The sequence below is a fragment of the Vidua macroura genome, chromosome 2 (assembly GCF_024509145.1).
Source record: "Vidua macroura isolate BioBank_ID:100142 chromosome 2, ASM2450914v1, whole genome shotgun sequence".
Classification (NCBI taxonomy): Eukaryota; Metazoa; Chordata; class Aves; order Passeriformes; family Viduidae; genus Vidua; species Vidua macroura.
In genome coordinates this window covers 499341-637138 of record NC_071572.1, presented here as the reverse complement: position 1 = coordinate 637138, position 137798 = coordinate 499341, and the positions used below count along the sequence as shown (strand labels likewise).

At 57.0% G+C, this 137798-nt stretch overlaps 2 protein-coding genes across 18 annotated transcripts; both read right to left on the bottom strand.

Moving 5' to 3' along the window:
• Window positions 1-40477: 40477 nt before the first annotated feature.
• RRM1 (ribonucleotide reductase catalytic subunit M1) lies at window positions 40478-59067 on the bottom strand. The gene is made up of 19 exons (XM_054004000.1): window positions 58978-59067; window positions 57475-57563; window positions 55869-56046; window positions 55316-55416; window positions 54654-54713; window positions 53923-53962; window positions 52603-52765; window positions 51694-51835; window positions 51006-51089; window positions 50575-50736; window positions 49977-50056; window positions 49306-49507; window positions 48335-48484; window positions 46914-47135; window positions 45929-46005; window positions 44939-45074; window positions 43806-43901; window positions 42650-42838; window positions 40478-41625 (listed from the first exon to the last, which is right to left on the bottom strand). The coding sequence occupies exons 1-19, from the start codon at window positions 58994-58996 to the stop codon at window positions 41437-41439; spliced, it is 2379 nt and encodes a 792-aa protein (XP_053859975.1). The 5' UTR covers window positions 58997-59067; the 3' UTR covers window positions 40478-41436.
• Window positions 53238-136160, bottom strand: STIM1 (stromal interaction molecule 1). Of its 17 annotated transcripts, XM_054003947.1 has the most exons (15): window positions 135522-135807; window positions 110297-110430; window positions 104363-104477; window positions 99579-99690; window positions 98072-98187; window positions 92647-92824; window positions 88463-88640; window positions 83206-83373; window positions 81646-81746; window positions 80386-80621; window positions 77837-77917; window positions 74458-74524; window positions 74134-74204; window positions 71722-71740; window positions 62430-65088 (listed from the first exon to the last, which is right to left on the bottom strand). In XM_054003947.1, exons 1-15 carry the CDS (start codon window positions 135652-135654, stop codon window positions 64539-64541), a joined length of 2259 nt encoding a protein of 752 aa, XP_053859922.1. In that variant the 5' UTR covers window positions 135655-135807; the 3' UTR covers window positions 62430-64538. The 17 variants fall into 17 exon arrangements, 15 of the variants coding, with proteins under 15 accessions (XP_053859922.1, XP_053859869.1, XP_053859862.1 ...); XR_008441413.1 differs by lacking the exon at window positions 71722-71740 and adding an exon at window positions 53238-53256 and having other exon boundaries at window positions 62624-65088; window positions 74134-74524; XR_008441411.1 differs by lacking the exon at window positions 71722-71740 and adding an exon at window positions 60166-60177 and having other exon boundaries at window positions 62624-65088; window positions 74134-74524.
• Window positions 136161-137798: the final 1638 nt, after the last annotated feature.

The window sequence follows — 137798 nt, the reverse complement described above, 5'->3', positions numbered from 1 at the left end:
AAAGGAGAGGAGAGGGGACAGGGGGAAAGGGCAGCGCTCTCAGGTGGCTGCTCCAGCCCTGCTCCCGCCAGACGCCAGATCCAAGCCGGCAAATGCAGCTCCATTCTTTTCCCCCCCTTTTTCTCCCTTCAATGCGGGCTACAAGGCTACTGCCAAAAACATATCCAGCACAATCAAACATCAGATGGTGACTCCTTTCCCACAGCTTGTGTGAGTGAAAACAGTGAAATTATACCCATGTTTTAGCGGCGAATCCCCTGGTGTTCGAGCGAGGCAAAGCCCAGCACAGGGCTCTTGTTCTCCTGCTTTTTGTTCCCGGACTTGCACTGTTTTTAGCACTGGACACCATTCAGCCCCCATTCAGCATTGTATGTCACTTCACATATGGTTCATCCGCTCCAAATGTGTGCATGTACCCAGAAAATGCAGCTTTCATTATGTATTCTCTATGTAACAGAAAAAGATTAAGATGTAAGCCCGGGAATGCAGCAGGAATTAGTTGGACAGATGAATAAGGGAAAAATGAATCTGGAATGACGGCGGATTTAGTCTAATGATGGTGGGAGGGCGGTAGAACTTGGTGGTAGGTTTCAGCCCTTTTAATCCCAGCCTGTGTGTGTATTTTGGCAGGAGAAATGTTTCTTCAGAACTGCATCCAGAGGGATACAGTAAAAACACTTTTAACCCGATCCACATGAAAGGCATCAAAATTGTCAGGCAGCACAACGCCCGCGCGCGCCCCAAACTCTGCTCAAATCTGGGGCGCTCTCGGGAGGACCCCGCAGAATTAAACATAAAACCCCCCCACCTTGGTGAAAGCCTGGAATAGCAGCCCTGAATTTATGCATTTCATTCAGTTATTCCTCCTCTCGAGATGCGATTTCCATGAATATCCGCTAATGAGGAAGCCTTTGATGCAACTCGGAGAGGGATTTCAGTTCTAAAGGAGAATAAAAGGACTGAAGTTCCCTTTCCCCCCTCTGCCCACAAATGCTCCCCTCAAACGTGCCCGACGGTGAGTTAAAGATGTTTTTAAAATTCAGGCGTTTGTGACACTTCAGGCTGGAAGTGTCAAGGCGTGGATAAATAGAAAAGCAGCTCATTTGATAGCGGCCGTTTCCAGTGTTTGACAGAAAACAAGGAGGGAGAGAAACCCCGACCCTCAATGGGAACATTTGGAGTTAAGCTCACTTCCTACAACAGTTTGCGCAGGGAAAAAGAGATTTTTTTTTCTCTCTCTCTCTTTTTTTTCTTTTTTTTTTTTCTTTTTTTTTTTTTCTTTTTTTTTTTTTTTTCGGATTGAAAATCAGCATTTTGCATCACAATGGAGATATTTCAAAAGTATAAACACAAAGGGCTGCAACTTCAGAGGCTCCCGGGTCAGCTGCGCTCCTCTCCTCGCTGCGCAGCGCATCCTCTGCCGCCGGGAAAGGCTCCGAGCGCAGCCGGGAATTCCCGGAGCTGCCCCGGCCTAAAAGTTCCCTTCAGCGGCTTCTGTGTCCCACAGATCCAAAGCCACCCCCTTCACGTCTGGAAGGCACCATTTGAATTTTCTCTCTGCGTTTTTTTTTTTTTTTTTAATTTTTTTTACATTTTTTTAATTTAATCCATAAATATTCCAGTGAATAAATGTTCTCCATTCGAAAAAAAAAAAAAAAAATTAATTAATCTGGGCAGGAAACCTCTGGATAAATAACAATTCTTCCTGCCTGGCCTCAAAGATATTCTGGCACATCCTGTGCACATGGGGCGCTCTCAGCTGTCCCTGTTAAACACCGGCAGCCTAAAAATTAAGGAAAAAAAATTCTCCTCCCCGTGTCTGTTTGGTACGTTTTGATTGAAAAGAAATAAACTGGTTTAAAAATCCCGGTAATATTTTTAAAAATATGTCCCTGCCTCTCCACAAAAGGATTTTAAGGATTAATCCCTCTAAGAAGCTGAATTAAACCTTTAGTTACTGACTAGAAATCAAATATATCTTAAATAATATCATAGAATATATGGTCCTGTGAAGAAATGATCTCTTTTGAAAAACGAAATCAAAATTTAATTCTTAATTGCAATTCTTCAGTGCCAGAAGGTCCAAAATGAGTCAATTTGGTCTTGAGAAATTTCACCCCCTAACCCGGGGGGTCCTCTTTGGGTGGGGGTTGCAGGGCTTGGGCTGGAGTCGCTACATTTGATGTTTGCACCTAAACTTCACCCTTCTGACAAAAGTTCCAAAATTTCCAAAAATTGACCAAAATCAGTGGCCCGAGTAAGGCAAACCAGTTTGTTTCACCAGTTAATGTCACCAGTTAATTTCACTAGTTAACTGTCACCAGTTAATGTCACCAGTTTATTTCACCAGTTAATTTCACCAGTTAATTTTACCAGTTAATGTCACCAGTTAATTTCACCAGTTAATTTTACCAGTTAATTTCACCAGTTAATTTCACCAGTTAATGTCACCAGTTAAGGTCCACCAGTTAATTTCCCCCCCCTTTTCCCATCCTCCTATGAGGAGTCACACCATGAGCTGCAACTGCTTTCAACCTCACCAAACCTGGCTCCTTTTTTTGTCTCTTTTCGCGTGGGGGTTTGGATTTAAAATTTAGGACCAGAAAATCAAAATCAAAATTAAAATTAAAATTAAAATTAAAATCAAAATTAAAATTAAAATTAAAATTAAAATTAAAATTAAAATTAAAATTAAAATTAAAATCAAAATTAAAATTAAAATTAAAATCAAAATTAAAATTAAAATCTAGAGCAGAAATTCCAGCAGTGCCGTTCCCCCAGTGCCAAACCCAACCCAAACTCCTGGAGGTGCAGTAATTCCTCCCGAGGAGGGGAGGGCTCTGGCCTTGGCCTTTATCCCAATTTCAGGCCACTTCAAATACTGAATTTATGGGGTTTTGGTCCTGGAGGTAATTTTCCAACTTTTGCAGTTTTATTTATTTATTTTATTTTTCCCTTACACGTGCACCTGGAATTTTTTAGGGGATTTCCCCCCTCCCCCCTGTAGAATTGAGTGGCAGCTCATTAAGTCACAATTCTTAATTAAAGCCAAATTGGAGGCTGCAGGTGCCACCCACAGGGCCCTGGGCTTGTCCTCAGCCCGCTCCTCCTGTGCTGTATTAATAAGTAGATTCATTTCTGGTATGAATAAGTAGATTCGTTTTTAGGTAGAGAAGTTTGTTCTTTATTTACATAATTCATTTTCATACACTGTTTCATACAAAGTGTTTACATACTCTGGGTTTAATTGGCCAGTAGTTTTCTTGTTACTCCATTTATTGGTTAGTAAGTGGCATTTTACAAGTGAAATCTCTTTATCCTTGGACTGTTTACACATCCTGTTATTGATTCTTAGGGGATCAATTTCTTGGTTTTGTAGGTGTAAACTTATTTTTCTCACAAGAACAAATTGTTAACTGATTTTTATTTTTATGGTTTTTTTTCACGGGAACAGCTGTTAGCTGTACTTTGGTGAATCAGTAGGCTGGGACAAGATGAGGCTTTTCTTTTCTAGGATTTTCTTGTATGGTGCACTCCTGGGCGTTATCCCTCTGCTGCCTCAGGTTTGGATTTTATATTTTCACATTCTGTGCTGCTTTAGTGTGTGGGTCTGAACTTCATATTATGGGATGGTGAGCTCTGTGCACAGAGCAGGGAGACAAAACAATTCCTGCTCCAGCTGGGCACCAAGGACAAATGATCCAAAGCTCAGGCCCAGGAGCACAAACAGCGTGGGCTGGAGAGAGAAAAACAAGCAGGATGGGAGTGCATGGGCTAAAGCTGGAATGGGACAATGAACTGCAAGGTGCAAATGGAGCAGAGCTGATCCCAGTGAGAGTCCCCGGGAGCGCTCGTGCATTTTGGGACCATTTTGGTTCCTCTTGGCTGCAGCCCTGGCTGGGCTCTGGTGCTGCCCAGGGTGGATCCGTGGAGGAGATCCTTTCCATAAATCCCTGTTTATTCTTTAAACTCTGTTCAGCCCCTGCTCCAGTGCCCCCCTCCCTGCAGGTGACCCAGACCCTCCCAGGGCCACCTGTGGAAGGGGAGGCACCAGAACCCCGCGTGCTCCTGCAGGAAGCAAAGAGCCTCGTGCCAGCCATGAGAGGTTTTGGAGGAGCTGCTCCACCACAAAGTCTTAATGGCAGAGTTTTTAGTTTATTTTATTTTCCCCAGGAAAGCTGTGCCTGACACATTTGGTGCCTTGAGAGGCAGACCTGGAGCAGAGGCTGGACAGAGCTAAAGCAATAAAGCAGGGATTTATTAAAAAGCCCTCACAGGATTCACCTTGGGCAGTGCAAGAGCCCAGCCAGGGCTCACCCAAGATGGACTCAGAGTCAGGAGTTCTCACACTTTTATAGGTTTTCCACTTCCCTGTTGGGGTTCATTGTCCAATTCCAGCCCCAGGTGGTGCAGTCCCACCCTCCCAGATTGCTCCCCTCATTTTGCTGCTGTTTGCACTTTTTGGGGCTGAAGCTGCAGCCCCAAGCAAAACCGGATCTCCTAAAACCATAATAAGCTTTTTATTCCCTTTTTAGTTTCTCCAGTAAATTCATCGTGTTGTTATTTTCATTGCAATGTTATGTTTTATTATTCCATTGAGTTAATGAAGAGCATTTTTCTGTTAGGGTTGATCTCTGTTAAGGTTGATTGTTCTTAAGTTTATTCAGGCTCAGGTCTAATTCTTACTCATTTTAAGATTTCATGTTTTATTCCATTTTTATTAATTTTTATTCAGTGTCAGTAATGTCATCTTTAAGTTTTCTTGAGCATGTTTTGGTAATATATATATAGTACACACTCTATATGTGTACATGTACTTTAACAAGCATATCCTTGATGTTTAAATATGCTTTTCTAAGTTGTGAGATCATTTTCTTTTAGGGACAAGACGACTTTAACCAAGGCACCAGTGACAGAGGAGAATGCAGCCTGTTAAACCTCTGCACCTTTATTGTAAATTCTGCTGGAGGCAGCCCAGGAGAGTGAGAAATGCCTTGGTGTCCTTGCTTCTGGGGCTGGAAAAGGATTGTTCCTGGAGCCTCCACATCTCCCCTTCTGCTCCCACCAGGAGCCTGCTGGGTCCCCGGAGCTGCACAAACCTGGAAAAGTGAGTTGGTGTAAAACCCCCCAGATCTCCATTGCTGAGGAAGGAATTCCTGAGTTCAGGATCTGCCTGCTACAGCTGAGGGACTGCCTGTGGACGAGGGGAGCCTGGCAAAGCTCCCATCTGCTTTTCCAGGGAACAGCAGTGCTCTCCAGGTTCAGCTGAAACCCCAGAATCCCCAAATCCCCGGGGCTGGAAAAGCCCTCCCAGCCCATGCAGTGCCAGCTGTGCCTCGTGCCCACCTTGTCCCCAGCCCAGAGCTCTGAGTGCCACCTCCAGGGGACACCTGCAGGGATGGGCACTGCAAAGCTCCCTGGGCAGCCCCTGCCAAGGCCTGAGCAGCCTTTCCATGGGGAAATTCCTGCTGCTGGCCAAGCTGAGCCTGCCCTGGCCCAGCCTGAGGCCGTTCCCTCTCCTCCTGTCCCTTTTTCTGAGCCCTGTCCCGGCTGTCCCCTCCTGGCAGGAGCTGTGCAGAGCCACAAGGTCCCCCCTGAGCCTCCTTTGCTCCAGGCTCAGCCCCTTCCCAGCTCCCTCAGGAATTCTCCAGCCCCTTCCCAGCTCCCTCAGGAATTCTCCAGCCCCTTCCCAGCTCCCTTCCCTGCCCTGGACACGCTCCAGCCCCTCCAGGTCTCTCCTGCAGGACCAGAACTGGGCACAGACCTCGAGGTGTCACCCAGTGTCCAGCACAGGGGACAATCCCTGCCCTGGGGGACAATCCCTGCCCTGGGGCTGTGCCCACACTGGGGCTGGCACAGCCCAGGGGCAGAGGCAGCACAGAGGGCAGAGGGGAGAGGGTGAAGGGTCCCCATAACCACCCACCCTGCAGATGGGGACTGTGGTGGCAGCAGTGACCTCTCTGGGGACAGCCAGGGTCCCCAGGCCACTCCAGCTGCCATCCCAGGGCCCACCCCACGTAGGAGAAGTGACCCGGTGTCCCTGGTGCCCGGGGAGCTCCCCCAGCACTGACTTGAGCAGCACCTTTTAATAATGCTGCAGAGGTCACATTGATTTTCCAGGCTCCAGTGACAGGGAATATTGTATCCACTGCGGAGCAGCAAGCTGGAAAGGCTCGGCTGCTGATTGAATTTCAGCAGGCAAACAATCCCCAGCAGGGCTGTGAAACTGGAGCTGTGGCATCTTCTGAGCTGGCCCCGAACACCCCGGCCCGGGGCTGCTCCACTCCTGAGCCCACAGCCCCAGCTCCAGGCTGGGTGTGGGAACCCTGGCTGCTGGGAATTCCAGACTTTCTGTGCTGCCAGGCACTGACCCCCAGGAGAACACTGCACTGACCTGAGGCCCTGGAGAAGCTTCCAAAATTCAATAATAAAACTGAGATGATAGGTGTGGAGTTAGAATAGAAGTGTGTGATAGCACAGGGTGGGAAACTCAGAGTTGAAGGGTTTGGAATGCAGGAATGGACAGAAAGCAAGGTGGAGGTTTTAGGGTGGAGGCTGCTCCTTCTTCTTCACCTCCTTCTCCATGGCTTTGGGGGGTTTTGTGCAATTGGATCAAAAAGTCCCCATTGTGGGCACGGGTGGTTGGGTATTGGGTTAAAAGTGAAAATAATTGAGGTGTCATTTCTGAATTGCACAGTTTATCCTTAAAAGGCCTTGGAGAGAGAGAGATGGGCTCCATTTTTAGTTTGTTGGAGTGAAGTGCTGCAGAACTCAGGGTTTGTGAGACTGTGACAGAGACAAGAACTGATAAACACCTGAGTCCTAACAAGAAATTCTGTCCACACATTTAATCCTGACCTTGGCAGAAAGGAGATAAAACTCAACAGCTGGGATGGGCAAAGCTCAGCTCAGAGCCAGCCTGGGAGCAAATCCAGGGCTCACTGCAAGCCTCGTGTCATTTTCTCACTTGCTTGGGTTGGAAAAACCTCAGAGCCCACCCAGTGCCAGCCCTGCCATGGCAGGGACACCTCCCACTGTGCCAGGCTGCTCCAGCCCCAGTGTCCAACCTGGCCTTGGGCACTGCCAGGGATCCAGGGGCAGCCCCAGCTGCTCTGGGCACCCTGTGCCAGGGCCTCACACCCTCCCACCCCTCCAGCCCCTTCCCCATCCCCGTGTCTCTCCTCTGGACACCCTCTGAGAGTTTTAGGTCTTTGTCACACCCTGGCACCCAAAGCTGACGCAGCTCTGAAGCACCACAGAAACTCCAGGGCATGAATGTTTGTTTGTTTTTTTTTTTTCCCAGCCCTAAATCCAAACCAAGCTGCAGCGAGGAGCTGGGAGACCCAAAGCAGCTCTCCAGAGTCAGTGGCAGGGGAGGGTGGCAAGCCAAGGTCCCTCTGCACGCCAGGGCAGGACAGAGACCACCTGCAGCAGCTCAGCCAGTGCTCTGTGTGTGCGGGGACACCGGACACGGGGGGCTCTCCCTGGAAAAGGTAAGGAGCCCTGAGGTGACGTCCCCTCGGGCTGGGCAGCTCCCTCACCCTTGCTGTGCTCGGCGTGGAAGGAGGGGTTGAGGGGCTGCTGGTCCCCCACTTCCCCTCTGGGCTGTGCCCCTTCCACTCAGCCCCTGGCCTGTGCCAGCTGCCCTGGGCACTGCTTCCCACCCCGATTCCATGCCCGGGGGCTGGAGCTGGAGCAGCTCAAGCAGAGCTGTGGAAAGCTGGCGCGCGCGGTGCCAGCGCCGTTGGGCCCTTTGAGCTCGCCCTCAGCTGTGCTCATTTTTTGTCACCATATTGGGGCAAGCCGGGCTGTTTTGTCACTCCGCACTAATCTGACATCTGATGTCTGCCTCGCATCATTGTCCGTGGCACAGCTGGATCCAGCCCAGCAACACCCACCGCACTTGCACCCTTTAATTCTCATTTCCCAGCGCTCGGGGCCTTGTTTGTGGGAGGCCAAAAGGGCTGGGAAAAATCAATTACTGCTGCAGCAGCCCCTGGCACCCGCTCTGCACGGGCAGGTACAAGGGGGAGCAGCGTGGGGATGGTGCTGCTGCCCCCTGGCACATGGGGGGCTGAGTTCGACCAGTTCAACCAGTGAGTTAAACTGGGGGAGCGCTTCAGTGGCTCCCAAAATATTACAGCAGCTTTGCTTGTACAGCCTGCCGACAGCCACTCCCACACCTGGCCGGGAGCAGCCTCCAAGGCACCTTTTAGCTGTGTTTCTTTCAGTTGTGATTCTTTCAGCTGTGTTTTCTTTTCCTTCTGTTTCCTTTCCCCCTCTCCCCAGACGTGGCTGCGTGGTGGGACTCGATTATCCCAGTTATTAGCGGGAATCTCCAGTTGGACCTTTAAGGAAAGGCAGAGAGGTGTCAGTTGTTAACTTAACACAGCTCTGCAGCGGCGCTGAGAGCTCGGGTCGTGACCTTATAATGGCCAACCAGCCTATTAGTTCAGCAAAGCCGGGCTCAAATGTCATTTCAGCACCCGTCGGATGCTTGAATTTATTACCCGGGAAGCTCCTGACTTGAAAACGATAGGATTTCTTCTCCACCAGCTGCTGGAAGTCCCCTTTTTCAAAATAATAGCCACAAATCTGCACTTTCAAAGTTCTTAACTGGTGGGGTGACCTGTGGTGAACGAGGAGGCCGAGCAGGTACGGCAGATGATGGAACCTGCAGCCTCCAGGAAAAGGGGGGGGGAAAGGCAGGATAAAGGCAAAAAAAAAATGCCAGTCAAATTGAAATGATGAGCCCATTAAGGAATGATTTTCATTCAGGCCTCACCTTCCGCAATGTTCACATTTTTATGGTAAAAACCAGGGGAAGCAAACTCTGCCCCTTCATCGCCCTCCCTCCCGCCCGTTATTAATTCCTGATATTTTGTGATAATTTCAGTCGAGGGGGAGAAGGAAAAAAAAAAAAAAAAAAAAAAAAAGAGAGAGAGAGAGAGAGGAAAAAACCCAACCAAAAAAATCTCGCTGCATTCAGTCCCCTGAGAATGTTGGGTCGAGTTTTTTGATCCCTGTTGCTCATTGATTTGAGGGCTGATGTAGTGCAAGGGGTCCCTATTAGTGGCGTCTGTCACTGCTGTAATGTTTTTGTTATTTTTCCTCATTTGTTCGCTCTGACATCATGTCATTACAGAATGGTGCTGTTCAGGCCCTGCCTTGGCTGTTCGTTAGCGTGTGTTTAATGAGCAGCTTAATTGAGCTGTCTACTAGGCCACCTGTCACCCTCCGGACTTATTAACATACTAATGGCCTGACATTGTCCTCGCTGACAGGCAACAGGGTTTACTGATTTGATGTCTGGACATGGGGATTTTATGCAGGAATGAGAGAGGATATTGGGAAGGAGGTTTAAAAACGCAAATTAACTCTTTGGTATCTCTGTATTTACGGCTGGCTCGGAAAACTTCAACACAAAGTAGCCGGGGTTGGGGTGGGGGGAGCAGCCCTGCTCAGGCAGAGCCACTTTGTCATCGCTGGCAGCGCGTTTGTGCAGGGGAAAATCTGCTTGGGGTAAGAGGAGCGGGCTTTACTTCTATTACAGTATTATTGTTGGGGCTGCTTCAAAGGAGAAATCTCCTTAAGCCCACAGGAAAGTTTTGTGACTGGGCTTTTCTCCACTGTGGCTAAACAAATGAAAGGCACGAAATTTCCAGTGAAGGGATTTAAGTGCACGACATTGTCCCCACCTTTTAAAGCCAGATGAGGACATTCATCGCCACTGAACACTGGGCTGGGCTCTAAAGGTTCAAAGGAGTGCCTTAAGTGCATGCAAGTTTAATAAAAACACTTGTTTTCGCTTGTTTCTGCTGGTTGCTGTTGGGTGGGTTTTCGCCCTCACCTTCTGCCGGCGCTGAGCTCGGCTTTGCTGGATCCCACATCCAGATGGGGCGGCCCTAAGCCCAGCCCAGCAGTAAAGCCAGCTCCGGGGCCCTGGGTTTGGGTGCTGGGGGTTGGGAGGTTTGAGCTGGAGGGGCTCAGCTGGTGCTCCCAGGACCCGGGGGAGCAGAGTGAAGGGAGCCCCGAGGAGCAGCTTGCTGACGGCTGTAGTGAAAAAGCAGGAGACCCCGGCTCAGGGAAGAGATGCTGATGTCTGCTCCAGATCAGAAGGCTGAAGGATAGCTTTATTAAAACTATTTATTAAAACTATTTATTATTTATTAAAACTATACTATATTACATTAATATACTATTTAAAGAGAGGCTATCCTAATTTACACACTCACTTCTTACTCCCCTCTCTAACTAACTCAAACTGTGACTCTGCTGAGAGCCCAGCACAGCTGGACCCCACTGGGCACTGACCCCACACAACCTTCACCAGAATCCAGCCCAGCAATCCCTGCAGGTGAACAATCTCCACACCACATTCCACATGGGGAAACAAAGGGGCAGAGATAAAGATTGCTTTCCCTTCTTCTCCTCTCTGTGCTTCTCCAAGAAACCCTGAGAGACAGAATCGTCCTGTCCTGAATTCTCTCTGTCCTGAATGTCACGGGTGGGCGCCAGGACCTTGCCCAGGAGCCTGAGCTGGCAGCAGCACCCAGCACGGAGGGTGCCAGCCCTGCCCAGCAGCACCCCGTGCCTTCCTGCCAGGAGCTGGGATGTGGGGCAGGGACAGCGGGGGTCCCGTGGGGAAAGAGGGGTCCCAGCCCCACGGAGAAGGGCTTGGGGAGCACCTGAGCCCCAGCAGCACCTGAGTGTGACCACAAGCACCTGTTTAAAGATCTGTTCTTTACAAGAAATACCTGTTGAACGGGTGTGGGCAGCAGGGCACGGGGGTCCTGCCCCTCTGCTGTGCCCCTCCTGCAGCCAGGCCGGGGGTCCCAGCACAGCCAGGACCTGGAGCTGCTGGACACAGCCCAGAGGGGCCAGGGGGCTGCTCCAGGGCTGGAGCCCCTCTGGAGCCAGGCTGGGAGAGCTGGGGGGGCTCACCTGGAGAGGAGAAGCTCCAGGGAGAGCTCAGAGCCCCTGGCAGGGCCTGAAGGGGCTCCAGGAGAGCTGCAGAGGGACTGGGGACAAGGCCTGGAGGGACAGGAGCCAGGGAATGGCTCCCAGTGCCAGAGGGCAGGGCTGGATGGGAGATTGGGAATTGGGAATTGTTCCCTGGCAGGGTGGGCAGCCCTGGCACAGGTGTTCCCCAAACCCTGTGGGATCCCTGGCAGTGTCCTGGGGCAGGGAGTCTGCAGGCACTGGCAGCACCACTGAGCCTCAGAAAGGGGCACCCAGGGGCACTGGTGCCATGGGGATGGGATGTTTCTAGGATGAAACACTCAAATTTCACAATTTCGCAATTGCCAGAATCCCTCATGGAAAGGAAATGTTTGTTTCCTTTGGATCCCAAAGGGAATGTGAGGAGTCACCATCCCCTCAGCGAAGTCAGCCCCTGCTGGAGCTCATTTCTCTTCTTCACTGGGTGCTTTCTATTGGGAAATGGTGGCTCTGACTCCACAGCCTCTTTTCCACTGAAAAAAAAAAAAAAAAAGGATTTTGCTGCAGCTGAGCCTCTGTATCCCCTGGGTCAGAGAGAACCAGGAGGCACCCACGGAGCCAAACACCCTGAACACCTTCCCACACAAGGGTGGGATGGGCACAAGCCTGGATTTCCTGACTCTTTGGGATATTTCCAGATGAACCTGGGTGGAGCTGAGAACAAGAAAAGCCTGGGAATAAGAAGTTACAGAGAAATCCCATTTTTTTTCATGGCAGTTTCTCATTCCAAAGGGCTTCCCATCCTTCCCCAGAGTGCCACGGACATTTCAGCTTCTCCAAATGCACAGGAAGGTTCTGCCCTGCTCCCCCAGGGCCACTGGGAATTCTGCACTGCTGGGCTGGGAATTCTTCATCGTGGAGCTCCAGGCAGAGGATCTGCCATGGATGGAGGGCTCAGGGATGTGCAGGCAAAGGCTCTGCCCTGCCATGGCTTGGGCGAAGGGTTTGGGGTTGGTGTTGATAAAAAAAGCTTTGCTGTGTGATGGACACTCAAATTCAGAACCAGGGAATCATTGAATGGTTTGGGTTCAAGGGACCCTAAATCCCACCCAGTGCCACCCCTGCCATGGGGACACCTCCCACTGTGCCAGGCTGCTCCAGCCCCAGTGTCCAACCTGGACTGGGGCACTGCCAGGGATCCAGGGGCAGCCCCAGCTGCTCTGGCAATTCCATCCCAGCCCCTGCCCACCCTGCCAGGGAACAATTCCTTCCCTACATCTCCCCTGAATTTCTCCTTCTTCAGCTGAACTGGATAAAATTCCATTTGGCTCTGCTGGCATTGCAAACACAGACAATTTGTGGGAAAAGAACAAGAGGTGTTGAGTTCTCCAGCATCTGCTTGATTTCTGGCTGGAATCAGGAGGACCCCAAAGCTTTGTCCCCCAGAGCACAGCCACGTCCTGCAGGGCTGGCTGGAGAGCCCAGGCACAGCCCAGGGACACCCCTGGTGCAGGTGTGCAGTCTGCACTCCTGAGAGAGCAGGGGGGGAAAGGTGATCAAGGACTGATGGCCTGTGAGGCTGCCCTGGAGCAGGGGCTGGGCAGAGTCACAGAATAAACAGGGATTTATGAAAAGGATCTCCTCCATGGATCCACCCTGGGCAGCACCAGAGCCCAGCCAGGGCTGCAGCCAAGAGGAACCAAAATGGTCCCAAAATGCACGAGCGCTCCCGGGGGCTCTCACTGGGATCAGCTCTGCTCCATTTGCACCTTGCAGTTCATTGTCCCATTCCAGCTTTAGCCCAGGCACTCCCATCCTGCTTGTTTTTCTCTCTCCAGCCCACGCTGTTTGTGCTCCTGGGCCTGAGCTTTGGATCATTTGTCCTTGGTGCCCAGCTGGAGCAGGAATTGTTTTGTCTCCCTGCTCTGTGACCAGGGCTCACCATCCTCTGATATGAAGCTCAGAACTGCACATGAAAGCAGCACAGGATGTGGAAAATATAAAATTTACACCTGAAGCATCAGGACAGTGGAAAAGGAATGAAGGGAATGAATGAACTTAGTGGAAAAAGCGAGTTCCAGGCCTAGTTTATCCAAGGAAAGGCAGCTCCGCACCCAGCCTGCCGGGCTCCAGCAGCTGGGCAGGAGGTGGAGCTGCTGGAGACAGAGGGATGGGGACTTGTTCCAAACCTCCCTCCTGAGCCAAACTGCTCCTGCCGGGAGCAGCAGAGAGCTCCTTCAGCAGCTCGGGACCCTGCGCTCAGAGCTGCCTTGCCCCACACGCTGTTTCCCACCAGGATCTGCCTCCTCCTGCCTGGCACTGGTGCCCAAAAATGTGTGACGTGGATCCTGCCCACGCCCAGAGCCTGGCTGGGGGGGATCCGCCCTGCACAGGCAGGAATGTTTTAAACTGGAATTAAATCCATCAGGCTCGCCCTCAGCAAAAGGATAATTTCTGCTGTTTTGCAAAATCCAGTCCTGAAGGTTTTGTAGGAAATGGGGATGTGGAACCTCTTTCCTGCCTGTGGGGAGGAAAAGAAGGAGAAGGGCATGGGTTGGTTGCAGACACAGCAGGAGATGGTAAATTTAATAAATTTAATAAATTGGGGAGATCACTGTGCTGGGGGCAGGAGAAATAGAGCTTCCATTCCATCCCATCCCATCCCATCCCATCCCATCCCATCCCATCCCATCCCATCCCATCCCATTCCATTCCATCCCATTCCATCCCATTCCATCCCATCCCATCCCATTCCATTCCATTCCATTCCATTCCATTCCATCCCATCCCATCCCATCCCATCCCATTCCATTCCATTCCATTCCATTCCATTCCATTCCATCCCATTCCATCCCATTCCATTCCATTCCATTCCATTCCATTCCATCCCATTCCATCCCATCCCATCCCATCCCATCCCATCCCATCCCATCCCATTCCATCCCATTCCATTCCATCCCATTCCATCCCATCCCATCCCATCCCATCCCATTCCATTCCATTCCATTCCATTCCATTCCATTCCATTCCATTCCATCCCATCCCATCCCATCCCATTCCATTCCATTCCATTCCATTCCATTCCATTCCATTCCATCCCATTCCATTCCATCCCATCCCATCCCATTCCATCCCATTCCATTCCATCCCATTCCATCCCATCCCATCCCATCCCATCCCATTCCATCCCATTCCATTCCATCCCATTCCATTCCATTCCATTCCATTCCATCCCATTCCATTCCATTCCATTCCATTCCATTCCATTCCATTCCATCCCATCCCATCCCATTCCATTCCATTCCATTCCATTCCATTCCATTCCATCCCATCCCATCCCATCCCATTCCATTCCATTCCATTCCATTCCATTCCATTCCATCCCATTCCATTCCATTCCATCCCATTCCATCCCATTCCATTCCATTCCATTCCATTCCATTCCATCCCATTCCATCCCATCCCATCCCATCCCATCCCATCCCATTCCATTCCATCCCATCCCATTCCATTCCATCCCATTCCATCCCATCCCATCCCATTCCATTCCATTCCATTCCATTCCATTCCATTCCATTCCATTCCATTCCATTCCATCCCATCCCATCCCATCCCATTCCATTCCATTCCATTCCATTCCATTCCATTCCATCCCATTCCATTCCATTCCATCCCATTCCATCCCATTCCATTCCATTCCATTCCATCCCATTCCATCCCATCCCATCCCATCCCATCCCATCCCATCCCATCCCATCCCATTCCATTCCATCCCATTCCATCCCATCCCATCCCATCCCATCCCATTCCATCCCATTCCATTCCATCCCATTCCATTCCATTCCATTCCATTCCATCCCATTCCATTCCATTCCATTCCATTCCATTCCATTCCATTCCATCCCATCCCATCCCAGAGATTTTGTACAGACAGTGGCACCTCCATTAAAAGGAAGGATCCAAAGAAGCCTTGATTTTGAGGCCGCTTAAAGGAAACCAACAACAAAATAATTAATAGAGGAAATCAAATCAAAAGGAACATTGTGACCAAGCTGCTCCATCCTCTTTCGCCTCCTTTTACCCACATTTGTGTTGCAATGTTCACAACAGCACAAAATCCAGGGTGTTTCACACAGAGCCTTGCTGAGAACCCAATAAAACCCGGGAATGTTCCGTTCCAAAAAGCCCCAAATACCCAAGGCTGCTGGAACTTTCCCTCCTGAAGCAAAACCGCAGCAAAAATCCGCGTGGCCGGCCCCTGGGGCCAGGCTGGGATTTGCCGTCTGCTGGACGCATCAGCCGGCGCTTCCACCCCAGAGTCAGCAAGGCCGGGAGAGAGCCCCGGGGCCACCCAGTGCCACCGACCCCAAAAATCGGCCGCGGCTTTGGGGTGGCGATGGGTGACCCGAATCCCACAAAAACCGCGGCTGCAAGGTGCTGCCGGTGCCAGGGCAGGCGGGAGATCGGTTTTGGTTTTATTTTATTATTTCCAGAATAATGAAACGTTGCCAGGACAGAGCCCGGGCTGGGCCAAGGGGCTGAGGAAGGGACGGGAGCGAGGGAATCCCTGGGAATGCTGCGGGGAACGGGTGCTTCCTTCCCGTGGGATTTGGGATTTGGGGTTTGGGATTTGGGGTTTGGGGTTTGGGATATGGGATGTGGGATTTGGGATTTGGGATTTGGGATTTGGGGTTTGGGATTTGGGATATGGGAGATATGGGTTATGGGATGTGGGATGTGGGATATGGGATATGGGATGTGGGATGTGGGATTTGGGATTTGGGATTTGGGGTTTAGGGTTTGGGATATGGGAGATATGGGTTATGGGATGTGGGATTTGGGATTTGGAGTTTGGGATATGGGAGATATGGGTTATGGGATGTGGGATGTGGCATTTGGGATATGGGATTTGGGATTTGGGGTTTGGGGTTTGGGATATGGCATATGGGATTTGGGGTTTGGGGTTTGGGATATGGGATATGGGATTTGGGGTTTGGGATATGGGATATGGCATATGGGATTTGGGATTTGGGATTTGGGATATGGGAGATATGGGTTATGGGATGTGGGATGTGGGATTTTGGATATCGGATTTGGGATTTGGGGTTTGGGGTTTGGGATATGGTATATGGGATTTGGGGTTTGGAATATGGGATATGGGATTTGCGGTTTGGGATATGGGATATGGCATATGGGATTTGGGATTTGGGGTTTGGGATATGGGATGTGGGATTTGGGATTTGGGATGTGGGATGTGGGATGTGGGATTTGGGATTTGGAATTTGGGATTTGGGATTTGGGATATGGGATATGGGATATGGGATATGGGATTTGGGGTTTGGGATTTGGGATATGGGAGATATGGGTTATGGGATGTGGGATGTGGGATTTTGGATATCGGATTTGGGATTTGGGGTTTGGGGTTTGGGATATGGTATATGGGATTTGGGGTTTGGAATATGGGATATGGGATTTGAGGTTTGGGATATGGGATATGGCATATGGGATTTGGGATTTGGGGTTTGGGATATGGGATGTGGGATTTGGGATTTGGGATGTGGGATGTGGGATGTGGGATTTGGGATTTGGGATTTGGGATATGGGATATGGGATATGGGATATGGGATTTGGGGTTTGGGATTTGGGATATGGGAGATATGGGTTATGGGATGTGGGATGTGGGATGTGGGATTTGGGATTTGGGATTTGGGATTTGGATGTGAGATTTGGGATTTGGGGTTTGGGGTTTGGGGTTTGGGATTTGGAGTTTGGGATATGGGAGATATGGATTATGGGATTTGGGATTTGGGATATGGGATTTGGGATATCAGATATGGGACATGGGATATGGGATATGGGACTTGGGATATGAGAGATATGAGATATGAGACATGGGATATGGGATATTGGATATGGCATTTGGGGGATATGGGATACAGGATATGGGGGATATGGGATTTGGGGGATTGAGGATATGGGGGATATTGGAAATGGGATTTGGGATATGGGTGATATGGGATGTGGGATATGGGATATGTGATATAGGGGATATGGGGGATATGGGATACAGGAAATGGGGGATATGGGATTTGGGGGATTTAGGATATGGGGGATATGGGATTTGGTGCTTCCAGACAGGGTTTGGTTCTTGCTGCAGTGCAGAGCTGAAGGGAGAATCCTTCTCGCGGGCCAAGGAGCAGCTTTTGATCGGTGCCAGGGCTTTCCTGCTTGATTTCAGAATTACCCCGACCTTCCCCAGGGCCCCGGGGTGTCTGGGGGCTCTGCTGTCCCTTTTGTCCCCAGGGCTGGACACACAGCCAGGCTCTGCCCTTGCCTTTCCATTCATTGTGTGTGTGACCCGGGGTTCTCCCAGCTCATTCCCGCAGGGAACTTCTCTCTCTCCTTCCACAAGGGCCTCCCGCAGCTCCTGGGCACCTCCCAGCTCTTCCTCCCTTTGCGCAGCTGTGGAATCGCAGAATGCCCTGAGCTGGAGGGGATCTTCCAGGCCACCATCCCTCAGACACCCCTGGGGAGGATTCCCAAAACTGGCAAAAGCGTGTCCCCAAGTGCTGCCCTCCCAGCCCAGCTGCTCCGTCCCGTCCCACCTCTTTTAAACCACCTTTGTATGGCCATGTTCACTCCAGCACAAAATCCAAGGTATTTCACACGGAGCCCGGGCTTCCCCTCCCTGTTTGTTTCTTTTTCCGGCCCCAGTGAGCACCTGGAGGTGCCACTCCCCGCCGGGCAGGTGCTGTGTGTGCCCCAGTGCCCCGTTCTGGTGGCCAGGCAGGGGGGTCCCCCTGTGCCCATCCCTTCCCTCCCCGCTCCCCTGAACTCGGGCAGGTTTTGGGCTCCCGTCCCCCTCAGGGCCGGTCACATCCTAGCAGTGCCTCCCCCAGTCCCCCTGTGCCTCCCTGAGCCCTGGGGCTGCCCGCAGGTGAGAAGATCCCTCATTCCCAGCAGTTCCACGGGAATCTGCTCTCCCACAGGAGCCACCCCCCAGGGACAGCCCCCCTGAGCAGGCAGACCTTATCCCTGTGGGAACCCAGCACATCCCTCTGGCTGCCCTGGCTGGCTCCAGACCCTGCAGGGGCTCACAGACCCTGGCACGAAGTCAAAACCACCTGTGGCTTCCATTTTAGCCCGTGGAAAAAGCTGCCAACTCTGTGTGAGGAATTACAAACCACAAGGGTTTGAGCAGTGTGATATTTGAACTAACACAGGGTGAAAAAGTAGAATTTTGGGGTTTTTAGAATGGGGTTCAGGGGGACAAGATGGAGGGATTCGGGCGTGTCCTGACCTTCTTCTCCTTCTCCTTGCCCTCCATGTCTTGCTGTGCTGGTGACACTTTTCTGTTGGTTTCAGGCACAGACACACTGCCCAACATCAATGACAGACATTGGCACGTTGTTGTAACCACGGCACACGGAGTTTTTGGTATAAAATGTGAACACTGCCCTGAGGGCAGACAGAATGCCATGGCCGAGCTGCTGGACAGAGCTCAGCAGGGCAGAGAGAGAATGTTCTAGAGAAGGAAAATGAACAGCCTTGAGAAACTGATTCTACTCATTCAGACTCCTCCTTTGGCTGTGGGGCTGGGAAATGAGGACTTTTACACTCTGGGGTCATCCCGACACCCAGACCCCCAGAATCCCAAAAGGTAACTGAACACCCTCCCGCCCTGCAGAGCAGGCCGGGCCCTTCCCGAGGTCAGGCCAGGGCTGGTCTGGGCTCTGAACTTTGCCGGGGTCGCGCCTTTGGGTCTGGCTGGGAAGGAGCCGCGGTGACCCCGGCAGCGGGGCAGGGCTGGCCGCGCTCCCACAGCGCTGGACGGAACGGGGCCACTCCTGCCCCGGGGCCAGCGGGGACAGCAGATGGCAGGAGCAGCCCGGGCAGATGGCCCTGAGCCCTGTCCTGCTCCCAGCGCCACATCACGAGCCCCTGCTCAGGAGTCCTCTCAGGAAACGATCGGCCCGGGATTGTTTTTCCAGTTGCTGTGCCCAGGGAGCCGGAGCAGACCAGCCCCGCTGTGTTTGGATGCCATTTGGAAGAAAGGAAGGGCAGCAATCTGTGACTCCCAGTGCCCACCTTGTGCCCAGCCCAGAGCTCTGAGTGCCACCTCCAGGGGACACCTGCAGGGATGGGCACTGCAAAGCTCCCTGGGCAGCCCCTGCCAAGGCCTGAGCAGCCTTTCCATGGGGAAATTCCTGCTGCTGGCCAAGCTGAGCCTGCCCTGGCCCAGCCTGAGGCCGTTCCCTCTCCTCCTGTCCCTTTTTCTGAGCCCTGTCCCGGCTGTCCCCTCCTGGCAGGAGCTGTGCAGAGCCACAAGGTCCCCCCTGAGCCTCCTTTGCTCCAGGCTCAGCCCCTTCCCAGCTCCCTCAGGAATTCTCCAGCCCCTTCCCAGCTCCCTTCCCTGCCCTGGACACGCTCCAGCCCCTCCAGGTCTCTCCTGCAGAAGCAGAACTGGGCACAGCCCTCGAGGTGTCACCCAGTGTCCAGCACAGGGGACAATCCCTGCCCTGGGGGACAATCCCTGCCCTGGGGCTGGCACAGCCCAGGTGCCATCGGCCTCTTGCCCACCTGGGCACACCTGGGCACATGCAGCCACTGTGACCAGCACCCCCAGGGCTGTTTGCAGCCTCCCAGCCCCTCTGCCTGGCCTGGACAGTTCCACGGGGTTGCTGTGTCCTATAAAACTGGGAATGCTTTGGGCTGGAAGGGCCCTTTAGGCTCAGCCCACCCCAACCCCTGCCATGGGCAGTGCTGCCCCTCCCTGGGTCAGGGTGCTGCATCCCTGTCCATGGGGGATTTGAGGCCAAGCTGCGTCCCCAGGTGTCCCCAGGTGTCCCCAGGAGCCCCCAGGAGCCCCCAGCCCCTGTCCCTGCACAGCCCAGCTCTGGGGGCAGCTCCATCCGGGACAGCCCTGGCTCCTGGCTGCTCCCCTCGTGTCCAGCTGCAGCTCACAGGCTGATTCTGAGCTCTTTGGACACCTTTGGGCTCAGAGCTCTCCCCCCTGTGTGGGACACACTGGTTATTCCTGAAGCTCCAGCCCTCGGAAGGGAATTTTGTGCTGGAACCACTGCCTCAGCCCCTGCTCCGTGCAGGAACAATTAACCCTGTCCTGCTGGGCTGGGGCTGTGCCAAGAGAAGCCTAAAGCTGGTGGCAGAGCTGAGCTGTGGTTTTGGAGTCCCTCTCCACCAGAGCTGCCCTGGCTGCTCCCCCTGGATGTGCCCGTGGCCACACCCCGAGGGCAGATGTGGAATTGAACCCTTCGGGGCCCAAAAGAAGCCAAAGGTGCTTTGTTTTCAGGTGAAACACACCAGGCTGGCACTGTCAGTGTTTGGTGACACAGGCCTGCTTCAAAATTCCCTTTCTTGTCATTTTTGACCTATTTTTTGCTGTTCCTTCGAACGAAACATTTCATTTTGTGGGCAGGATTTTGCCCATTTGGTTGAATTTTGGTGCAGCAAAATGTCTTTATTAGAAACCGGAGATCTCCTTAAGGTTTTTGGCCCCGGAATTTATTTTGTTTTGGTCTCCAGATGTCCCAAAGGGATCATTCCCAATAAAAGGCATTGAATAATGCTGATTATCACGGGGCTGTCCTGGAGGTCTTGGTTAAAAAGGAAAACCTGCAGTGTGCCCAGAATTCCCTCCCTTGCTGAGCCAGCCTGGGAAGGGGCTCTGGTGTTGGAAAAAAAATGCTGTGAGATGTGATCAGGAATAGAGTAGAGTAGGCTTAAGTTTAATAACAAAGGGAAAAAAAAAAAACTTTATTAAATTGCTACTACTATAAAAGATACACACACTACATTTAGGATGAAAACTTTCTAAAACATTCTTCCTCCCCCTTTTAATTTTAACAAAACTTCAGTGTGACACAACTCGGGTTTTTAATTAGGTGCTTACCTTTTCGTTAATCAATATTCAGTCTATGAAGGGAGAGAGGAGCTTCTCTCGTGTCACAGACTTCTCAGGAAACACAGTTGCTGCTCTTGTGTTTTGTGTCACACACGGCACCGCCCGCAGCAAATCTGTCAGTGTGACACTCTCTTTTTTATGTCACAGTGCTCTCACTGCTGGCCATGGACAGACTGCTCATGGGGCTCCTTTAAGGATGTTTTGCTAAGAACCAAAAGAACAACAGTCCGGTTTCTTATTTTGGGACAGTTTTCCCTATTTTTCCCTCCCCTGGGGCTGAGGGTCTTAAGAACAGAGATTTTCTTCTTTACTCTTGCACTTGTAGCTGCTGAAGCAGGTTACTGCTACTCTTGTACTTTTTTGGCTCTAACTGTTGCATCTCTCTAAAAATGCAGTTTCTGTTGTAAGAGAGATTGGTTTAGTCTATGGTTATACAAGAAAAGTCTAGTTAAAAGGTACTGCATCATCTCTTCTCACTTAGAATTCCTTTATGTTTTATTCTTTTATTACCTGGAGCTGTTCCAGAGGGAGGGAGCACAGAGAGGTTTCCAGAGGCTGAAATCCCACCATGAGCCCAGGGGAGAGGAAGTGAATCCGAATTCCTCCATGGCTGCCACAGCTGGGGCATTTATTGTCCCCACAGCTCGGGTTTGGGACCCTCTTGTCCACTCCCTGCAGCCACCCTTTGGCCAGAGCCCCTGGCAGGGCCTGAAGGGGCTCCAGGAGAGCTGGAGAGGGACTGGGGACAGGGGATGGAGGGACAGGGATGCCCTGTGAGGCTGCCCTGGAGCAGAGGCTGGATGGAGTCACAGAATAAAGCAGGGATTTATGAAAAGGATCTCCTCCATGGATCCACCTTGGGCAGCAGCAGAGCCCAGCCAGGGCTGCAGCCAAGAGGAACCAAAATGGTCCCAAAATGCACGAGCGCTCCCGGGGGCTCTCACTGGGATCAGCTCTGCTCCATTTGCACCTTGCAGTTCATTGTCCCATTCCAGCTTTAGCCCAGGCACTCCCATCCTGCTTGTTTTTCTCTCTCCAGCCCACGCTGTTTGTGCTCCTGGGCCTGAGCTTTGGATCATTTGTCCTTGGTGCCCAGCTGGAGAAGGAATTGTTTTGTCTCCTGCTCTGTGCACAGAGCTCACCATCCCATAATGTGAAGCTCAGAACTGCACACAAAAGCAGCACAGGATGTGAAAAATAGAAAATCCAAACCTGAGGCATCACCCAGGGATCCCCTCGCTCCTGGGAGGGCTGAGGATGAGGTGGACACGGGGCTGTTGCTGACTCAGAGATGGTGCTGGCTCCTCAAACAGCTCGGGCTGAAGGGCGACCCCTCTGCACTGGGACCCAAAGGGACACCAAATCCAGCAGCACGTGGGGGTCAGCACGGCCAGGGGTGCCCAGGGAGCTTTGCAGTGCCCATCCCTGCAGGTGTCCCCTGGGGGTGGCACTCAGAGCTCTGGGCTGGGGACAAGGTGGGCACAGCTGGCACGCCCTGGGCGAGTCCCAGGCAGGGGCAGATGTTGGAGTGTGTGAGTCAGAGCCTCTCTGAATCCTTCAGAGAGAGAAGGAAAGGCAGGGGTTGGATTAAAGCATTTACAGAAATTAAGATTATTAAACCACACGGATATGAAGCGGAAGCGTAGGTTTAAGTTTTAAGGAAGCAGAAGTGTAAGTCACAGTTCTAAGGAAGTAGAAACAACTTCTAAGTGCCTTAAGAAACTGGGCTGGGAGGGCTTTTCCAGCCCCAGGGATTTGGGGATCTGTGCTCTGAACTCAGCTCCACGCCCAGCTCGTGGAGAGAACAGGGATCCTTCAGGGAATGCTTCAGGGCTGCCCGGGGACGATGACCCCTCCCTCTGAGGGCACCTGCCCAGGTAACCCAGCTGCTCCTGCCAGGTGTGCCCGTGGAGAACGAGCTGAGCCCACAGCCCCTCCTGCCACGGGAATCCCTGCGGGAACCAGGGTGGAAAACGCGGGGAGCAGCCCTGGAGAGGGGCAGCACGGTGGCCTCGAGCTCCCAGAGAGCTTTGCTGTGGATTCTTCTGCTCTTTTCTGCCAGGGTCAGGATTAAATGTGTGAGAGGGTATTTCTTGTTGGGACTCAGGTGTTTATCAGTTCTTGTCTCTGTCACAGTCTCACAAACCCTGTGTTCTGCAGCACTTCACTCCAACAAACTAAAAATGGAGCCCATCTCTCTCTCTGCAAGGCCTTTTAAGGATAAACTGTGCAATTCAGAAATGACACCTCAATTATTTTCACTTTTAACCCAATACCCAACCACCCGTGCCCACAATGGGGACTTTTTGATCCAATTGCACAAAACCACCCAAAGCCATGGAGAAGGAGGTGAAGAAGAAGGAGCAGCCTCCACCCTAAAACCTCCACCTTGCTTTCTGTCCATTCCTGCATTCCAAACCCTTCAACTCTGAGTTTCCCACCCTGTGCTATCACACACTTCTATTCTAACTCCACACCTATCATCTCAGTTTTATTATTGAATTTTGGAAGCTTCTCCAGGGCCTCAGGTCAGTGCAGTGTTCTCCTGGGGGTCAGTGCCTGGCAGCACAGAAAGTCCCAAATTCCCAGCAGCCAGGGGCTCCAGCATTTTCCCAACAGGATGGGATGCAGGGGCATGCAGAGGGGGATGCAGGGGGGGATGCAGGGGGATGCAGGGGGGATGCAGGGGAGGATTCGGGGGGGATGCAGGGGGGGATGCAGGGGGGGATGCAGGGGGGATGCAGGGGAGGATGCAGGGGGGGATGCAGGGGGGGATGCAGGGGGGATGCAGGAGGATTCGGGGGGGATGAAGAGGGGGATGCAGGGGGATGCAGGGGGTGATGCAGGGGGATGCAGGGGGGGATGCAGGGGGGGATGCAGGGGGGATGCAGGGGGGGATGCCGGGGGGGGATGCAGGTTTGCAGGACCACGGGCTCGCTCCCGCATCCCCTCCCCGAGGCACGCAGCAATCCCAAGCCCTGCCCGGCCGTCCCAGCCCTGCGGGACCATCATCTCCCGCCCCTCCCGCTCTGACAATTAGTCCCTATCATTCACACTGTGCAATCAGCTGTTAAATCCTCATTTATGCTAATTGGAATGTGAATGTGCCGCTCGGCAAAATGTTAGATTGCCATGTTTACAAATATACTCCAGGTATTTGGAAATTTAGATGATCCAAACCATACTGCTTAAGCTACTCGTGCTGCCAGTTTAAAGAACTTAAGCCTATTTATCAGTTATTTAACAATTCTTTGCACATTCCGCTGTTTTCCTCCTGCAGCCCCTTGCCACACGAGCTTGCCGCTTTTAAAAATCCATATATAATCTAATAATTGGTAATCTCAATGGCAGGATTTAATTGCCTGCAGCCTCGACGTGGGTAGCACCATTTACCCAAAACATGTTTTCCTAATCCATGAAAGCGTCCTTTAAAGCTGCTGCATTTGGAAATAAAGAGGAAAATCACCTCGTTGGCTTAGCTGTACCTCAGAGACTGCAGTGTGTCCGTGGAAAGTGATTTCCCCGAAGCTATTACAGCATAATAAGCTCAAGAATTAGTTTCAAGTGAAAGTTTATCTCATTATGAGCTCTGACCTGTGTGCAGCTCGCACTCCCCATCAAAGGCTGAGCTCTTCTAACGGCTCTGCTGGGATGCAGTGGGACAGGTGAGGCCACTCAGAGGCACAGACTGCCCTGGCACAGGAATGCTGCCCTGGCACGGGAATGCTGCCCTGGCACGGGAATGCTGCCCTGGCCCGGCGGGAGCAGCTCGGGGCAGCTCGGGGAGATCAGGGAGATCAGGAGAGCTCGGGGGAGATCAGGGGAGATCAGGGAGATCAGGGGAGCTCAGGGAGATCAGGGGAGATCAGGGGAGCTCAGGGAGATCAGGGGAGATCAGGGAGATCAGGGAGATCGGGGGAGATCAGGGGAGCTCAGGGAGATCAGGGGAGATCAGGGAGATCAGGGAGATCAGGGGAGCTCGGGGGAGATCAGGGGAGCTCAGGGAGATCAGGGAGATCAGGGAGATCAGGGGAGCTCGGGGGAGATCAGGGGAGCTCAGGGAGATCAGGGAGATCGGGGGAGATCAGGAGAGATCAGGGGAGCTCAGGGAGATCAGGGGAGATCAGGGGAGCTCGGGGCTGCTCCTGCCGAGGGTCAGGGCCCCGCCGTGCACCCCCGGGGGGTTTGGTGGATCCAGAGAACATCCCTGCTTGTCTTGCACCAAAACAGAATCCCCAAATCCCCGGGGCTGGAAAAGCCCTCCCAGCCCATGCAGTGCCAGCTGTGCCCTGTGCCCACCTTGTCCCCAGCCCAGAGCTCTGAGTGCCACCTCCAGGGACACCTGCAGGGATGGGCACTGCAAAGCTCCCTGGGCAGCCCCTGCCAAGGCCTGAGCAGCCTTTCCATGGGGAAATTCCTGCTGCTGGCCAAGCTGAGCCTGCCCTGGCCCAGCCTGAGGCCGTTCCCTCTCCTCCTGTCCCTTTTTCTGAGCCCTGTCCCGGCTGTCCCCTCCTGGCAGGAGCTGTGCAGAGCCACAAGGTCCCCCCTGAGCCTCCTTTGCTCCAGGCTCAGCCCCTTCCCAACTCCCTCAGGAATTCTCCAGCCCCTTCCCAGCTCCCTCAGCTGCTCCTCACAGTATTTACAATTTGAGGAATCAGGGTGAGACCAACCTGCTCATAATCCCCTCCTTGGGAAAACAATTAATTCAGTAACGAGGAGAGGAAGCTGAATCTTGCTCTGGAAGCTTCTGCTAAAGCTGTGGGTTGTGCACCAGGCCCTGTGCAGGCACTGCTTCCCTTTGTCCCTGGGTTCACTGAAAAGAGCAGGGCCCAGCCTTATCCCTGATTCCGGGTGTGACTGGATGCTCACAGCAGCAGTGCCAGACTTCCCTGGCACCCCGGTCCCATCTGCCAGCGCTGACCCTGCAGCCCCAAAGCCACCCTGAACCTCTGCCAGAGGCAGTGGCTGAAATCCAGAGGATGGAGTGGAGTCGTGGAAGGTTTGTGTTGGAAGGACAGCACGGCACAGAGCTGCTCTGGGCACCCCGGGGCTGCCCCTGCATCCCTGGCAGTGCCCAAGGCCAGGCTGGACACTGGGGCTGGAGCAGCCTGGCACAGTGGGAGCTGTCCCTGCCATGGCAGGGCTGGCACTGGGTGGGATTTAGGGTCCCTCCCAACACAAACCAGTGTGGAATCCCACAATCCTAAAAGGAAGCTGCTGAGCAGGGGAGCCACACGCAGGGAGCTGGGCCTGGGAACACACCCAGGGATCAAAACTGAGCTCCTGGGGCAAAGGAACTCTGCAGGAGCTGCAGGAGGATGGGGGGAAGTGCTGGGGCAGCTCCAGGGGAGCAGATCACAGCACCCACAGCACCCACAGCTCTGGCACAGCACCCACTGTCCCCTCACAGCACCCACAGCACCCACAGTGTCAGAGCCCAGCACACCCCTCTGGCTGCCCTGGCTGGCTCCAGACCCTGGCAGGGGCTCAGAGACCCTGGCATGAAGTCAAAAACACCTGTGGCTTCCATTTTAGCCCGTGGAAAAAACTGCCAACTCTGTGTGAGGAATTACAAACCACAAGGGTTTGAGTATGATAGGTGAATTGACACAGGGTGGAAAAGTAGAATTTTAGGGCATCTTAGAATAGGGTTCAAAGGGACAAGACAGAGGGATTTGGGCCTGTCCTGACCTCCTTCTGCTTCTCCTTGCCCTCCATGTCCTGCTGTGCTGGTGACACTTTTCTGTTGGTTTCAGGCACAGACACACTGCCCAACATCAATGACAGACATTGGCACGTTATTGTAACCACGGCACAAGGAGTTTTGGGTATAAAATGTGAGCACTGCCCTGAGGGCAGACAGAATGCCATGGCCGAGCTGCTGGGCAGAGCTCAGCAGGGCAGAGAGAGAATGTTCTAGAGAAGGGAAATGAACACCCTTGAGAAGCTGATCCTGCACATTCAGACTCCTCCTTTGGATGTGCGGGCTGGGAAATGAGGACTTTTACTCTCTTGGGGTCATCCTGACACCCAGACCCCGAGACCACAGCTCTGGCACAGCACCCACAGCACCCAGAGCACCCACAGCACCCACAGCTGTGGCACTGCAGGATCCCCAGTGCGTGTGGCAGCGACACCAGAGCACATTCACAGATCCCAAATCCCCGGGGCTGGAAAAGCCCTCCCAGCCCATGCAGTCCCAGCTGTGCCCCGTGCCCACCTTGTCCCCAGCCCAGGGCACTGAGTGCCACCTCCCCTCACGCTGGGACAGTTTGCTGTGCCAGTCTCTGTGCCCATCTGGGAGGTGCCTGAGTCTCTTTTGTCATCTGCAACCAGAGAGAAACCCAAGTCACTCCCGAGGGAGTTTTGGCTGAGCAGGGCAGGGAGGTTTGGGCTTCCCTGGAGCTTCCCAGAGGCTCCCAGCTCCTCTGCCACCTCGGGGGCCTCTGCAGGCAGGAAGGACCCAGGCCCTGCCAAGGAGGAGAACGGCCTGGCAAAGCTGCCACCCATGGGAACGAGGCGGGTGAAGATAAAAAGCCCCTCAGGACTTCAGGCCAGAGCCCCTGGCAGGGAGCTGGGATCCAATGGGTGCTCTGGGATCTGTGCTTCCCCCCCCGGAGTGCTCCCCACAGGTGACAGGACTGTCACCTGAACCTGGGAGTGACCCCTGCCCATCCCAGAGCCTGGGATCATCCCAGAGCCTGGGATCATCCCGTGCCTGCGCCTCCGGGCAGGCAGGGAGGCTGAAGGAGCAGCAGTGCAGGAGGAGGCTGCTGTCCCCTGCTGTCCCCTCTGCTGTCCCTTGCTGTCCCCTGCTGTCCCCTCTGCTGTCCCTTGCTGTCCCCTGTGCTGTCCCCTGTGCTGTCCCCTGCTGTCCCCTCTGCTGTCCCCTGTGCTGTCCCCTGTGCTGTCCCCTGCTGTCCCTTGCTGTCCCCTGTGCTGTCCCCTGCTGTCCCCTCTGCTGTCCCCTCTGCTGTCCCCTGCTGTCCCCTCTGCTGTCCCCTCTGCTGTCCCCTGTGCTGTCCCCTCTGCTGTCCCCTCTGCTGTCCCCTGCTGTCCCCTCTGCTGTCCCCTCTGCTGTCCCCTGTGCTGTCCCCTGCTGTCCCCAGCCCTCTCACCCCAGCGGAGTGACCGTGGAGCCCCGGGCTGGCCGGGGTTGGGAGGGGCAGAAAGATCATCCCATTCCAGCAATATTCCGGGCTCTCCTGCACCCAGCAGAGCAGGAAGGCTGCAGAATTCCTGCTGCCCCGGCACCCCCAAAGCCCGGGCCGCAGAGCCCTCCCTGTGGCACACCTGGGCTTTGGTGGCTGATATTTTGGGTCCGTTTCATGCCCTTGCACTTGCCCTCAGAGGGAGCTGGGATCATCAGCAGAGCAGGGCAGCTGAAGGCACTTCAGGTACTTTGTGCCAGCCAATCCCTCCCACAGAGAATCCTCCACCGGATTCCCAGCCCAGCAACTGGCACTGCTGGTGAAAATACCAGAAAAGAATATATTTATTACATTGATTTGAAAGTAGAACCAAGGAGGCGGGGGGGAACCCAACACATTTTTTTTCCCCCCCCCCAAAAACCACCTCTTTTTTAAGATGAAAAGTCAGTCATTCAGCCAACCTTCAAAGTGCTCGACTTAATCCGCGGGGGGACTCGATCTTGCTTTTCTCAGCCCCAGATTTTCCCCCCTTGTTCACACACCTTGAGACAAAGGCTGCAGGAAAGAGGCAGAGGGGGAGGGCTGGGGGGGGGGGGGGGGGGGGGGCGCTTTTTGTGCGGGGTGCGGAGCAAATTTATTCCGGAGAGCGCCTGAAGCGGCGCTCAGAAAATGGAGAGAGTGTCCTGTGCGAGAAAAGGCCCCCGAGCAAACCGCCGAGCCATTCAGGAGATTTGCTCCGGCACTCAACGAGCGGGGCAGGAAGAAAGGAAAAGCTGTTGTCAGGTTTGGGGTGTTTATCAGCTCCCCTCGAGACACTTGACCCCGAGTGGGACCCCCTAATCCCCGCTCTGCATGCGCGGCCGGCCCGGCCGGGGCACTTGTGGCGGTGCCCATTGTGTGCCACTCAGCCCCCCCGGTGGCATTCTGCTCACAAACGCTCCCACAAGTTGTTTGGGCTGGGTTTGGCGAGGGAATTGTGCTCCTAATGAAACAGTCTGGTCATTATACAGCGGCGCCCAGGCCCGGCCAGGGGACAGGGACAAAGGGCCAGCCTCGGGGACAGCCTGGCACACAAACAGTTACTGCTGCGTGCCGCGGGATTTAGGGGTATTATATTTAGGGGCTCCCTTAATGGGCCGCATTTGTGAGGACAAAGCGGCTTCGAGCCGTTTGCTGAAGGGGGAAAACCACCAAAAATGAGTTTGGTTCAGGGCTGTTTCCTCCCGAAAGAAAAGGTGGAGGGGGAAGCACCTCCCCTGGCAAAGGCTGCCCAGAGGTTCGGCAGAACCCCGGAGCTGCTTCTCGCCTCTCTCTGCCCTGAAACGCCCTCACTGGGTTAATTCCCAAAGCCTGGGGATTTGCAGCATTCATTTCAATGATTTTTAATACCCGCTGATTAAAACTGTTTGCAATATTTTGTTACGTTTTTAATTGCATTAATCATTAGCTGCAATTATTGCGATTTAGGAGCTCCTTTGTTCAGCAGCTAAGCACAAACTCGATGGAAACAGCTGGATTTTCATAAGTCAGAGTGACTTACTTCACTTCATGAATTGAACTGAGCAGAAATCCCAGAGCAGGAGTGGGCTGGGAAATTTTTACCAGGTGATTTATCACCGGAGGGACACTTTAAATCTGGATCAGTTTTATTAAATCTGCCAGGCATTCATTAAAGCCAGAGCAGGAATAATAGCTGGCTGCAATATCACATAATGACCATCATTCCACAAAGCCCCAAAATAGCAGCTGAATATGGTTTGGAAGTAACAAACAAGGATAATCCCGGGACGTGTCTGAAATAACTTGTGAGCTCCGGCCCCACCTGAGCCAGGTTGGAGGCCCAAGGACAGGGGGTGAAAAGCCCCTTCCCCACACAAGGGCAGAGACAAGGCTGGGCCTTGTGCTCAGCTTCTCCACCCTGGCTCCTCATTCCGTGGAAATTCCCACCAGGGCTCCTCATTCCATGGAAATTCCCACCAGGGCTCCTCATTCCATGGAAATTCCTACCAGGGCTCCTCATTCCATGGAAATTCCCACTGGGGCTCCTCATTCCATCCAAATTCCCACCAGGGCTTCTCATTCCATGGAAATGCCCACCAGGGCTTCTCATTCCACGGAAATTCCCACTGGGGCTCCTCATTCCATGGAAATTCCCACCAGGGCTCCTCATTCCCTCAAAGCTGGGAGAGCCCGAGGTGTGGAGAGAGCAGTGCCTTGGCTGTTCCTGATCAGAGCCCAAAGGGAGCTGGGAAGGGGCTGGAGAATTCCTGAGGGAGCTGGGAAGGGGCTGAGCCTGGAGCAAAGGAGGCTCAGGGGGGACCTTGTGGCTCTGCACAGCTCCTGCCAGGAGGGGACAGCCGGGACAGGGCTCAGAAAAAGGGACAGGAGGAGAGGGAACGGCCCCTGTTTCTGAGGAGGGAATTCACAGCCAGCACAAAGAAAGCCCTCGGTGAGGTGCAGGTCCTGCGCGTGGCCCTGACACCCCACCCCAGGTGGGGCCGGGTGGGAGTGGGGCAGAGCCCCCGGCTGTGGGGGATGTGGAGATGTTTGGTCCCAACCCCTCCAGGATTTCACAGCAATTCCAGGGCTGCTGGAAAAGCTGTCCCTGTTCCTCTGCAACCCCAGCAGTGTGAGGGGAGCACACTGCACAGAATCCCCAAATGCCCGGGGCTGGAAAAGCCCTCCCAGCCCAGGCAGTGCCAGCTGTGCCCCGTGCCCACCTTGTCCCCAGCCCAGAGCTCTGAGTGCCACCTCCAGGGGACACCTGCAGGGATGGGCACTGCAAAGCTCCCTGGGCAGCCCCTGCCAAGGCCTGAGCAGCCTTTCCATGGGGAAATTCCTGCTGCTGGCCAAGCTGAGCCTGCCCTGGCCCAGCCTGAGGCCGTTCCCTCTCCTCCTGTCCCTTTTTCTGAGCCCTGTCCCGGCTGTCCCCTCCTGGCAGGAGCTGTGCAGAGCCACAAGGTCCCCCCTGAGCCTCCTTTGCTCCAGGCTCAGCCCCTTCCCAGCTCCCTCAGGAATTCTCCAGCCCCTTCCCAGCTCCCTTCCCTGCCCTGGACACGCTCCAGCCCCTCCAGGTCTCTCCTGCAGGAGCAGAACTGGGCACAGCCCTCGAGGGGTCTCAGCACAGGGGGACAAGTCCAGCCTTGGTCACCACAAACATTTTGGAACCATTTTCCATGCCAGTGCTGTTGAGCTTTTCACCTTTTAATTGAAAGCATTCAGACCCTCTTGATGCACATTTACCTTCTTGTTTGTAGCTCTCCAAGACCCCCATGCAGCAGCACCTGAACCTGGAATGTTTCTGTGCTGCTAAACCACTCTGGTAGCCTGTTCCCATTAAAAACAGAAAGACAACACAGCCCAGGGGTGTTTATTAGTGTGAGGAAGAAGCGAAATAGGGATTTTTATTCAGTGCAGCTAAAGGTCTGTGCACAGGACTTCAACAGTAGGATTTTTAAAATTCAAAACATAAGAATGAGCAGCACTTCATTGCAGAGTTGAAAGATAATTGTGCAATTAACGGTATAAGGTCAATAATGCCAGAGCTGGATGCTTCTGACAGATAGGGATAATCAATCCAGCCTCCATATGAAAGGCTCGGAGGTAGCAATGGAAAAATAACACAGTGCCAATGTTTCTGTGCCCTAATGAACACCAGACAAGTCATTATTGACTGGTTTTTACTTATTTTAAGTGCCAGAGCACAAGTATCTGCTTTGATTAAATGGAACTTTAGTATTTTGCCTGAAGTTCAGTTTCTGTCCTGATCTAAGCGAGGACATTAATTTGGGAATGCAGCAAAGTCTCCCCGTGGCAGCTGCAGTGTCTGCTCAGGGAACTGCCAGGAGAACCCCAGGAAAGCATCCCAGCCTGGTTTGTCGTGGAGGGGAACAGCAGCAGCCCAGCTCTCCTCCTGCTGGCAACATCCAGACCTGGGTGCATCAAAATTCCTTCACCGTGGCACCGGGGGGAGAACAAACCCAGAGCAGGGATCAGCAACCCCGGATGCAGGGAGAGAAACGAGGAGCCCTGAGGTGCTGGATGCCATCAGAGACATCTCCTCCCTGCTTTGTTTTCCCTGTGGAATCAGGGAAAGCCTCGTGCCAGCATTTCAGCTGGAGTGCTCACCTGGAGAGGAGAAGCTCCAGGGAGAGCTCAGAGCCCCTGGCAGGGCCTGAAGGGGCTCCAGGAGAGCTGCAGAGGGACTGGGGACAAGGCCTGGAGGGACAGGAGCCAGGGAATGGCTCCCAGTGCCAGAGGGCAGGGCTGGATGGGAGATTGGGAATTGGGAATTGTTCCCTGGCAGGGTGGGCAGGGGCTGGGATGGAATTGCCAGAGCAGCTGGGGCTGCCCCTGGATCCCTGGCAGTGCCCAAGGCCAGGTTGGACACTGGGGCTGGAGCAGCCTGGCACAGTGGGAGGTGTCCCTGCATGGCAGGGTGGCACTGGGTGGGATTTAAGGGTCCCTCCCAACCCAAAGCATTCCTGGATAAGCAGGGACAGGGATGACAGTGCCGAGCTGACACCGGGGGGAACACAAATCCCTTTGTACCACCACGGCTACAGCCCCTTCCCAAAGTCCTGCTCAGCCTCCCCGTGCCCAGGAAAAGCAGGAGCAGGGACAGGAGCAGGAACAGGAGAGCTCGGGCAGCAGCAGAAATAGGAACAGGAGCAGGAACGGGAGCAGGAACAGGAGTGGGAGCAGAAGCGGGAACGGGAGCTGGGGCAGCAGCAGAAATAGGAACAGGAGCAGGAATAGGAGCAGGAACGGGAGCAGGAATAGGAATAGGAGCAGGAACAGGAGCAGGAGCAGCAGGAATAGGAACAGGAGCAGGAACAGGAGCAGGAGCAGCAGGAATAGGAACAGGAGCAGGAATAGGAGCAGGAACGGGAGCAGGAATAGGAATAGAAAACAGGAGCAGGAACAGGAGCGGGAGCAGGAGCGGCAGGAATAGGAACAGGAGCAGGAATAGGAATAAAAAACAGGAGCAGGAACAGGAGCGGGAGCAGGAGCAGCAGGAATAGGAACAGGAATAGAAAACAGGATCAGGAGCAGCAGGAATAGGAGCAGAAGGGGAGCAGGAATAGGAAGAGGAGCAGGAACGGGAGCAGGAATAGAAAACAGGAGCAGGAACAGGAGCGGGAGCAGCAGGAATAGGAACAGGAGCAGTAATAGAAAACAGGATCGGGAGCAGCAGGAATAGGAGCAGGAATAGGAACAGGAGCAGGAATAGAAAACAGGATCGGGAGCAGCAGGAATAGGAGCAGGAGCAGGAATAGGAGCAGGAATAGGAATAGAAAACAGGAGCAGGAACAGGAGCAGGAGCAGCAGGAATAGGAACAGGAGCAGTAATAGAAAACAGGATCGGGAGCAGCAGGAATAGGAGCAGGAATAGGAACAGGAGCAGGAATAGAAAACAGGATCGGGAGCAGCAGGAATAGGAGCAGGAATAGGAACAGGAGCAGGAATAGAAAACAGGATCGGGAGCAGCAGGAATAGGAGCAGGAATAGGAACAGGAGCAGGAGCAGGAACAGGAGCAGCCCCAGCCCCTCCACCTGCAGCGCCGGGACGCGGCCGTTGGAAGCGACAACCAACGCCGGTGATTAACGGGATTAATTCGGGATGCACGTGACTCATTAGTCATCAATTAGGGGGCTCATCCGCACACGGCTGATTAGGGGCCATCAGTGCCTCAAATTAAGCACGAAAAAAGATGTTTTAACGCAACCATATGGTTGTGCTTCAGAAGCAGTTAGAGCACAAATGGAGCACATTGACGGCTCCTAACTGGCGATGAATGAGGGGAGAGCGGCCCAAATTTGTTTAGAGAGTTCCCCCTCCACTTTTGCTGCGGTTTTTAATGTGATCTAATGAATAAGCAGAGTCAGCTTTAATTGCCGACTCACTCTCCGATGAAAAAGAGCTCCCAAAAGACATTTTTCCTCCTCCCAACCCGCTGGAAAAGAGACCAGGGGAGATGATTTTTCCCCTGGACCGAAGGTAAGGCCTTGCCTTTCCCTGTCCTGTCCCCGTGCTGCAATTCCCAACTTCCCGTCCAAGCAGGAGCAAGACTTTTCACACTTGTCCAGCGAAAAGGTGGGATTTTGCCTTGGGGGATTTTGGAGATGGGAGGGGATGTGTGGGGTGGCCACCTGCAGTGGGCTCGTGGCTACCGGAGGCTGTGGTGGGACAGTCACAGTGTCCTGCAGTCACCCCAGATCCCAAATGCCCGGGGCTGGAAAAGCCCTCCCAGCCCATGCAGCCCCAGCTGTGCCCCGTGCCCACCTTGTCCCCAGCCCAGAGCTCTGAGTGCCACCTCCAGGGGACACCTGCAGGGATGGGCACTGCAAAGCTCCCTGGGCAGCCCCTGCCAAGGCCTGAGCAGCCTTTCCATGGGGAAATTCCTGCTGCTGGCCAAGCCGAGTGTCCAGAGAGAGTCACAGTGGCCCAGGAGAGCCCAGAGCTCCCCCACAGGAATGTTTGGGATTCGGGGCCACCCTCAGAGGCAGCTGGAGTCACAGGGGGATCCCAGCTCTCTTCTGCACGTGCTGGGGCAGGCCCTAGCGCCCAGCACAGCCAAGGGGGGAGGGATGACAAATGGAAGAGATGAGACTCCTGCCCAGCTTTATCACCAACCTTCAAATTATCCATACCAACACTGCCTTCTTTGGGGGATGGTTTGTTATTTTCAGTGAAATCACAGAAACAGGGAAAGGTTTGGGTTGGAGAGACCCTAAATCCCACCCGGTGCCACCCCTGCCATGGCAGGGACACCTCCCACTGTGCCAGGCTGCTCCAGCCCCAGTGTCCAACCTGGCCTGGGACAGTGCCAGGGACCCAGGGACAATCTTTCCTTCTGTCCTGGAGTGAGGAGGGGACAGTCCCTGAGTGCTGGATTTGACACCCTGGGGATGAATGAGGAGGAACAGAGGGATGTGGGGGGACCCTCGGGGGTTCCCTGGGGCTGATCCCTGCCAGGCTGCCTGGGGAGGGATCCTGCTCACCTTCCCCAGCAGAAGGAAGGCAACGAGCTGACAAATCCCACCTGACAGATCCCCCGGTGCTGAGGGGCTCGGTGACAGTGGGGACGCTGCTCTCCCTGCCACGGTGCCATGTGGGGCAGTGTCACCACTGGCTCTCCCCATCTCCTGCTTTTAATTAACCCCTGGAGCCCTTTGTGCGGCCGGTGCTGTCAGTGGGGCCCTCAGCTGAAGCCCCCCTGTCACAAAATCTGGGAGCAAGCTGCTCTTGAACGGCCCCAGCGAGCGGGGAGGGGCTGTTCTCTCCTTAATCCCACATTTCATAGCACATCCAGGGACAAAAGGCTGCTCCCCAGCTTCCTGTGCCCCCATTCCCTGTGACACATCCGGCTGGGAGGAGGCTCCAGCTCCACACTGGACACGCTCCTGGAATGGCCTGGAGCTGGGCCACCCCCGGAGCACCCGGTTTGGTTGGGCTTTTTTCCCTCCTGGTACTCCTGTAAGGATGTGGTTCCACCCAAGAAGTCCGGGATTATCAGATTTTGCCATGGCAACGCGTTATTATAAATGCAAATGGAGACTGGGAAAGGGGGAAGCCTTTGGTTCTCCTAATGAGATGACAAAAGGGGATAACAGTGAAATATTTATTCCATGTACTTTGAATCTGGAAAAATCCTCCTCTCCTCTGCCATCTTTTTTTTCTGGAGAGCAGCTCAAGATGTTTTGGCTGGAGCCCGTGGAAGAAATCATTTGGTTTAATTTTATTTTTATTTAGCGAGTGGTGGGGTTGACCCTTCACCTGCACCACTGGGAGGCCTGAGTGGCTGCTCAGGTTTGGGAATTTGATCTCCAGAAGGACAAGGAAAAGATCAGTGGGAACATCACTCCTTTTAAACGAGGATTTCACAACCAGAAGCTCTTCTACCCTGACCTTTCATTTGTGTTTACAGCACCTGAGCCACTCCCACGTTCATTAGACATTTTCTGCATGTGGAATGAGGGAACTAATTGGGTTTAATTTTGACAAAGAGAAGCCCTGGCATGTGTGGAGTTCATTAAGAGGAAAATGCTGTGCAGGACCTTGTACAGAGAGCACCTGTAGCATCTTTTTTTCTAAATTACCCATCAGTATTTACCTTTTTCACTTGTGCAGAAAAGTTTAAAGAGTACCATGAAAACAGCACTGAGCAGCCTCAGTGCCAGATCACTCCCACCGCAGGGGAAGAGGAGAAGTTGGAATTATTGCACGTGCCAATCCCAGCTACTTTTCATGTAAAAGAAAGGCAAAAACCCCAAACCCCTCAGAGGGCAGCGGCCGGATGCTGTCCCAGATTTCCACATGTAAACAGCAGCGTGTGGGGACATTTCCCCCTCTGGGACTCCCAAACAGATCCTGTTTGCACAGCCAGGAGCCTTTGCAGGGATTCCCAGAGGTTTAGGGCTGCTTACCAAAGCTGAAACAGCTGCTCCTCACTCCCCTGGTCTGGCTGCAAACCCCGTCAGGAGCTCCCCCATTCACAGAGCCTCTCTCAAGGTCCTTTAAAAATCCATTTCTTTAATGCTGCTGCAAACTCCCCCCTGCCCGCCCAGCTTTTTTTTTTTTTTTTTTTTTTTTTTTTTTTTTTTTTTTTTTTTGCTAATTTGATGAAGACCACACACATAAAATCAAATGCTTTTGTCATTTGCTTCTCATTGTCCCCCCTTGGTGAAAGGAAGCATTGCCTGCGTGGCGTGATCATAAACATCAGAGTTCAGAGCCTGGCACCTCTCCAAATGTTCATTTTTCAGGGCAGCATTGGGGGTAATTGTGGGGCTTCATGGTAACTATCAGTTATGGGAGTGGCTGGAAGCACCAGGACAGTTCTTGTGTGCTGGGAGTGTCCAGGGCAGGGAAGGGAGCTGGGAAGGGGCTGGAGAATTCCTGAGGGAGCTGGGAAGGGGCTGAGCCTGGAGCAAAGGAGGCTCAGGGGGGACCTTGTGGCTCTGCACAGCTCCTGCCAGGAGGGGACAGCCAGGACAGGGCTCAGAAAAAGGGACAGGAGGAGAGGGAACGGCCTCAGGCTGGGCCAGGGCAGGCTCAGCTTGGCCAGCAGCAGGAATTTCCCCATGGAAAGGCTGCTCAGGCCTTGGCAGGGGCTGCCCAGGGAGCTTTGCAGTGCCCATCCCTGCAGGTGTCCCCTGGAGGTGGCACTCAGAGCTCTGGGCTGGGGACAAGGTGGGCACGGGGCACAGCTGGGGCTGCACAGCTGGGGCTGAGTATTATTCCCAGGGAATAATTTGAAACAATAACAAATGTGAAAATCACCCTAACTCAAATCTCACCCATTTCTTCCCAAATCCTCACAATTCACCGGTTTTGAGCCAATCCCTACTGCTGGATTGGGATCCACCCCTGACAAGCAAATAGGGAATAGATGAGATTTCATTTTAGGAAGGAAAAACGTCTTCAAAAAGCCATCAAGCGAATCTGCTGGAATGAAATGGAGAAGTTGTGCCCAAATGAGCAGCTGAGCTGATAAAGGCTGGATGGGTCCAAGGAGCTGATAAGGCATTGCAGCAGCACCAGGCTCCGTGTGTGTCTCCACACCAGTGCAGGAGCTGAAGGAAAGTCAGGATCATGTTCAGTCCTGAGGTTTTTTCCCAGGGCTTTTGAGTGATTTTCCTCCTGACAGACTCTGTGAATAACCCCCCACGTCTGTACAATGTTTGTGTCCATTTACTGTGGTTTATTCATTCTGCAGAAGGCATTTTCTCCAGAACTGTTGCCTCTGACTTGCAGGAATGACACACAGGGGTGAGCCCATTCCAGCTGGGAACATTCCTGCTCTCTGAAGATCCACCTGTTCCCTGAAACTTGGAGATTTTCCCATTCCCAGTCCATATTTCAGCTCCTCACTCTTTGTGGCAGGTGGATTTGTACCAGGAGCCTGGTGGGTGGGTTTGTTCCTTGGTTGGGAATCGCTGCTGGGAGCATATTTGGGACCCAATAAAATGTAATAAACCTGAGTCTGTTCTTGTAAGTGCCTAAAAATGGTCACAGCCAGAAAAAACATTACACTTAAACTCGTTATTCCAAGCTTTTCATTCCGGTGTTTGCTGCTGGATATGTCACAGGAGCAGACACAGATCACAGACCCCAAATCCCCGGGGCTGGAAAAGCCCTCCCAGCCCAGGCAGTGCCAACTGTGCCCCGTGCCCACCTTGTGCCCAGCCCAGAGCTCTGAGTGCCACCTCCAGGGGACACCTGCAGGGATGGGCACTGCAAAGCTCCCTGGGCAGCCCCTGCCAAGGCCTGAGCAGCCTTTCCATGGGGAAATTCCTGCTGCTGGCCAAGCTGAGCCTGCCCTGGCCCAGCCTGAGGCCGTGCCCTCTCCTCCTGTCCCTTTTTCTGAGCCCTGTCCTGGCTGTCCCCTCCTGGCAGGAGCTGTGCAGAGCCACAAGGTCCCCCCTGAGCCTCCTTTGCTCCAGGCTCAGCCCCTTCCCAGCTCCCTCAGGAATTCTCCAGCCCCTTCCCAGCTCCCTTCCCTGCCCTGGACACGCTCCAGCCCCTCAGTGTTTCTCCTGAAGACATTGAAGAAATGTCTTCATGATATCCTGCTTTTATTTTGATTTTTTTTTTTATTACCTGTTCCTTCCAAGAATACAAACCCAAGCCAGCATCTTCCCGAGCCAGTAACTCCAAAGGCTCAGCCAGAGACAGGTAGCAGCATTCTGTTCCTTCGTGCCTCCCTGTTAAAAATTCCCTTTGCCCTGGGTGTGAGCTCTTCCCAGCCTCCCAAACCCTCTTATCTGGGAAAAAAAAAAAAAGAGCTGAGGGAAGGAGTGGATTGGTGAGCAGCAGTGCAGCCTAGGGGCCACCACGAGGCCCATCCTGGGAGGCTGAGAGCCAGAGTCACTGCTGGAATGGCCACTGGCAACCTGGAGAGGGGTCCCTGGGGAGTTCCTGGGGAACCTGCAAGCAGCTCCTGGCTCAGGAACTCCTCAGCATTTAGCCCAAGCCCAGCACAGTGAATCCCCTGCCAGGAACCCCTGCCCGAGCTGGGACAGCCCCAGCAGCTCCAGAGCCTGGGCACAAAGCTCCCAGGAACGCACCAGCAAGGACCCAGGGGTCCTGTCCTGACCCCCAGGACCTTTGTCTTGTCCCCACAGTGCCCTGTCCCGTTCTGAACTGTCCTGACCCATCCTGTCCCCCCTGTGCTATTTCCCCAGTGCCCTGTCCCATTTCCCCTGTCCTGTCCCCGCACTGTCCCTGTGCTATTTCCCCAGTGCCCTGTCCCATTCCTCCCTGTCCTGTCCCCGCACTGTCCCTGTGCTATTTCCCCAGTGTCCCTGTCCCATTTCCCCTGTCCTGTCCCCGCACTGTCCCTGTGCTATTTCCCCAGTGTCCCTGTCCCATTCCCCCTGTCCTGAGCTGTCCCATTCCCCCATTTCCCCCACGTTCCCATGCCAAGCAGCTCCGATGAGGATCAGCCACGGTAGCCCAGCAGCTGCCCCGGGCCCGTCCGTCCCCGTCACTTTGCGGTGACAGAGCCGTGCCCCGGGGGCAACCGGAGCTGCCTGGGGACGGCAGCGGCGGCTGAAGAGAAATTCCAGCACCGGGAAAACAGGAGCCACCTCCGTGCTCCCCGGCTGTCCCCGCCCGGCCCGGGAAGCCGAGCTGGAGAAGGGCAGCGCTGCCGGGACTGACCCACAGCGAGCGCTGCCCCGGGGCCGGGAGGCTCGGGAAGGGCTGGGTCAGGTTTGGGGACGTTTGGGGACGTCAGCGGAGCTTTGGGAGCTTTGGGGACGTTCGGGACCCCCGGGGGGGGCGCGGTCCCACGGGCCCCGCTCCCGCTCCGCCAGCGCCCCCCGGCGGCGCCGCGCGGAACTGCAGGACCCGCGCCACCCCCGGCACCGGCACCGGGTCAGAACCGGGACCGGGACCGGGACCGGGTCAGAACCGGCACCGGCACCGGGTCAGAACCGGGATCGGCACCGGGTCAGAACCGGGACCGGCACCGGGTCAGAACCGGGATCGGCACCAGGTCAGAACCGGCACCGGCACCGGGTCAGAGTGCCGGGACAGAACCGGGACCGGCACCGGGTCAGAACCGGGACCGGCACCGGGCCAGAGTGCTGGGACAGAACCGGCACCGGGTCAGAGTGCAGGGACAGAACCGGGACCGGGTCAGAGTGCTGGGACAGAACCGGGACCGGGTCAGAGTGCAGGGACAGAACCGGGACCGGCACCGGGGTTCGGGTGCTGGGACAGAACCAGACTGGGGTTTGTGAGCTCAGGACAGAACCAGGCCCAGCTGAGGCTGTTCCCTCTCCTCCTGTCCCTGGGCACAGGGACAATGCTCCGGCTGTCCCTCCTGCAGGGAGCTGTGCAGAGGGACAAGCAATGTCTCCGTGTCCCCGTGGGAAGCAGCACGCACCTGCCAGCACAGATGCTCCCTGTCCATCACCAAAAGGAGTGTTCCCAACAGCAGCACCCGTTGCCTTCGACGTTCACGTTTTATTGAGTTTGGACTCGGGGTGGGGTGTGGTTCACGAGTTCAATAAATACTGCAGAACTGCCTGAAACCCCATCGAGTTCGAGCAGGGAGTGAGTACAGGAGCAGTAAATTGACAAGAGGTTTAAAAAATCTAAGAACTACCTGGGGTGGAGAAATGGATCTCCCTGAAAAGAGATGGCAGGTGACCTTCACCAATGGCATGTGGCCCTCACAAAATGGCACCTGACCTGTGGCCAAGGACAGCACTGGCGCTCCTGCCAGGAAACTGCCTGAGCAATTAGATCAAACCAGTGAATTTAATGCAGAATAAAATGCAGGGCAGCAGCTCTGCCTTTCCTGGCCTCACTGGAGGACACTCAGCCAGTGCCAGGCTGTCCTGGCCAGCTGAGGGAGAAGAGCACAGGAAGCAACACCCCTTCCACTCATCTGCTCCTTCCAAAGGCGTTCTGGAAAGGCCAGAGGAGAGGACAAGGAGAGGGAGCAGCAGTGGGACGAGGCTCTGGCAGGGTGGGGACACTGCAGGTGTGTCAGCAGGACACAGCTGCCCCTGTGCCCTGGCAGACACTGGACACACCAACCCTGGGGGGTTTCCCAGCCAAGGAAAAGGGAGCAAGCCTGTGCTGCTCCCTCTGGCACACGAGGAGCAGTCTTTGGTGACAGCAAGGCACAGCCTGGAGTGCCCAGGACAGACCTGTGAGTGGCACCAGCACCTCCCTGTCCTGTCCCACCTGCAGGGTTCCGTGGAAGGCCATGCCAGAGCGCTGAAATCCCCGGAAAGCCCAGCTACTAAAGCAATGCTCACCCCATCCACGTGCCCCATCCCTGTGGATGGGGAGGCTACACCACCCCCTCCCAGCCCCAGCATCCTCACGTTCTTCCAGATGCTCCTGTCCCTGCAGCTCCAGCCAGGGGCAACGGCTCTGCCGGAGCCGTGGGCGATCCCTTAGGAGCCGCACATCAGGCACTCCTCCCTGTTCTCCAGGGAGCACACCATGGCTGCCTTGTTCCTCTCCTTCTCCTCCTCCTCCCTGGACGCCTTCTCCCGCTCCCGCAGCTTCTCCTTGTTGAGGGTGAACTGGATGGGGTTGGCAGCTGGCTTTGTCCGGAGGTAGTACATGCCAGTCTTCAGGCCCTGGGGACACGGGGGAGCCTCAGCGCTGGCAGCAGCACAGCAGGCAGCCCAGCTCTGGGGGTACCCCAGTGCAGGCACCCCAGCTCTGGGGGTACCCCAGCACAGGCAGCCCCAGCTCTGGGGGTACCCCAGCACAGGCACCCCCAGCTCTGGGGGTACCCCAGCACAGGCAGCCCCAGCTCTGGGGGTACCCCAGCACAGGCACCCCCAGCTCTGGGGGTACCCCAGCACAGGCACCCCCAGCTCTGGGGGTACCCCCCAGCACAGGCACCCCCAGCTCTGGGGACACCCCAGTGCAGGCACCCCCAGCTCTGGGGACACCCCAGTGCAGGCACCCCCAGCTCTGGGGGTACCCCCCAGCACAGGCACCCCCAGCTCTGGGGACACCCCAGTGCAGGCACCCCCAGCTCTGGGGATACTCCAGGGGAAAACAGGATTCTTGGAAGGAAACAGCCGTTTGCCCTTCCCGGAATCGCTGAGACCAACTTGCTGTGCCAGAACTTACCAGTGCCTGTGTGCCAAACTTACCGGGCCCCATTTGTTGGGAACACGCCCCCCCCCAGTCCCTGGTACAGCTCTTGTTTTTGGGAACAAGCCCCCAGTCCCAAGGACTGTCCCTATTTGTCGGGAACAAGCCCCCAATCTAAGGTAATGCCCCTGTTTTTGGGAACAATGCCCCAGCCCCAGCTGCTGCCCCATTTGGGGAAGGACCCCAGTAACCCCAGCTGCTGCCCCATTTGGGGAAGGACCCCAATAACCCCAGTTGAAGCCCCATTTTGGGAAGGACCCCAATAACCCCAGCTGCTGCCCCATTTTGGGAAGGAGCCCAGTAACCCCAGTTGATGCCCCATTTGGGGAAGGAGCCCAGTAACCCCAGCTGCTGCCCCATTTGGGGAAGGACCCCAATAACCCCAGTTGAAGCCCCATTTTGGGAAGGAGCCCAGTAACCCTAGCTGCTGCCCCATTTGGGAAGGAGCCCAATTACCCCAGTTGATGCCCCATTTGGGAAGGAGCCCAGCTGTACCTGTTTCCAACCATAGAAGTGCATGCTGGTGAGCTTCCCGTAGTTGGGCTCGGCAATGTGGATGTTCAGGGACTGGCTCTGGTCGATGAAGGCCCCTCTGTCTGCAGCCATCTTCAGGATGGTCTTTTGGGAGATCTCCCACACGGTCTTGTAGAGCTGCTTCAGGTCATCGGGAATCTCGGGGATGTTCTGGAAGAACAGGAGGAGTTTTCCAGGCTGGAAAGCACTGACTGCCCAGATATCCCTATTTATATAATGAAATCCTTCAGTGATTGCTGGGGCTCCAGCAATCCTGACTGGAACTGAGGCCTGTACAGCTGAGCTCTATCCCTGAGTCCAAACACAGAATCCCAGAATGGTTTGGGTCTGGAGGCACCTTAAAGTTCACCCATTCCCACCCCTGCCATGGCAGGGACACCTCCCACTGTGCCAGGCTGCTCCAGCCCCAGTGTCCAACCTGGCCTTGGGCACTGCCAGGGATCCAGGGGCAGCCCCAGCTGCTCTGGCAATTCCATCCCAGCCCCTGCCCACCCTGCCAGGGAACAATTCCCAATTCCCAGTCTCCCATCCAGCCCTGCCCTCTGGCACTGGGAGCCATTCCCTGGCTCCTGTCCCTGCATCCCCTGGAAACTGTCTCTCTCCAGGGTTCCTGTTGGCTCCTTTAGGTCCTGGAAGGCTGCAATTAGGTCACCCTGGAGCCTTCTCCAGGCTGAACAATCCCAATTCTCTCAGCCTTTCCTTGCAGGAGAGGCGCTCCATCCCTCTGATAATTTGGTGGCCTCCTCCGGACATCCAGTGTCTGCGAGCACCTGCAGACACCCTCAGCTCCCCCTCAGCAGTTGCATGTGGACAGGCTGGAGAGCAGGGAAAGGCTCTTCTTCCCCAGAGGCTGCTGGCACTGCCCAGGCTCCCCAGGGAATGGGCACGGCCCCGAGGCTGCCAGAGCTCCAGGAGCCTTTGGACAGCGCTGCCAGGGGTGCCCAGGCTGGGCTTGGTGGGGGTCTGGCACTGGGGGATCCCTGGGGGTCCCTTCAGCTGAGGACATTCCATGATACTCCCTGCTGTGAAACCACCCCTTTATCATCTTCCTGCTAAGTGGGAATCCAGAAGGAGCAGGACGTGCCTGGCAGGAGTCCCTGCCCTGCTGCCCCTGTACCTGGATGGAGCCGTTGTGGGCGATGATCTGGTTCTTCATCTCCTCGTTCCACAGGCCCCTCTCCGTGAGATCCTTCAGCAAGTGGGGATTCACAACCTGGGAGGGGCAGAAGCCAAAGGTTTTTAAATGGTTGAACAAGTTCCTGCACATTCCCTCACCCCTGGAAGTGTTCCAGGCCAGGCTGGACAGGCTTGGAGCACCCTGGGGTACTGGAAGGTGTCCCTGGCATGGCAGGGGCTGGAACTACGTGATCTCTAAGGTCCCTCCAAACCATTCTGGGATTCTGCTGGACATGGCCTATTAGAAGGGGGCTGTATGGAACTGCCCTGCACGAGGAACTCCAAAAGATGGGAAAAGGAGAGATCTTGCTGTTGCAGGGGCACTGGCCACAACCTGAGTTCCTAAAGAAGGGTGTGAACAATCAAGATTGATGTCAGGAGGGGAAAGAACAGAACAGGGGCAGGCTGAGTATTGGGAAGAAACCCAAATTTTCCTGCTGGGACTGGTGTCCCTGTCCCCCAGCCTTCACCTGCTCTACACAGGGAGGCACAGCAATGATCCTCCTGTTGATCCTCTGATCCACCTCCCCACTCCTGTCTGATCCTACAGCCAGGAGGAATGGAGAGCACTGAGACACCCCAGAGGGGACGGACACACCTCCCAAACAGGGACAGCCTCCCCTTGTCTCCACAGGGGGCTTTGCTAACTCCAGCCTCCAGAACTCAACTTGTCTCACTCCCTTTCCTGACTGACAGACCCCTCTAAGCCTGTGGAGCTCTTCCATGGCCCCTTCAGACCCTTGAGTGCTTCACAGCTCGCTCTCAGGACCATGGTCTCAGCTACTCTTCCCATGTCCCTTCCATGACATCCCCCCAGCAGTTATTCCTGCAGCCCACCTTGAGGGCCCACAAAGGCTTTTCCCAGACAAAAGCAGCACTTGTTTGCAATGTCACCCATTCCGTGGTGACTGTGGAACACACAGAGCTGGACTCCTGCAGCACCCAGTGCTCCAGGTCCCCTCGGTGCTTGGACACAAACATCCAGCTGAACTGAGCCCCCAGGTGTGAGGCCTCCCCTTGTCTTCTTTAGTCATAAAAACGCAGGCAGGAGCACAGCCCCTCCCCAGAGCTCACCTGGAACTCCCCCGAGAGGACCCTGCGCGTGTAGATGTTGCTGGTGTAGGGCTCGATGGACTCGTTGTTGCCCAGGATCTGGGCAGTGGAGGCCGTTGGCATGGGGGAAATGAGGAGGCTGTTCCTGACACCGTACCTGGGGACCACAGGCAAAGTTAGGGAGCTGCAGCCAAGGGACACAGGACAGAAAAGAGCCAGGAACAGCACGGACTGGGAAACCTGGGATAACCTGCAAAGCCCCCCATCGCCCACAGGGAAAAGGGAAGCACCACTGAACTGGCACTGTGGGGCAAATCAAGGGGAATTAGGGACTTTGCTGTTCTCATCCCTCATCAGAGGCTTTCCCAAGGGATTCAAGCTGCCAGGCACTGCACGGTCCACAGCCCTGAGGCAGCAGCTCATGGAGAGGCTGAAACCTCTCTGCACACAGGACAGGGAACAGATTTACCACATTTTAAAATTAAGAGCCAAACAGACAGAATTAGTCCATGACAGGCACTTCACACTTCAGTGATTCCTGTCTTCAGGATGTTCAAGGCTCAGCTTTTCCCTGGCAGCAGGGAAGAGCCCCCAGGGCCAGCTCATGGCTCACTCCTCACTAAATTTGTTTAATGGGAACACAAATCCTCCTGCTGGATGCATCCAAAATGGAATTAGAGCTTAGCTAAAGCAGAGCAGTGAGGGTGGGCTCCTCAGCCTTGGAAGAGCAAAAAGGAAAGAAAGCCACCCAAAAAACAGCTCAGAGGAAAGATCTGCTGGGGTGGGGGGAACACATGTTTTCACACTTGGACCCTGCCTTTAGTTCTCATTAGACAGAACCTATCAAATTAATAACCAAAGCCAGGCTGGATGGGGCTTGGAGCAGCCTGGGACATGGAAGGTGTCCCTGTCCAGGGCAGAAGTGGCACTGGGTGGGCTTTGAGGTCCTTTCCACCCAACCCAGTCTGGGATTTTTCTGACATCTACTACAAACCATGCAGGGTTACTCACTTGGCAATCTTCTCCTTCAAAGCCTTCCAGTCCCAAAGGTCAGAGGGGGTGACATTCCACATGTCATACTGAAGGATCTGAGGAACACAGTTTGGTCTAAGTTAGAGAGGGCACTCTTTTCTCCATGGTTTATAAACATTGGAAATGGACCTGTTATTCCTCTTAATTCTTCCCTCCCATTAGATCTCAGTGAAGCTCTGGTATGACCTAACAAACACTCCATCTTGTGACTGCTCCAGGGCACAGCCAGCACAGGCTGAGTCTGATTGTCTTTTCAAATCACAGAATCCCAGAATGTCCTGAGCTGAAGTGACCCCCAGGGATCCCCCAGTGCCAGCCCTGCCCTGCCCAGACCCCCACCAAGCCCAGCCTGGGCACCCCTGGCAGCGCTGTCCAAAGGCTCCTGGAGCTCTGGCAGCCTCGGGGCCGTGCCCATTCCCTGGGGAGCCTGGGCAGTGCCAGCAGGCTCTGGGGAAGAAGAGCCTTTCCCTGTTCTCCAGCCTGAGGTGCCCTGACCCAGCCCCAGGCGCTCCCTGGCTGCTGTCCCTGTCCCAGAGCAGAGATCGGAGCTGTCCCTGCGCTGCCCCTCGGGAGGAGCTGCAGCCCCGGGGAGCTCTGACCTCAGGCTGCTCCAGGCTGAGCTGAGCCAGGGACCTCGGGGGGCCCCTCCAGACCTTCCCCATCCTCGTGTCCCTCCTCTGGACACTTTCCAACAGCTTCTGATCTTTTACTGAGACAGCCAGAACTGTCCCCAGCGCTGGAGGTGAGGCTGCCCCAGCCCAGAGCAGAGCGGGACAATCCCTTCCCTCTGGGCAGTGATGGTGGCCCTGGTGTCCCCAGGACAGGGCTGTCCCTCCTGGCTCCAGGGCACTGCTGACTCTGATCCTGCTGCCCACGAACCAGGTCCCTGCAGGTCCCTGCAGCAGCCCAGGCACAGGATCAGCTTTCCAGAGCTTTTTTCCCCTGTCCCACCCCCAGCACTCACCCCCTTGCTGACGGGCGAGCCCTGGTAGGTGTCATAGGGGCCGTGCTCCCTGGCCAGCTCGCAGCTGGCCTCCAGGGCCCCGTAGTAGATGGTCTCGAAGATGTGGCGGTTGAGGCGCTGCGCCTCGGCGCTCTCGAAGGGGAACCTCATGAGGATGAAGGCGTCGGCCAGGCCCTGCACGCCGATGCCGATGGGCCGGTGCCGCCGGTTGGAGCGCTCGGCCTGCGGGACAGCACGGACACGGTCAGCTCCAGCACAGCTGGGAAGGGCCTCTGGAGCCCAGCCTCCTGCTGCAAGGTGCCGCGGGCTCCGCGTCAGCACTGCTTCCATCCTGCCCCCGCTTGCTGAGGCCCAGGCTTGTGGAGCGTCTCGGTTCAGTCAGAGAGAAAAAGAGAAAGATTTCTGCCAGGCTGAGCCTGGGAGAAAGTCCGGGAGGAATGTAAACAATCTATCATCTTGCTTTCCGTTCATATTGTTTATAGATCTGTTCTGCCACACTGACCCCAGTCCAGTGTACCAATCAGGTGAAATGGTTTTACTTTAAGACCAATGAATATTCACGATGTTCTCTATAAAAGAGAGGTGCTTTTGAATAAAGATCATTCTTTGCCTTCTGAAGATGGAGTCTCTTCATTCCTGTCCCTGCCTCAACAGCGACACAGACTGAGTTTGTCAGACCTTAGCACAAACTTGATTGCTTAACCCAGCAAAGGGAGCCAGGATTTCCAAGAGAACCTTCTGATAAATGAAGACATTTAATAGAGCAGAGTCACAGAATCACTGAGGCTGGAAAATCCCTGTGAGCCCACCAAGTCCAACTGTTCCCCAGCAGAGCCAAGGCCACCACTGACCATGTCCCCAGGTGCCACATCTACATGGATATTAAATCCCCTCCAGGGACGAGGACTTCACCACTGCTCTGGGCATTCTGTGCCAGAGATGGACAGCCCTTTCCATTAAGAAATTTTTCCTAATGTTCAACTTAAACCTCCCCTGCCACAGGTTGAGGCCATTTCCTCATGTCCTTTCCCTTGTTCTCTGGGAGCAGAGCCTGACCCCCACCTGGCTGGCCCCTCCTGTCAGGGAGTTGTAAAACCAGCCAAAATGAGTTACACTTTCTCAGGATCTTTCCAGGATCCTTCTCTCTGTTCCACTTCCCATTCTGTTCCTGGTGCTGGTTTGTGCTTCATGGAAATCCTCACACATTAAAGAATTCCAATGGCAGAAGCAGAGTGGGAAGCTTTCCTACAACTGCTCCACCACAGAGCTGCTCTGGGTTGGAGCTCAGGCAGGCACTGACAGGTCCCACCTGGGAACAGGTGGTCCACAGAGCTCCCAAGAGGTCGATGGAGCTCCCCTGTGATTCCTTGCATCCCAGACTGCTCTGGGCAGGATTCAGGCCTAGCCAGCCCAGCACTCACCTCTGGCACAGGGTAGTAGTTGATATCAATGATTTTGTTGAGGTTTCGGACGATGACCTTGGTGACCTCAGCCAGCTTCTTGAAGTCGTAGGTGTGCTCGGGGGTCACGTACATGTTCAGGGCGATGGAGGCCAGGTTACACACAGCCACCTGTGGGCAGAGGCAGGGGATCACTGGGAACGGGCCCAGAACACACAGCCCTGCCCCAAACACAGAAACAACCCGCCAGGGAACCTGCCAGGCTGGGAAAGTGCACCCCTCGGTCCTCTGGCATGTCAGAAAAAGGTCACTGTGCAAAAGGTCATGACAATTCAGGAAAGTTCAGTAGAAATTGGTATTACCAGAAAAAATCCTGCCCTGGTCATTCCCACTGCCTGGAAAACATCCTTACTCAGAATCCCAGAAGGGTCTGGCTTGGAAGGAATTTTTAAGCCTGATTTGTTCCTCGTCACTTCCCCTTTGAAGGGCATCTTGTGTCATCCCAAATCCTCCACATGAGGGAGTGGGAAGGGAACTCACAGTCAGTGGAAGGGCTGTGAGTAGTCAGGTCAGGAGTTTCTCAGCTGCCTGCTCCCTTCCCAAGGAACAGTCAGACATATCCCAGAGAGCTGTCACAGGAGCTCTCCCAGCCAGAGAGGTGCCACAGGAGCTCTCCCAGCCAGAGAGAGAGGTGCCACAGGAGCTCTCCCAGCCAGAGAGAGGTGCCACAGGAGCTCTCCCAGCCAGAGAGAGCTGCCACAGGAGCTCTCCCAGCCAGAGAGGTGCCACAGGAGCTCTCCCAGCCAGACAGTGATGCCACAGGAGCTCTCCCAGCCAGACAGGTGCCACAGGAGCTCTCCCAGCCAGACAGTGATGCCACAGGAGCTCTCCCAGCCAGACAGTGATGCCACAGGAGCTCTCCCAGCCAGACAGTGATGCCACAGGAGCTCTCCCAGCCTCCCCAGCGCTCTGAGCTCCCGCTCTGCACCCACCTCCTCCTTGCTGGTGTATTCCACGATCTCGGTGCACAGGTTGCTGCACTTGATGGTGCCCAGGTTCTGCTGGTTGCTCTTCCTGTTGCAGGAGTCCTTGTAGAGCATGTAGGGGGTGCCAGTCTCGGTCTGGGACTCGATGATGGCGTACCAGAGCTGCTGGGCCTTCACCACCCTGCGCACGCGGCCCTGCCGCTCGTAGCTGCAACGCACCCGGAGCCCTGTCAGCCCCAGAGCCCCAAACTCTGGGAAAGGCCTTTGGACTCCTCGGGGCCTGGGGCAGCCAAGGCCCTGCTCACTGCTGAGCCCTGCACGGGGAGCCCTCACGGCAGGGCAGCAGCACTGTCCTTGTTTAAGGGAAGCCAGTCTTTCAGCACAGCAGCCACACAGAAATTCCACACAAAGCCACGGAGTGCCCCGAGCGGGGGTCACTCCAGGATGTCCCTCTCGCAGGGACACTGTCCCTCTAACAGGCTGAAATGGTCATCCACACCCAGCTCCACCCTGACAGGACACAGCCCCATCCTCACATTTTTACCAATCTGACAATGAGCCCAGTGGCCACCTCTGAGCCCCCTCCCACAAACCTGTGCCACGGCCCCGGATCCCACGGGACACGGGCAGCTCTGGGAGAGGATGGCACCACTTACAGGTCTGCTCACTCTTCTTACCTCTCATAGAGCTTCTCAAATTCCTCTCCCCAGACATCATCCAGGCCAGGACACTCATTTGGGCACATTAAGGACCAGTCCTGTACGGGGGAAAAATATTCAGAGTAAATCTCTGTTAATTAAAGCTGTGGCTACCCCATCCCTGGAAGTGTCCAAGGCCAGGCTGGATGGGGTTTGGAGCCATCTGGGATGGTGGAAGATGTCCCTGCCCATAGCAGAGGGTGGCACTGGAGGAGTTTTAAGGTTCCTCCCAAGCCAAACCAGTCTGGGATTCTGTGAAATACAAGCAGCCATAAGAACAACTTACTGAGAAAATGCTGATGCCTTAAGGAAACCCCAGAGTCAAAACAGCCCAACAGTCCAAGAACAAGTCATGGGCTGTAAGATTAAGCCCTGAAGCAAAACACAGAGCTGGAGCTGCCCAGCTCCATTCTCCACCTGCACAGCCAAGTTCTCAAACAAGGTGCAGCAGCTCTTCCAGGAAGGTCCTGGAAGGAACAAGGAGCAAAGCAGCTCTGCAGCCCTTGCTGAGCTCCTTCCAGGGCTGCTCACCTGCTCCTCCACTGCCAGACCTTTTCTGTGCCAGCCAAGTTCTCACCTGGTTGGTTTCCACTCGCTTCATGAAGAGATCAGGGATCCAGAGTGCAAAGAACAGGTCCCTGGCTCGCTGCTCTTCTTTCCCTGTGTTCTTCTTCAAGTCCAGGAACTCAAAGATGTCCAAGTGCCACGGCTCCAGGTAGATGGCAAAAGCCCCTGGTCTCTGGGACACGGAACACAATCCAGATCAGAACAAACTGTCCTTGGAAAGAAACCTGCTGCCCTGCTGCCCACAACACCCCAAACTAGCTGGGAACTGGGGGGCAGCACCAGGGGAACCCCAGATACCAACACAAGGGGGAAAATGCCCTTTTGTGATGATGTGTCACATCATCCACTCCATCAGCTCCCTGGTGTTCATGGGACAGCCCTTGGCAGTGTGGAAGCTCTCCCATGACCCGAGGCTCCCTTCTGGGCCCTGGTTCAAGGTACCTTGTTTCCACCTTGATCCACGTAGCGGGCGGTGTTGTTGTAGACCCTCAGCATGGGAACGAGCCCGTTGGAATTCCCGTTTGTCTGCAGAGGCAGAAGAAAACCATCAGTTAAAGCAACTCCCTGCAGGGGCTGGCCTGCACTTCCTGTGGGTCTTTCGTCAGGCTGCAGAGCTCTTATACTGATCACCACCAATTATTTCTAGTCCCTTCCCACACTTTCTCTGACAAAAATTTACGTATCAGCTACGTGTCCCAGAGTTAATAAAATGTCCCTCCTAACTTCTTTGCCCTACGTTATGTCACCTAAAGGCTTGCAGGGTTTACACACACTGTGACAAGAAACCCCAAACACACGTCCACAGAAGGCCTGGGGCAATTAGAGACACAGAAAGGCAAGGGGTGAGTGCACAAGTTTCAGGGCATATTCCTAGGCTGCTAATAGACAAACATTGGAATTGTCTGACCAAACACTGGAATAAGATCCTCTTTTTGGAAAGGGTTCTATTAGGAAGCCAAAACACCGAGGAAAACCAACCTTCCTGCCTTAGGCCACGGGCCTGCTGAGGGAGGCTCAGTGCTGTGTGGAGTGAGTGAGAAGCAGCACTGCTTTGGCCTCTCCCGGGAGCAGCAGCAGTGTCCCTGTGCTGTCCCTGTGCTGGGTGACCCACAGTGGGACAGGCACTCACCCCAGCAATGTAGCTGCCCGTGGCACGGATGCAGCTCACGGCAAGGCCAATGCCCCCAGCAGACTTGGAGATGAGGGCACACTGCTTCAGGGTGTCGTAGATGCCTTCGATGCTGTCGTCCTTCATGCACAGCAGGAAGCAGCTGAAGGAAACAAACGGTTTCAGCGGACAAAGATGGGAAGGAAAAGTCCTGTTTCATCAGGCTGCAAAAACCAGGGCAAACATGGGACCTTGAGCATGCTCCACAAAGCAATCCCACAGGTTGGAATTGAAAACACCGTGAGCAATACTTGTACTGCTGATACCTCTGCTAGCAAACATTTTCAATCATAGAATCGTGGAATACCCTGAGCTGGAAGGGAACCACAAGGATCAGAGTCCAGTTTATGGTCCTGCACAACCCCAGCCTGGGCACCCCTGGCAGCGCTGTCCAAAGGCTCCTGGAGCTCTGGCAGCCTCGGGGCCGTGCCCATTCCCTGGGGAGCCTGGGCAGTGCCAGCAGCCTCTGGGGAAGAGCCTTTTCCCAATAATACATTGATACAAACCTTTATAAAAATATAATCCTTTTCCTGATAGACACGATATCAAAAACCTATCAGTTATGCTTGCTGCTTTTAGAAAAGAATTACCAGGATTCATTTGGTAGCCTGCAGCAGACTATGCACATCAGGAACTTTCCAATATAATAAAGCCATGCAAAGGCTTCCAATATCTCCAGAGTTGACAGAAACCGGGGTATTTTTCCCCAAGGACAGCTAAAACTTGGCGGCAGCTGCTCAAAACTCCATAAAGCACACGCAGGAACTCAGCTGCTCGTTTCAGAGGCTGTGCAAGCGTCTCGCTTGAGCAGATGTGATGCTCCCTGAGCTCCTCCCTGTGGCCAGGATGCACTGAGGAGAGGGAGAGCACCTGGAGAGCTGGGGGCGGTTGGTGCCCGCGTTGAAGAGCGTGGGCGAGGCGTGGGTGAACCAGCGCTCCGAGAGCAGGTTGTAGGTCTCGATGGCGGCGTCGATGTCGGCCTTGTGGATGCCCACAGACACCCTCATCAGCATGTGCTGGGGACGTTCAGCAACTGCAGGGACACAGAGCCAGGCACTTCCGTGGGTTGGCTTGGGAGGGACCTCAGAGCCCACCCAGTGCCAGCCCTGCCGTGGCAGGGACACCTCCCACTGCCCCAGGCTGCTCCAGCCCCAGTGTCCAACCTGGCCTTGGGCACTGCCAGGGATCCAGGGGCAGCCCCAGCTGCTCTGGCAATTCCAGCCCAGCCCCTGCCCACCCTGCCAGGGAACAATTCCCAATTCCCAATCTCCCATCCAGCCCTGCCTTGCTTCAGCTTAAAGCCATTCCCTGGGTCCTGTCCCTGCATCCCCTGGAAATTGTCTCTCTCCAGCTTTCCTGGGGCTCCTCCAGGCCCTGCAAGGCCACCCTGAGCTCAGCCCAAAGCTTCTCCTGTGCAGGTGAACAATGCCAGCTGTGCCAGCCTTTCCTCCCAGCAGAGCTGCTCCAGCCCTCTGCTCATCCTGGAGCCTCCTCTGGGCTCTCTGCAGCAGCTCCAGCTCCTCCCTGGGCTGGGACAGGGCTGGGGCAGCTCTGCAGGTGGGCTCTCACCTGAGCAGGGCACAGGGGCATAATCCCCCTTTTCCTGATGCTCACACTGGAATGTGCCCAGGGCACAGGGATTTTGGGATGCCAAGGCACGTGGCCAGGGCGTGCCCAGCCCCTCACCCACCAAGCAGAGCCAGAAAGGCAGGGAGGAAGAAGACTCCATGTGACAGTCACAGAGGTCACGGCAGCAAGCTCCAAACGCTGCCATGGGACACGTGGGAGCCAGAGCTTTCATGGAATCACAGAGTGATTTGGGTTGGAAGGAACTTGAGTCCTCCAGCCCAGCTCCTGCTCAGAGAGCACCAGGACTGTTTATTCAGGACTTCATCCCATCAGGCTTTGAAAAGCTCAAGGAACAATCTGCTCCAATGCTCAGCTGCTCTCATGGAGGAGGGAAAACCCTCTACCTCTATTAACAGCTAAATTCAATCAAATATGCAGTCCAGAATCCAATTATGTTTCAACTTTATGATATTGTAATTCATTTCTGACCTTTCTGGTGTCCCAGGATATCCAAGCCAAGGGCCTGCATCACTGGCAGCACAGCAGCTAAACTTGGCTTTAATTTAATTTAAATTAACTCAAATTTTTTAAGAAGTGCTCAGCACTAGGAACAGCCCTTACCTTTGGAGTTGATTTTCAGCAAGTAGGAGCGTTCCAGAGTCTTTAAAGAGAGGATGGATTTTAGCAGACAGCCAGATTTTCATTTTTTTAAAAACCCTGTTAGCTCCAAACTCAATCATCCCCACACCCCTCATCCCAGGCTTCACCAGCCCTGCACTCTTCTGCTTCTCTCTTTATTAGCTTAATTAGGTGATTAATGACAGAAGATTCCGACACTGCTTTGGATTACAGAGTGTGGAGCATGGGCTGGAGGTTCCACACTGTCCTGAACCCACAGGAGCCCTCCAGAGCCCTAAACCTGAGGCAGACCCAAACCACAGCAGCACAGCTGAGCTGGGTGAGAGGGCAGCAGAGCAGCCCCCGGGGTGCTGTGGGGAGAGGCTCCAGCAGCACGGGCAGGATAAATGTGTGGGATGACACACTGAGAGAACTGCTCCACTGAACGATGGGAAGAGCAAAAATCCCTTCCGTGGCTTATTGAGGATCAGAGTATTTCCTTCAGGAATGGCATCCAACAACACTCAGTGTGATCTGCTGTGAAACCCAACAGTAAAAACGTTCCAGCAGCAAGAGAACTCCATGATTTATCCCACTGGGCAGCTGCTTTGTGCAGGTGCCCTTCATCTTCACAGCCCCACTGATGTCCCACCCCCTCCTGTGCCCCGCTTTGCCCAGTCCAGATGATTCCACAAGCATTCCCATGCTTCCCAACAGACCCAGGAGCTCTTTACCTTAAAGCCAAAGTAGTTGTAGGAGAAGTCTCTGTCGTAGATGATGGCAGAGTTCAGGCGCTGGCAGGAAACACCAAAATTTACAAGGTGTAACAATGTTATTTATACCTGTTGGCATTCCTGGCCCCAAAGCTCTGGTGTGTGAGGGGCACCAGAGCACAGGAATGAAGCAGGAACAGCACTTCCCCCAAAACAACAAAAGCACAGCTTCAACAATGTTTTTTTCCCTCAGTTTTTTTGGCTGAATTCACTGAAATCTGATTGGACAACAAGAAACAAAACACAGAATCAAAGGGCAAAAGGAACTTCCCGGTCGGAACACAGACCTGGAATGATCTGGAAACTGAACCCAAATCACTTCTCTCCCTCCTGTGCTGCCTCACTTTGCTCCAGCACAAGGTACTTTTTCTCAAATTAATTAGTTGTGCTGATCATGGCAATAGGAACACTCAAGAAAACAATTTTTACTACAAAAACATCCATAGAGGAAGAAAACCCCTACATGCCCTCTTACACTCTCCATTCATGCCCTGCACTGGTTTCTGTGTTGGCTTTTTACCCTAAAACAAACGTGGCTCGCTTAAAAAATAAGAAAAGCAAATTATTTAAGTTTTCAAAATTCAGTGCAATAGTTCAGAAGTGGAAAAAAACCCACTACTTACATCTTTGTTGGCCAGAACTATGTCTAGAGTCTCTTTGGAGATCATTGGGGAGTGCTTCCCGTTGTGAGGGTTGATGTAGTTGTAGAGATCTTCCATCACATCTGTGAGGGAAAGGGATGTGAGCAGGGCATATCCAGGCCTATCCCTGCAGCACGTGGCACTGGGATTCAGGGATGGACAAGGCAGGAAAGTCCTTGGGAATAACCCTCTCCAGCCCCTAAACACACAACTGCTCTTCTGCTGCTCAGCACTGCCAACCTGAACAATCCACTTCTACAAATTCTGTCAAAACCCCACTGCAAAAAGGAACAAATGGGGAGGAAAGCGGGTACAACCCGATCTCAACCCATCACACTTTTCACCATTCCATTTCTACACCTGCTTTTCATAAACCAGGCAACTCCTCTGCCTTGGGAAACCGGTGGGTTTCACCTCCACGGCATTTTCAGCCAGCCTGGGCCCTCAGGAGCTCCCGCTGGAGAGATTTCCCTGTTTCTGTGCTCCAAAGCTCTCCCTCTGTCTCTGCCCCCAGCAGCTGGAGACGTTCACCCACCACTGAAGACTTTCTTGGTCTCCTTGTGCAGGTTGGACACGGCGATGCGGGCGGCCAGGATGGCGTAGTCGGGGTGCTTGGTGGTCAGCGTGGCCGCGGTCTCTGCGGCCAGAGTGTCCAGCTCCACCGTGGTGACCCCGCTGTAGAGCCCCTGGATCACCTTCATGGTGATCTGTGCCTGCAGGAGGGAAATGCCGAGCTCAGGGAGCCCCGGAGCTCCCCGGAGCTCCCAGCTCAGGTGGATCCGGCGCCCGCGGCACCGCTTGCTGTGCGGCACGAGGAGAGCAAACTGGAACACCAGACTGGGAGAGGTGGGAATGCTCCTGGACAGGGACTGGGGGGACAGGAGCCAGGGAATGGCTCCCAGTGCCAGAGGGCAGGGCTGGATGGGAGATTGGGAATTGTTCCCTGGCAGGGTGGGCAGGGGCTGGGATGGAATTGCCAGAGCAGCTGGGGCTGCCCCTGGATCCCTGGCAGTGCCCAAGGCCAGGTTGGACACTGGGGCTGGAGCAGCCTGGCACAGTGGGAGGTGTCCCCATGGCAGGGTGGCACTGGGTGGGCTTTAAAGTCCATTCCAACCCGAACCCTTCTGGGACTCTGTGTAAGGATGGCTCCCAGGCAGGAGGACTGACCGGTCTCTACTGAACCTTTGTGAACTGTTGCTACTTTTGCACAGCTCGTGGGATTTACAGCCCTGCAGGGAACATTAGCACAGGTTTGGGAGGATTACTGCTGGCCTGGGAAGCTTCTGGCACAAGCAGATCCAAGTCCCAAAGGAGAAACTGAGCTCCAGGAAAAGAGCTCACACATGACTGCAGAATGAACAAGAATTCAGGGCCACAAGGAGGCAGGAGGACTCGGAATGTCACCATTTCTGTCCTCACCATCAACTCCCAGTCACAGGGGGTGTCAGGGCACCTCATACTGTGGTCACCAAGTCACCAGTGTCCTCCTCCTGCCATCCATCCCAAAGACTTTTGGGCACAGGACCAATGGAAACTGTCTGATGGGTGGAATTTCAGACTGGAGAACGGATCATGAGAACCTTGGAAATGGGAAGAGCCTCAACTGGTGACTCCAAATGGCCAGACTGGGTCTGAAACCTGCACAAAAACCTACAGACACCAGCGGATCCAACGGGGAGTCACAGGCTTTGGAAGGAGAAGCTTCCATGAGTGGGATCAATGCCCACCCCAAATCAGCTCAGAAAACCAGGGATGTGGCAATGGCAGGGAATTCTGTCCTGGTGTTTGACCAGGAGGGGATCCAGAGCTCCAGCTTTGCACACTGACACTGGGAACAGCCTGCCAAATCCAAAATATGGGAACTGGAGCAACACAACTCGTTTTTTTTTAACTCCCAGGGGCTCCGTGGCTTCCCCAAGGTTTGAGGAGAACGGGATCTACAGCAGGGAAAGGGGATTTTCCCCTCCACAGCCTCTGCACCCGGGAAGCAAAGCCCCTCAGAGCACAAACAATCGCCACAAAGCCATTCTGGGATGGTCTGCCGAGAGTTCACGGAATCACAGAACGTGCTGGGCAGGAGGGGACCCCCAGGAACCCCCAGGAACCCCCAGGAACCCCCAGGGCAGGGCAGGGGCACTCACGGGATCCACGAAGTCGCCGTTGAGGCCGTAGCAGAGCTTCTGGATGCGCGAGGTGATCTTGTCAAACATGACCCGCTCCTGGCGCCCGTCTGGGACACGGCAGAGCAGCCCAGTGAGAACCAGGGCAGCCCAGTGAGAACCAGTTCAGCCCAGTGAGAACCAGTAAGAGCCAGGGCAGCCCAGTGAGAACCAGTAAGAGCCAGTGCAGCCCAGTGAGAGCCAGGGCAGCCCAGTGAGAGCCAGGGCAGCCCAGTGAGAGCCAGTGCAGCTCAGTAAGAGCCAGTGCAGCCCAGTAAGAGCCAGCGCAGCTCAGTAAGAGCCAGCGCAGCAGAGAGCAGCCCAGTAAGAACCAGTGCAGCCCAGTGAGAACCAGGGCAGCCCAGTGAGAGCCAGGGCAGCCCAGAGCACCCCAGCGCAGCCCAGTAAGAGCCAGGGCAGCCCAGTAAGAGCTAGGGCAGCCCAGTAAGAACCAGTTCAGTACAGAGCACCCCAGTTCAGCCCAGTAAGAGCCAGTTCAGCACAGAACACCCCAGTATGAACCAGTTCAGCACAGAACACCCCAGTTCAGCACAGAACACCCCAGTGCAGCCCAGTAAGAACCAGTTCAGCACAGAGCACCCCAGTTCAGCACAGAACACCCCAGTGCAGCCCAGTAAGAACCAGTTCAGCACAGAGCACCCCAGTTCAGCACAGAACACCCCAGTGCAGCCCAGTAAGAACCAGTTCAGCACACAGCACCCCTGCCCAGCCCCTCCCTTGGCAGAACTCGGTGTGGCAATCACCAGCCCGCCTGGGTGGGTACAAGGAAAGGGGAGCCTCCCCCTCCACCCCAAGAATTCCCACCCAAAACTGCACCAACCCAATTCCCAGGGCGGGGACCCAGCTGAGCGTCACCCCCACCTCAGCCTGGGGACCCCTGGCACCCAAGGGTGGGGACCAAGGCCAACGCTGCTGCCATGGGGCCCAAAGCCAGCGGAGAGGTCTCAGCCCTCCCTCTGGCTGTCTGGGGGAGCTCTCGCACCCTGGGCTCCCCCAGAGCCGAGGGGGGCCCATCTCCTCCCAGCAGGTGCCACCAGAGCTCAGGGATCCCATCCTCCCATGGACTCCCCTGAAAGAGGGGGGCACCCTCTCTGCTCCCTGTGGTGCCATGAGGGGGATCCCCAAAGCCAAGGGGCGTCTAATCCCCCCACACCATGTGCCACAAGGCACCCCCAAAGCTGAGGGGGACCCGTCCCTCCCGTGCCGTGAGGGACCATCCCAAACTGGGGGGGATTTCCATCTGCTCGCCCGGGGTGCCACGCAAGGGACCCCCAAAGCGAACCCCAGAACGGGGGAGGGACTCCCCTTCAGCTGCCGCGAGGGACCCCTAAAGCCGAGGGATCCCCCACCCCGGTGCCCTGGGCAGGACAGAGCCCCCCCATCCCCGACACTCGGTACCCCCAGGGCAGCGGGGCGCCCCCTCCGCGGCCCGCCGGCACCCCCGGCCCGGGGGGGAGCGCTCACCCCGCTTCACGACGTGCATGGCGGCGGCGGGTCCCCCTCAGTCCCTCTCGGTGCCCTCGGTCCCCCTCAGTCCCTCCGGTGCCTCCGCGCCCGCCGCTTCCCGCGCCCGCCGCGCGCGCCCCGCCCCGCTGAGGCGGCCGCCGCCATCTTGCCTCCGGGCACGGCCCCCTGCCTTGCCCCTTCCCGCGCCGCCCGGCTCCCGGCGCTGCCCGAGGCCGCGGGCGGACGCCAATCCCGGCCCTCATCCCGATGTTGTCCCCGCTTTCCCGCCGGGAATCGCCGCCCCGCCGGGGAACACCGCGAGTCCCGCCCGCTTCAAAGATGGCGGCGCCAGCGCTCCCCCCGCCCCCGCCGGGGGAGGAGCCAGAGGGACAGGACGGGGCCGAGGGCGCCAAAGACAGAGGCCGCCAAGGGACAAAACACCCTCGTCCTGAAACGCCAAACCAGTAACTGTGTTAATTGTAATTATCCTAAATCAAAGCCCCGGCGTGAAACGCGTGATTAAACTTTGGGTCCCGCTGCCCAGGCAGGCGGTGGGGTCCCCGACCCTGCAGGTGTCCAAGGAACAACTGCACAGGAACAATCTGAGGCTCTGCCTCGGTCCCTGGCCCAGGGCGCAGGAGCAGCGGGGAAGGAGCTGAAATCACAGAAAGTTCTCTCCCAAGTTCAAAAACAGCAAAGGGAGAGAAACGAGGAGCGCTGAGGTGCTGGATGCCATCAGAGACATCTCCTCCCTGCTTTGCTTTCCCTGTGGAATCAGGGAAAGCCTCGTGCCAGCATTTCAGCTGGGGGGGCTCACCTGGGGAGGAGAAGCTCCAGGGAGAGCTCAGAGCCCCTGGCAGGGCCTGAAGGGGCTCCAGGAGAGCTGCAGAGGGACTGGGGACAAGGCCTGGAGGGACAGGAGCCAGGGAATGGCTCCCAGTGCCAGAGGGCAGGGCTGGGTGGGAGATTGGGAATTGGGAATTGTTCCCTGGCAGGGTGGGCAGGGGCTGGGCTGGAATTCCCAGAGCAGCTGGGGCTGCCCCTGGATCCCTGGCAGTGCCCAAGGCCAGGCTGGACACTGGGGCTGGAGCAGCCTGGCACAGTGGGAGGTGTCCCTGCCATGGCAGGGTGGCACTGGGTGGATTTGGGGTCCCTTCGACCCAAACCATTCCACGGATCTGCAGCACTGCCGAGCTCTGAGCACGATCCAGCCCCGAACTCCGGCAGCCGCGCTCGGGGCGCCCCGGGAAGCAGGAGCTGTGGCCCTGGGGAGCCCAGGCTGGCAGGAGAGCATCTCCTGCCTGTGACTGCAGCCTGCGAGGTGCCCCTTCCCCGCGCTGGCACAGCCAAATGTGGCACCACGCTGGAAATGTTGGGCTTTGCTCCAGCACAGGACAATGAACCATCGGCAGGGCAGCTGCCCCCGGGCTGAGGCTGACCCTGAGAGGCTCAGAGAGACATCCCAGGGCTCAAAGGAGCCGGAAATTCCCTTTTTTATTGCCTGTGGATGGGCCTCTGTCCCTTCCCAGGTGAGGGCACTGGCTCCACTCAGATTCCAAGCCGGGTACCACTGGGGGTTCCTCAGCCCCCAGGTGGTTGGGAAGGTGCCCAATGCACCAGGTGAGCCTGGTCCTGCTCAGAGCCAGCCCAGAGAGCCCTCCCCTCAAGGATGGGACACAGGGAATGTTTGGAGCCGACCAGGAGATGGGAATAAGGCCGGGGTGCTGCCTCTGTTTTATTGGAAAAGGGCCTACAGAAGGAAAATGATCCCAAATGGCATCTTGGTCTGGCTGGAGCCCGAGCTGCACCCACAGATGTTGGCCCTGAAGTTCTTCTCCTCTGAGTTCTGCCCACCCTGCTCTGAAGGCAGGAGCAGGTGGAGCAGCTGGCTCGTTGCCCAGGGGGCTGCAGGGGAAAGGAAAGCCTCGCTGCTGCCCAGGACAGCTCCCACGGCAGGGCCAGAGCCCTGGCACCACTTCTGAGCCCTGCCCAGGAGCCCTGGGCCCTGCTCCCGCAGGGAAATGGGACATTGTCCCTGCCAGCAGGGCTGGGGACAGAGCCACTGCCAGCGCCAAGGGCAGGGACACAGCAGTGCCACCGCCCCAGGGGTGTCCTGAGCCCTGCCCGGGTGTCCTGACCCCTGCCCGGGTGTCCTGAGCCCTGTCCATGTGTCCTGAGCCTTACCCAGGGTGTCCTGAGCCCTGCCCGGGGTGTCCTGAGCCCTGCCCGGGTGTCCTGAGCCCTGTCCACGTGTCCTGAGCCCTGCCCGGGGTGTCCTGAGCCCCACCCAGGGTGTCCTGAGCCTTACCCGGGGTGTCCTGAGCCCTGTCCATGTGTCCTGACCCCTGCCTGGGTGTCCAGAGCCCTGTCCACATGTCCTGAGCCCTGTCCGGCGCTGCCAGAGCCCGCTGGAGATTCCCTGGATGCCCGCGCGGAGGCAGCCGGCCCTAATGAGCGCTAATGAGCGCTAATGAGCGCCAGGCTAACGAGGACCCCCCCCCCAGGGGCTGCGGGGTTTGAATGAGGCCGAAGGCTGTGCGGGAGCTTCGCCCCCGGGAGGGCTCGGGAAGGCGGATTTGTGCCCTGGAAAATGTGATTTCAGCGGCAGAGGGGCTGCGGGCAGCGGCAGAAAGTTCCCGAACACGGCAGAAAGAGTTCCCAGACACGGCAGAAAGTTCCCAGACACGGCAGAAAGTTCCCAGACACGGCAGAGGGGCTGCGGGCAGCGGCAGCTCCCCCGAGCAGGGCAGTGCCGAGACAGGGAGTGCAGATGGAGATGTCAGAGCACCGGAGAGGAACAGCCTGGAGAAAAGGAGACCCAGGGCTGACCTCAGCACTCTCACAGCTCCTGAGAGGTGGCTGTGCCCAGCTGGGCTTGGGCTCCTTCTCCAGGAACTGACAGAACCAGAGCACACAGCCTCGAGCTGCACCAAGGGAAACACAGGCTGGGTATCAGGGAAAAGTTTTTTACAGAAAGGTGATAAAGTTGTGGAGTGGCTGCCCGGGGAGGTGGTGCAGTCACCATCCCTGGGTGTGTTTAACAAAGCCTGGATGTGGCACTGGGTGCCAGGGCTGAGCTGAGGTGTTGGGGCTGGGCTGGACTCGATGCTCTTGGAGGTCTCTTCCAACCCAGGGATTCTGTGAATTCTGTGACCCGCTGCCCACGGAGCTGTCCCGTCTCCTGGAGCAGTTTGGGGGTGGCTGCCTGTCCCTGTCCCGGCTGCCAGCAGTGTCCCCACGGCAGTGGCAGTGCCAGGATGTCCCTGGGGTGGATCCACTGTCCCTGTGGAGCCGTGATCCAGTTCCCACGGCAGAGGACGATGGCAGGGCCCTGGTGCAGGGGGCAGCCGTGGTGTCCCTCTGTCCCCACCGACCTGGCCAGGAACACATCCCCAGCAGGCAGCAGTGCCCCGACCCCACTGTGCTGGAAGCCTGGGAAGGGCTGCAAGAAGAGAGCAGCAGCCAGGGGCTCGTAAAATAGACTACATGCTTTATTGGATTGAAAAGTTTTATGAAATGACAAAAAAAACAAAAAACAAAAACCACCTTAAATCAAGAGTTGGCAGATGCGTCAACAGTTTGCCGTTTGGTGGATCCCCAACCCCTTCTCCAGAAGCATCCACAGGTCTCTGCCACCACCAGCAGCTCCGGCCCCGACCCCGACCCCGCTGGCCCCACTCCCGTGGGGCCCTGCCCGTGACAGCGGGGTGCCCACGGGTTGGGGTGCCCACAAATCGGGGTACCCACAGAATTGGGGTGGCCACAGAATTGGGGTAGCCACGGAATTGGGGTAGCCACGGAATTGGGGTGCCCATTAATCGGGGTGCCCACGAATCAGGGTGCCCACGGATTGGGGTGCCCACGAATCGGGGTGCCCATGAATTGGGGTGCCCAGGCAGCAGCCCCGGTTGTGGGGCCGAGCGCGTCCCCCCGTCCCCAGGGAAATGCAGGCACTTAAAAGTCATTGAGAGGAATTTTTCACTTATCCCAAAGCAACAGTGGAATTGTTTAACTCCCACCTACGGAACAAAAAAACACCTTTGTAGCCCTTCCTGAATTGTCAAGACACAAATATATTACTCTGGCATAAAGCAAGGCCCCAGGGGCTCTCGGCATCCGGCCCGGCCTCCTCTTCCTCCTCCTCCCCCCATCGTGCATCCTCCTCTGCCTCGGCAGCAGCCCCCCGCCCACCCCCAGGGACGTGTGGGATGGTGGTCTGGGGATGGAGGGGTGGTGAGGACAGGGACCCTGGGCTGGGAGGGGGTTTGGGGGCTCCCCTGGCAGCCCCGGGGCTGGGGGATGCTCCTGGAGGAGCTGGGAGAGGGGGGCAAGGCCGAGCCCCGGGGATGGGGCAGGGCTCATCCCTCGGGACGGGCTCGGCCCCCGCAGGGAGCGGGACTCAGCCACAGCTGCTGCCCTCAGTGGGGACCCCCTGAGTGGCCGGGCTGTGCCGGGGACAGCCCGAGGTGAGCAGCAGGATGTGACCCCCAATGTGCTGAGGGAGGACGGGAGAGCCCCTGGGAGCGGCTCGGGACGGACTGAGCCCCGGGTCAGGCTGGCACAGCCAGGGACACCCCGGCGTGTGGCCTCAGGGCAAGGGGGACACCGACACTGCCCCAGTGAGCCTCCTGCGGGGGCACAGAGCCCCCAGCCCCGGCCTGCCCCAGGGGAGGACTCTGTCATGGTCCTGCCAGCCAGGCACAGCCTGTCCCCTGCCCTGGAGAGCCCCGCTGTGGCCTGGTCCCTCCCTCTGGCCCTGCCCGGCCTGGACAGGGGACACGGGGACAGAGGAGGAGCCCTGCTCCCGGGAGCCCTCTCCTCTCCTCTCCGTGTGGATGTGGCGGCCGGACCTGGCTCTGCACCAGCACCCCTCGGGATGGTGCTTCCCTCGCTGTCCCTGTCAGCGGGCTCCTTCCTCAGCCAAGGGCAGGGCACTCGGAGGAGTGCGGGGCGCTGCGGAGGGTGCCCGGGGGCTCCGCGTGTCCCGTCCCTCCCCAGCCGGGGCAGCGCCGTCCCCTCGGGGAGCGCACAAGTACCGGCAAGGGCAGAGCCCTGCCTGCTCCTGCTCTCGCGGGGATCCCCTTCCCAGGGCCGCGGTGGAAAAGTGACTCGGGGAAATGAGGGAGAACCGCTGCGACCGGAGTCACCCCGGGGGGAGCGCGGAGCGGCCGGCGCCGCCCCGACCCTCCCTCAGCCTGTGCAAAAGTTGGAGGAGGCAGGAAAACAAATTAATAACAACAATAAAAAAATAAAACAAAATTAAAAAAAAAAAAATAAAATAAAACCACATTGAAACCAAACCCAAAGGCCGCGTGGCTGAGCAGAGCAGGAGTAACTGGAAGCCATGCACAGCAAAGCCGGGACCGCAGCGGTCGGAGGGAGGCCAGGGGCTCTTCTCGCGGGGAGCCGGCGGCGTCGCGCTTCTTCGTCTCGGAGATGAGGAAATAAATAAGTTTAAATAGCTCCTCCCGTGCCGGCGCTGGGGTGACTCGGGGTGCGGAGGGTGCCGGGGCCGCGCTGCGTTCCCGGTGCACGGCCGGCCCCGGGCCCGGCGGGACGCGTCCGGGGGTGTCCCCCCCCTACTTCTTGGGCTTCTTGAAGATCTTTAGGGGGAACTTTTTCTTGCTCTGGCCGAGGTCAACCTCGTCGCCCGTCAGGCTGCTGTCCTCGTCCCCCGGGCTCTTCTTGGCGGCCAGCTGCGGGATGCGGGTGTTCCTGGCGCCGCTGGGCCGGCAGTCAGAGATGGGGGAGGGGGTGTCGGGGTCGGTGGAGCTGGGGCTGTGCGACCGGGACGAATCCGAGTGGCTGGGCTTGCCGGCCGTCGGGTGGCTGATCTCCCCCAGGCTGGAGGACTTCTCCATGCCGTGGTTCACCATCATCATCTTCTTCATCACCATGGGGCTCTCGGGCAGCCGCTCCTGCAAAGCCGCCAGGGCGGAGGGCTCCCCGTGCCGGCTGCCGCCGTTGGGGGTGGGCGCGCCGGGGCCCGGGGGCCCGGGGACAGCCTCCTCCATGGACCTGGTCAGCAGCGTGGGCCGGGCAGCCAGCAGCTTGGGCGCCGAGCTGGGGATACGCTGGTGGTCGCTCAGGTGCGGGATGGAGGAGTCGGAGTCGCAGCGAGTTAAATCTCTGCGGTGGAGAGCGCGGAGACAGACAGGGGTCAGCGCCGGCCCGGCCCGGCCCGGCCCGCACACACGGACGGCAGCAGCGGCTGAGGGGGCGAGGGGACCCCAGAGACCCCGGGAGAGGCTGGCGGTGAGCCCCTGCCCACCCCCGGCTCTGCCCCTCTCTGTGCCCCCAGCGTCAGGGATGCCCGGCCGGGGACTCACCCCGAGCTGCTCGAGGGAGCGAGGACAGGGAACCGGGACAGAGGCTCATCCCTCCCCATGGATCCAGGGACATCCCTCATTCTGGGATGGGATCTGCTCCTCCCCATGGATCCCAGGGGATCCCTCATTCTGGGATGGGATCTGCTCCTCCCCATGGATCCCAGGGGATCCCTCGTTCCAGGATGGGATCCGTCCCTTCCCATGGATCCCAGGGGATCCCTCATTCTGGGATAGGATCTGTCCCTCCCCATGGATCCCAGGGGGATCCTTCATTCTGGGATGGGATCCATTTCTCCCCATGGATCCAGGGAGATCCCTCATTCTGGGATGGGATCTGCTCCTCCCCATGGATCCCAGGGGATCCCTCGTTCCAGGATGGGATCTGCTCCTCCCCATGGATCCCAGGTGATCCCTCGTTCCAGGATGGGATCCATTCCTCCCCATGGATCCCAGGGGATCCCTCATTCTGGGATGGGATCCGTGCCTCCCCATGGATCCCAGGGAATTCCTCATTCTGGGATGGGATCTGCTCCTCCCCATGGATCCCAGGGGATCCCTCATTCTGGGATGGGATCTGCTCCTCCCCATGGATCCAGGGAGATCCCTCATTCTGGGATGGGATCCATTCCTCCCCATGGATCCCGGGGGATCCTTCATTCTGGGATGGGATCAATTCCTCCCCATGGATCCAGTGAGATCCCTCATTCCGGGATGGGATCTGCTCCTCCCCATGGATCCCAGGGGATCCCTCATTCCGGGATGGGATCTGCTCCTCCCCATGGATCCCAGGGGATCCCTCGTTCCAGGATGGGATCTGCTCCTCCCCATGGATCCCAGGGGATCCCTCGTTCCAGGATGGGATCTGCTCCTCCCCATGGATCCCAGGGGATCCCTCGTTCCAGGATGGGATCTGCTCCTCCCCATGGATCCCAGGGGATCCCTCGTTCCAGGATGGGATCTGCTCCTCCCCATGGTCCCAGGGGATCCCTCGTTCCAGGATGGGATCTGCTCCTCCCCATGGATCCCGGGGGATTCCTCATTCTGGGATGGGATCTGCTCCTCCCCATGGATCCCAGGGGATCCCTCACTCTGGGATGGGATCTGCTCCTCCCCATGGATCCTGGGGGATCCTTCATTCTGGGATGGGATCCGTCCCTCCCCATGGATCCCTCATTCCGGGATGGGATCCGTACCTCCCCATGGATCCCAGGGGATCCCTCACTCTGGGATGGGATCTGCTCCTCTCCATGGATCCCAGGGGATCCCTCATTCCGGGATGGGATCCGTACCTCCCCAAGGATCCCAGGGGATTCCTCATTCTGGGATGGGATCTGTCCCTCCCCATGGATCCTGGGGGATCCCTCACTTCGGGATGGGATCCGTGCCTCCCCATGGATCCCGGGGGGACCCGAGAGCGCTGCCAGCTCGCCCCAAGCCCGGTGTCCCCCCGGGTTCCCTGGAGGGTCCCTCAGCCCTCGCCACGTCCGTGTGTGCGCCCGCGCCCCCCGAACCCCCCGCCCCTGCCCCTGCCCGGCTCAGCCGGGGCCAGCCTCTCATCCCCGCGCAGGAATCAGAGCCTGGCGTCCCCACACGAAGCCATGCCCAGCCCCGCCGCTGCACGTGGTTTGTGCCCAGCCTGTGCCTACCGGTGACGGCCAACGCGGCTCCCTGGAGCGCGGGAGGCAGGAGGACGAGGGAAATGACAAGTCACAGCTCGCTCCTCCCGGCTGGATGGCTGCTGGCCCCCCTCCCCCGGGCTCCGGGGCTCCCCAGGGATGCCACAGCGAGGCAGAGGCTGCCCGGGCAGCGGGATGGGGTGAGAGAGGGGCCCCGGCCCTGCCCCACGCACAGCGGGATGGGAGGCAGATGGAAAGGACAGGAGCGAGGGGAAGAGAAGCAAAAGGGGTGAGAAGAGATGGGAGGTGCTGACCTGTTCCTCGCCCTGGAGCCCCCCTGATCTCTGCTCCTGGCACAGACCCCTGCACATGGCTCACCAAACCTGCCTGGCGCTGCACGGAGCCCCCAGATCATCTGCTACGGTACCACCACCACCATCAGCCTGGAGGCAGCTGAAGAGACCGGCCAGACAAGGGAAAACCTCCTCAAGAGAGCTGGAGATGTCCAGGCAGAACTGCAGAGATGTTCAGGAATCCCACACTGGTTTGGGCTGGAAGGGACCCTAAATCCCACCCAGTGCCACCCCTGCCATGGCAGGGACACGTCCCACTGTGCCAGGCTGCTCCAGCCCCAGTGTCCAACCTGGCCTTGGGCACTGCCAGGGATCCAGGGCAGCCCCAGCTGCTCTGGGCACCCTGTGCCAGGGCCTGCCCACCCTCACAGGGAGGAAATTTTTCCTAATATCTGCTCTAAACCTGTAATTTTTCACTTTGAGGCCATTCCCTGTGTCCTCTCCCTCGTCCCCTGGAAATTGTCTCTCTCCAGCTTTCCTGGGGCTCCTCCAGGCCCTGCAAGGCCACCCTGAGCTCAGCCCAAAGCTTCTCCTGTGCAGGTGAACAATGCCAGCTGTGCCAGCCTTTCCTCCCAGCAGAGCTGCTCCAGCCCTCTGCTCATCCTGGAGCCTCCTCTGGGCTCTCTGCAGCAGCTCCAGCTCCTCCCTGGGCTGGGACAGGGCTGGGGCAGCTCTGCAGGTGGGCTCTCACCTGAGCAGGGCACAGGGGCACAATCCCCATCCCTTTCCTGCTGCCCACACTGTGGGATCAGCCCAGGGCACAGGGATTCCAGGTCCCAGTGCTCGTGGCCAGGGCCTGTGGAGCTTCTCCCAGCAATGCCCAGCTCCTTCTCCCCAGGGCTGCTCCCAGTCCCTTCTCCCCAGGCTGTGTTTGTGCTGGCATTGCCCCCAGCCTGAGGGGCCTTGCTGAGCAGCTCCTGCTGAGCTGCCCGAGGCTGGCACGGTGCCAGCTCTCCAGCCTGTCCAGGTGCCTCTGGATGCCCCATCCCTTCCTGCAGAGTGTGCCCACAGCTCCGTGTCACTGCCAGGGCGTGAGGCTGCCCTGGATCCGTGTCCCTGTCACCAACAAAGACATTTCCCAGCGCCGGTCCCAGTCCTGCCCTCTGAGGAAGGCACTCCTCACTGCTCTCCATGAAATGATGGCACACGCTGGAGTTCTGGCTGTCCTGGCATGGGGAGCTTGGGCAGGCCCAGAACATTCTCCTCGTTCTGGAACAAGAGCATTTCTTTAACAGAACTCACGGAGTAAAGCCGGGCCCTCGTTGAGCAGCTCCAGGAACACACAGAGGAAAAGGGGATCCTGTGGGTGGCTGGCATTCAGCCCTGGATCTCCCGGGGGAGCCCAGCTGTGCAGAACACCTCAGCTCTCCTCTTCCCCAGCAGCACAGAGCCCTGGGCACTGCTGGCATGGTCCTTGTCCTCTCATGGAGCCCAGCCCGGCGGTGTCCGAGTGCCACATCCCGGCTGAGCCGCCGGGAGAACGGAACAATCCAGTGGTGTGAAACCCCAGGATATTCTGAGTGAGCAGCTGGAGCCCCTCCGAGGGACACAACTGCCACGGTCACACGTGTGGAGGCACCGAGCTCCCAGGGCCACCAGCGGATACTGCAGAAGGTCACGGGCATGGCTGGTGGCCCACGGCTGTCACTGGGGTCACTGGGGAACAGCAGCAGCCATGGAACACGGTGGGGCTGAACTCAGGGTGTTGGAGCCAACTCCAAAACGTGGACACAGCCACACCCCTGGGCTGGGACACCTCGGGATGCTGCCAGTGCCCGCAGATGGAATGTCACTGCCATCGCAGCCTCCAGCTCCCTCAAGGAATTCAGGAATCTCCTGCCCTTCCCAAATGTTTCTCACTCAGGGCTTACCACACCTGCAAAGGGGAATTCCTGCCTGGACACTCCTCTCCCAGGGAAGGTGGCAGAAGCCCCCACCTGCACATGCTGGGCCCTTGCTGAGATGCCACCAGGGTAGAACACCCACTTCCAGAGGTTTATTTCCTCCACAAACCCCTGGGAAGTGCCCCCTTTCCAGGAGAACAAAGCAGACTTTGGCTGCAGGGGTCGGCACCAGCCCAAGGCCGGGAGTGGCCGGCGCTGGGTCCCAGCAGAGCTGGAGAAGGAGCGAGGCTGTGGGGCAGAACCTTGGCACGGGAACGGTGCTGGTCAGAGCCAGGGTCAGGGCCAGGTAGGATCAGATCCTGGCAGGAATGCAGTGTCCACTCTGGACTCGGGTCGTGGAGGAGGTGGGAGAGCCCCGAGGGACCCCGCGTGCCCTGGCTGGGGATGGGGGCAGAGCAACACCTGCTGCCTGCACAGTCAGTGTCCCAGCTCCACCAAAGAATCTTCTTTCCCAGGAAATCCAACCCATCCCTTCTGGCTGCCACAATCCCACAGGAGAGATCCGGCTGAGGGTCGGTGATATAAACCCTTTCAAACAGCAAGAGGGCAGCAAATACAGGAGAAAATGGATTTTTTTCCAACTGAGGAGACTTCAAGGATGTGTGAAGAGCGTGAGTGTTCCTTGCTGGGCTCCAGAGAGCTGCTCCCTCTCCCGCAAGCCTGGCAGGTTTCAATCCAGCAGGGACCAAAGCAGTCCTGCAGTGCTGGCAGCGTGTGCAGAAAATGACGACAGCAGACGGAGAGCCGTGCCCTGCTCCAGGAGGATTTTCTGCCCGAGAGCAGACGCTGGGAACCCGATCCCAGGACAGCTGGTCCCACAGCGCGGGAGCTGGGCAGGGCCTCGCTGACACCTCCTGGGACCGCTCCTGCTGCAGCACGGGGTCCGTGTCCCCACTCCTGCTGTGGCTGTTCTTTGGGGTCCTCGGCCCTGCAGTGGATGCACCACATGGGCTCCACCTCCCTGGAGCCCCAGGTCACCCCTCGGGGCTCATCCGGGGGGACTGAAGGAGCTGATGCCCAAGAGCGCACAACTCCCAAATATTCCTGCTCTGCTCATGCACAATCTCTCCAGCTGTAAGTCAGGAATATATTCCTGAAGGACACAGGGAAGAGCTGGTGACAGCAGCACCACCAGAGCAGCAGCAGTGCCCACCCTGCTGTGCCAGGCTCCGGGGACATCCTGGCACACAGGAGACACCCAGCACGCCAGGGACAATCCAAGGGACACCTGGCACAGAGACCTCCTGCATTCCTACTGGGGCTGATTTCGGGAGCTGAACGCCAATGGCCAGGAACTTCTGGGGTTTTCTTCAGCCCCAAATGAGCCTTTTCCTGGTGGATCCCACAAGGAAGTGCGCAACAGCGGGGACAGGATTCCTGGGATCACACGGGCTGGGTCAGAGGCAGCAAGAGGAGTGGACACTCCTGAGTCCATGCCAGGACAAGAGGAAGGAAAGAGCATTCCCAGGATACTGCCATCATCCCAGATGAGGCTCAGCCTAGGCCTGGCCTATATCCCACTGATTTCCATGAGGATCATGCTCCTGAACTGTTCTGGCACATTTTCAAGAGGAAAAGCTATCCCAGGACAGGCTGGCCTTGATGGGATCCCGGGAAGGGATCAGAGGAAGTGTTTCTGCAGAGCAGCAGGAGCCCCTGACAGCTCATCCCTCCTGGAAACCACAGAGCAGCAACTGGACAGGAAATACCTGGGAGCCCGAGCCTTCCTCCATGCCAGCAGTGCTCCCTGCTCTTTTCCATGGATCCAGGCACGCCAGCAGCTCCACAGAGCGACCCTGCCAGCACTCAGCTGCCTAAGGCAGGATGGATCTGCTTCCTCCTGGCTCCCTCCCACCCCACCAGGATCCACCCGAGCTGGGAGGGAGGGCGAGGAGATGGGGATGGTGAACAGAAGAAGCAGAGAGCAAAGCATGGAATAAGGAAAGCCTGGAGTACAGGAAGCCTGGGAGTGGAGGAGGCGCAGGGGAGGAGCAGGAGGAGGATGGAGAACCAACACCTATTTTTCCCCAGCCCTGCAGCCCATGAGGGATTCCTCTGGGTGTTCCCACTGGGCTCCAGCCCGGCATGGCCCAGGAGCTGCCCTGGGTGTGCTCCAGCAGCCACAGAGCCCTGGCTGCCTCACCCTCTGTGTCTGGCTCTCGGAGCACCCTCGGCTGCCGGGCTCCGTGCACGTGGCACCAGGGACCAAGGCTTTTCTTAAGGCAAAGTCCCAAATTTGCTGTGGGGCTGAGCTTGGCGCAGCCTCAAATGAAGACCCAACAGCAGCTTCCTCCCTTCCACCCTGCAAGAGCTGTGAATTACTCATTTCCCTGGACTCCTGACTCTCTCCCTTCCCTGAGCTTTGGCTGCCGCCTCCCTTCCCGGCTGGAGAAGGGCCTGGGCACGGGCATTTGGTGCTACACTCCCATCTCCATCGGTTTTACCCACCCGAGGCAGGCACTGGCAGCAGAAACCTCTGTGCACACACAGCCCCTCCAGCCCCTCTCCCCCCGGGGACCCCCCGATCCCGCAGCCGCCTCCGGCCCGGAACCGCTCTGACCTTATTGGCGCCGGATCCTCTGAAGCCAATTGCAAAAGAGAAGCAGAGAGTGAGGAGTTGAGGGAGTGGCTCCCTGCCAGGATAACCCCGGCAGGACTCCGGAGACAGCGATCCCCAGCCTCGCTCGGGGGCAGCTCCTTGGAGATGTTTCTCCTGCGAGCCCTGCCCAGCCTTGGCTCTGCTGGATGGGGGAGAGGCTCCAGCAGCCCCCGCCACCAGGGTGGCACACTCCTCCTCCCAAGGGAGCCAGGACTCTCTGGGGTTCTGCTCTGGTCCTTGGAGTGACTCCCTGGAAGGCCTTTCTGAGGCTCCCCACTGTCCTGCCTGCCTCCCCGGGAGGCTGAGGGGTGTAAGGAAAGGCCTCCAGGACCGGGGATGTCAAGGAGGAGCAGCAATCCACGGGCCCGGCAGCGGCGCTTTTAGCAGGGTCTGCTAGTGATGCAGCTGGATGAAACAATTATCAGCACACCACACAGCCACGTCTTTGGGCACCCAGCTCTTCATTTCTGCTGCTGGGCTGAGCAGGGGTGATGGGGCAGGGGAGCTGCCTGCTGTGGTGCATCGGGGGAGGTTCTGACTCCACCATTCCCCTGCACCGGCCGGGCTTTGCCACGGGAGCAGGGGCAGGACTGTCCTGCTGGCACCCAGTGGTGACCAGCTGGGCTCTGACCAGGGCAGGCCCCACTCGTTCCCTCCTAACGACCTCTGCCACTGTCCCCTTCTCTCCCTGGGCTCCCCGCACTGGATCCCGTCTCCCTCTGCCACTCTCGGGGGGCTGCAGGGATCAGGCTTTGTCCCGGGCAGGAACTCCATGTGCCACGGGCCTCAGTGGGAATAATCACATTTAAACAGCTGCTTTGGACACAGGACATGAGCCCCAGGCTGCCAGGATGAGCCCTCCCTCCTGCAGAGGGAGGGAGGCAATGGAAGCAGGGACCAGCAGCATTCCCAGCTTTCACCAGTCAAACTGGGACAGCTGCAATTGAGCTCCCACTGGTAGGAATTAATTAATTACACTGCTTCTCATCATCCCCAACCAACCATTACGGAATTAACTGAGATGCTGCTCTTTAATTCTCCACTGTGGAGCAGGTGCAGGAATTTCCCCCTCGGTATTCCAGACTCCAGAATGTGCCTGGGGCTGCTCAGCTTGGAGACACACGGGGCAGGGAGGGGGTGCAACATCCAAACCAGAGACTGTGAACAAGGCCAGGAGAGATCCCAGCACCTGAGGTAAGGGGGCAATGGGACAACGTGCTGCGATGGGTGAAGATGTGGTGACTGGGAATGTTTCCCTGCCTGGAGAAATGATGGTGGAAGGACATTTCCCCTCTCCTCTGCCTCCCCTAGAGACTTGCAGCCTTCTCCCAGCAGTCTGCTCCCCAGTACTGAGCATCAGCAGACTGGTTTTAATTTTGCCATGGAGAAAGCATGGAACAGAAACGGAATGACCTGGCAAGGACAGGATTCCCTGGTCCATCACAGCCTTCCCACTGCCTGCATCGAGTGCCTGGCACACCTGAGGCCACGAGCACACATCCCAGGGGGATCCCACGGGGACACAACACCTTGGGACTGGCTGCACCCCCGACGCCGTGGGATGAGGACAGCTGGGATGTCACTCGGGTGAAAGCCACCCCAGGAGCCTGATGCTGTGCTTGGGACACACAACATTCCTGTCGGGCTGTCAGGGCCCCCTTGGAGCACCAGGCAGGATTCCTGCTCCTCCCTGTCAGCAGCCCCGTGAGCTGGGACAGCTCTGGGATCGAGGGATGGAGGATAAGCAGTCCCCAGGATGTGCCAGCTCTCCAAAGAGCCAGCTGAAAGGGACCAAGATAAAGTCAACAAAAGCAGCTCCAAGTCCCTCCTCAGACATTCCTTAGCCAAAACACCCCCGTTCCTCATCCCTACCAGACCAGAGGCGGAGTCACTCCAGAACACATTCCTGAACTGCCACTCCAGCACCTCTGAAAACAATCCCAAATTTCTCCAACTGCTACCTCGTGGTCCCCACCCATCATGTTCCCTTTGCAATTCACTCGTGAGGACCCCAAGGAGGTCCAGGCTTCAAATCAGCCAGGTTTGGTGATCAGTTCTGTTACCTCCTCACATCCCCTTGTTTAGGGAATACCGAGCACCTGGGAATTCTCATTTGCTCAGCTGCAGTAAAACAACACCAGAGCACCTTGGGAATGCCCCCACTGAGCTCGTGGGCGTGGGGATGGCCCACGGAATCCTCCTTAGAGGCTCCAGCGGCTCGGGAGAGCAGCGGAAGGAACGAAAGCGGATAAATCGTGGAACAAAGGCCCAAAAGAAAAGGGCAGAAGGAACGTGAGAGAAAGAGCACCCCAGCAAGCATCAGCTCTGAGGCACGGCAGGCAGGAGGCAGCTAGAAAAGAAACAGCAATATACCCAAAGCTCCCAGTGCGACAGCGAACTCCAGAGGTGACATCAGGAGGGGGCAGGTCGGGGATGGAATCCATCTGGAGGAAATAAGAGGTGGTGTGATGGTAATAGATAGGGTGGACATGGCAAGCAGGAGCAGGTGCGGTGGTGGTGGATGAGGAGCAGGAGGTGGAGGAGGTGGAGGCAGGCGATGGGCTGGAGCCGGGCAGGTCGGAGCTGAAGGACTGTCCGGAGCTGAGGCTGTGCATTCGGCGCAGGGACACTCGGCCCGCCCGCAGCGGGGCCACGGGGCCCGCCTCGGGCTGCCCCGGCACGAGACTCTCTACCAACCTCTGCGATCCGTGGCCGTGCTGCGGCTCCACCAGGCGCTGCCGGACTGTGCTGGGCAAGGCCGGAGCTGCAACGACACACGGGGCAGAGTGAGGGCACGGCCCGGCCCGCGGAGCTCTGCCAGGAGAGAGTGACCGGCCCGCGGAGCTCCGCCAGCGCTGGCACCAGCGCAGCAGCACCACCCCACTGCCACCATCCCACTGGCACCAGCACAGCAGCACCACCCCACTGCCACCATCCCTGTCCCACTGGCACCAGCACAGCAGCACCACCCCACTGGCACCATCCCTGTCCCACTGCCACCATCCCTGTCCCACTGGCACCAGCACAGCAGCACCACCCCACTGCCACCATCCCACTGGCACCAGCACAGCAGCACCACCCCACTGCCACCATCCCACTGGCACCATCCCTGTCCCACTGGCACCATCCCAGTGGCACCACCCCACTGCCACCATCCCACTGGCACCATCCCTGTCCCACTGGCACCATCCCAGTGGCACCATCCCTGTCCCACTGGCACCATCCCAGTCCCACTGGCACCATCCCACTGGCACCATCCCAGTGGCACCATCCCTGTCCCACTGGCACCATCCCAGTCCCACTGGCACCATCCCACTGGTACCACCCCACTGCCACCATCCCTGTCCCACTGGCACCATCCCTGTCCCACTGGCACAAGCACAGCAGCATCACCCCACTGGCACCATACCACTGGCACCATCCCTGTCCCACTGGATGCCTGCAGCAGCACCATCCCACTGGCACCATCCCAGTCCCACTGGCACCATCCCAGCAGCACCATCCCAACTGTCCCAGTGCCACCAGCACTGTCCCACCTCGTGCCAGCAGTTAAGGCCTGTTTAATGCAGAAGCAGCTTTAAGCTGGTGCTGAACATGCTGGATTAATGCCCAGCCCATGGAGAACTCCAGCACTGGTGATGCAGGTGCCTCTGAACACCTTATCTGAGCATCTTGCCTGACGCAGAGAGCGGCTGCGTGATTCATCCCACCTGGAGCCACCACCCGGCTCCTGGAGAGCCAAAACTGGGCACTTCCAGGGCCATTCCACCCTCACAGACATCTCATGGCTCCAGTCCTGCTGCCTGGGTGGGACCTTCACAGCCCAAAGCAGGAGCCCAGGTGAGCAGGTCAATGTTGGCACCTGAAGCTCTGCTCCCAGAGCTCAGCTCTGCTCGGCTCACTGTGCGGGGGCAGCACCAGGAGCTGAGCCCTGGCAGCATGGAATCATACAGGGATTGGGTTGGGAGGGACCTTAAAGATCATCTCTTGCCAGCCCTGCCATGGCAGGGACACCTCCCACTGTGCCAGGCTGCTTCAAGCCCCAGTGTCCAACCTGGCCTTGGGCACTGCCAGGGATCCAGGGGCAGTTCCCTGTTTGGTTGAAAATACTGGGGTTGAGGATATTGGGCAGGAATTGTTCCCTGGCAGGGCGGGCAGGCCCTGGCACAGGGTGCCCAGAGCAGCTGGGGCTGCCCCTGGATCCCTGGCAGTGCCCAAGGCCAGGTTGGACACTGGGGCTGGAGCAGCCTGGCACAGTGGGAGGTGTCCCTGCCATGGCAGGGGTGGAACAGGATAAGCTTTAGGGTCGCTCCCAACCCAGGCTTTCTGGGATTCATTCCTGATTCCTCCATGCCTGAACTGGTGACTCTGGCCCCAGAGTGGCCTCACCTGCTCCCAGCCTGTTCCATGACCACTGTGACTGATCAGAGACCCCCCCTAACCTGAGAAATATCCTCCTCTGGCTGCCAATTCCCCTTGGTTTGGGGAACCACATGGGAATGTCCTTTGGAGTCCCAGCACCAGCTCCTGAACTGCCTTCAAAGCTCCTCGGGATCTCTCCAGCCCTGTGGTCACACCTGGCTGGAATTGGAGCCCAGCATCCCCTGAGCAGCTGTCTGTGCCCCACACCTGCCCCCAGGGTCACCCCCAGAGCCAGGGGAGGCCCCTTCACCTGCCTGGAGCCTTGGGAATGCTCCCCTCCATCATGGAAAGTGGGATGCCAGGGCTGCAGCCCCGTCCCCAGCCAACCAGGCTGGCTTTATTCCATCCCCCTGCTGCCACTCCATACAAGATGATCCTCCTTGGGCAGGAGATAAGGTGTTCAGGATTGTGCATAAGAAATTAATGTACAAATGGGTTAAAAAGATGCAGAGACAGGAAAGCTCAGAAATGGAGGAGGAGGAGAGCTCCTTTGGGAATGGAAGAACCAGCAATCCCTGCTCTGGAAAATCCCAGCTGGACACACAGGGCTCCTCTGGCACAATGACTCAGGACTGAAAGATCCACAGGGACATATTTCCAGTGGAAGAAGGAATAAGAAGGAATCATTCTGGCAACTTGGCTGTTTCCACAGCCCTAAGGTGAATCCCAGTCTTTCCCACTGCTCCTTGCTCCCTACAGTGCTCATCCATGCACCTGGAATTTTACACCATCTATTCTATTGCAAGATTTTTTTTTTTTTCAGCTTCAGAACTGCAATTCCAGTTTGGGAATCTCACTGTGGAGGGTTCACAGGGATCTGACTGCAGAGTAACTCACTGGGGTGATGGGTTTCTGCTACAGGTTTCTTTTTCCCTTGGGCCACGCTTTTTTCCCTAAGGATTCCCCATTTTTTCCTGGTGCTCCACCCCTCATTTCCCAACTCAGTACTTCCCACCTTTGTGCTCTCCTTCTCCAAGACCTACCCTGCAATGAGCTCTGGAGGGGGACCTCGCTTCCCAGACCCACCACTTCCCTCCAGACACACGTTTTTCCAACATTCCCCAGACTCCCTGCCCAGCACCCCAAGGAAAAGCCCTCCCTGCACGAGGCTGGCACATCCAGCTCTGTCCCGCGGCAGCCGGCGCTCGGCCGTGCTCCGAAGGGGAGGCTCCCAAAGGAAGCCAAGGCCAGGAGGCTGTGTGCCACCCCCAGGGCACTGGGGCCCTGGGGACAGGTTTCCCTAAGGCTGGCACTGCCCAGTTTATTTAGGGATTCTGAGGGAAGACGGCACCAGCAGCACCTGCGGGGAGAGACGGGGCAGCAGGGAAGGAGGTGGGATGGGACAGGGAATGCTGTCACCTCCTCCTGGCCTCACTGGGTCCTTCATCTCCACCTCAGGGGTAAAATGGAATGAGTCCAACCCCCCCAGGTTCCCTAACTGCACCCAGGAGCACGTGGGAGCTGCAGCTGAGATTCTTCTTCATCCCACCAGACTCTTCCCGGGGTTAGTACGGGTGGCGATGGCTCAGTGAGGACACATACATTCATTAGTTCCCGTGCCAGAAAGATGGAAAACTGGTGGATGTATTTTAGTCCAGAATAAGGCCAGAGGGCAGAATAAAAAATATGAAAATAAAATTGAAGAGAACCAAACCAGGGTATTTCCAGAGGGACTGATCCTCCGAGGACAGCGAGGAGCGGTCGCTGAACCTGCGCCCGAAAAGCCAGGCTGCGTCTGGGGGGGGAGCCAGGTGGGAACAGGAAAGAGAGAGATGGGATTTACTGGGAGAAGCACCACGGGTCCTCAGCAACACACCTGGGCAGGAGAAACTCGGCACTGCTCTCCTGAGGCAGGGTTTGTACACAAAGGAAGAAAATCCTACAGGGAAAGGCTCCCTTGCTTTGGGAACTGGAGTGCCCCGTGCTTGCTGGAGGTGTATCACCTGCAGGGAGGTGGGTGGGCAGGAGGGGCAGGCAGGTGAGCAGCTGGGCAGACAGGTGGGCAGGAGGGTGGGCAGGCTCTCTGCCCAGCTCTGGGATGATGGAACTGGAGGTGCTCCCTGGACATGTCTCACTCAAGGAGTCTCAAGTGCCAAGAAGCTGAGGCTGAAATCGGGGCTGAGGGCTCACACCTGGCCCAGCTGAGGTCCCCAGGTGTCACCTGGGACTGTCCAAGCATCCCTGCCACCAGTGTCCAGCTGGGGCTGTGCCAGGGCTTTATCAGGGATGTCCAGCTCGCTTCTGAGGGTGACTGGTAATGCAAGGAGCAGGATGTCTCCCTTCCCTGAAGCTTTAGTGTCCCCAGTCACAGCTGATCCCACAAACTGTGGCTCCAGCCCCCATGTCTGCAGAGCCCTGGGAACACACAGGTACCCCATTCCTCCAAGCTCTGCCTCCCCCTGGTCCCTGCCCCTGGATCTCCCCCAGGCTGAGGGGACGTGGCCCTGGCACACAGGGCACCTCCTGCAGCTCACAGTGCCAGCCCTGAGACCCTTCTGCTCCTCCCTCCTGCTGCCCCAAGCAGCCCTGGCTTGGATTAAGTCATCCAGAGTGGCCCAGAGCAGCTGTGGCTGTCCCTGGATCCCTGGCAGTGCCCAAGGCCAGGGGCTTGGAGCAGCCTGGGACATTGGAGGTGTCCCCATGGCAGGGGGTGGAACTGGATGGGCTTTAAGGTCCTTCCAAGCCAATCCACTCTGTGATTCCAGGATTCCATGACAGTGCCTGGATCAGGGTGCTGTGCCCTGCCAGGTGCTGCTCCTGTGCCCCCAGGCCCTGTCCCTGCTCTTCAGCTCTCTCAGTCTCCCAATGCAAGGGTATTCCCCCTGCAATACCCAAGGGGAAACTATTTGGAAAATGCCCTTTTGGGAGAAGCAAGGCAGGACCTGGGCCAGCTGCAGGCAGGAACAGCAGCCAGGGCTGACCCCCAGCTGCTGCAGAGAAGGTGACAGTGCCACCCAGCCCCGGAGCTCAGCAGCTGGGGGGTCACAGGCACAGGGTGATCCATGCCCAGCCCTCCCTCCGTGGGGTCTGGGCTTGGCAGAGCAGGGACAGCCACCCTGGGAGTGCTGCTCTCTGTCACCAACAAAGAGGGACAGGGGGTGCCCCTGGCTGACCCCAGCCATGCACAGAGCTGGCAAGTGGGGCAGCCTCTGCTCCAGGGAGCGTTGGACAGGTCCCTGAGGCTGGCAGACTGCTGCTCCCACCTGGAATGCTGCAGGATGCAGCTGTGCCTCCGCATGGGGCAGCTTTGAGTCCCTTAAATCCCAAAAAAGTGCTCGGGCCAAGGGGACATTGGGATAATCCCTCCTCCTGTCCCACTGCCATGTCTACCCATGCCTTTGGTTGGGGTTTTTGGTAAATGCTTAAATCACTGAGTTGACCAGAACAGCACAGATAGAATGAAATGATGATTAACAATTCCTAAATTACCAGTTCTGCTGGAATGAACAGGCTCCAAACAACCCCAGCAGTGGGGCCTGGCCTGTTAGGGATGTTCCTGACCCTGATGGACCAACGGTGGTCTTTGGGCATGGAAACCCCAACTTGGATCAATTAATCCCTCCTGACGCAGGTGAACTACAGATCCAGGTCTGCTCTGTGCCACAGCCCCCAGCCCCAGCAGACACAGCCCCCATTCCCAGGGAGCTCCTTATTCCCAGGGAGCCCCCAGAGCCCCCATTCCCAGGGAGCCCCCCATTCCCAGGGAGACCCTGCATTGCCAAGGATCTCCCAGAGCCCCATTCCCAGGGAGCCCCCCATTCCCAGGGAGCTCCTCTCTTCTTAGAAAGTCCTCCATTCCCAAGGAACTCCCAGAGCCCCCATTCAGGGAGCCCCCATTGCCCCATTCCCAAGGAGCTCCCAGAGCCCCATTCCCAGGGAGCCCCAAGAGCCCCCATTCCTCGGGAGCCCCCCCATTCCCGGGAACCCCCTCGTTCCCAGGGAGTTCCCCCATTCCCAGGGAGCCCCCCCATTCCCGGGAACCCCCCCGTTCCCAGGGAACCCCCCTGTTCCCGGGAGCCCCCCGTTCCCAGGGAGTTCCCCCATTCCCAGGGAGGTCCCCCATTCCCAGGAACCCCCCATTCCCAGGAACCCCCCATTCCCGGGAGCCCCCCATTCCCAGGGAGGTCCCCCATTCCCAGGAACCCCCCATTCCCAGGAGCCCCCCCATTCCCGGGAATCCCCCCGCTGCCAGGGCTGCCGTACATTGGATGGACATGGGTGACACCAGCTCCTCGTCCAGGTCATCCACGTCGTCAGTGATGATGAAGTGGGAGGGGTTGGGCCGGGGCGTGCCCATCCAGCCCGGGTCGATGTTGAGGGCCGAGGCCAGCGAGTGGATGCCGGGGTTGTTGACGATCTGGAAGCCGCAGAGCAGCTCGATCTGCTGCCAGCGGTGCAGCCGCTCCCGCAGCGCCGCCGTCACCTCGCTCAGCGCCTGCCTGGGGACGGGACACACGGGACAATGCGGGCAGCCACTGAGGGGAAAGCACCCCCGCGTCACCTGCCGCGGGTTTGGGTTTTTTACAAAACAAGCCTACAACTGGTTTTCTTTTATGGACACACACGCGTGAAGATTAAAAAAAAAATGTATTATATAAAGCTATCTAATCGCTCAGAATCTATTTGCAAAAACATCCCAATGAAAGTGTATCAAAAACTAAAGTTGGTAACAAAACCTAGCTAAATAGTTGATTTAATAAATAAAATTTAACATCGTAAGTAAAAAAAAAACTTTAAAAATGAATTTTAGTCATCATAATGGTTGTACTAATCATAGTACCTTATTTTCACCAATACATTCAACAAATAATTAACAAAACTATTAAAAAGGTCTATGTAGTTTAAAGAGAAGGGAGAGATGTTGGGGTCAGCTGGGGTCAGCTGTGCATCCTGAAATTTGAGACACTTTTCATTCCAATTCCAAGAATACAGCACTGGTAGCTGAACGGGCTCCAGGGATAATAACAAGGGGGAATGGCTCCCAGTGCCAGAGGGCAGGGCTGGATGGGAGATTGGGAATTGTTCCCTGGCAGGGTGGGCAGGGGCTGGGATGGAATTCCCAGAGCAGCTGGGGCTGCCCCTGGATCCCTGGCAGTGCCCAAGGCCAGGTTGGACACTGGGGCTGGAGCAGCCTGGCACAGTGGGAGGTGTCCCTGCCATGGCAGGGGTGGCACTGGGTGAGCTCTGAGGTCCCTCCCAACCCAAAGCATTCCATAACAATCCCTTAAGTATCCTCCAGCCTCCTGGAACCTCGTTTTGGCAGGACTTTTAATTGCTCCACATAACTGATCCGGTTTCTCACATGTAAAATCAGAGGGTCACTGATGAAGAGGAGCAAGTCCAACCCCAGGTCACTGAGGACAACAGAAGTTCAGCAAAAGGAGCCCAAAGCCCCTGCAGAGGTGAGGACACTCCTGCCTGGGACAGGGGAGGGCTGAAGGGAGCTGTTGAGCAGACACTCACTTTGCAGTTAAGATTTTATGATCGACGTCATCCAGAGAGGAACTGTGAGCAACATGGAACGTCCCAAAAAGGGTGTTTCGCTTCTTTTTGATCTTTTCAGCCTGGAATATCAACAGAGAAAGGTCACAGGAAGAAGACAACCTGAGGTCCAGGCCATGGACATCCTGGATGGGCTGGGACAGAAACAGTCCCTGCAGCTGCCTGCACATGTGGGAATGGTGGGAATGGTGGGAATGGTGTTGTCACTGAGGAATGTTGTTCTCCCCGACACTGGGGTGAAGGGATTCCCCAGCAGCAAGTAGCAGGTTGGAGATTTCATGCTCCCTTCTCCCAGTTTCCCAAAAATCAGAGGGAAGGCTGAACTTTCAGGGCAGGGTTGGAGTCCCCATCCCTGGAGGGATTTCACAGCCCTGTGGATGTGGCTCCTGGGGACACGGGGCAATGGTGGCCTGGGCACTGCTTGGGGAATAGGTGGGCTTGAAGGTCTCTGAGGGTTTCTCCAACCCAAAGCATTCCATGATTCCGTGAAGCAGGTACCTCACCCAAGGAAGGGCTCTCACACACTGGCTGGTCTCTCCCATGAATAACCACCAAACACACCCCAGGGTGTGTGCCCAGGAGGATTTCTGGTTTGAGGTTGACTTTGTGCCATTGTATCAAAAATTAAAGTCTCCTCCCACAGCTCTTCTAGTCCCAGCTCCAGTGGCATGAACATGGGACTCAGGAAAGCCAAGGATGTGAGTGCAAGAACTGACACAGCCAAAGGAAAACTGCTGTAATGTTAAAATGTTCCAAATCAAAGCAGATTAAGGCAGACAGTTTTCCCTCCTGGCAGCTCTGCTCCATATGGCCATGGGGATGAGGACGAGTCACAACAGCTCCCTGGGCTCATCCCTCAGGGCTGGCACACGAAATCCCAGCTCAGGAATGCAGCGATGATTCAGAATCTTGGGATCCCACTGCCTGTGCATGCTCCTCACCTGGAGCAGGGATGGTGCTGAGAGGTGCAAAGCCTCCTGCTCACCCAGCACAGCAATCCCTGCCCCAGATTCCCAGGGCTCCAGGCTCCAACAGCACCCAGGTTGGGAGCTGCCCATCCCGAGAGCCCATGGCTCAGGAGCATCATCCTCATCCTCATCCTCAGCCCCTGCTCACACCTCGCTTGTGCTGCACTTTTACAAGATGTAAATTTCAGGCATGAAGAGAGAAACTGCCCTTGAGCTGAGGGAGGGCAGGGATGGATGGGAGACTGGGAATTAGGAATTGTTCCCTGTGAGGGTGGGCAGGCCCTGGCACAGGGTGCCCAGAACAGCTGGGGCTGCCCCTGGATCCCTGGCAGTGCCCAAGGCCAGGCTGGACGCTGGGGCTTGGAGCACCCTGGGATATGACCAAAGTTGTCCCTGCCCATGGAATGAGATGAACTTTAAGGTCCTTCCCAACCCAAGCCCTTGTGGGATTCCACGATGCCACACAACCAAGGAGATGCAGAGAAACCAGCTCTGCAGGCTTCACCCCCCAGACCTCCCCAGGGACGCAGCACGAGGCCGCTGCAGCTCTCACCCCTTCCTTGGCCACCAGCAGCTGCTTCTCTGCGTTCTGCTTCTTGATGTTGTAGTACTGCACCTCCACCTCGTGGGTCAGCTGCAGCCACTTCTGCAGGGCCTCGGGGGCAGCCCAGCTGCAGTGGGACTCCAGCTCCTTCTCCGCGTTCTTCAGCGCCATCCGCACCTGGGGGGAGCGCCCGCGGCACCGTGAGCGCCTGCGGGGCCGCGGCCCTGCCGTGGCTCCCCCGCTCTGCTGCCAGCCCCCTTCCCAGGCAGCTGCACTGCTCCTGGCAGCAGGAACCTCCTCTGCAGCAGCGCTGCCATCCCGGGGGCTGCGGCAGAGGAGCCACCCGCACGGCAGGCTGCTGCTCCGAGCACCAGAGCCTCCCGCGCACGGCTCCTGCCGCCCTGCAGCTGAGCCCCTTCCCCAGAAATTCCCAGCCCGCGCCGTGCTGAGCGCCCTCTCGACCCCTCCACGGGCCACAGCAAAACCCTCTGGAGCTGATGGCACGGAGCACGAGGCTGTTCAAAGGGAATTAGGCGCGCAGAGAGGACGCTCTGGAGGCGTTCTGCAGCCTCTAGAACCTCTGCAGAGCTTGCTGCCTGCCTGCACATCCCCCAGATCCCCCTGCTGAGGCAGAACCCCTGACAGGCAATCCCTGTCTCAGCACAGCTCCGAGCCAAGCCCAGGGAGCTCGTCAGGAGACAACTTCCACACTGGAGAAAGTGAGAAAAATATTTAGACACAAAACATGTGCTGCTGGTCAGGAAAAGAAACAGCCTGGCTGCATCAGCCATTCCTGAGGCCTCTCCTTCCACCCCATCCCGGGCTCCTGCACACCCTGACACCCCACAGAGATACAGACTAGAAGGGACTGGGTGAGAAGCCAGTTGAGGACACTGCAGCCCCACAGAAAAGCCTTTAGAGGTGCAGAGCACCAAGAATGAACTCGCCCGTTGCAGCGCCCACCCTGTGGAGGGGCTCCCACAGCCCGGGAGCCCGGCAAGCCCTGCAGGAAGGGAAGGTGTCCCAGCCTGGGGCACGGCCAGGATGGCACCACAATCCCGGGACACAGTGCAGGGATGGGGCGCTGTGCCACCGCAGCACCCCGGGGCTCGGGGGGGCCGTGGCTTCACAAAGCTGCACAACAGCTTTGCCTCCCACCCCGAGCAGCTCCCGCTGCTCTGCAGCCGCCAGCCCACGGGCACAGCCCTTTCCTGGCGGCCGTGGGCGGGTGCAGAGCAGCGTTTGTGTGAAGGATTGCTCACACTTGGAGCTTTTCCCTGGATGTGTTCTTCTGTAACTCGGTCACGTCTCACCCAGCCCAGCCCAGGGGGGTTTCAGGGAGCCAAGAGCCCCGGGGTACAGGCAGATCCCTGAAATTCTGTATTTTACCCAGGACCACCCATCCAGGAGCAGCCCCGAGGCACCACACACAAGAGGTCAAACACTTCTACCACTTGTGTGTGATTTAGGATTATTCGGTATAAAACTGCCTAAATCAGTCCCAGAGTGCCAAATTCAGTCCCAGACCCCGGGTTTTTCCTGGCTCTTCCCGTCACACACCAGCAGCACCTGTCAGGTGCTGCTCCCACCTCAGCAGAACTCTGACCATCACCCACGGGCACCTGGGGTTTGGGAATACAGAGAAAACATGGGTAGGAAATCTGTCACTGGTTGCTTGGGGTAGAGGAGTGCTCATACCACTCACAGGAACAATGTTTTCAGGGAATGGTGGGAAAGGGAAGTGCTGTGGAAGAGGCAAGGACCAGTGGCTAAAATGAGTGTCCACAACCCAAACTCTTGTGGTTCTGCAGGGAATCCATGCAAACAGGAGTTATTTTGTGTGTCTCCATTCTCCTGGGAAGATCTTTAAGACCCCATTTGGATCACTAAGAGCAACAATTTATAAGGGAATTTATATAAAAGTTATACTCTGGCCTGGTGAGACCCCACCTGCAGAGCATCCAGCCCTGGGGCCAACATCAGGAGGATGTGGAGCTCTAGGAGCCAGTCCAGAGGAGCTACAGAGCTGCTCCAGGGCTGGAGCCAGGCTGGGAGAGCTGGGGGTGCTCACCTGGAGAGGAGAAGCTCCAGGGAGAGCTCAGAGCCCCTGGCAGGGCCTGAAGGGGCTCCAGGAGAGCTGCAGAGGGACTGGGGACAAGGCCTGGAGGGACAGGAGCCAGGGAATGGCTCCCAGTGCCAGAGGGCAGGGCTGGATGGGAGATTGGGAATTGGGAATTGTTCCCTGGCAGGGTGGGCAGGGGCTGGGATGGAATTCCCAGAGAATCCCCTGGATCCCTGGCAGTGCCCAAGGCCAGGTTGGACACTGGGGCTGGAGCAGCCTGGCACAGTGGGAGGTGTCCCTGCCATGGCAGGGGTGGGATGGGATGAGATTTAAGGTCTCTCCAGCCCAAACCAGTCTGGGATTCTATTCCACAATTCTCTCGGTGTTCTCTGGGTCCGTGGCCCTGCTGGGCTCTGTGGAAGGTGACCCAGTGAGCAGGGAGGGATGGATGAAGATCCTGGGACACTTCTCCATCCCGTACACCCAACTCCAGCAGGACCCTCCAAACCCTCCGGCGTGGCTCAGGTGATCAGACCCAGCTGGTGCAGAAGGAGGTCTTGGTTACTACTCCTGGAAGCAGGGGCCGTGCTGAACTGGGAGGAGCTGTGGGGCCAGGGGGGTGGCAGGTTAATGTCACGAGTGTCCTGGAGCGCGGGGCGGTGCTGGGGTTACGGTCACACGGTGCTGCTGGGACACTGCAGTACTCACCTCCCGACGGCCTGGGCAACACAGAGTCACGTCAGCTCCCGGGCTCCTTATGGGAACGCAGGGCAAGGGCAGGGGTGAGAGCTGGGCTGCTCCAGGGCCCCCTGGGAGCCAGCCGGGGCCAAGGGCTGGGGCACCCGAGGCCACCCAGCCCCACCTGGTGCCCAAAGCACACTGCCCTGTCGCCCTGATTTCTTAAGATTTTCTGAAGCCTTCTGAGTTTACATTCTTGTAGAGAACTTTCTCACACAACTTTCTGTAAACAACCTATTGTTTTGCATTCTTTCATAGAGGCAGAGAAATTTGATGTACTGGTAGTTTGTCCAGTGTTGTTGGAGAGGTGGCACGTTCACCCTCCAATCCACTGGCACCTTTTCAGAACTATAAATGATTGGAGTCAGAGGAAGTAAATTAGGCTCCTCATCATGACCATAGCTGTGGTGAGTTGTTTTTCCTTGTGTCCTCTGGTGACACACTGCCCCGGTGTGTGCCTGTGCCAGCAGGGACATCCCAGGCCCCGTGGGGAGGCTGCAGGGCCACAGGAGGGAGGCTGGGTAAGAGCACTCCTGGAAACAGGCACTGAGGGGCTCGGGGCTGCTGCTGTCCCAGGCAGGAAGGGAATTTGCTGTTTGCACCCCTGCACTGCCCCAGGGCTCCCGGGACAGCTGCTGCTCGGGACTGCACTGACAGACTCTGCACGCCTCCTTCCTTCCGGCCACCTGGGAAAGCTACGACCACGGGGGCGAGCTCTGCGTCGAGCCCCCTGCCCAGCTGATCTCTTTAATAAAGAGCTGAACATTAATAAAGGCATTAGCCCTGTTCATTTCAATTTGGGGGCTCGTCCGGGATAGCCACGCCCAAAGAGGACCCCCGGACAGCTCGACCACCTGCTTCGAGGGACCCTCGGGAGTAGCTGGCTACCTTCGGACCCTAGGATCCGCGTGAGACGAGCAACCCGGGACACTTGGTCCTGCCTTGCCAGGGGAAGCCCGGGATTCCTGCCTTGGTTTTGTCCCCGTCCTCCATGGTGGCAAAAGAGACTGCACACAGCTGGGAGGACACACACACACACATGGCCTTGGAACAGCCGAGGAACCTGCCTGGCTTGTGCAGGTCTGGCTCCCAGTTTCAGTTTAAACTGATCTGTAACTTGGAGCCAGGTGAGAATTGTCCCTCAGGCGAGACAGGAAGCAGCTGCTGGGATTGTGGGTTTGGACTTCCTGTGGGTTTGGGGAGCTTAAGGTTGGATACTGGGAAAATTTCCTTATGGGAAGGGTTGTCCAGCCCTGGCACAGGCTGCCCATGGCAATGCTGGAGTCACGTCCATGGAGGGATTTAACAGGATGTGGCAGCTGGGGACACGGCCAGTGGTGGCCTTGTCTGTGCTGCGAATGGCTGGACTTGATGGTCTCAGAGGGCTGTTCCAACCCAAGCCTTACACTTCCCTCTGAACCACGAGAAAATGTGGAAAGTGTAACTGAACTCATTCTAAATCTGCCCTAAAACCACGAACAAAATAAAGAAGGACTGCATGGACTGGGGAGGGGGCCAGAAATCCCAGAGGGTGCAGCTCCAGGGCAAGTCCAAGCCCTCTGCTCCTGCTGGGATGTCACAAGGTGCCAGCACCTGCCCTGGCCAGCACCACAGCAGCCACTGGAAAAGAGACACTAAGGAAAAGAGGCTTGGGGCTTTTCCTCCACAAAGGGGAGTGGGAAAGTAAAGGCAGAAGAGCAGCAGCATCACTGGATTCAGGGGGGTGGAGAGCAGTGAGGACTGGTGTCCCTCAGGAGCCAGCACTGGCAGTGGCACTGGGAAATGTCTTTGTTGGTGACAGGGACACGGATCCAGGGCAGCCCCACGCCCTGGCAGCGACACGGAGCTGTGGGCACACTCTGCAGGAAGGGATGGGGCATCCAGAGGCACCTGGACAGGCTGGAGAGCTGGCACCGTGCCAGCCTCGGGCAGCTCAGCAGAAGCAACTCAGCAAGGCCCTGCACTGGCTGGGGGCAATGCCAGCACAAATACAGCCTGGGGAGAAGGGACTGGGAGCAGCCCTGGGGAGAAGGAGCTGGGCATTGCTGGGAGAAGCTCCACAGGCCCTGGCCACAAGCACTGGGACCTGGAATCCCTGTGCCCTGGGCTGATCCCACAGTGTGGCCAGCAGGAAAGGGATGGGGATTGTGCCCCTGTGCCCCGCTCAGGTGAGAGCAGAGCAGCTGTGGCTGCCCCTGGATCCCTGGCAGTGCCGCCGCTCAGGTGAGAGCAGAGCAGCTGTGGCTGCCCCTGGATCCCTGGCAGTGCCCAAGGCCAGGTTGGACACTGAGGAGCAGCCTGGCACAGTGGGAGGTGTCCCTGCCAGGGCAGGGGTGGCACTGGGTGGGATTTAAAGCCCCCCCATATGCAGCCATTCTGTGTTTCTGTGCTTCCCCAGAGGGATGCAGCAGCAGTGCCCTCAGTGCCATGGCTCAGTGCAGGTGCCTGCCCCAGGTGAGCCCTCACCTGCTCCAGCTCCTGCTCGGCGTACTTCTGCCGGCTGAGCTCGTTCTCGGTGCCCTCGCGCAGCTCCCGCAGCCTGTGTGCCTCCTGCTTGGCAATGCTGATCTCGTCCTGCAGCTTCTTCTCCAGGTGCACCTTCTCCACCTCCACGGAGCGGTGCTCCTCCTGCGCCTTCTGCAGCCTGCAACACACAGAGCCAGGGCCAGTGCTGCAGCTCCAGGGGCCCTGCAGGCAGCCAGGACCAGGGCTGCCCTCCAGAGCCAGCCCTGTGCCCTGCTGTGCCCATGAGAGCCAGCCCTGTGCCCTGCTCTGCCTTCCAGAGCCAGCCCTGTGCCCTGCTGTGCCCTCCAGAGCCAGCCCTGTGCCCTGCTGTGCCCTCCAGAGCCAGCCTTGTGCCCTGCTGTGCCCACCAGAGCCAGCCCTGTGCCCTGCTGTGCCCATGAGAGCCAGCCCTGTGCCCTGCTCTGCCTTCCAGAGCCAGCCCTGTGCCCTGCTGTGCCCTCCAGAGCCAGCCCTGTGCCCTGCTGTGCCCTCCAGAGCCAGCCTTGTGCCCTGCTGTGCCCACCAGAGCCAGCCCTGTGCCCTGCTGTGCCCATGAGAGCCAGCCCTGTGCCCTGCTGTGCCCATGAGAGCCAGCCCTGTGCCCTGCTGTGCCCTCCAGAGCCAGCCCTGTGCCCTGCTCTGCCCAGAGCCAGCCCTGTGCCCTGCTCTGCTCTGCCCAGAGCCAGCCCTGTGCCCTGCTGTGCCCTCCAGAGCCAGCCCTGTGCCCTGCTCTGGCTCTGCCCAGAGCCAGCCCTGTGCCCTGCTGTGCCCATGAGAGCCAGCCCTGTGCCCTGCTCTGCCCAGAGCCAGCCCTGTGCCCTGCTGTGCCCACCAGAGCCAGCCCTGTGCCCTGCTGTGCCCAGAGCCAGTCCTGTGCCCTGCTCTGCCCTTGGGGATGGCAGGGAGACAGTTCACCGTGGCTGGGAAGAAAGGAAATTATCAAGTGCTCGGTCTCAATTTGACTCGTTTATCAAATATTCAGGATGCGTTTTCTTCATTTCCCACAGCACACCCAGATTTCCTCTAACGAGTCTCAAATGAAGCTCAATTTTCAGTATTTTCACCCCAGTGAGGACTTTGATAAAACAAAGCAGGAGAAGACGTTCCTCCCAAAACATCCTGCAAATTCAGACATGTCTTCATCTTGCCTGGACGTTCTTATTCCTCCTCGTGACAGAGCTGGATCAGTAGGAATTTGTGGCAGCAATGAAACCCTGGATCTCCGTGGATCAGTGGGATCTTCCATGAGGAGCTGGCCTGCGCTGAGGCTCCCAGCAGGGCTGTGAGGCTGGCAGGGCATCAGCTGGGCCAGTGACCCTCGGAGAGGATCTGAGCATCACCTGTGCCAGGGGAGACTGCACCCACCTGGAGCTGTCCCCAGGGGACTCAACTGAGACCAAGAACTGTCCTGAGGGGAACTCAACAAAAAGCTGTCCCGAGGGGAATTAAAAAAAAGCTGTCCCAAGGGGAATTCAACAAAAAGTTGTCCCGAGGGGAATTCAAAAAAGCTGTCCCAAAGGGAATTCAACAAAAAGCTGTCCCAGGGGGAATTCAACAGAAAGCTGTCCCAAGGGGAAGATGCAGTTAGCCAAGACCATTACCAAGAGGAATTGAACAGAGACACGGAGCTGTCCCAAAGTGAAGATGACAAAGAGGTGCTGCAGAACCGAAAGCCCGTGTCTGACACCAGCTGGGACAGGCCCTGCCCAGGCTGGCACAGCCCTGCAGCCACCAGGACACCCCACAGGCCCTGCTGGTGCTGCCCTGGCCCTGTCGTGCCCCACGGCCGATGCCCACTCACGCAAGTGACAGGCTGGTGACGCGTGCCCCTCGCGCCTGGCCACGGGGATGGACGTGGGATGTGGGGGCACGGCTGGGGGGGTCGTTATGGCTGGGTTAGGGCAGGGCAAGGACGGGGCCATGCACGGGCACCGGGCCGAGCTGGAGGCTCCCGCAGGGCCGGGGCAGGGCCCGAGGCAGCGGCTCCTGCGGGCAGAACAGACCGTCCCCAGCACCAGGAACCAGCAGTGAGACCACCCCTGCCGTGGCAGGGACACCTCCCACGGTCCCAGGCTGCCCCAAGCCCCAGTGTCCAGCCTGGCCTTGGGATCCAGGGGCAGCCCCAGCTGCTCTGGGGGCTCACATTCCAGGAGATTCCGCACAATCAGCTCTTCCACAGGATCCACACATCTCCAAAACAGACCTGCCCGCTCCTTCCAGGCTTCAGTAGGATGTGCCAAGACTTGATGATCTTGATGAGTCACTTAATGGACTGGGAAGTGTCAGTGCTGCAGGGTGTTCTCAAAGGTGCTCTGAAGATGAATAAAGGCTGGGGTTTGCAATGAACGTTCCCGACTCCCCAGGAGCATGTCTGAGCTGCTCAGCAAATTCCAGCAGCACTGGAGAGGCATTCCATGCCTTCCAGAGGTCTGCTCAGCACTGAGCTTCACCCAGCCACTACAGCAGGGCCCTTCAAGCCCTGCAGAAGTCTCTGAGCAGAACTCCAGCACAACTCCTCCACAAGCCCCGGAGCACTGGGGCTCTCTGGAGTTTTCGCTGTTCCTGTAGCAGCTGAAGGTCCCAGCTGGACCCCGCTGGGCAAGGATGAGGAAGTGAAGGAGGAGTATTTCCCCTCAGGAGGCCTCCCAAGGCCCCCAGCTCACCTCCCAGTCCCTGAGCTCCTGCTTGGTGCCCTCTGTGGAGGACGAGCCCTCCCGAGCTGCTCCGGCTTAAGGCTGTGCCCAGTACCAGCGGTTTTGTGTTTCTTCCTGAGGGGCTTTAGGGCATTAGTTGAACTTCCCAGGAACATCCACTTGTTTACGTGGCTCTGCCCTCAGCAGCAGGGCCCAAGGTCGTTCCCCACAGGCACAGTCCCAGTTTGGAGCTCGAAGGTGACACCCAGCTGCTCCAGGGATGGACACGGAGAAGGGATCCCTGTCTCCTTCCAGATGCAGGAAAAACAAACCAAACTTTCTTTGGGAGCGCTCCCAAGCTGTAACATAAAACTCCACGAGGCTGTGTGGAACCAGCTGTGGGCTGGAGGCACAGAGGGGAGTGCCAGGGGACTCTCCATCACCTGGGAGCTCGCTCTCCTCACAGATACCAGCTGCTGCCACCTCACTGGGGACCAGGAGCCCTTCCAGCAACCCTCACGGGCAGGATGAACCCCTGGAGGCTGTAATGGGCTCGTAGGCAAGAAGTGGGGCTGCACACCTGGCCGTACACCGTACAGACTCCCAAAAGCTGGCTGGCTGCAGCTCTGCAGGGCAGCCTGACATCCTCAGGACCCTGGTGCCTGCACAGGGCACTCACCACACCCCACGACGAGTGCCTGGCATCAAACTCACTGGAAATGCAGCCATCAGCTTGCAGGGCAGCCTAGTTAAGGTTTATCCTCCCAAACTCCACTGAAACCTCACAGAAAATCGTTCCAGCCCCAGACTATCCTGCTCTGTTATTTGCTAAATCTGCCCTTAAAATATTGCACTGCCAGAGCACCCCACGGGTTTGTCATCACCAGGGCTGAAGGCTCTTCCCTGTCCCAGAAGATCCCTATGTTCAGAGGTTCTCTTGGAGCATGTTCTCCCATCAGTAGTTCTACTGGAACCATTGCAGTGATTCCTGGGAGTAGAGACCCCATTCCTGAGGCTGCAGGTTTTGATCCATATGCCAAAAGCCCAGATATTCCTATTTAATACTTCAAAACTATGTATTTTTTTCGCTTTCCAAGCAACACCCTTCGACTCAGGTATTGCTTCCCCACACAGCTCCAAGAATTCAAGAGGGGATGTGTAAATCCCTGATTGCTCCCCCTGCTCCAACACGCTTTTTCACCATCAAAAGCCAAGGTGAAACAACCTTGGATGACAAATTCCACGTGAGCTGGACTGCAGGGCAGGAGTGGCACTGGACAAGCTCTAAGGTCCCTTTGAACCCAAAGCCTTCCCTGGTTCTGTGACTGGGAACAGCCTGGTCCAGGAGTCCTGCAAGAGGAGCCAGGCCCCCATCCGAGCTCCAGAGGCTGCTGGCAGCTTTGCCAGGTCCCTCAGGAAGGCAGCTAAAAACAAGCATTTCCTGAAATCTGAAGGAATAGAGCCGTGCAGGAAGAGCTGAGCGCTCCAGCTGGATGGACAGTGGGAACCTACCTCTCCTGTAGGTCATGGAGAGACTGCTCAGCCCTGTGGAGACCCTCCAGGTCCTTCATCATCTTCTTCATGTGCTCCTTGGAGTAGCGGTTCTGGATGTAGGCGAACCAGCAGCCGCCCACGCCGATGACGATGGACACCACCAGCATGAAGTCCTTGAGGTGGTTGTGACGAGTCACTGCAAGAGACAGAGGCACTGCTGGAGCCCAAGGACCACGGGGAGAACTCCAAAGGGCTCTGCCTGCACCAGAGTGGGACAGGAGAACTCAGGGCAGTCTGACAAGGAATTGCGGCACAGGATGCACCAAGGGAGAAGTTGAGCTGTGTCGACATTTCAGGGGGAAACCAGAAGCTTGACAACATTTATTCAATTTGGAGACACAGCCACAACAACAAAAAGATGAAATTCCAAATCTTCCAGCTCCAGTTTGCCTGGCAGTAAGTGCTACAGGGGAAACTGCACATAGGAACCCCTCCAGAATGGTTGTGATCTCACAGGGCAGCACAGGTAACTAAGAACAAAATAAACACTTGGAAAAACACTGCTGAGATCACAGAGCTGGGGCAGCTCAAGTGTCCAACTGTCAAGTTGCCAAACTTTCCATCAGACTCACAACTCGGTGTGGAAATTCCCTTTTTCAACAGTTAATTCAAAAAAAGGTGTAGACGCATGGGAGAGGATGAAAGTAATTAAGTGGGGGCTCAAGTGCTAAACAAAGCCCAAAAAGATGAGTCAAGCAGATTTTTTTCCTGTAACTCAAACAAGTGTGTGCTGGAAGAGCCACAAATAAAAGAGCAGCTCAGCCCACTGAGCTGCTTAGTGATGAGTATCCACTGGTTTTGAACCAAACAACAGGCAATTCACACCAGATACAGGGGAAAATACCTGTACTGAGGGGGGCAGGCCCTGGCACAGGGTGCCCAGAGAAGCTGTGGCTCCGAAGGTGTCCCTGCCACGGCAGGGGTGGATTGGACAGGAGCTGAAGCCCCTCCCCAGCTGAACCACATCTGTCACACTGGCAGAGCTGGGGGGACACAGGAGGGGACCTGGGAGGTGGAAACCCGAATTGGGAAGGCAGAGCACAGCACGGAGTGACCTGGATGGACACGTGGGGACAGGGCTGCTGCTCCCTGCCCACGATGCAGAGGCTTTCCCTGCGGAGGGAGAGGGACAGGACCCCTCCCCAGAGGCCCAGGGGACAGCCAAGCACCATCTCCCCCAGCACCTGTGATCCATCACTCCCCGAAAACACCCAGAGTAAATCCAACACTCAGAGCTAAACAAGGTGAGCGCTGGCCCCGCTCCCCCTCCGGATGGATTATCACAACATCCTCTTCCCAGGGAGCAGATCCTGGCAAGTGCCTGCAGATCCCTCAGCCTGAATCCCTGCAGTTCCCACCTGCAGAGCAGCGGGGCTGACGTGTTCAGGTGCTTTGTGTTCCACCCTCCCACAGCCACCCCAGCCCTGCTCTCCTGCCCCCCCCGGGGCCATTCCCTGCCAGCCCCACCCCACGCTGGTCCCTGTGCTGCCCCTGGTGCCAGCTGTGCTCAGCTCCAGCACAGCAGCCTTGCACACATCCTTCCTCTGCACCAGCGCTGCCCAAGGACACGGGGATGAGGAAACTGTGAGAAAACTCAGCTTGGATGGAAATGCAGAAGCATGGAATGCCAGGATGGTTTGGGTTGGAAAGGACCTTAAAGCTCACCCATTCCCACCCCTGCCACGGCAGGGACACCTCCCACTGTGCCAGGCTGCTCCAGCCCCAGTGTCCAAGCTGGCCTTGGGCACTGCCAGGGATCCAGGGGCAGCCCCAGCTGCTCTGGCAATTCCATCCCAGCCCCTGCCCACCCTGCCAGGCAACAATTCCCAATTCCCAATCTCCCACCCAGCCCTGCCCTCCGGCACTGGGAGCCATTCCCCCTCGGCCTGGCCCCATGGAGCAGAAGGGCTCCAGCCCTGGGAGCATCTCCATTTTCTCACCTTCATTGTAGATGCTTTTTTCTGGTATCTAATCCCAACCAACCCTCCTGCAGCTCCAGACCTTCCCCCCTTGTTCAATCATTTCACTTCTTTCAAACACCAAGCCCAGGCAGAGCTGCAAACCCAGCAGGACATCAAGTCCTGCAGCTGAGCAGAACAATCAGTCTGTGATCAAACTGTGCCTGTCCTCCCTCCTTTCCAAAAAAAAAAAAAAAAAAAAGGAAATGAGAAAGGGAGAGAAGTCTGTTTTCCGTGGTGTACGTGCCTTTTCCTGCAGCCTTTGCAGGTGTAGGGTGAGCTCAGCTCTGCCTGCTGCTGGGAGCAGCCACGGCCCCACGGGTGCAGAACAGGCTGTGCCAGCCCCGCTGCGGGCCAGGGACAAATCCAGAGGGACTGAAATCACAATCAGCTGCTCAGGAACAATCTGAGGCTCTGCCTTGGGCCCTGGCCCAGGGCACAGGAGCAGCAGGGAAGGAGCTGAAATCACAGAAAGTTCTCTCCCAAGTTCAAAAGCAGCAAAGCTGCACCTGCAGAGCCTCCAGCCCTGGGACACCAACAGCAGGAGGAGCTGGAGCTGCTGGAGAGAGCCCAGAGGAGCCACGGGGCTGGAGCCAGGCTGGGAGAGCTGGGGGGGCTCACCTGGAGAGGAGAAGCTCCAGGGAGAGCTCAGAGCCCCTGGCAGGGCCTGAAGGGGCTCCAGGAGAGCTGCAGAGGGACTGGGGACAAGGCCTGGAGGGACAGGAGCCAGGGAATGGCTCCCAGTGCCAGAGGGCAGGGCTGGATGGGAGATTGGGAATTGGGAATTGTTCCCTGGCAGGGTGGGCAGGGGCTGGGATGGAATTGCCAGAGCAGCTGGGGCTGCCCCTGGATCCCTGGCAGTGCCCAAGGCCAGGTTGGACACTGGGGCTGGAGCAGCCTGGCACAGTGGGAGGTGTCCCTGCCATGGCAGGGGTGGCACTGGGTGGGCTTTAGGGTCCCTTCAACCCAGGCCATTCTAGGATTCCATGTTTCACCTGAGGTTGTGCTATTTTGTGCCAGATAAATCCCTGAACCAGAGGAACAGGACCCCAAAGGGACAGACACAGATGGAATCACCTCATCTTGCTTAGATTACAATAGCACCACGCTCCCTTGCACTTGGATTAATTACAGAGCTCAAGTGGTCAGACCTGTTTGCTGGAGGAGATGGCAGGGCTGGAGTCTGGCAGCAGGAACCAGACCTGGAGGGACGGCAGGAGCCTGCAGATCCACATGGAAACTGGCCATGGAATCTGGCTGAAACCTCTGCCACGAGCCAGACATCCACCCCTGGAGCCCTGGGTTGGGAAAAGCTTCACCCAGCAGCAGGGACAGCACTGCATCCACCTGCTGGGATCCCCACAGGCAGCAGGATTTAGGAGCCTGCAGGAGGACTGGGGCTCCAATGCAGGCTGCTTTTATCAACACTTTTACACCTGTGGTGAACAGAGCCTCAAGAGAGGAGACAAACCCTTGGAACTCTGCACCTGTGCACCACATCCCACTGTCAGCAGCTCAGAGACCCCCAGAGCCCAGCTCCCCTCCAGAGCCACCTCCCCTGACCATGGGAAAGGAGGTGTAAAGCAGCTTCTGCAGCTTAAAAGGTCACTGAGCACTGCCCAAAGCTGCCACTTGCTGGTGCCTCCTGAAAGGTGTTTTGCAATCCACTCCTGAAGGAATTGGTTTAGATAAACAACCTCTCCCCATGACTGGAGACAAAGCCATTCAGATGACCAGAAACCAGCAAATTTTACCTTCTGAAAAGGGATCAATCTCTCCTTCAGCAGCAGATTTAAAGTGTATTTCCTCTCCTCACACACCCTGAATACACAGTCATAGAACCATGGAACAGTTTGGATTGGGAGGGACCTCCAAGCTCATCCCATTCCACCCTTGCTGTGAGCTGGGACACCTTCCACTAGCCCGGGCTGCTCCGAGCCCCAGGCTGGCCTGGAAAGCTCCAGGCAGGAGCTGAGAGGTGTGTGAGCAGCCCTGGCCTGGAAAGGGCCAGGCAGGAGCTGAGAGGTGTGAGCAGCCCTGGCCTGGAAAGCGCCAGGCAGGAGCTGAGAGGTGTGAGCAGCCCTGGCCTGGAAAAGGCCATGCAGGAGCTGAGAGGTGTGTGAGCAGCCCTGGCTCCAGAGCACCACGGTTCCCTGCACACTTTGATCTCCGGGCCCCAGGGAGGGTCAGGCTGCAGGGCCAGGGAGCTGCAGGGCAGAACGAACAGCTCCAGTGTGGCAACAGACATTAATTCCCAGCCAGTACAAGCCATTCACTCTGCAATTTACACAGCACAACAACTCTGGAAAAATTCCACCCCCAGCGCAGGAGTTGCTGGGCTGGAGCCACTGCTGGAGGAGCTCACCCAGGACGGCTCCACCAGGCCTGGCCAGGCCACCAACTCATCAAAAACCTTCACATTTAACATAGGCAATAAATAAAAACCAAACCGTGCCTGTGCAAAAAGAGGCTTCTCAATAACTGTGAGCAAAAATGGCTGATTGTACAAGCCAGGCTTGTGATTTCCTTTCTATGGCTCTGCCAAGCCTCACACTGTGGGTCACACCGTGCAGGCAGTTTTCCCAGGATTGGGTGGGAATGGCTGGAGTGTAGCGCTGGGGAGAAGGACCTGGGGGTGCTGGAGTGGGAGAGTCCAGACATGCCCCAGCCACGAGCACTGGGACCCCAAAATTCCTGTGGTGTTCCCTCTCACAGGCAGCAGGAAAGGGGGGGACTCCACTCCTCTGCACCCAAAGCCCAGGAGAAAGCCATGCCAGAGAAGCAGAGAGACAAAAGCACCTTCAGAAGGGAGCAGACAGGAGCCAGAGGGAACTGGGAGCACCTGGAGCGTGGAGATACACATCAGAGAGCTTCAGATCCTGATAAAGCATCAAAGGAGCCCAGGGCCTCCCACCAGCCACCCTAAACTTCCCATCCATCCTTCCCTCCTCCAGAGGTGGGTAGGTCACAGCCTGAGTCACCAGCAGAGCCTCAGGACGTGACAGGAGAGCCCCAGGAAAGCCCAGGACACGATGACAGAGCTCCAGGACATGGCAGCAGCTGCCCTGGGAGCAGGCAGGATTGCTGCCCTCCAGAACCTCGCCCCCACCATCAGCAACATGGAAGGGCAGCAGGTTTTACTCTGTGCACACAGGGGATCCCAGCAGGACAGTGGGAGATGCCAGCTGCACCTCTGGGAGAGCCCTCTGGGATGGGAATGCCAGCCCAGGATGCTCCAGCCTACAGAGCTGCTCCCATAAATCCAGGACCAACCCGTTCCTGCTCCAGGGGAGCCGTGCTGGGATGACTTCCCCGGGTGAGGCCGCAGTTTGAGTCACCCAGGCCTGGCTCTGGTGCCCAGTCTGAGCAGACTTGGTGGCCTGGGGGGTCTCTGCCAAGCCTGGCAGCTGGATTTGGGTACTCACACAGGGGAGGCCCGAAGAGCACCGTGTCCAGAGCCTTGAGCTGCAGCTTCTGCCGGTGGCTGCGGTCGGTCATCTTGAGCACCGTCCCCATCATGGTGGCGTTGTTCACTGCCAGCCTGGGAACACGGGAGACACGAGACACAGCAGGCATGAGGGGAGGCAGAGCAGGGCCTGGGAGCTCCCTGCTACCAGGGCAGATCCCTCACTGCTGCGGTCTCTGACCAGGGTGTCTCTGAACACTTTGCAGCAGCATGTTTAGGACTGGGAGAGTGCAGGAAAAAACAGGGCCGGGCCTAATTCATTAACCTGACAGCATGAGAGACTGATTTCCCATCAAAACCCATCTTTTGGTGTCCTACCAATCACTAACAACTATTTTTTAAGCAAATCTCCATTGCCTTTACATCCTGTGTCACAGACCACAAACCACAGTTCTCCCTTGGAAGGAATGTGGACACATTGTGCTGCCTCAAAAACATCCTCATTTTATCCCCAGTTAATCCCTCCTTCCCAGTCAGTTGTAAAGGCCCTTTTTCAGCAACAGGAACCTTATCTAAAAACAACGCACTGAGGTTTTTCAAACCTGTTACAACTTTAGGTTGAGTCCCAGCCAGTGCTCCTCTTCCATGGAATCATGGAATAATTTGGGTTGGGAGGGATTTTAAATCCCATCCCATCCCACCCCTGCCATGGCAGGGACACCTCCCACTGTGCCAGGCTGCTCCAGCCCCAGTGTCCAGCCTGGCCTTGGGCACTGCCAGGGATCCAGGGGCAGCCCCAGCTGCTCTGGGCATCCTGTGCCAGGGCTGCCCACCCTGCCAGGGAACAATTCCTTCCCTGTATCTAGCCCGAATTTCCCCTCTTTTCACTCACAGCTGGAGCAGAACTGGGCAGTGCACAGGCCAAGGAACTGCAGGGGATGAGAGCAGCTGATTCCTGCCAGCCCTGGTTCTTTCCCTGCACACATCCCACGGGGACACTGCAGGCACTGACCTGGGCTGGCACTGACCAGGACTGGCACTGACCAGGACTGGCACTGACCTGGCCATGGCACTGACCAGGACTGGCACTGACCTGGCCATGGCACTGACCTGGCCATGGCACTTACCTGGACTGGCACTGACCAGGACTGGCACTGACCTGGGCATGGCACTGACCAGGGCATGGCACTGACCAGGACATGGCACTGACCAGGGCATGGCACTGACCTGGGCATGGCACTGACCAGGGCATGGCACTGACCAGGACATGGCACTGACGAGGGCATGGCACTGACCAGGACATGGCACTGACCAGGACTGGCACTGACCTGGCCATGGCACTGACCAGGGCATGGCACTGACCAGGACATGGCACTGACCAGGACTGGCACTGACCTGGCCATGGCACTGACCTGGGCATGGCTCTGACCAGGACTGGCACTGACCTGGGCATGGCACTGACCAGGACTGGCACTGACCAGGACTGGCACTGACCAGGACTGGCACTGACCAGGACTGGCACTGACCTGGGCATGGCGTGGCCGCTGAGCTGCAGCTTGCGGAAGGTCTCCTCGTACTGGGGCAGCTCCACGTAGGAAATGAGCCACTGAACCACCTCGTCCACCGTCCAGTTGTACACTGCAGAGAGCACAACAGGCCCACAGCTCGTTCAGGTGCACGACATACCAGGGACTCAGCTTCAGAGCCCACCCAGTGCCACCCCTGCCACGCCAGGGACACCTCCCACTGTGCCAGGCTGCTCCAGCCCCAGTGTCCAACCTGGCCTTGGGCACTGCCAGGGATCCAGGGGCAGCCCCAGCTGCTCTGGCAATTCCAGCCCAGCCCCTGCCCACCCTGCCAGGGAACAATTCCCAATTCCCAATCTCCTATCCAGCCCTGCCCCCTGGCAGGGGGACACTCCAGGCAGTCCTGCAGGACCTCAGCCTCCCCCTCGTGGGACCATTTTTGCCCAGACTCAGGAACTCCTGAGGTTCTGCTGCCCCTGAGCCCCCACAGACCCCACATGGCATGGGAAGAGCTGCCCAGAGCTTTCCCTGTGACAACACACCTTTCCCAGGGCTGGTTAGCCCCTGTGCTCCCGGTTCCCAAAATTAAAACATGCATCGAGGCCATCAGATAGAGGAGCAGAGGAGGCTCCACCTCCTGCCATGGCACCAGCAGGGCTCGGGCCGGGCATCCTGGCAGGGCCAACGCCCAAAGCACTGCGGGTGACAGCTGGGATCACTGGAATTTCTACCAGCCAGGTGATCCTGCTGCCTCCTCGCTCCCAACAGGGAATGCTCATCCTCAGCACACGCCCAAAGGCCCTGGATTCTGAGGGCAGCTCCCAAAGCCTCAACCCTGCTCCAGACCCGTGGCACAGGGTGCCCAGAGCAGCTGGGGCTGCCCCTGGATCCCTGGCAGTGCCCAAGGCCAGGTTGGACCCTGGGGCTGGAGCAGCCTGGCACAGTGGGAGGTGTCCCTGCCATGGCAGGGCTGGCACTGGGTGGGATTTGAGGTCCATTCCAACCCAAACCTGTCTGCGATTCTGGGATTCCCTCTGAGCTTTGACTAAGGAAAGCACGTATGGAGCAATGCCGGGAAAAATCCATCGGAAGCAGCTCGAGAAAGGATCTGTGGGAGGAGGTGGAGCAGGTGCTGCAGCCCCAGTGAACCCGGTGAACTTTGCTCCTTAACCTCCTCCCCTGGGCATCTGTGGATTATTTTTGGAGCTGTCATGCAGCTCCAGAGCCACAAATGAGGAAACTTTAGGAAATCAAGCTCCTGCCTTTGCCACTTTGTTGTGCTGTACTTACAGCAATGCTCTGAAGGCAAACACAGTCCCAGAACCCCGGACTGGTTTGGGTAGGGAGGGACCTCAGAGCCCACCCAGTGCCACCCCTGCCATGGCAGGGACACCTCCCACTGCCCCAGGCTGCTCCAGCCCCAGTGTCCAGCCTGGCCTGGGACACAGCAGATGTGTTTACTGGACAGGGGCTTTGTTACACTTGAATTTATCATCCCCTGGCCCTGTCCATGGCAGGGCTGCATGGCCCTGCTGCAGTGCCAACCCTGACTGGGCCCACGAGCACAGAAACATCTTCCCAAGCTCCAGGGAGCCTCCCACGGGGAGCTGAGGGGCGAGGGACAGGAGGGATGGGTGATCTGGGAGAGATGAGGGAGCTGGGGAACATGGGGGAGCTGAGAGAGATCAGGGAGATGGAGCTCAGAGAAATGAGATGAGAGATCTGGGAGAGATGAGGGAGCTGGAGCTGTGACAGATGGGGGAGATGAGCGAGCTCAGAGAGCTGATTGAGCTGATGAAGTGGAGAAAGATGAAGATGAGGAAGCTGAGGGAGCTCACAGAGCTGAGGGAGCTGAGAGAAATGAGGGAGGTGGAGCTCAAAGAAATGAGAGAGATGAGGGAGATGGATCTGGTAGAGATCAGTGAGCTCAGGGATGGAGCTCGGAGCTAACTGAGTGGATGAAGCAGAGGCAGAGCCCAGCACTGAGCAAGGACAGCAGGGCCCCAAAGGAAGGTGCCATCCCCATGGACGCTGGCACGGTGACCCAGCTGCAGGGTGGCACAGACGAGGCCACCAACCTGCCCTGGCTGCAGGGAGCTCCCTCCAGTCCTGCTCACTGTCCCACACAGCGGGGGACTCCTGTGGCTGTGGGCACCAGCGGGATGCCAGCGATGGAAGGGCAGGAGAAGCCACAGGCCCTGCATGGTGACACCACCAGCACCTTGCACAGGGCGTGAGGCCACTTGCCCAGCCAGCAGCACTGCTGGCCCTGGGCTCCTCCAGAGCCCCTGGCTCCTCTCACTTCCACGTGCAGCCGTGTTTGTTTTGGGAAGAAGTCCCTGAGAACCACAGGCACTGAGATGAGCAGGACTCTGGCCTGCCTCCTCACCCCAGGGGCTGATCTGGCATCGCTTCCGCAGCTTTGGCAGAGCCAGGCTCACCCAGGTGCCACCCCTCAGATCCAGCACCTTGTAACAGCATCACAGCCTTTAAATTCTGTCACAATTAAAGGGCAGAAATATCTTTTTACTTTCCACATGTGACCAGGAACAGTAGCAATGGAAGGGAGGAAAAGCAAAGGCTTGAGAACAAATGACACGGGCCCAGCCCCCCCATCCCTGCGGGATGCCAGTGCCCTTCACAGCTGCTTTTCACACCCACAGGAGGGAGCAGACCTTTCCTGCAAGCCTGATTCACGACTTCAGCTCAAACTCCAAAATTAGGCTTCAAATTTCCCTGGCAGTGTCCCAAGGCCAGGTTGGACAGGGCTGGAGCAGCCTGGCACAGTGGGAGGTGTCCCTGCCTGGCAGGGGTGGCACTGGGTGGGCTCTGAGGTCCCTCCCAGCCCAAACTCCTGTGATTCCATGACATCAGAGCACCCTTCAGAAAGCAGCCGCTTATTCTATCAGCCAGATGTACAAGATGATGAAAGGGAAAACAGGAGCAGGAGCTCAGTCCAGCACTGGACACCCACGGTGCCACGGCAGCCCTGGCAGGGACGTGGCAGGGACAGGGACAGAGCCAGGACAGCTCAGTAATTAGGGGGCCTGGCAAGTATCAAGGCATGTTCTCCTCCATCCCCTAATGATCTCTACCATTCCCCAGCTGACAGCAAAATACACTCCAGGCAAAGCCAAGTGTAAACAGCCCTGTAATGGGATAAATATTTCTTACACGAGGAGGCAAAGGGACTCGGAGTCATGGAACCACTGGATCCCTGAGGCTGGAAAATCCCTCTGAGCCCACAGAGTCCAACCATCCCCAGCACTGCCAAGGCCACTGCTGCCCATGTTCCCAAGTGCCACAGAGCTGTGATATCCCCCCAGGAGGTGTTTCCATCCCTGTCCTGGGCAATTGTGCCACTCCTGAAGTGATGTAGACAAGAATTTTCAACACTTCCCTGTCTAGCTCCATGGCAGAGTCTGGTCTGGGATACACAGCTCTGGAATCATCACATGGATATCACAGAGACCACTTTGGATTGGGAAGGACCTTAAATCCACCCAGTGCCACCCTGCCATGGCAGGGACACCTCCCACTGTGCCAGGCTGCTCCAGCCCCAGTGTCCAACCTGGCCTTGGGCACTGCCAGGGATCCAGGGGCAGCCCCAGCTGCTCTGGCAATTCCATCCCAGCCCCTGCCCACCCTGCCAGGGAACAATTCCCAATTCCCAATCTCCCATCCAGCCCTGCCCTCTGGCACTGGGAGCCATTCCCTGTGTCCTGTCCCTCCCTGCCTTGTCCCCAGTCCCTCTGCAGCTCTCCTGGAGCCCCTTCAGGCCCTGCCAGGGGCTCTGAGCTCTCCCTGGAGCTTCTCTCCTCATGCACAGCCCCACTGTGTGTTCAATCCACGCTGCAAATGCTGCACTCAGAGTCCACTCAGTGCTCCTGGGGATGGGGGGGACTGCTGCACTCCCTGCAGCTGCAGCCACAGCTCTGGGAACACAGAGCACATCCCACCACTGAAGGGCTAATACACAAAAGTCAAATACAAACACAAATGAGGAACTGAAATTGCTACGGCTGTGAACTGATTAGAAGATTAATATCCAGTATTTCAACGAGTGGATGTAGATAGAACTCCTCTTTTAGAGATGAGGAGCACTGAAAAAAAATGGATTAATAATTTCTGTGGAATTACCACAGAATTCTTCACACAGAAAGCACTGGGGAAGAACTTGCCAATCTGAAAAGTTTGTTCCAAGATTCCCAGGTTTCAGGAAGTTTCCCAGCAGAGGCTGAACTCCCACCACCTCCCTGGGTGCTGGGATGAATAACAGCATTTTGGAACAGCTAGAAGTTATTTCTACATGGACTGTACTTATGTCACTTCCTGGATTTTATTCTCCCTTCTTTTCACTGTGAAGGAGCTCTTCAGGTTCAGAAAGTTTCTCCTAAGGAAAACACAACCTGCAGGAAAGCTCCCAAGCAGCTCTATTGAATATTTAGGATGTTATCACCCCATTACAATTCCATCTGGAACTGGGTGTTTGAGGAACCTGGAACTTGGCTGTATTTAACACACATTTCTAGGGCAGAGGAACAAAAGAAGAACTGAGCCTTTGGTGGCCACGCTCAGGTGCAGCAGGAACAGTTTGGAAGTACCAACTCCAAGGAAATCCTGGGAATCCACACCTGAAAAAGGGAGCTGGAAGAGTACAAGGCCTGGTCCAAGGGAGGAAAAAAGCAGCACATTCCTCCTGAGAGCTGCACGCTCTGCCCAGGGCATCTGAAATCTTTGGCACTCTTGGGAAAGGATTTCTTGGCTTTTTGCCCTTTTTTTACCTTCGGATGTTTTCCAGGCCTTCCAGAGATCTTCCACACTGATGAGCTTGTCCTCTCCATGGAAAGTGCTGTGCTTGACTGCTGGGTCATGGTAATTCAAGTCTTCCCTCAAGAACTAGGAGAGGAATTAACAGCAGGATTAAGCTTTGGTTCATCTTTTAGGGAGATGAGGAGCATAAAAAAAAATTCTGAATAGTAATAATTTTGACGGGGAAGTCGTAATAAAGCTGAATTAAAACCCCATAATGGATATATTAGATATATAAGATATACACATGTATCTTTTATACAGATATAAGTATATTCCCTGCAGTACCCCTGAATATTTCTGTTCCTGGGGAGACCAGCCAGGGAATATTCAGTAAGTAAATATGTTAAATTCATTTTAATACAAAGAAGGGATAATTAATTAGAACCTTTGGTCTTGGGATTCCAGACTTTTCTATAGTAATTATAGTAACTTTTCTATAGTGAATTATAGTAACAGCAAAAATTCAGCTAAGTGGCACAATGGAACCAGCTTTGTGTCAATGGTCTAAGAACCCAAAAATTATTACTGGATTTGATCTGCACCTTCAAATCCAAGCTGGAACAAGTGCCATGGGCAGGAGGGGAGGAAGTTCCACTGAAAAATATAGATAAATCTATGTATCCTAGCTCAGTGGGAGCCCAGAGCAGCTGGGGCTGCCCCTGGATCCCTGGTAGTGCCCAAGGCCAGGCTGGACACTGGGGCTGGAGCAGCCTGGCACAGTGGGAGCTGTCCCTGCCATGGCAGGGGTGGCACTGGGTGGGATTTGAGGTCCCTCCCAGCCCAAACCAGGCTGTGAAATCCACCAGCAGACAGAGAACCACTCACACGCCAGGGCCCAACAGATGGAACCAAGCTCAAGGATAACTCCACGTTCCCATCCCCCAGGATACAATCCCCACACAGGCAGCTTCATCCTTGGGCTCCAGGCCCAAAAAACACCCTTAGATCTGGAGATGGTGCTTTAACATCAGACAGGGCACGGAAAAGCTCTGGGCAGCTTTAGATTCCAGGCTCCCTGCAAACCCACTGCAGCTGCTGCCCAGGCAGCTCCAGCCCGGGGCTCTGCCCTGCTGCCCAAAAGCAGGAAATGGGAGAACTTGGGCAAACGTGTGGTTTCAGCAGGGGCTGAGCCTCGGGGCTCCAGCTGTGCCAGTCCCTGGCCGAGGGGCGCCGTCCCCCCGTGGGTGCCGCCGTGACCGAGCGGGAACGCGGCAATGTCACCGGTGTCACCGGCCCCGCTCCGCTCAGCTGCTGCTCTGTATATTTAGCTCGGGAGCAGAGAAAGGAAAAGTGATCCCTCAGCTTCCCTCGGGCTCACGGCGGCCAAAACAAACCCAAGGACTCGGCGGAGGGGACGGAGCTGGGCTGGGATGTCCCGAAAAATGAGCAGGGAGAGGATGCAGGATGGGGCTGGGGGCGCTGGGCTGAGCCCACCAAAGCCCAGAGACCTCAAAGCACATTTTCCACCCAGAACCCCAGACTGGTTTGGGTTGGGAAGGACCTTAAAGTCCACCCAGTCCCACCCCTGCCGTGGACAGGGGCACCTTCCACTGTCCCAGGTAGTCCAAGCCCCAGGCACAAGAACCACTGTGCACAGCACTGTCCTGCTTGCAAGCCACCGAAAAGCAGCACTGCCAAGTGTTAAAGACCCCGCTGATCCCGGGCCTGGAGACGCCCAAAGCTCCAAGCCCTGGACAAAGGGTGGACCAGACCATCTCCAAGATCCCACCCAGACCACCCCAGCCTCAGCCAGGCTGTGAATCCACAAGGAAACTGAGTCAAACCCGAGTCTCCACACCAAGTTCAGGGAAAGACAATCCCTGGTCAAACCAGCCAAAAGCAACAGGACCAGAACCACTGCTACAAACCCCAGGAGGAGCTGGGATCACAGTGGGAAGACTCAGCCTGGGAATGCTAATCTTGGAGTTCTGGGGCCTCCAACAGTAAGAGGACCTGGAGCTGCTGGAGAGTCCAGAGGAGGCCCCAGAGCTGCTCCAGGGCTGCAGCCCCCCTGGAGCCAGGCTGGGAGAGCTGGGGGGGCTCACCTGGAGAGGAGAAGGATCCAGGGAGAGCTCAGAGCCCCTGGCAGGGCCTGAAGGGGCTCCAGGAGAGCTGCAGAGGGACTGGGGACAAGCTTGCTGGCTGAAGGCACACTCAGAAATGAGCAGATCCGCAAAATGGGATTTTCTGGAGAGTTTTTTTCCATAGGATCACGGAATGTCCTGAGTTGGAAGGGACCCAAAAGGACCATCAAGTCCAAGTCCTGGCTCTGCACAGCCCCAGCAATCCCACCTTGTGCCTCAGAGCGCTGTCCAACCTCTCCTTGAACGCTGTTCTGTGTTTTTTTTTATCTGCAGAAACTCCAGCTACTGAAGTGATTTTTCAAAGCTTCCCATCCCTCCCACATCCCTGGACGTGTGCCACCCTCCCTCCCGAGCACCAGCTCCCGCTGTGCCGAGCCAAGGGCCAGAGCCGGCCACGTGCCGGGAGCTCGCTGTGCTCCCCAACTTCCACAGCTGCTCTGAGCTCCCAACTCCTCCAGAGGAACAGAAAACTCCTGTCTGCAAGGCCTCTCCCCGCCCAGCGACCCCAGGCAGCAGGATCTGGCCCTGGGGAGAGGCAGAGAAAGACTGAGCAGCAACACAAACCGTGTTTCCTGAGGAAACCAGGCTGGCAGCATCCCAGGGCCCTGGCACCGGGCACCCACATCCCAAAGAGCCGGAGCTGCCTTTGCTGTGAGCATGGAGACAGGAATAGATCCCTCATTAGAAGATTTCCCCATGAGGGACAGTTCTTTCAGTTTAATCGAGGCCACTGATGTCATCTGAAACTTCACTGAAAATTCACTTCCCAGCAGGAAAACTGTGAGGATGATTTATGGGCAGCCCTGAAGCTGTGGGACAAAACTCCACCCATAATTTATTTTAAAAATACTTTTGTTGTCCGTGTGTCCCCTTCTGCCCAGGCAGGGGTTTCAGTCCAAACAAAATACTCCCATCACTTACCCCCAAAGGGTAGGGGCCAAAATAATAAATGAAAACATAAAGTTCTCAACCAACCAGGAAAATTCCCACCCCTGGAAGTGTTCCAATCCAGGCTGGACTGGGCTTAGAGCAACCCAGGATAATGGAAGGTGTCTCTGCCCACGGCAGGTGGTGGAACTGGATGAGGTTTAAAGTCCCTCCCAACCCAGCCCATCCTGGAAGTCCATGAACCCCATAAAAGGTTTAAATTTGAGCCTCCTGCATTCTTCCCAATAATCCCCCTGCAGCTGTCCCCCCACAGCTCAGAGTTAAACCTGACTGCAGGGTCCATGTGGGGGAGAGTGATAACCTTGACAGGGAGAACGCAGCAGGAGCCAGCTCGGAGAGGGAAATTCCTGCAATACCTCACTGAGTGGCTCCAGAGCTTACTGACAGGTGAACTTAATGCAACTTCAATAAAAGCTTAGCAGAGGTAAAGCAGCAACTGCATGGACAGAAGCCAGGCACAGGGAATCACCGAGGTTGGAAAAGACTTCCAAAATCATGGAGGAGTCCAACTGTAAATGCAACAACCTGAGTGCTCTGGCTGGGGGCAATGCCAGCACAAACACAGCCTGGGGAGAAGGGACTGGGAGCAGCCCTGGGGAGAAGGAGCTGGGCATTGCTGGGAGAAGCTCCACAGGCCCTGGCCACGAGCACTGGGACCTGGAATCCCTGTGCCCTGGGCTGATCCCACAGTGTGGGCAGCAGGAAAGGGATGGGGATTGTGCCCCTGTGTCCTGCTCAGGCTGGACAGCCCTTTCCAGGAGGAACTTTCCCAATGTCCAACCTGAACTTCCCCTGGTTCAATTAAGGCAGTTCCCTCTCCTCCTGAGCCTCCTTTTCTCCAGGCTGAGCCCCCTCAGCCTCTCTTGTGCTCCAGACCCTTTTCCAGCCCTGTTGCCTCCTAAAAGCAGAGCAGAGGTGCTGGGAGCAGGAGCAGCCCTGCCTGGGCTCAGCACTGCTCAGATCCAGCTCAGAGGGGTTTGGGGAGTGGCTGTAAGAGCACCAAGGCAGTGATTTGGGGCCTCTTGGAAAAACCCATGGAATCCTCCCACCCTGGCAGTGTCTCTGTGCCAAGGCTCTGAGCACAAGTTCCCAGCAGAATTTTGTACCAGAACCTCCCAATGACTCCAGTGGGAGCAGGGGCAAGATTTGTTCAGAGACACAAAACTGCCAGCTCTGCCCAGCCCTAAGGACACGAGGCTTACTCCTCATTTAATGCCAGGGAGCAGCACACTTGGGCTGAACTGGGCTGCCCGAGGCTGCCCCAGTCCCTGGGAGAGGCTGAGTTGCAGCTCCAGCCACCCAGTGCAGGGAAGTGCCTCCAGGGAAACACCTCAAGTGGTGGAGGAAATGCGACTGGAAGCTTTTCAATTGTTTTCACTACTCAGTCAAGTGGGACCGAGGCAGAGGGAACAGCCCTGCAAGCTGGGGACAGCCACCCAAAACCAGCAGCTCCTGGCACCAGGGGCCTGTGCTGAGTCCCTGGGGACTGTCACTGCTCCAGAGGGACATTGTGATGGTTGGATTTGCAAGAGCAGCTGTGGCTGCCCCTGGATCCCTGGCAGTTGGACAGTCCCAGGCCAGGTTGGACACTGGGGCTTGGAGCAGCCTGGGACAGTGGGAGGTGTCCCTGCCATGGCAGGGGTGGCACTGGGTGGATTTAAGTTCTCTTCCAGCCAAACCAGTCTGGGATTCTGTGACCTGGGACTGCAGAGCTACCCATGAGTGGCAGCAGATCCCTGCACCCACGTGCTTCCTCTCAGCTTCCAACACTCTGACTTTCCTGCTTAGCTGCCAGTCCTCCCTAGAAGACAGAATTCCTCACCTCCAACGAGCACCCACCACAACTGAGGCAACACTGCAAACAAAGAGCTTTCCCTTTTCCAACAGACTTATTTCCATCCCTGCTTGTGTAAACAAAGAACAACAACTCTCTTTCTCTTCAATCCTTTAACAGCTAAAATGTCCAAGGCTGACACAACAAAAAGCTGCTCCTTTTTTAGCAATGAGCACACACAGACTGAAACCTCTTTGGTTGGCTGGTGGAAGAATGCAGTAAACATAAAATCATGGAATGGTTTGGGTTGGGAGGGACATTAAAGCTCATTTAATTCCACCCCCTGCCATGGGCAGGGACACCTAGCACTATCCCAGGTTGCTCCAAGCCTCATCCAACCTGGCCTTGGACACTGCCAGAGATGGAGCAGCCACAGCTGCTCTGACAACAATGAAGTGGCTACAAATCCCCAGCAGCGAGGAGAAGCCCCAGCTGGCACTGGTGACAGTGCTGAGACACCACTTGGATCCTCTCAAGGTGACACATGGCTTCCTCTGTGCTGAGGAGGAGGCACCAAGCCCAAGTGCAGCCCCAGCCACAGCAGCCTGACTGTGAGAGAGCCCCAGCACTGGGCTGGACAAGGCCCTGGTGATACCTTGGGTTCTAAGTTTCTCTGCTCTGTTTTGGTGTGCAGCTTCTAGCTTGATATGAAGTGTTACTAGGGTCTTTTCACAGGGTGGGGAAGACAAAACAATCCTATTCCAGCTGGAGACTCAAGGACAATCTCTCCAAACGTCAGGCCCAAAGCTCAAACAACATGAAAAGAGGAGGGCGAGCAAGGAGGATGAAACTTCATTATTTGAAGCTATTAATTGGACAGGTAACTCCTGTATGCAAATGGACTAAAACTTATAAAAATGTGAGCTCTCCTGACCAAGCCCTCTTGTGCTCCCATCTTGGAGCCATCTGGGCAGAGCCACGACTGTGGCTCAGGTGGTACCAGGGTGTGGCCTTTGAAGGCCCTTCAATAAATCTCCCCTTTATTCCTCTGAGCTCCATCCAGCCTCTGCTCCAGCTGCTCAGGGCCCCGCACTGACCTCGTCGCTCTCCTCCACGTCCACGTTGCCGTTGGCGTCGTCGTCCATCTGCTTGTGGATGTTGCGCACGGCCTCGAAGCTGAGCTGCTCGTCCTCGTCGTGGCACAGCGCCTTGTCGATGCGGCAGAACTCTGCTGGGGCGAACGGCAGCACGTCAGGCAGCGGCACCGACCCCGGGTGTGCCCCTGCAGCAGCAAGCCTCAGTGTGCCCCTGCAGCACCGACCCTCGGTGTGCCCCTGCAGCACCGACCCCTGCAGCACCGACCCCCTGCAGCACGGACCCTGCAGCACCAACCCCTGCAGCACCGACCCTCGGTGTGCCCCTGCAGCACTGACCCCTGCAGCACTGACCCCTGCAGCACCGACCCTCGGTGTGTCCCTGCAGCACCAACCCCCTGCAGCACCGACCCCTGCAGCACCGCCCTGCAGCACCGACCCCTGCAGCACCGACCCTCGGTGTTCCCCTGCAGCACCGACCCTCGGTGTTCCCCTGCAGCACCGACCCTCGGTGTTCCCCTGCAGCACCGACCCTCGGTGTGCCCCTGCAGCACCGACCCTCGGTGTGTCCCTGCAGCACCAACCCCTGCAGCACCAACCCCTGCAGCACCGACCCTCGGTGTGCCCCTGCAGCACCGACCCCTGCAGCACCGACCCCTGCAGCACCAACCCCCGGCATGCCCCTGCAGCTGCCCGGGCTGGGGGAGCCACGGTGGGCAGGGCAGGGCAGGGCAGGGTGCCCCTCTCAGCCCAGCCCTCCACTCTCCACGGGGGCAGCTCTCCCAGCAGGGGCTGGCTCCTGCAAGGCAGGGCAGGGTGCCCCTCTCAGCCCAGCCCTCCACTCTCCACGGGGGCAGCTCTCCCAGCAGGGCCTGGCTCCTGCCCACGGCCCCAGCTCCACGTCTCCCTTGGAGGCTGTTGGTGTTGGCACCGCGTGGAGCCGGGGCGTTTGGGGAGGAAGAGCTGTGTGTTTATAAAACATGGCAATTAAAACCCTTCCCTCTTCCTGATTATGGAACGGGCCCTTCTGGCTGCTTTTCACATCATTTTCTACTTTCTAAGACTAATGCTTCACATTTTGCTGCGTGCCCGCGTCCATGCAAGCACCAAACCGGGCTGATCCAGCCCTTCCATGGCACTGCCAGTGGTGACACGAGACCCAGGGATGGGGAATCCTCAGGGACCTGGGCAGGCTGGAGAGCTGGGACCACGCCACGGTCATGGAGTTCAGCAGGGCCAAGTGCAAGGCACTGCACGGGCTGGGAGAGCTGGGGGTGTTCACCTGCAGAAGAGACACCTTGAGAGCCCCTTCAGGGCCTAAGGGGCGCCAGGAGAACTGGAGAGGGACTGGGGACAAGGGAAAGGCTTCCCACTGACAAGATGGCCTGGACAATGATGCAGCCTCCTGCAGAGGCAGGGCTGGTGTCCTGCTGCTTCCCAAACCTCGGGAAGTTTACTCCATGCTAACTCATGTCTGTCCATGTGGCCAGGGGAGTCCAGCAGTGCTGTGAACTGGTGACCAAACCAGTGAGTGAACTGGGAACCTTCCCCAGGGCTCAGGCCACTCCTGAAGGGACACCCAGAACCACACGGATCTTGAAGAACACTGGATGCCCTGAGGCTGATTTGGAGAGATTTGGGGTCCTCTCCTACCCTGCAAGAGCTCTCTCGTGGCTCAGAACTCTGGCTGGGCCTTTCTGTGCTGGCTGCTCCTGTTATTGCCGAGGCAGCGAGCAGGGACACGAGATGGTCTCTGTGTTTATGCTGCCCTTGGACACGACTCCAGAAGGAAAAATGAAGCCAGGCTAAACGATATCTCCCAAAATATTACATGGTTATCTTGTTCCCAGCCTGTGCTTGTTGTTGCAGGGAAGAACGTGGCAACGCTGTAGCAAAGTTTGGATTATAGGAAGGGAAGGTCGTGTTATTGTAAAAGTGGGTTTATCTAGATTAACCTCCTCCTGACCACGGAACTCCTGAGCCCTGGCTCACGTCTGTCCAAGGGGTTCAACCAGGGAAAGAGACCTGAAGGGAGGAAGGACTGGGGAGTCAAGATTTCCTGCCACCCCAAGGACAACCCCTGGGTATTTCCAGCACAAATGCCAGGAATGAAGATGAACTGAGAGCAGCAGCAAGAGCAGTAAAACAAAGCTTTCAAGAGCTGCCAGGTGCTGATAATCAACTGCACCATCAACAGCAATCAAACCAAACCCGGGAGGAATCTGGTGCTTTCATCAAGACCAAAAAGAACCTGAATATGGGGCACAAGTGATTTAATCAGCAGACAACCCTGAGGTGATAACAGAATGGTCTCAACATTTCAGCAGCCACGACAGGCTGTGCATTCCCCCCTCCCTGCTATCTCCCTTCCCCTCCCTGTTATCTCCACGGGCTGCAGCTGCAGGAATACCCACATGAAGGAACAAAGCCCAGCACCAGCCACTTTGCCTAAGACTGATGGAAGATTAAACCTAAAGATCATAGCACAGAATTGTCCTTTGCGTGGGAAGGGGCCTTAAAGCTCATCCACACCTTCCACTGTCCCAGGCTGCTCCAAGTCCTGTCCTAGCAGGCCTGGATACTTCAAGCAAGCTATTCCAACACACCTTCACCGAACAAAAGCTTTAAAATGAGTGTGAAATTTGCTTTAAGTGAATCTCCCTCTCCAGAACGTCCAGCCCTGATTTTTGCTCCAGCAGCTTCCCCAACAGACACTTGCTGCCTGGTCCTCACCAGGGCTGTGACTCCTGGAGTCCTGAGGAGCGCCAGCATCACCTCCACTCCCACCCCACCCCTCTGAGTCATCGGGAACCTTTTGTCTCCATCCCTCGGTTTGGTGTCTCCAGCCTGCTCTTTATCTCCCCACCATCGACTCACAGGATCCAAACAGAGAGTCGTTTGTCCCTCCCATCCCTCCTGCTGCCCTTTCCATCCCTCCTGCTGCCCTCACATCCCCTCTGCTGCCCTCCCATCCCTCCTGCTGCCCTTCCATCCCTCCTGCTGCCCTCACATTCCTCCTGTTGCCCTCTCATCCCTCCCTCCTTGGGGCTCGCTGTCCCCACCAAAGGCACTCTGCAGCTTCTGCTCAGGGGGTCCTGCTGCCACCCCAAAGGTGCCACCACCCAGACCATCAAAGGACACTGATGCCCAAGTGCTAAAGCAGAGCTGGAATTTCACTGAGTCGTCGGGCTTGGAAAAGCTCTTGGACACCATCGAGTCCAGCTGTTCTCCCCAGCACAGCTGAGGCCACCACTGACCATGTCCCCAAGTGCCACATCTGTGAAATCCACCCAGGGATGTGACTCCACCTGTGCCAGGGCTGGACAACATCTTCCATTAAGGAATTCTTCCCAATATCCAACCTGAACCTCGCGGGCGCAGTTTGAAGCCATTTCCACCGACCATGGAAGGCAGTTGGGGTTGGTTTTGTAACAGATGACAAAGATGTGTCCTTTGGTGGTCCTGGCTGGCATGAGCCACCCAGAGAAGCTGTGGAGGCTCCAGCCACGGGGCCACCCAAAACTCAACGGGACACGGCCCTGGACCAGCAGCTCTGCCTGGGCAGGGCTGGAGAGGACGATCTCCAGAGCTCCCCTGTAACATCACTTCATTCCAGACCTTTCCTTTCTCATGGGAGAGTCCCTCTAACGAGGATTTTGTTTGTTTAATTTCCCTTGATTTCCTCCTGCGAGGTCCCATTATCTCCAATAATGCCCCGTGCTCGTTGCAGCTCGAGTTCTGCAGCAGCAGCAGCCCCGGGGACAGCACTGAACAGCAGCTTAATTATTACAATTGTCATTTACATAACTGGCTTTTATAAACACCGGGAGGGCAGCCAAGGAAAAAAGCCCTATATTTGGGGAAAAAGAACTGTTTACATATTTCACCCGTGTAAACAAGGGCTCGGTTGAACTTCCGTGCTCAGGGTTCCTCCCCTGGAACTCTGGGTTTCAACTAAAAAATGCCAAGGACAACTTCTGGAATTTTAACGAAGGCATTAAGCTGTGAGGGATGTATGCAGAGGTTTCCATTCCCTCTGGAGGGGCAAGGAATAGCAAGGGGAGCCCTGGGACATCTTGCAAGGCTGCACAGCAGCAGCACAGAGAGCAAGGCTAAAAGGGCACAGTAATAATCCTGGGTTTGCAGCTCTGATTCCCAAACATCAGAGCCTGATGGAGCTACGAGAGTATCCAGCCATTCCCACTGTCAGGAAAGCCCTCAGAGTGGTTTTATACTTCAAGATGACACTCTACAGCTTGTTTACTACAGAGAGAATTGTCAGACTCCAGGTGTAATGCACCACACTTGACCACAGACACATGGGAAATTCACATATAAATCATAAATCCGTTTTGTCCAAAAAAAAAAAAAAAAAAGGATTTACCAAACAGGATCGGAATTTTAGCACATGCTCATACTCCTGTACCTTTTGCCTACTTTCCCTGGCAAACTCCTTCCCAGGGCACCGAGTCTTGCTCTGGGCAGGCAGCAACCCAGAGGGCAGGGCTGGATGGGAGATTGGGAATTGGGAATTGTTCCCTGGCAGGGTGGGCAGGGGCTGGGGTGGAATTGCCAGAGCAGCTGGGGCTGCCCCTGGATCCCTGGCAGTGCCCAAGGCCAGCTTGGACACTGGGGCTGGAGCAGCCTGGGGCAGTGGGAGGTGTCCCTGCCACGGCAGGGTGGCACTGGGTGGGATTTAAGGTCCCCCCCAACCCAAATCAGCCTGTTCCATGACCAACACAGACCTCATCCGTGCTCCCACCCCCCTAGTGTGGAAACTCCTAGAGTGACTCTCCCAGCAGTTCTGGGATGTAGGACCTGGCAGCTGAGGGGAGTTTACCCCGAGCAGACAAAGGAGAGCATTCAAGTACCTGTTCAACAGGGAATTATTCCCATGCTCTTGCTCCTGGGTTCCCATCACCTTGGGACACCCTTGGAGCAGTTCAACAGGGACTCACTGCACTCAGCCAGTTTTCCCCTCCATGGAATCCCACACTGGTTGGGGCTGGGAGGGACCTTAAAGCCCATCCAGTGCCAGCCCCAGGTTGCTCCAACCTTCAGTGACTGTGGAAGTTTTAGCAGGAGTTCAAGGAGACTTTTCCTCCAAGGGAGCTGCTCCTTGCACGATGCAAAAACCAAACTTTGTACCCAAGTCAGATTAAACAGTCTAGAAAAAATGTAAATCCAAGCAGAGGTTGGGCTGTTTGATCTCCAAGAGACTTTTAAAGAAGTACCAACGCCCTCGGGTGTCTCTGCTGGAAGGGCCAACCCTAAATGTTCACAGACCATTTAATAACAGTGCCCAGGGAAACAGGCTGTACCCAGCTCCTGGGGCCAAAGCTGTCTCTGTGCTGGGAGTGCCCCGTGTCTCAGGATCAGCATGACAAAGCCACACAGGGTCACAGGAGGAAGCCCTATGTGATCCACGGAGCCTCCCGGCACCACCACAGCTGAACACAGCCACAGGAATGAATTAAGCAGCAAACTGAGGTTATTGTACAGCCATGAACTTACACTCAATTAAAACCTTAAAATTCCTTCCCCAAATGGCTCCTCTCCTTGGCACACGCTCAGCATTTATTTACTACCATCAATTCTCTCACCACTGAGTGCAATCAGCCTTTTTCATCCTCTCCATGCACCAATTTACTGATTTAATGTCAGCCCATTGCTTCCAGACATCCTCCCCCTTCCCTTCCCTGCAGCAGCAGCACAGCTCTTTCATCCCTGGCTTCCACCCAGTCCCCCCACCAGAACTTTGTCACCCTACTTTTCATCAAGTGCTTCACTCTTTCCACCCCATTAAAACAACACACACCCCCAAATCCCGCACAGCCCCCAAAAACCAAGGCTGGTTTCTGTTGGAGTGGGAACACATGCCCCCATCCCATCGCCATCCCCATCCCAGGATCTGCCAGTCCTGGCAGTGCCCACCCCTCCTCCTGCCCATGCTGTCCCAACACACCATCCACTCTATCTGGGAACAAGCACGCCGTGTCCAGCGGGGTTTTTGGGAATGACCCCACCCTCGCTGTGGCTCCCCAGCCTCCCCAGAGCAGGTCTGGGCACCCTGGCTCGGGTGCTCCGGCCTCCAAGTGCCAGCTTCACCCATTTCCTTCTGGAAGGATCTCTGTGTGCTTTCCTCAGCCCAAGGCCTGTGGGACATTTCTCCTGGGCTGAACAAATAAGATAACACAGGTTGTTCTGGAACCACCCTGCCAGGCACAGCGGCTCTGCCCACGGGCAGCTCCAAAATACCACGTCAGGGCCTTCTCCGAGGAGCAGCAGAAGCCAAAATATCCCGTGGGCAGGGAAGTTCTAAGGAGCTGAAATAACTGGAGATTGGGTTACTTCATAACCATAAACCACGTAATCTGACTGCTGACACATTCCTGCCCCACTGTGGGGAACAAAACTGAATCATCTGAACTGCAGCCACAGCCAGGCCCATCCAAAACTGATGGGAGACTTTTTACACGGGCAGACACTAACAGGACACAGGGAAATGGTTTGAAACTAAGAGAGGGGAGTTACATGGGAGACTGGGGGAAGTTCTTCCCTCCGAGGGTGGTGAGGCCGTGGCCCAGAGAAGCTGTGGTTGCCCCTGGATCCCTGGAAGTGTTCAAGGATGGGATTTGGAGCAATCTGGGATAGTGGAAGGCATCCTGCCCATGGCAGGGGTGGCACCAGTTGAGCTTTGTGGTTCCTCCCAGCTCAAACCACTGCAGGATTCTGTGATTCCATGTGTTGGGAATGCTCTGCAGAGCCCTGGCAGTGCTGTGCACCAGAGGAATCCACGGGACTGGACAATCCTGTGGCACCTGCTCCAGTTCTCAGGGACGCAGGATCAACATTCCCACTCTGCACAGAGACAGGATTATCCCGTGGCCCACACCAGCTCTCCAGTGATTTTCACAGAATCCCAAAATGGTTTGGGTTGGGAAGAACGTCAAAGATTATCGAGTCTCACCCCCTGCCGTGGCAGGGACACCTCCCACTGTGCCAGGCTGCTCCAGCCCCAGTGTCCAACCTGGCCTTGGGCACTGCCAGGGATCCAGGGGCAGCCCCAGGTTCTGCTCAGTGCACTCTGAAAGACTCCCAGTGAGGGGTGGGAAGGAATCCAAGTGCCTCTGAGCCCCCGTCCCAGCCGTGAGTCACCGCTCCAGGCAGCCCCAGCCCACGGCACCGAGCGCCGGCTGCTGCACGCTGGGATCCAAACTCATCATCATGGAGTGAAAGAGAAATCTGAAAGTCAGGAAACCACATAATGGATGAGTGAGTCATCCCTGCCTGAAAAACTGAAGACACCAAAGAAAGTGTAGAAGTCAAGGAAAAACCCACACCACTGCTGCTGTTCCATCCCACCAGCCCTGAGCCAGGAGATCCATCCCTGCAGCACTGCCTGCCCAAAGCCAGGCATTCCCAGGGCCAGCTCTGGGCACCAGGTCTGTGATACCCATGGCAAAGAACACCTGGAGCAGGAAGGGATCGAGATACAGAAGCAAAAATTTTGGTAGCTCTGACAAGGTAACAAAAGTACAGAATTCCTCTCTTGCTGTCAGAATTTGAGAAATCAAAGAATGGCAGAAAGGCTCATCTTGGGAGGGACCTCCCAGCCCACCCAGTGCCACCCCTGCCATGGCAGGGACATCTTCCACTGTCCCAGGCTGCTCCAAGCCTCATCCAAGCTGGCCTTGGAAGTGGGAAGCCATTCCCCATGTCCTGTCCTGTCCCTCCAGGCCTTGTCCCCAGTCCCTCTGCAGCTCTCCTGGAGCCCCTTCAGGCCCTGCCAGGGGCTCTGAGCTCTCCCTGGAGCTTCTCCTCTCCAGGTGAGCCCCCCCAGCTCTCCCAGCCTGGCTGCAGCTCTTGGAGCCTCTCCGTGGCCTCCTCTGGACTTGTTCCCACAGCTCCATGTCCATTCCAAGCTGGAGGCTCAGGATGGAGAGCTCAGAGCTGACCCAAAATCCAGGCTCACAGCCCAGTTCTGTCTCACCTTCACAGTCCCACAGGATGGCTCAGGGAGCCCACGGCCCCAAGAGCAACGTGGACCTTCAGAAGGGCTCTTCCTCCTCCTCCCCAGCAGCCCAGGCTCCGAGGACTGCCCTGGTCCCTTCCCAGACACGCTCTGGGAAGAGCGTGTCTAATCCAAGGGAAGCAGCACCATTCCCACACTGCCGTACAAGGACAGCTTCTCCCAATTCCAGCCTTATTTATCCCTCATGTGTCTCACCAAGAACTGATGATTCCCATGTTCACAGGAGCCCTGCAGAGCAGGAAACAGGGTGACAACAGCCTCTGCCTTGGCCCTGGCACATGCTGCACAATCTGCCTTTCCCCCAGCCAGAAGGAATGAGCTGCTCCCAAACCTCCCACGCTGTGGGACGTGGCCCTGCTGCAGCCAGCTCGTGGCTTTCCCAGCAGAGTCCTTCCCTTCCACTGAAGAACAGGACTCCAAGAGGGCAAGGCCCTGCCAGGGCCAGGTGCTGCCTGTCCCCAGATTCCTACAGCTGATCCCACAGGAAATCCTAACCCTACCCTCAATTACCCAACCTCAACAACAGCCTGCAGCCATCACCTGGACTTCTTTGGGAATAAAAACCCTTCCCAGTGATCCCGTTAGCCTCTACTTCCCCAAACTCAAGCAAAGCCACTCTCCTGTGTAATTCCCTTCTCACAAGATCAGGACAGCAGCAAAAGGAGACCCAAGGCCGATGTGGATCCCGGCACACGGAGCAGGGGAAAGCCAAAGGCATGGGAAGAAGGGTGAGGAAAGGAGGAGGAGGAGGAAGGAAGGAAGGAGCTGGTGAATAACACAAGTCCACAAAAAAGCCAAGTTCTGAGCACCGTTTGCTCACCGGTCTGTGAGCACCGTTATGCTTGGAGCTCACAGACCTGCTCGGTTCCAGGCACAAACGGCCACAGTTGGGAATCCTGGAATAAGAAGATGATCCTGCATGTGCCAGGCACAGCCTGTGCAGTGCCTCAGCAATGGAATGCTACCAGATCCCACATGGGACAAGCTCAGTGACATGGCAGGACAAGGGTTTAGAGGTGAACGGGGAAGAAAGTGACATCTCTCTGCAGGACAGGCTGCAGGAGAGTGGGCACACCGCTCCCAGGGGGAATCCTGACCTCCACTCACACATGGGGAGGAGAAACACTCTTCCAAGAAAACCCCACACATCTTTTTTCCACTGAGTGTCAGTGCAAAAGATCAGCCCAAGCCCCAGGTACTTCCTTTCCCCATGCCCAGTCACTGCCAGGGGACACCAGGCAGCACACAGGGTGGCAGAGTGAGAAAAGCAGCAAGTTAGGGGCAGCACCAGCAGCACAAATGAAAATAAATCCTGGTTCTATCAGGCAAAGATCATTCACATTAGAAAAACAGCAGTTTTTAAATATTTTCCCTTCCTTGCCAGCCACACACAAGCACTTTGGGTTACATCAGGGCCAGGAGAATGAGAGAATCCCAGAATATCCTGAGCTATAGGGACCCACAGGGACCATCCAGTGCCAGACCCCCACCAGCCCCAGCCTGGGCACCCCTGGCAGCGCTGTCCAAAGGCTCCTGGAGCTCTGGCAGCCTCGGGGCCGTGCCCATTCCCTGGGGAGCCTGGGCAGTGCCAGCACGCTCTGGGGAAGAAGAGCCTTTCCCTGCTCTCCAGCCTGAGGTGCCCTGGCCCAGCCCCAGGCGCTCACCCAGGTAGAAAAAACCATCCACGGATGGGATGGGCAGAGAGCAATGATCCCAAATGTGCCGGTACAAGGCAGGTGTTCCTCAATTCTACACCTGCCCCAAAGTGAGAGCTGCTGGTTTTTAATCCAATGGGAAAATGAGAAGCCCCCCCAGCTCTGAGTGGCACTGTGCCAGCAGTGAAGGAGCCCTGCCTGCCTGGAGCTGCCTCACTGAAAAGGTTGTTACTAAAAAAACAAGTTAAAAAGAAAGTCTTGAAATGAGTCACTGTGGAACCACGATTAAATTGGGAATTTTATGCTTTGCTACACTGGAAGATGGAAATGCTACTTTTGGAGGAGACAGTGGGGAGACTCACTCCTTGGATAAAAAAACACCTCTCCTAAAGTGGCTGTTTTCTGAGGGTGATCAGGGAAAGAGGAACTTTCTAGAACAGATACAGACCAAGAGCAGCACTGGAACCCTGAGGCTCCTCATCCCAGCAGGGTCCTGGCAGTGCTGGGGCAGCAAAAGGTGACACCAAACACGAGGAGTCACCTCTAGGCCATGAAACCTGGGGGTGAGAGCAGGAGCTGCCAAAACCAGAAGGGAATCCCCAAATCTCCGGGGCTGGAAAATCCCTCCCAGCCCAGGCAGTGCCAGCTGTGCCCCGTGCCCACCTTGTCCCCAGCCCAGAGCTCTGAGTGCCACCTCCAGGGGACACCTGCAGGGATGGGCACTGCAAAGCTCCCTGGGCAGCCCCTGCCAAGGCCTGAGCAGCCTTTCCATGGGGAAATTCCTGCTGCTGGCCAAGCTGAGCCTGCCCTGGCCCAGCCTGAGGCCGTTCCCTCTTGTGCTGTCAAGGGGGAAGGAGAGAAGAAGGGAGTAGGGGAGGAGGGAAGGAGGGATGTCGGGATGGAGGGAATGCTTTCCAGAGATCACAAGTGGTGATTCCATCAGCTCAGCAGCTCCTGAAACCTCATCCTTGGTCTGAAAAGTCCTCAGCTCCCACAGCTGAGGACCAGGAGACACACGGCCACTTGTGCTTTAGGAACAGCAGGGATTTCGGCGTGATCCCAAACCTCAGGTGCTCCTTCCCTGGACACAGATTTTCTAAAATCCTTTGCAGTAATAAAGAGGCTTCAAGAGACAAGCTGGGAACTCATTGGTCTCCTCTTCATCCTCAGCACACAGGGAAGAGCTCTGGTGTGATGCAACCCCTGCTGCAGTTCAGCACTTTAAACTGATGTTGTGTAAGCAAAAACCCAACGAAGGAAACCCCCCAACCTTTCCTGAGCCCAGCTCCAGTGCCACCCCACAGCTGCTGCTCCTCTGCCTGTGCCAAACCCAGCTTAAGCCTCCCTGAGACTGCCCAGAGTCACCTGGGAACACCGAGCGTAGAATGTCCAGAAAATCCTCAAATTTGAGGAGATCTGGGGTTCCCCCCGAGAAGGGCAGCTCACCTTTTCCCCATCATTCCTAAAGCATGCTTTAGCTGTGGCTTCCCCCAGGCAGCTGGAGAGGCATTGCAGGGTTTGGAGTGTGCCCTTGTTCTGAGCCCTGTGCGGAGAGGAGCCGGTTTTAGGGGAAGTCGAGGCAGGAAAGGGGCAGTTTTCCAAACCCCAGTCACTGGGAGTCAGACTGGGACAGCTGAGCCGTGGAATCCCACACTGGTTTGAGTTGGGAAGGGACCTCAAAGCCCACCCAGTGCCACCCCTGCCATGGCAGGGACACCTCCCACTGTGCCAGGCTGCTCCAGCCCCAGTGTCCAACCTGGCCTTGGGTACTGCCAGGGATCCAGGGGCAGCCCCAGCTGCTCTGGGCACCTGTGCCAGGGCCTGCCCGCCCTGCCAGGGAACAATCCCTAACTCCCAAGAATTCCTAATCCATCCCTGCCCTCCGTCCCTTGTACCACGTACCTGCACACGCACCTTTTAGTGCCCCAAGCGCCCCTCAGGCCCCAGGGCTGTGGGATGGGGGCTCAGGTGCCACTTCCACGTGCCCCGGAGCCCACAGCACGCCCCGATCCCGCTGTCCCACAGAGCCCCAGAGTCCCCGATTCCGCAGCTGAGGGAGCAGGAGCGCCCCGGGCACGGAGCCAGGCTGAGCAAACAGATCCTTCCCACAGCCGGCGCCCCGGTAAGGAAATGCCCCCCGGAGCTTCCATGAGGGGATAAATCACTGGGCAGGGAGCAGGGAGGGCACAGGCCGGGAGGGCCGGCAGGAACCCGCGGCACAGGCGGCGCTCCGAGGGCAAACAAACACATCCCTCAGGCACCTTCCGCAGGGCTCCACAGACCCCGCGGGCACACGGGGGGCACAAGGTGGGAGCTCCGTGCACGGGAGCCGTGCCCAGCAGAGCCGCAGGCCTGCTCTGGGCCCTCCCTCCCCTCACGGCCCTGGCACCGCCACACAGAGCACAAACCAAGAGCTGCGGGGGCTCAGAGGGGGCTCAGAGGCACCGACAGGGCGCTGGGATCCTGTCGGAGTCCACGACATCCCTCCGGCTGCCCTGGCTGCCTCCAGACCCTGAGAGACCTTGGCAGGAAGTCAAAAACACCTGTGGCTTCCATTTTACCCCCTGGGGGAGGCTGCCAACGCTGTGTGAGGAATTACAAACCACGAGGGTTTGAGTAGTGTGATACTTGAACTAACACAGGGTGAAAATGTAGAATTTTTGGGTGTTTAGAACGCGATTCAGGGGTACAAGGTGGAGGAACCTGGGCGTGTCCTGGCCTTTTTCGCCTCTGTCTTGTCCTCCTTGTCTTGCTGTGATGGTGACACTTTTCTGTTGGTTTAGGATAGGGACACACTGTCCAACATCAATGTTAGATATTGGTGCTTTGTTATAAACAGACTGTAGGTAACTTTTGATATAAAAGATAGACACTGCCCGAGACTCAGGCCAGACTGCCATGGCCTCTGTACTAGGCAGACCTTGGCAGGTCAGAAAGAAAATATTACAGATAAGGAGAAATAAACCACCTTGAAAACTCGACTCCACGTATCCCAGACCTCTCCTTCGGCTGCCGGGCAAGGGGAACAAGGACTGGGGTCTCACCAAGTAACCCTGACAGGAGCCCACTCCTTTTTCCCATCCCGCGGCTGGGCACGCTGCACGGGGAACGTTCCCCACAGGAGCAGTGCCCTGGCACTAACAGCTCCCACCCCGAGCAGCCTCGGGACTCGCAGCCCCCTCACAAAGCACACAGAGCACAGGACACACAGCTCAGGCTGCACCCAACAGCAGCTGGGGAAGGTTGGGGAGCACCCCGGGAATGCAGCGCAGTGCCCGTGGCTGCCACGGACACAGAACACTTCGTTTAGCAGAGTTAATTACAGAGCAGCACAGCTTCCAGCCAGCTGGGGCTGCCTCGGAGATGTGCTTCAAATCACAGAAAGTGGCCTTGGCTTATTTAACAAGATTCCTGTTCCCAAGCACGTGTGGGAGGGACCAAGACTTTCTGCATGACATCAGCCACAAAACTTGAGAAAACAGCACACTTTCTGTGTGAAAATTAAAAATAAAATATTATCATTACTCAAAAAAAAAAAAAAAAAAAAAAAAAAAAAAAAAACAAAAAAAAAAAAAACTAAAAAAACCAAAAAGAGACTTAACAGAACATTATTATTGTCACGAACAGCTTAAAAGTTAAATTCCTAGAAAAAATGCACCTGGTCTCTTCTTGAAAGAGACACTGAAATCCACCCAGTGCCACCCTGCCACGGCAGGGACACCTCCCACTGTGCCAGGCTGCTCCAGCCCCAGTGTCCAACCTGGCCTTGGGCACTGCCAGGGATCCAGGGGCAGCCCCAGCTGCTCTGGCAATTCCATCCCAGCCCCTGCCCACCCTGCCAGGGAACAATTCCCAATTCCCAATCTCCCATCCAGCCCTGCCCTCTGGCACTGGGAGCCATTCCCTGGCTCCTGTCCCTTTATCCCTTGTCCCCAGTCCCTCTGCAGCTCTCCTGGAGCCCCTTCAGGCCCTGCCAGGGGCTCTGAGCTCTCCCTGGAGCTTCTCCTCTCCAGGTGAGCCCCCCCAGCTCTCCCAGCCTGGCTGCAGCCCTGGAGCAGCTCTGGGGCTCCTTTGGGCTCTCTCCAGCAGCTCCAGGTCTTTCCTGTGAGCCCCCCAAACTGGAGCAGCTCTGCTGTGGGGTCAGCCCAGGGAAGGGGGTTTTGGGGCTGGAGCTGCTATTCCTGCTGGAGGAGAGCAGAGCCCATCCCAGCCAATCCCACTCCCAGATCAGCTGGCTGGAAGCTTTATTTGCCCAGAGTTTTGGACACTTCATTTGGAGAGTAAAAAAGCATTTGTAAGGAAAAATAAATGTTACTTTTTCATGTACGTCTTGTATCTTCAGGCTTCATCAGCTGATCTGAAAAAATCCCCAAAACCCAAAAAAGGAAGCTGAGTTTCTCTCTACCAACTCTCCTGGCCAGCATCAGCACAGGACAGCCACTGGCTGTCCTGGTGGTATTTCTTTCCCAAGAGCAGAAGTGTCACCTCTGCAGCACTTCTGTGCCCAGCCAGAACACACAGCACTAAGTTTAGCCATTGCTAGGCCACAGATAAATCCCTCCTAACCCCCATCCACTCCCAGAGCCAAGGAGGCACCAGCAAACCAAACCATCCACAGAGCTCTGCATTCACCCAAATCTGACTCTTCAAGCTCACTATTCAGGGCTAACTCCTTGCAGCTCTTCCAGGACCGGAGGAGCAGCAGCCCTGGGGTCTGAGCAGCAACACCTGGGCATGCTGGGCTGCAAAAACCCTGCCAGAGTGGGAAATTCTGGGTTATTTCTGCTGGGCTGTGCTGACTCGGCGTTCAGCACCAGCCACAGCCACGCTGAAGGACTGTGTTTACCAAAGGGATAACTCTGGCTACCAGGGAAGCTCCCTGCCAAATCCTAACACAAACACCCAGGTGACTCAAGAGGATGAGCCCAGACTCCTCTGGATCTTCTTTAACACCTCATTAATTCAGGGAAAAAACGCTCTATGTCCTCCAGGCAGAAAATATTCTTTCCAGCAGCAGCATAAAGGGGAAAAGGAGCCACGAGCTTTCCTCCCTCCTCTGCTGCAAACAGGGAACTTCCCTGCAGCTTCCCTGAAAATTCTTGTCCAAACCAATTACAAGTGGCCCAGGCTGCCAGGGCAGGGATGGAATCACATCCCTGGAGGGATTTAACAGCCCTGTGGATGTGGCACTTGGGGACATGGCTCAGTTGAACTCTGCAAGGGCTTTCCCAACATAAATAATTCCAGGATACTCCCCAGTAAACCCAGCCCTTTCTCACCTTGTGCACCAAAGCCTGCAGGAGTATTTCTCCCAATGCTCACACAAAGACTCTAGTGAACAATAAAGCCTTTTTCCTCCTCCTTTCCAACACAAATCCCCTCGTTTCTCTAGGACAGAAGGTGCTGGATTTACTCCCAGGTGTCAGTGAAGCCCCAGCCTTCCTGGGAATGCTGGATGTGCCACCACGCTGCCCTTGGAGAGGATCTCAAGTCCCTGCTCTGCCAGGTGACTTCTGCACAGTAATGAGATCTCTGCACGTTACTCCTGCCTCGGGAACAGAAGCCTGGTGCTTTCACAGCCCACAGCACCACGAGCTTAAACATCCAGAGCCCGTGAGGAACTCCAAGGAGTTGGAAGTGACATTCCCAGCACAGGTGTTTGGCAGATGCTGAAGAAGCCACCTGAGCTTGAACCACAGAGCAAGACTTGGGTTTGGTTTAACAGTTCCAGTTCCCTGAGTGAACAGCAGCTGGAGTTTCTCCCAACCCCAAAGGAATCACGAGAATGAACCCATTACACATTGTCAGTGGGAGTAAGGATGAGCTGGGGTGAAATGTCCCCTTTTTCCACATCTCAGGCAACCTCCACCCCAGTGCCAGTGCTCCTGGCAGGACCCCAGAGCAGCACATCCCACAGCCCTGTGGGGACAGCAGGCCTGTGCTGATCCCTGCCTTTCCTGCTGCTTCTCCCACAGCTCAGCTTTGTCCTGGATCCTCCCCATGTTCCCAATCTCAGCCTCTGGGGAGAGCACCAGGGCCATGGCACTGCTGGGATTTGGGGCTCCCTGTGCTCGGGGTGCCTGTGCAGAGCCCAGATGGCTCCTCCAAAACCCTGAGTGCTGCCAACACAGCGAAGAGCCGAGGGCACTGCGGAGCTGCTGCCTGGGATGAGCTGGGACAGTGGGATAGCGGGATACCTCCTCCCAGCAGAGTCCCAGGGAGCAGGAAAGCATCTCAGCCATTTCACCTTGTTAGGCTGAGCAGCTGAAAATAGCCCCGGGATGAAAAACAAACCAGCTGGACAAGTTCTCCACAGCGGGAGGCTCCGGCCAGCAGCGAGCGAGCTCTGTCCTGTCCTGAGCTCTGTTCTGTCCTGAGCTCTGTCCCCTGTGCACAGCTCTGTCCCCTGTGCACAGCTCTGTCCTGCACAAGGAGCTCTGTCCTGTGCCCTGCCCAGGGAGCTCTGTCCCACACAAGGAGCTCTGTCCTGTTCCCTGCCCAGAGCTCTGTCCTGTCCCCTGCCCAGGGAGCTCTGTCCCACACAAGGAGCTCTGTCCTGTTCCCTGCCCAGAGCTCTGTCCTGTCCCCTGCCCAGGGAGCTCTGTCCCACACAAGGAGCTCTGTCCTGTCCCCTGCCCAGGGAGCTCTGTCCCGCACAAGGAGCTCTGTCCTGCCCCTGCCCAGGGAGCTCCAGAGGGGTCAGTGCCACTGGAGCATCCCCCCAGGCCAGCCCTCGGGAAGGGAGGGGTGGCAGGGAGAGCAGTGCCCCATCCAGCACACCTTTGAAGATACCCATCTGCAGGATGGCACAGGAATGCCAGACATTCCCATCAAGGGACGTGGCAAACTCCAAGGGCTGAGCCTCACTCTTTGAAGCATGAAACATTTTTCCTCGTTTCCCAAGAGGAAAAATAAAAGATGGGAGAAAAAATAACCAGCAACCCCACTTCTCACACCAACTGCTGTCAGGAAAACTTCTCTAGGAATCATCCTGCAGTGTGGGAGAACAGCAATGAATGCCCCCAAATATCCCTTTCCACATTCTTTTTGTGTCAATGATACAGCAAATGAAATGAACAGGAAACCCTGTTTATCTCCAAAAACCAGTGTGCAAACCTCCAGGAAACAGTGTGGTCCATGAGAAACCTCTGAGAGCAGCAGGACCAGAGGGAGGAGGGCAGTGATGGGATGGGGACAGCCTTGGGGTGGCACAGGGATAGCACCCATGGTGGGAGGAGATGGGATCAGGACAGCCCCCATCACTGCCCCACCAAGAGGTCCCTCTGCCAGGTGTGCTGCCATCCCCACAAAACCATCAGCATTCCAACTTAGCCTCCACACTTCCCAGTTCCACACTTTTGGAGCATGCCCTCTTTCATCCAGGGGCCCTCCAGGACACATCGATTAACTGACTCTCTCCTCAGCAGGCCGGGCTGCAGGAGTGCCACTCCCTGAGGAAGCTGAGGCTCCTCTTCATCCTGCCAGCACTGCGGGATGCACGCTCACTCCTCCTGGGACACCCCCAGGCAGAGCCAGCCTGGGCTCCGGGAGGGAGCTGGGAAGCTGAAAGGTCTGAGACCCTGGGTATGAGGACAAAGCAGAGATGGGGCTGCTCTGGCACAGCCTGGCACAGCCCAACCCCTCCTGGCAGCATCGGCAGCTGTGCTGGGTTTGTGCCCCAGTGCTGGCTGGGGACAAACTGACACCCCAGGCAGTGCCACCTGGATCCACACATCCCACAGACAAAAGCATGGCACGGACAAGAACATCCCTCCTGATCCTTTGCACAGGTTTGGAGAGAAAACAAGATCTCCTCGATCTTGCAGTTACAGCCCAGACCCAGCGTGAAACCCCAGGAACACCAAACTGCTGTCGCCTTCCCAAAACGCTCTGAGGTGCTCAGACCTTCCATCAGCCATTTCCCCACCAACACTGGACTTGGATCCAGCTCCAGAAATGCCAAGCACAGGAGGAAGCTGGGAAGCTCCAGAAGGATCTGCCCTGCCTGAGATGGGATCAGTTCCCTCAGCAGCAACCCCTGAGCTCAGCCCCAGCAGGTGGGAAAAGCCATCACACACGGGTTAAGAGGGAATAACCCTTCCACAGCCTGCCTGGCCTGGAGGTCTCCTCACCTCACCTGCATTCCTGGAGCTGCACTGTGACAAGCACGAGGCCTTCAGGCCAGCACAAGGTGCCAAACCTGGATTTCTGCCTTCCAACTGCCAAGCTGCCAGAACAAACCCACCCAGGCACCCTCAACAACAGCAGCTGCTTGGAGCAGAATGCTTCCAGAATTATTTCTGTCCCCCCAAAAATTAGTTTCTATCCTCCATCCATCTCTATCCAGTTAAAAAAATAACTTTTTTTTCCCTTTGGCTTACTCACCCATTAATTATGTCCTGGCACTCTTACAGATCTAAACACATGCATTGCTTAGCAGCTTTAATCCTGAATTATTCCTCCCTTTCCTGCAATCCAAAGCCTCCCTTGCCTAGGAAGGGGCAGGCTGTTCCAACCAGCAAGCTGTTCCTTTGTAACTCAGAGAGGAACATTCCTCAAGTTCTCCTGTTTATTGCGTTTTTATCCTCCCAGAACAGCCAAATTTACGGCACCGAAGCTCCAAACCTGCAGAGAAGAATTAAACTGACCTTAAAACTCCGTCCTTCAGGGAAAAACAAACACTGGGCTACAAAAATAGTGCCTTTTCCTGCAAAACGTGTGTGTGTGTGTTACCAAACATCCCCGTTTCCAACTGCATTGCTGCTGCTTCCACCTTCTGAGAGCTGCTGGGATCAGCAGTTCCCAGAGCCCGGAGGAGGTGAAGGGGTGGTGGAACTGAGGACCTGCAGAGCTCCTTGGTGGGATAAAGAGCACTTCCAAAGAGGTGCCTCTGTGGATCTTGCAAATGTCTCTTATGGCAAACCTCAGCAAGGTGTGGATAAAAATATATATATATATGTGCCAGAGGCAAGCTCTCTGCCACCCAGGCTGGTGAGAGGCTTCCAAGGAGCACTTGGTGGTTCCCAAAGTCAAGCCCCACAGAAGTCCGTGACACACAGTGAGTTAATGCATTTTCCAAAGTGGAAAAAATAGGTTACTTAAAAATAGGTCCATAATCCAAACAAACAAGCATCCCGGTACTATTTCACAGAGGGAAAACAAGCAGGCAGGGACAGTCCTGGGACACAACCATGTGTGGCTCCCCAATGACTTCTCATGCTCCTCTCAAGGTTTTCCATCCACTGCAGGGCCGGGCACTTTGGCCAGAACTGACAGGAAAAGCTCCTGGGCACATTCCTGCCACCACTCCTTACCATTAATTGTATTATTAGGATTATTGCAGAGACCTCAGAGCCCCTGGCAGGGCCTGAAGGGGCTCCAGGAGAGCTGCAGAGGGACTGGGGACAAGGCCTTGAGGGACAGGAGCCAGGGAATGGCTCCCAGTGCCAGAGGGCAGGGCTGGATGGGAGATTGGGAATTAGGAATTGTTCCTTGTGAGTGGTGAGGCCCTGGCACAGCGTGAGGCAGGAGCTCCTCAAGGCTCCCATGTGCTGCAGGAGTGACAGAGCAATGGCTTTAATTAAAGAGTCCTTTGTCCCTGCCAGCACCAGCTCCTAAAACTGAACTGGAGCTCTGGAGGTGCCAGAAAATTAATCAGGCACGGCTGCAGGGGCTGGGGAAATGAAGGTGAGGGAAAATTAAAAGTGTTCCAGAGAGCCCAGCCTGGATCAGCCATGGGAGCAGAGCAGACTCACCATGACAGTGCTGCCTCCACAGGAAACATCCCCAGATTCCAGCAGCAGAGTCTGGAGGGTGGGAAGGGGAAGCAGCAGGTCCCAGGACTGCACCTGGTAACAGGGAGAAGGCAGAAAAGAGGCCCAAACCCCCATTATCCACAGCATCCCACACTGGTTTGGGCTGGGAGGCACCTCAAAGCCACCCAGTGCCACCCTGCCATGACAGGGACACCTCCCACTGTGCCAGGCTGCTCCAGCCCCAGTGTCCAACCTGGCCTTGGGCACTGCCAGGGATCCAGGGGCAGCCCCAGCTGCTCTGGGCACCCTGTGCCAGGGAAGGATTTCTCCCCAGTAGGACCTGACTGACACAAGGAGGGGTGGTGGAATCTCCTTGTCCAGCTGGGGGCAGGAGGATCCCCAGCCCCTCACCCCACAGCAGTGAAGGTGCCACTCCTGTTTCCAGCACCTTCCTGCCCCAGCAGGGCTCCACACAGCTGGGCCAGCCAGAACAGGAACACCCTGGTCCCCAAGGGCCGTTCCAGTGGCAGTCCCAGAGCTGCCCAGGGACACAGCTCTGCCGCCTGCCAGGAGCTTGTTTCTGCCTCTCTGGATTCAAAGCAAAGCTAATTAATGGAGGAAACAGCTCTCTTAGCACTAGTAAGTTTGTGCAATCAGGGCTCTGGGGAGCAGGATGCCAGGCTGGGCACAGTCCAGCACCGACGGGTGTCCAGGCCTGGCACTGACCCTGGGCTTGGAAGCACCAGGGACACGAGCCACTGCCAGCGCCTCTTCCACCAGCACAGCCTCCAAGTGGGACAAGCAGCAGGACAGGGACAACCCCAGGGAAAAGTGCTGCTGCTCAGCCACCAGCTCACAGAAAGGGATTTCTTACTAACAAATCCCAGAATCCCAGGATTACGGCTGGAAAAGCCCTCCCAGCCCATGCAGTGCCAGCTGTGCCCCGTGCCCACCTTGTCCCCAGCCCAGAGCTCTGAGTGCCACCTCCAGGGGACACCTGCAGGGATGGGCACTGCAAAGCTCCCTGGGCAGCCCCTAAACACCAGGATGGCCTTTTAGCTCCCTTCCCTCCCCAAATGCCAGGCAGATCATGAACCACACCTCACTGGAGGGTACCTCAGCTCCCCAGGGCTGTCCCTGGACACTCAGCCATCCCTCCAGCCCCTGCCCAGGGGAGGAGAGAGCTCCCACAGGGAATGGTGATGTACCAACACGCCCAGGCAGCCCACGAGCCAAATACCAACAGAGCAGGCCAGAGAAACACAAATTGCTTGTTCTTCTCACTCCTCCTGGGATAAGGCTCTGCTCCAGGACCACCAGAGCATCCCAGACCCTGCAGCTGCACCACGAGGGCTGTCAGGAGGCTCCTTCCCCACACATTTTCTGCTCCATGCCCTCCTGAGAGCAAAGGATGGAAAGGACAGAAGGATTGCTGCCTTGGACTTCCACGTGGATGTGTGTGTATCCCTGCCCCACGGCGGGAAAGGCCAACCCAGAGCCTGGTTTGGAGCAGGAGCTGCAGCTCCCTGCAGCCCCAGCAGCTCCCCTGCACCCTCCTGCAGGAAGGGACCACCCCAGGGGCACAGCAGACATGGAGACAGCTGCTTTCCAAGGGAGCAAATAAATAAATCTAACAAGAAATTAAATTAAGATCCTCTCTCGGATCCAGCTGAGCATTACTCCAAGTTTCTGGGCCAAGCAGGGAAGGGAATGAGCTGGAAGGAGCCAGGAGTTCCCCAGCAGCCCCAGCGCTGCCCAGTCGGCCCTGCTCCTCCTCCTCCTCCTCCTCTGCATGAGGCCACTCTGCTGCCAAAACACAATTTTTCCAGCTCTCAGAATGGCGATTCCTCGAGATGAGTTTAATTCCGAAGGAAGCTGAGGCTGTGCAATCCACCGGGGCGTCCAGCGGAGCTGGGGAAGAACACGGGCTGTTCCCTGGCAGAGCTCTCCAGGTATTCTCACAACTGCTTCATCTCCCTCACCCAACCCAAAGCTGCTGCTCACAGGTGCAACTTCTACTCAGTGAACGTGCACCCCCCCGAAGGAATTGATTTAACAGCAAAATCTCCTTTGCAAGGCATTTTATCAAAGCATGGAGGGCGCAGCGGGTCGCTGTGGCCCATGAACTCGCCCAGGGCTGTGCAGGGACACAGACCCAGCCTGTCCCACCCTGCAGGACGAGCCATCACCGAGCTCCCCATGGCTCCACTGAGGCCACGTCCTGCTCACAGGACAGAAGCCCTCACTGCTGGTCTCGAGCCCAAACCCATCCCTTCCCAAGGCAGAGGTTTTGCAGCGAAGGATTCACTTCCAATGAAGCCGTGGGATGGCAAGGACAGACAGGGCTTGGGCACAACCTCTCCACCCAGAAACTCACGTTCTCCCCCTCTGGAACCAGTGACAGTCACCAGCCTGTGGCTGCAGCCACCCTTCCTCACCCTGCCTTTGTCCCACAGGATGCTCCCTGGGTTTAAGGGCAGCTCCAGGCGTTCCAGCACACACAGGAACAGCCCTGGGCACAGCCCCCCAGCTTTGGACACGGCACTGTCAGGATGTGGTTTTAACTTGTTTTTTAAACCACTCAGATAAGAGCAGAGATGACTCAAGAAAGGTTGTGATGAAGGAAACAAGACAGGGAAGCAGGAGATGGGGCAGGAGAAAGGAAGAGAAAGAGGAGCTGCTGTGAAAGAGGAAAAACCTGTGCCAGCCCTGCACCAGGGTCCAGCCCTCGCCACCCCTGAGGCACGAGCTCCACATCCCCCAAAAATGCCTCCACCCAACACACAGTTCAGAGCCCAGCTCTGAGCTGCTGCAGGAAAGAGGGAAAATCCACACCACCATCCCTGACCTGCCTCAAGGATGCCAGAACAGGGACCCCCCCAGATGCCTGTGGGTGCCAGACCTCAGGAAGGAATCCTGTGCACAATGAAACAAGGCTCAGGGCAATGCACACTTGCACTTCCATCTTATTGCAGGGAGATGGGCAGCTCAGGATCTGCAGGGGGAATCTGTCACCACTGAGGGAACCAGGGAGGAACCCCAGCCATCCAAACCCCCACCTCTCCACAGTCAGCTTTCCTTGCATCTCCTACAAACACACCTGGAAGTGCCCACCTGTGCTGGGCTGCACAGAGGGCAAGCCTCCAAAATAAGAACAGCCCTAAATCCCACACACGGGTTGCAGGTGATGTGATTTCAGGAGGAAGAGCCAGCTGAGCAAGATTAGCAATTTAAATGAGATGAAATTTAAGACATTTGAACCAAACAATGGGTCACATTTTTGATAGCCCACATAAAACTTGTGTAAAACACTGTCCACAGCCCCAAGCATGTTCTGATAAGGACCAGAAAAAGGACCAAAACCCGGCTGATCCGGGCAACAGCCAGATTACAGCAAATGAGCAGAGAGAGATGGGGAAAAAATTCCTGGAAGTCCAGTTTGCTGCCAGGAGCCTCGTTTGCCCCCTTTTAGGGGGTGTGAAAAGGTCCCAGGCCGGGCTGCAGCCTGACAAATTCGGGCTAAAAATAACCAGGGCGGGTGCAAACAATGCCGTGGGCCCGTCACACATCCTGTGACAGCGGCAGGATCCCAAACCTGGGCTCGGGCAAGGCCCGGGGCTGCCAGGGGCTCCTTCTGCCTGGCCTGGCCCCCAAACCCCCACACCTGGGTAAATGGCTCCTGTGCTGCCGGGTGGAACCCAACTTCAATGGGATCCTGCCAGAAAAGGATTAGAGATCAAAGATTAAGGCCTCGGTTGGCCTCTGAGGGAGTCAAAGCCAGGAGAAAATCTGGTTTGCCCCGGGGTTCAGTCACCCACTCTGATTTTCCTGCATGGATTAACCCACCTCTTTCAAACTCTTGTTTAAAAATATCTCCCAGGCATCGGGATCATTCCCTAGCCCTCTATAAAACCTGCTGATGCACCCCCTGAGCGTGCAGAGGAACCTCAGCAGCCCAAGGAGCGCTGCAGCTCAGGCTCCTGCTCTCTGCAAGCACTTCCCTGCACCGCCTGAAAAACTTCCCCAGTGCTGACGTTTTAGCATTAAAATCCTGCCATCCTAATTAAAGAATAATAATAAAAAAAAAAAAAAAAGGCAGCACCTTTGCACGCTGGAAAACGTGTCAATACCGAACACTTTCACTTTCAAAACTGTCCAACACTCACCTCTGCCTCACACCGAGCAGCCAACACCTTCTGCTTCCAGGGAAAACATCAGGAAAAGCGACTCCTGTGCCGGCTGAGGACATTCCCTGCTGGGAGCTGGGAGCAACAGCTCAGAGAGCTCCAAACCAAACCCAGAGAGCTCCGGGGACACGCAGTGCTGGGGCAGGAGAGGGCAAGGAGCCCTGCCAGCCTGCCCGGCTGCCCCGGGACGGGACACGGAGCAGGGGACACCAATCCCCCCGACCACATTCCTGCACGTGGGGGGCTCCAAGCCGCAGCCAGCCAGGAATGCCACGCGGGCTGGGGAGCCCAAACACGGCCCGGAGCGCCCCAAAGCGCTGCTCCGGCAGCGGCAGTGCCGGGCCAGCTCCGGGCCGCCGGGGCAGCCTCGGCTCGCCAAGAGCAGAGCCAGCAGCTGAATCACCCAGGCTGCCACACTTCTGCAGGGCCGCCAAAAATAACCGCGCTGGAAATTCCTTGGAGGCACAAACCTCGCTTCAGAAGGACTGCGGAGATCCAGTTTCCTTAGCGGAGCAGGCTGGATGCGAACGGGCCCGAGGGCTCCGGAGCGCGGCGACGGGGGATGAGGAGCCCTCGCCCCGCAGGCAGCCGGAGCGAGTCCCGGAGCCCGGGCCGGGCCCGCCTCGCTGCCCGGGGCTCAGCCCCGAGCTGCCCGTGGCGCTGCTGCTCCAGGGCCAGCTCCAGGGCCGGCTCCTTGCCCCGCTCCTTGCCCCGCTCCCACCGACCAGCCCCGCGCTGAAAGCCGAGCCCTTCGCAGGACGCGGCGCCATCCATCCAACACCAGCATCCACACACCGGCCCCAGCCCGAGCCCCCGAGCTGCAGCCCGGCCCCGGGGAAAGCCTGCCGTGCGGGCCGGGGGCGGCTCGGGGGTCCCGGTGCCCGCAGCCGCCCCGGGGCTGGCGGCCCGGGCCGGGCCGGGCTCCCAGCGGGGTTTACGGGCAGCTCCGGCTGACCTCGGGCACCGCCACAAGGACACAGAGCCCACGCAGGTGCCACCAGGTCCCGGCGGGGACAAACCCCGGCGGCTCGGCTGCCGCTGCCCTTTTGGGGCGGAGGCGATTCAGAGGGGATGGGAAGCAGGGAAGCCGGGCAGCCGGGCAGCAGGGAAGCCGGGCAGCAGGGCAGGGAGCGGCCGGGCTGCGCTGCCCGCGCCCCGCGGGTGGGACGCGCCGGTCCCGGCGGCGCGGGGGTCCCGCAGCCGCGGACGGCCCCGAGCAGCGCTCCCCGCGGGACCCCCGCGCCCTCCCCAGCCCCCGGCCAGGCGCTGCCCACCGCAGGGCGAGCCAGCAACATAACGCGAGTAACGCTGAATTCCGCGGAGCGCTCCCAGCCCATGCGATTTAACGCAGCGGAGCGCAGCGTTCTAAATGAGCTGAAATGTGAAACTTTTGACCCAAAGAGCCGCAGCCCGCCGCAGGAGCAAACAGGGGGTCACTTCGGTCCCTGCGGGGTGCCGAAGCGCGGATCGGCGCAGCTCTTGTCCGAAAGGCGGAGGAATGGCCCCAAAACCGGAGCGCGGGGGGGGCTGGCACGGCCTTGCCCGGGCAGCGCCCGAGCCCGGCGGGGCGGGCGGGGGCCCGGGCGGGGGGCTCACCTGCGATGGCCGAGTCGTCCAGGTGGGAGCCGGGGGCCCGCTCGGCGCGGCCGGGATGCTGCAGGACGAGGAGGAGGAGGAGGAGGAAGAGGCCGCACAGCGCCCGCACGGCCCGGCCCGGCCGCGGCTCCATTTCCGCGTCCCCGCCGCCGTCAGCTGCTCCTCGGCATGGGCACCGGCTGGGGGGCCGCGGGGTGTCCCGGTTATCCCGGTTATCCCGGCTATCCCGGCTGTCCCGGCACCGCCGCGAGCTGCGGCCGCGCACCGGCTACCGGAACCCTCTGCCCCCCCCCGCCCCGCAGTGGTGTCTCCCAGGACAGCCTCCCCCCCCGCCGCAGTGGTCTCTGCCGGGACAGCCCCAGTCCCCCCGCCCTCAGTGGTCCGTTCCCGGGATAACCCCGCCGGCCCCCTCGCGGCTCTGCCGGGATTACCCTCCTTCCCGCCACCTCCGCTAGCGTCTCCGCGGCCCGCTCCGTCCCTCCGCCGCCTCCTCGCAGCGGTGCCTCCCGGAAAGCCCCGCTCTGTCTGTGCCGGGACAGCCCCGCACACCCCCGCCCCCCCCCGCCGCCGCCGCGGTGGTCTCGTCCGCCCCCCCCCCCCCCCCGCGCGCCGCGCTACGCACCGGGCCCTGGCGCCGCCGCGCGCGCGCTGACAGGGGGCGTGGCCAAGCGCCGGCGGGCCACACCCTCCAGGGGCGGGGCCAAGGGGGCGGGCACGTGGCCACGCCCCCGCTCCCGCCCGCGCGCGCACGGCGCTGTCCCGCAGCGACCCCTGGCGGGCGGAGCGGGGAATGGCGGGACCGGGACACAGCGACAGGGGAAATATCGCGACAGGAGACACAGCGCGACAGGGGACACACCGTGATAGGAGACACAGCGACAGGAGACACAGCGCGACAGGGGACACAGCGCGACAGGGGACACACCGCGATAGGAGACACAGCGACAGGGGAAATATCGCGACAGGAGACACAGCGCGACAGGAGACACAGCGTGACAGGGGACACACCGTGATAGGAGACACAGCGACAGGGGACACAGCGACAGGGGACAAACTGACAGGGGACACACCGTGACAGGGGACACATCGTGATGGGGGACACACCGATGGGGGACACACCGATAGGGGACACAGCACGACAGGGGACACACTGCGATAGGAGACACAGCGACAGGGGACACACCGACAGGGGACACAGCGATAGGGGACACACTGAGACGTGTGACACACCGCAACAGAGGACACACCCAACACGTGACACACCCCGACACATGACACACCGTGACACACGACACACCGTGACATGTCACCCAGCCTGACGTGTCACAGCGCCCCCGCCCTCTGGGCAGAGACACTCTGGGGTCCCAGCACGTGGCTCCTGCTTCCAGTGGGGTTGAGGAAATTTCGACACCTCCCGGAGCTGTGACACCCCCAGGGCCGCGTGGTGCCACCAGCGCGTCCAGAGGCCACCAGCTGCGGGGGGGGACGGGGAGGGGACACACAGACAGGGGACACATCCTGCCCCACCCCTCACACCTGTCCCACCCCTCACACCTGCCCCACCCCTCACACCTGCCCCACCTCTCACATCTGTCCCACTCCTCACACCTGTCCCACCTCTCACATCTGTCCCACCCCTCACACCTGCCCCACCCATCACATCTGTCCCACCCATCACACCTGTCCCACCCCTCACACCTGTCCCACTCTCCCCGGGGTGCTCCGGGAAGTGACACCCCTGTCCCTGGAGCAGGCTCCTCCCAGCCAGGTGCCCCAGGTCCCCGCTCTGGGGTGGGGGTCCCAGGCTGGCCCCTCGCGGGGTCCCCCGGGCACGGCGGGTGTCCGGGCTGGGGCACGGGGCCGGCCTCTGTCCAGCCTCCGCCGGCTGCCAGTCCTGGTGCCCGTGCTGGCGCTGGGGGTCCCACACCTGCAGACCCCGAGGTGAGGATGGGGACAGGCCACTCGCTCCCGGGAACCGCCTCCCCTCCACTCCCGGGTGTCCCCCACGAGCCCCTCCTGCCCCAGGGACCCTCACGGGCTGCGGGCACGGCTGGGGGGACCCGGCCCTTATGGGGACTCCCAGCTTGGGGGAGCCGGCCCTCGGGGGGACCCTCACAGCACCCGGGCTCCTTCGGCCCCGGCCCGGCACAGCTCGGGGGTGGGGGGCACTCCCGCAGTAGCCCCGGGACCGCCTGCTCCCCCTTGGGGTGCAGCAGGGGAGCCCCAGTTCCCCCAGTTCCCCAGGGGCAGCCGGTCCCCACTGCGCTGTCACCCCCT

Coding starts and splice junctions, on each gene's coding strand:
- RRM1 (XM_054004000.1), bottom strand. Junction 56,047..57,474: donor ACGGCGACTTCGTGGATCCC/GTGAGTGCCCCT, acceptor TCCCTCCTGCAG/GCACAGATCACCATGAAGGT. Junction 43,902..44,938: donor TCCTCTCGGGGGAGTTCCAG/GTGAGCTCTGGG, acceptor TGCCCCTCCCAG/GTTGTGAATCCCCACTTGCT.
- STIM1 (XM_054003894.1), bottom strand. CDS start 135,654: ATGGAGCCGCGGCCGGGCCGGGCCGTGCGGGCGCTGTGCGGCCTCTTC. Junction 92,825..98,071: donor GCTCTTCGGGCCTCCCCTGT/GTGAGTACCCAA, acceptor TGTCTCTTGCAG/TGACTCGTCACAACCACCTC. Junction 80,622..81,645: donor CATAAAATCTTAACTGCAAA/GTGAGTGTCTGC, acceptor TCCCGTCCCCAG/GCAGGCGCTGAGCGAGGTGA.